The following is a 144,179-nucleotide window of genomic DNA, read 5'->3' as shown; positions in this document are numbered from 1 at the left end:
GAGAAGCTGGGCCCACCCAAGCTATGCTCACCACCAGGGGGTGCCCATCAGACTCCACAGCTTCTTGCCCCACCCACCTATCCTGGAGGGCCAGCCCAGCCCCATCCACCCTGAAAGCTCAGTGTTTGGCTTTAGGCTGAGCCCATATCAAAGTCCTTGAAGCCACTGCCACTCTCATTCCCCCAGGTGATTTAAGTCTTGGAGGTTAATACCCAGTCATCCAATTCTTGAGAACAGCCCTCTGTACACACCCCTCTCCACTCCTCCCCTTTCTGCCTTCCCCTTGATGCCAAGTGCCCTGACCCCATGAAGCAAGGTGTCCAGGCACCCAGCTCCTTTTGCCAATTCACGCATTGAGGATTCAATTCCCCAGCTGGAAGGGCCTTCAGAAGCTGACCCATCCAACCTGTGGACTTAGGCAAACAGGATTGGAGAGGATCAGAGATTTGTCACAGGGGGAAGGAGGATCCCAAAGACCTAGAGGGCAGAGATGGATTTAATCAAAATCTTGGCCACCTCTGGCTTCTGAAGCCCCCTTTAAAAGTGCCCCCCAGGGGCTCAGGAGAGTCTCTCTTGCCCCATTAGTACCCATCAAAATGGCCCCCTAAAACCTGGCCCAGGATCTCAGTGCAGCTCCTTCCTTCCTTCTGCAGCTCTAATGTCTTTCTGGAATTCGAGGGCCCACGGCCTGACATGCCATAAGTGTTCAATTAATATATGGTGACTGAAATGGCTCCAGATTACCCTGTTCTTGTCGATTCATCCCTCAGTCATCCCTTTCCCCTCCCCAGAACAATCACTTGTTGAGTCACCCAGTCTGGTGAATGGGTCTGGGGGAATCCTAATTCAAACAGTTGGGTTTCATTGGACCCTGCCTGTCTAAGTTGCTGCTTGCTTTTCCCATCCCTGTAGTCCCAGACAGATGTTAACTTCCCAACCTCCCTCTGTAGGGGTTCTTGCTTCTGATCTACCTGCGTTGGGGAAACACCCCTAAGAGTGTAACTCAACAATCACCCAACTTAGGTTTTGTGGTCACTGAGTTCCTCCAAGTCTTCTGAGGGGCAAGTGTCCCCAATCCATAATCTAAAACCTCCAGCGGACGGTAGGAAGTTTCTTTCCCCCCACACATTCCCGCCGCTGCCTCACTCGTCTCATGGCTCCCTGTCACAGTCTTGGTTTCCCCGAGATTGTGGGAGGCCTCAAGAGGAATATGGGAACTTCCCCAGGGTATCCGCCCCAACATACTAGAACCCCTGGGGGTTGTGGAACCTCCAGGTCTCAGAACCTTATCCCATGGTTTAGAGCCCTCGTGGATGAGTGGGGGCTACCAAGTCTACGAATCCTAGAATCCTTGCCCAGATATCCGGGTTCCACTCCCCGACCCGTCTAAGGTTCTGGTGCCGCCCGGAGGCCCACACACCCACCTCTCAGTATGGCCCGCCGTCGCGCGTAGGCTCAGGTTAGGTCGCTTGGAATCCGACAGGACTACGAGCGGTCAGGAGGAAGGCGCGGTGACAGGGATCCCAGACTGTCTCAGCAACCGTCCCCGGGATTCTGGAAGCACCGCCCGTCCAGCCGCGCCAGCAGCCCCACCGACCCCACCCCTCACCGCCACGCCAGCCAATCCCCGGGAGGGTCCCGCCCACTCTCGTGTCCCATTGGGAAAATTCAATTTGACGGCCTCGCCCCTCGCGGACCTGAGTTGTAGGGGATTGTAGTCCTGGGACTACTGCTTCAGTGTCCTTGGCTGTTCGGGTGGGCGTCGGCAGGAGGACGCAGATTTGCACCAAAGTCCAGGAGGGCGCCCAAAGCCCGGGTAAGTGGCCCGGGATCGTCGGAGTAGCAGAGTCTTCCGGATAGCCCCTCTCCGCCCTCCTCTTTGTTCATGAGACCATGTCCCCTCCCCCGACTCCGCCCCCTCTTCGCCTCAGTGGCGGTTTTGGCGGTCGTTCCCAGGCTGCTTTCGGGCGCACTTGGTCGGTGCCACCTCAGAGCAGAGACTACCTTGACCCCTATGTTGGAGCATCTCAAGGACCATCTCAGATGGAGCTGCATCAGTCACCCAGCACCCGTTCCTCAGCCGACACACCTTTGCACAAACATTGCCCCCATCTGTCATGCTTCTCCCTTCCAAGCCCCTCAGGGTCAGCCTCTTGGAGTGCTGGAGTCCTAAAATGGGAATACGGAGTCCAGACTTTCATTCAACAAATGGAGGAAATTGAGGCCCAGAGAGAGCCACCATGACCAAGGCAACGCAAGGAATTAGCCAAATAGCTCAGACCTACAGGGGAAAGACACTCCATCTTTCCTGCTTGAGGCCGGGAGCCTCCTACACACAGGTCTCTATGGAGACCAAAGGGAGTTGGAGCCTGGGAGGTGGGTTCTGGAGTCCTGTCTGTTAAATAAAAATAATATCAACTCATTTATTTTGTACTTGCCAAGTAGCAGGCATATAATTCTTATAACGACCATTTGAGCCCAGGGTTACTGTCCCATTTTACAGTTAAGGATAACAGCTGATAGGTAGTGGAACTGTGATTCATACCAGCACCTTTTGAGTCCAGAATCTGTACTTTTAACCACTATGATGGGTTGTGGGGAAGTGGTTTCAGCCTGTTGCTCCCAGCAAAGCCCCTCAGCCCCACCGTCCGTATTCTCTGTGGCCACCCACCTATTCCCTCACCTTACCCCCAACTAGAGAGAGGGCCAGTATACACTCTGAGACTCTTTTAAAGGTATCATTTCATTCCTACATCCATAAGAGGTGGTCCCATTTTACATATGGGAAATCAAGGCACAGAAAGTCACACAGGAGGAGGAGCAAACAGCCCAATTTGGAGGCTGTATTTCGAGGTCCCCTTCTCCCGGGCAGGCCCACCTAGTACCTCTTTATAAGACCTAGAGGCCATCTTATTCTTTAGAACGAGAATCAGCTACCCCCAAGGTCAAGTCGCTCCAGCTTCAAACTTCGCGCGTCCTTGGAACAACCGGTTGGGGAGGGGCACACCTAGGCCTCCTGGGATGCTTAGGACCTGACCTGTCTGAGTGGCGGCTCCCGGCGCCAATGAATGGCCTGCTTCATTCTAGCTCCGCTCCCTCAGGCGGAACCGCTCAGGTGAGTCTCTGCATACCGATTTGACGTGTCGCACACTCGCTGAAGAGTTCTTGGCTGTACCCAAGAGATGAGTGGGTCCCTCCCCGCCGCAAGCCCTCAGGGCTGGGATCCTCCTATTTGCCTACCTCTTACCTTTCCTCCCAGCAGGAGGCGGGGCGGGATAGTGGTAGTGGTGGTGACCACGCAAAGATCAAAGGGCAACCCCTTGCGCTGCGGGGAGCTTCCAGCCATAGCCCAGGAGTGCGCAAACATTCCGTGAGGTGGGTCCTGGCCGTTTATTGAGCACCCATTGAATGTCAGACACACAGTTTGTCCTATTGCAAGTTGACCACTGTGCAAGGTAAGTATTACTGGGATTCTATAGAGGAGGAAGCTGAAGCTCTGGAAGGTGAAGGCACCTGGGGCTGGTAATGGCTTTCGAACCTGAGTGGGATTTTGCCCATGTCAAAGCCCCTTTGGAATCCGACAGGACTACTCTACCTTGCTGCCTCTAGGATGGAGGAAATCCTGGAAGATTCCTCGAAGGTGGTGATATGCGAACTGATCCTTGAGGAAGAGTGAAAAGAAATTCACCCCCACAGAAAAGAGGAGGAAAGGCATGGAAGGGCATTTGTGGCAGAAGAACAGTGTGAGTAGAGGCTGAGAGGTTTGTAAATGGGAAAAGGAGGAGAGATAGGGTGTGGATGGAGCAGGAAATGGAGGTAGGGGTGGTCCCATCTGTGAAGCCCCCTGAATGACAGATGAGCAGGGTGAACAGATCTTGATGACACTAGAGAGGCCTGGGTCTGTCCATCTGTAAAAGAAGGGGAATGGATTGGATTGGCTCACTTCAGGTCCTCCTAAGGCTAGGCGCTATAATAGGAAGGGTCCAGATTCCTCCAGGTCCAACCCTGATTTGGCAGAGTGGGGAGCGGCTGGAACAGCTCAGGGGCCAAGGGTAATATTTTGCTCCAGTGCCTGAGTCTGAGAATAAATATTGTACCAAGCTGGCAGTGCCAGATCCCTGAATCACCCTGCTTCCCCTCCCCCAGCCAGGATCCTGCAGAAAAAGCCCAGGCCTGGGGTTGGGATGAAAGAGGGGTAAGGGATCTTAGCCCTGGCTCCACCTCAGGCCAAATTTTGGTCCTCTTGGAACCTCAGTTTCCTCATGTGCACAATGGGGGAATTGTGGCTTGAGCTCATTAAGCCCTCTCCCTCCAAGACTATCAGGGAAACCACCCTTTTGGGATGTGCTCACAAGTGGCTGTGAGGCCAGCCAAGGCCAAGACTTTGGGCCTATGAGGGAGTCCAGAGGCTGCTGAGCACTGGGAGGGATGGAAAGGTTAGAGATGGGTCCGAGTTGGGCCTGCTGTTGGGGTCTCATAACATAGTGGGAGTAGGGGGAGAGACAGTGTCTAGATTCTAAAAGTTGTCGAGGACAAAGCCCTCACTTGCTGTTTGGCATGCTGAGGGAATGCGGAAAGGCAGCCTGGAGCGGGGACAGCCTGAGCAAAGGAAGGGAGGTAGAACTGTGAAGACTTCGTTGGAGATAAGTCAGGTAGGTGAGGCTAGAAGAGCATGGGGTCTCTAGAGGAGAACTGGTTCTTGTCAGGATTGACCAGATACATGGGCTGTGACTCTCCTTGTCTTGCGCAGAAGTGAAAGCTCCTAGGGTCATGGCCAGCAGCCCCAGGAGTGGGGCTGGGGACCTATTTGGAAAACCAGTGTGGCAAGGCTGTCTCCATGTTGTCATCCATCTGCTACGTTCTCTGAGTGACAGTGCCAGATAAACTTCTGGCCTTGGATGAGAAGAAGGTCCAGCCCCTGGTGCTGAAGAATGGGAAGGGAGTGACTCTTCAGTGAAGGAAACTTGGAGGCAAGTGGACCCCAGGAAGGAGACCTTAAGGGTCCTGAGACACCCACTAAACTATGATGAACACCAGGAGACCAGCCTCATGGACAAAGGAGAGGGTTCTGGATGGGCCAACCTGGATCTCTTGTGACTTCCGGGGGGTTTTCTGATGCCTGACGTGGTCTAGGTTCATGTCAGGGGCCCCATGTAATTGCTGTCCAATGGGTTGGAGCCCAGCTCCAGATCACCCTTATAATACATGAGTGGCAATTTTGTTATTATCATGACCCTCACAGCTTGAGTTCTGTGAGGTAGAATCATCACTATACAGATGAGGAGACAGGCTCAGTGAGACCAAGTCATGCCAGCACCCCACACAAAATTTGAACCTAGAACCCTTGGTCTTAACCACAGGACCCTGCCATCTGCCATTTGGGATCTCTGTCATATTTCTTGTGTGCGCAGAAGCTGAATCTTGGCATCACAAAGTCCTAGTTGTCCACCTTGTGGTTTTCATGGATAATCTGAGTTCCAGAGAAGGCAAGGGTCAGGCTCAGGTCACGCCACAAATTTGAGGTGGCATCACTCTGCACCCCAGATCCCCAGTTTCCCACATCCCTTGTTTTCCCCTCAGGGCCTGGCATGTCCAAGCATGAAGGTACTGTAACTGGCACATATTGAATGCCTACTATGTGCCATTTACTCATTTAATCATCACCGCAGCCCTGGGGAGGTTGGTGCTAAGATTATATCCATTTTACAGATAAACTGAGGCTCAGAGAGGGTAAGTCACTTGTCCAAGTTGACACAACATGTTGGTGGTAGAGCTGAGACTTGAACCGAGTTATGTGGGCCCTTTACCCTTGGTGGACCCAGTAGGCCTCATCAGAGGCATTAAGACCTCTAGACAAGAGAGTGCATGGCCTCTTTGCAGGCTCCAGAGACACGCAGTGTCCAGTTTATAGTTTCTATGCAGGCCCGGCCTCCTTGGGGCAGAAAGAAAAGTGCTGAGGCTGTGGAAATGCTCTAAACCTTCCCAGAGGAGGCGGCCACAGTGGGAGGGAGTGCTCCGTGCAGACCTCAGAGCCAAGTGTAGACGTGGCGGCTTGGACCCGCTGCAGGCAAGGGAGGGCAGGCAGGGTGGAGCCCAATCCCGAATGGGCCTTCCAGCAGTATTCCCAGCCATCCTCCAGCCAGGCCTGGCCCTGCCCGCCTTTCTAGCTCCCCATCTGGATTTAAGATGAGGATACTGCACCTAATAATAGCTGAATGGCAGCAAAGACAATGCCTGGAGCGGCAGCCAGTGGTGGGGCTGGGGTCCCCTATCATTTCGTGCTGGCTTGGAACAAGTTTCAGAATTTTAAAAATAATAGCAAATGCTTCTGAAGTGCATGCATGTACTAACTGTAGGCATTGTCCTAAATCTTAGCCCATAGTAACTTAATTATTCCTCAAACTACTCCCAATGAGATGAGATTATTATTAGCCCTATTTGATGGATAAAGAAATTGAGGCACAGAGAATTAAGCAGCTTGCCCCTAATGATTATGGCTCTGGATAGATCTAGATTTGTACAGATTTGGGTGCAAATCTCAGCTCTGTCCTTTCCTTACTGTGTGACATTAGGCAAGTTTCTTGGGTTCAGTTTTCTCATCCACAAAATGGGGAAAAGTGTTGAGGAGACAGTCTCAGTGAGACTGTCACCCTAACCTCTTAGGGCTGGGGTGAGCATTCATGAGCTTGTGTATGTCCAGATCATGGCACCTGGGACCTGCTTAATAAATGTGAGCCACCTGGACAGATGTGATGCTATTTCTGATCTTACTTTGCCATGGTCAACAAATTTATTGTTTTGTGCAAATTCTGTCCCTTCCCCTTACCTCTTGTGGTACAAATGGTTTTATTTACTTGTTTAAGAGAAGGAAAAATTTCCCTCGTTGGATGTTAGTCACTCAACAAACCTTTATCAGCACAAAGCCCCAAAACACCCATGGCTATTCTGTCAGAGGTCTGAAATGTCTCCATTATTGTTTCCTTTAGACTAAAGCTTGGCTCCATGAAATGCATCCCCTTCCCAACACACCTCTAGAATTGTCCCATCTCTGGGAAGAGGGCAGGGTGAGAGGGTCTGGAGCTAATGGGCTCCAGCTGGGGAAGGTCCAGGATCAGAGCAGACCCTGCTAGGTGTGTGGTCTGGGCATTCTGAAAATTTCTGCCCACCCTGCAGGAAATGTCCAAGGTAGGTAAGAGGTGGCTTCCTCTCCTTTCTTTCCTGTTTAACCCATCTCGCAGCCTCCCCTTGCAGCCAGACAGAGGTTTGTGAGCATCCGCTGACACTTGGTAGGCTTCGTGGGGCTCAATCTGGAAGGGGAGACAGACTCATCAAATGGAGCCCCGTATAAAATTATCATTACGGATTAGGTGAGCTCTGTGAAGGAGGAGCTACGTGGCACTATGAGAGCACATGCTGGGGTTCTATCTTTATTTTTAAAGTTTTGTTTTGAAGCTATACTTCTGGGGCGGGGGGTCAGAGAAGGTGTAACTCATGAGATAATGTCAGATCTGGAGGATAAGAGGAAATTTGATAAACAAAGAACTGAGTTGGTCTTGGGGTAAGGAGTGGAGGTTCAGGCAGGGGAACAGGCCGTGCAAATGCCCCGAGATAGGAACAATCTCCAGAAACTGATGGAGGACCGATGTGTCTGAAGTTTGAAAGGTAGGAGGAGCAGGGTGTGAATGAGAAGGGAGAGGGGAGCAGGGGCCAGACCAAAGGGTGCTGTGGACCGGACTGACTACATATTTTGTGGGTCTTGGTGCAAAATGAAAACATGAAGCCCCTTGTTCAAAAATTATTATGAATTTTAAGGCGACAACAGTAGAAGCAATCAAGCACTGGGCCCTGTGCAAGCTGTACAAGTTATATACCCATGAAGTTGGTCCTGCCCATGGACCTCTCTCTGAGGGTTGTAGGGAGCCACAGAAGGCTTTTAAGCCAGGGTTGGTAAGGTCTGATTTGCATAAATCTTAGTTGCTGTCTCACTACACCACACCTGGATGATATGTGACCCTCTCTGCACAGGTGGCCTGATTCGTTTTCCTAAAATATTTTACTCAGAATGTCACTCCCTGCTCAAGAACCTGCAGTGGCTCCCATTCCCTAATCAGATCCAGCCCAGACTCCCTACCCAGACCCTCAAGGCTCTTCATAATCTGTCCTCACCCGCTTTGGTTAACCTAATGTCAACATAGGCTGTGTGCTGAATCCCAGAGCTGATGAACTAACCCAAGGATACACAGCAATTACAGGGGGGGCAAGCCAGGACTGGAACTTAGGTTTTCTGAAGTCAGCTCACCCCTGCCCTGGATGAGGGTGCAGCTTCGTGGTGTGCTTTGTATCCACCAACCTAGTACAGAACCTTGCACACAGTAGATGCTCAATATGTTCTTGTGGCAGTGAGTTCCTCCTGGGGCACATTTTTGCCAGGGCAAGTATATTCCAGAATCCAGGATATAGTTAGTTTACTTCCTGATTCTCTTTATCACTCCTACGTCTAGGCATTCCCCAAGGCCCACCACACCCCAGGGTGCCCAGGGGGCCAGGCCTTGCCCATAGACTTGTTGTATCTGGCCTGCATAGCTTTTAAAAAGCTTCTTGAATTCGTTGTTTACATTTGAAAATCAGGAAATTTTACAATGCAATCTGTATTCTTATTTATCTGCAGTCTCAAGCCTGGGTCGGGATTCCACTGGGGCAGCCACTCCCTCTGAAGTGGACCCTCCAAGGGGTTCTGCTCTAAGCCCCCAGTGGGCCTATATAGTTTGGGACCTAGAGGAAAGAGCACCCAATTTACCACCCAGGACCAATCATGATCCTGGAATCTGACCAATCAGATGAATAACTTCCTGAAGGCGGGGCCAGGAGGAGTAAAACCCACTCCCAATCTCTGCCCACTTGGGTAAGGTGGGAAATTTTGCTCTAATTCCTACAACCAACCTGATGACTGACTGGCTTCTGGATCATTAAGGGCTGAATGGATGCAATGAGTGCTCCTCAGAGAGGCCACGGTGGTCCCTCCCATTTGTTCTTGCCTTTTCTCTGCTTGGACTCTTCTTCCTTTTCATCTTCACTCTGGCCGGATCCTGATTACCATTTAGGTCTCAACTAAAATGTCACCTCCACAGAAAGGCCTTCCCAGCACACCTATCTGAAGCTCCAGCCATTATTCGGTACATTAATCCCTTTTTTATTTTTAGTTTTTTATCATGCCAGTTATCTGAAATGATTCATTTGTTGCTGTTTGGCTCCCTAGATGTGAGCTCTATGAAGGCAAAGACCGACTCTGTCTCATTCACCACTGAATCGCCAGTGCCTAGACTAAGACCTGACACCAAAGAAGAGGTTCAACACACATTTGTGCAACAAGTGAACCGTGAGGCTCACAAAAGACCTTTCCATGAAGGATGCACATGACAGCCCGTGTGGGTGGGAACTCATAATGGGTCAGCTGGTTCACAATTAAGGAGCAATTAGTCACCAGCTAATTGATGCACAAGACAGCTGAGGGGCTGGGAGGAGACTAAGGGACTGACAGAAAGGAGCCTCGGATCTCTTTCTGGGAAAATATTGAGATTGGACAATGAGAAATCCCCAGGATAATGTTTGAAAACTCTGTTGTTGAAAGAGATTTAAGCACCCCCTACAAAAGGGACTAGGTCCCTTTAAAAAACTAATGGGTCTAACTAGGCTAGGGTGGCTGAAGCTGGAAGAACTGGCCAGGAAGGTAAGGGTGGGACTGAGGTAGAGTCACCCTTTCCTCCTTTTGAGAGCAAAATACTTTTAGGTATTAAGAAAAATTCTCTTGTTTGCAAATACTAGGAACCTCCTTGGATTACCCTGAGCAAAGGAAAACTTTATTAGAAGGCCATCAGATGTATTATCAAGCTTATACAAATTTCAAGGTGCAAAGAGGGGGCTCTCAAACTTCTAGTTTTAGTTCATTAAAAATTGTATTTTGGTTTCCACACCTCCTTTTGATCAGCCTGTTATTTAGAGCCTTGCTTTTGAAGTGAGGTCTGTGGACCAGCAGCTTTGGCATCATCTAGGAGCTTGTTGGAAATGCAGTCTCAGGCCTCACCCCAGACCTACTGAATTAGGATTTGTATTTTAACAAGATTCTCAGGGGGATTCATGTATACATTATAGTTTGGGTTTATGGCCACAAGAATCAACTGGGCGATGTGGGGAGGATGTCTTTTAAACCTGAAAATTCCTAGACCACCCAGGAGAGCTGCTGCTTTGGTGGTCTCCAGGGGATGAGTGTTTCTCAGGGTCCATAGGGTCAAATAGTCTTGAGCTGCTGCCATGAATTCATGCTCAGTTGCTAGTGGGGCAGGAGTCCAGCCCTTAGCCACCTGCTGCTCAGGCAGGAGGTGGGCCTGAGAAACCCAGGCCTGTCACTCACCAAGGAGGAAACTACTCAGGACCCTGGAGGGAATGCCCTGTTCACTTCTGGGTCTCTACTTAGGGAGCTCTGTTTCGAGGGATTCATCTGCTTGGATGAAGGAAGGCAGAGGATAGCCGGGGCTGATATAAGATCTGGGGACCTTCAATCTGCCTAAAAACTGCCCTTGGGGCAATCAATGGATAGGAACAGCAATATAGACTTGGCCCTATAGAACATCCAACATGCCTTCACCCTTTATCATATTTGATCTTCTTACCGATCTCCTATACAGAAACAGCCAAACGTGGAAAGCTCCTGCCTCTAAAAAAGGTCGAATTCAACTCCAGGAGTTAAGTTTAGTGAGCACTGCTACTTGTTCCTCCCCCTTGGTCCATTAAATTAGAAGTGCTGTTGAATTAGGTTTGATCAAGTACGAGCTCATCCTTTCACATTCTGAAGTTATTCATTTAAGGTGTTCCCATGGTAGATCTCTCAGTAAGACACAATTATCCATCCGGGGTTGTTAGTACTCTCTGGGGTTCAAGAATTTGCTTTTCAGGGCCAAAGCATTATTGGAGGAAGGCAGTTCCTACTTATCCCAGTTATTTCTGCTATAGGAGAAAGGTTCTCCTGCCTGCCACCCACAGGGCCCAGGCATCATTTGGCACCTCAAGGCAGCTCCCAAAATTGCCGACAGAAGCTTGAGAAGGAAATTGTCAGTTGCTAAAGGGCTTGTCTTGTGTCTCCCAAACTTATTCAATGACATCACAAGTAAGGCTTGGCAAATAGGATGAGGGAGTCTGGCAAGTGAGGACAGACAGAAGCCTGTGGGCCTGGATGACGGCAGGACGGAAATGAGACAGCTAATAGGTAAAGGTGAAGACATAACTGAGTGCCTCAGAAGGAGAATGAACAGCCCAATTAGCATTACGGGACACTTTCACAAGCACGGTCCTCTCATCCTTAGCTACCCTGAGTGGTAAGTTATAATTATCCTCATTTTACAGATAAGATCCAGCAAAGTCCAGAAGCTACACATAATCGAGCCATGATTCTTAGGCCAGTGCTTGGCATGTAGTGGGTGAACAGTTGATGTTTGTGGAATAAAAGCAGAAAGTGTGCATTTGATAGTGCTTTTAAAAACTGTAAATGATGAGAAATTTACATTTCCATAGTCTTAAGTATCTCTCTACAAAATACTTATTACAAAATACCTACTAAATACTAACCCTTTACAATAGAGAAATGTAATAGACACCTCCTTAATCAAGTGATTAATGTTAATATTATCAATAAATCATACTGACAAAATAAACCCCTGTGTGATGCACTCCAAAGGGCACACCATCATTGCCGTGGTATTCTCGCCCAAAATGCATAACCTTGATCTAATAGTGAGAAAATATCAGATATCCAAATCAAGAGATATTCTATAAATTGACTGACTCGTACTCTTCAGTGTCAAGGTCATAAGCGAAAATAAAGACCGAGGAACTGTCACAGATTAGAGGAGATTAAGACTCAACAACTAAATGCAATGTGGGATCCTATATTAGATCAAAAGGAAAACTGGCAAATTCAAATAAGGTCTGTAGGTTAGTTAATAGCATTGTATTAGTGTTCCTTTCCTGGTTCTGATAATTGTACTAAGATTAGGTAAGATGTTAATATTAGGTGAAGCTAGGTGAGTGGTATAGGACGTAAAGAGTTTAGGAGAACCCTCTGACCTATTTTCCAACTTTTCTGTAAGCCTAAAATTATTTCATAATTAAACTTTTAGAAACTATAAAATTTTATGGCACATGAATTATATCTCAATTAAAAAAAAAACTAAAAATCTTGACAAAGGCATTAAGATATGGCTCCTTTGGATGATACTTTGTCCCCTACTAGCTCTCATTTTGCTCTTCTAATTTGAGATGGCATTTAGAATCTCTGATTGTTCCTGACATTCTCAGCTCAAATATCATGTCTTCCAAGAAGCTCTACTTGATCTCCACAGCGATCAGTGTGTCTTCCTCCCCTGAACTCCACGACGCTTTATCTGCACCTCTGTTAGGTCGTTTGTCATCTCCATAGTGGGCATCTATCATATTGTCAACCCGGTACCCCTGCCCAACTCTTCTGCCCACTCCTGACTCCAACCATGATGTTCTCGCAGGAACTGCCATGTTGTTACAGACCCCATCCTGAGCCACAACTGATTAGTCCAGGGGTAGACATCTGACCTGTTTGGTCCAATTAGACAATTTCACCTGCCCCTCCCCCCATTTTTTTCCCATTCCGGAACTGAGAAATTAATTTGTCTGTCTCTGGTTGCTGGAGCCATGAGATGTGAAGCATATAAGCTATTAGCCACCATGCTCTCTGCCACAAGGAGGAAACCTGTCTGCCACTAGAGAGAGATAACAGCTAACACACACACACACACACACACACACACACACACACACACACACAGGAGAGGGGGTGGAGAGAGAGAGAGAGAGAGAGATCCATTTGTTCTGGAAGTTTTCTGTCCTTACCAGGAGAGGTCTTCTACATAACCCCCAGAACTCAATCTCCCAATAAAATCTTCTTTCAATAAATCTTTATTAATGTAGCCAGGATAGTTTTATGTGTCTCTCAATCCAAAGACACTCAATGAATATAGCTATTCTGAGTTATTTGCATAAATGTTTTATCTCTCTCATTCATCTGGAGATTTCCAGATGCCCATTTCAGCTATAGTTCTCATTGGCCAGGGGCTAGTTAGAAAACTAGGACAATGTGGTGAGTTACTTATAAAGGTAATTTTTTAAAACTGGTAAATGTTGAGATTAGTCCTTCTTATTAAATTTTGTGATGACAGTAGAAAGTAGTGCTTTATTTTCCTTGTCTTTAATATACTTTGACGAATAACAAAATGTTGGCAATTGTATATCTCATTGGAAAGAACACTATACTAGGATGTGAAATCTCAGAGTCTGGGAAGTGCTGGCCAGGTAATGATTCCTCTGGGGAAAGGCCCTAGCCTGGCTCCTGCACAGCTCCTGGCTCTTGGTAGGGCAGGAGGTGCCTCCCAAATGAGTGAGATGAGCTAATGAGTTTAGAGAGCTGTTCTGGTCTCCTGCCTGTCATGTGGAGACAATCTAATTTAGAACTGTTGCAGCTTATTCAATCACTTTATTCTTTTATGATTTTCAAAGGAGGCCTAATTTTGTTGTTTGCAAGATGCCTCTCTGGTCCTGCTTAGGTCTACTTCGAAGTGGACCTCAGATTCATTTTCTGTTTTATCCTCACACCTGTCTAGGGTGGCTTGGCTGGAAGGAGAGATGAAGTCTCCTTTCTCAGAAAAATAGAGGGTCAGCTCACCGTGGTGGGAAGAGAATACTGGAATGGGAGTTAGACAGCACTGCTGCTCAACTCTGGCTTCCCCTCTGGCTGGTTGCAAGGTCTCAGGCAACTTGCTTCATTTCTCTGAGCCTCAGTTTCCCTATCTGTGAAATGGGGATAGTATCAAGTCTACTTTCTTCACAGGGCTGTTACGAGGGGCTGAATACAGCTTGGAAGCAACTTGGAAACTGGAAGCAGGGAGGGACAGGTGCCAAGTGTTACTTTACAGGGGTTATTGCGGGTATTTGAGGGGAAAACGATTAGATCATAGAATCGGGAAGTAGGGAAGAGTAGAGAAGTTGCTAAGGACTTCCTAGCTATTCCTAGCTCTGTCTCTTACTTGCATGTGACCTCACTTCTTTGTGCCTTAAGTTTCTCATCTGGAAATTCAGGACCCACAGTCGGGAAGTAACTCTTCTTGATATCTCACACTGGGTACTGAAGTACGCGTAGATCCGGTTAGAGAGTGAGCCACTCCAGTGGAGGGGACTGCATGGGCAAAGGCTTGGAGTTAGGAATTATCTCAGCATGGATGAGAAACACTGGTCTCACGTGTTTTGTTTAATGAGGACAACAATAATATTTATTGTGATGAGAATTAAACAAGGTAATGCAGTTAGAGGCTTAGCACAGACTGACACATAGTAAATTCAGTAATGGTGCTTGATCTTACTGCTTTTGTTTTATTAGTAGTCAAGCAAGATTTGAACCCATGTCTCCTTGACTCTAGATGCCAGGCTCTGAACAACTGTTATAGTCACCCCATTGTGGGGCTTCTGTTCCTGATCCCAGTTGCCTGCCTGCCTCAGCAACTATGGGTGGCTTCACTCCTGTGCGTGGGCAGCAGGGCCGGCAAGAAGCTTCCCTGTTCCTCGAAAACCAAATATGGCCAGACTAGGCCTTCTGAGGCCTGAGCCCCAGGCTGGGCTTGCTCCTGCCTGCTCATCTGGGCTTGAGGCCCTATCCCCTAAACGACCTCCTGTCTCTGCCCCAGAGGACCCTGGGAGGGCCTCCATTCAGGTCTCCCTCCTCACAGAATCTTGTCAAGCAAGTTACTGCAAGAGAATTTGTAAGATCAGTGTCTATTCATTTCACAATTTCTAACCCTAGCCCTTGCTCATGTAGTCCCATCCACCTGGAGTGCCTCTCTCTCTCTAACCAGCTGTTATGTATCCTTCAATGCCTATTGTGTATTATCAGGAAAAGTTACTTCCTGATTGTGTGGCTTGGAATAAGTCACTCATTCCATGCATCCATGCATCCATCCACCCATACACACATCTATACATCCTGTGTGTACACCTACCTGTGCCAGGCACTTTATATACAGTTTCTTGTTCCAAACTATAAGCCCCTCGAGGATTGCAGATCAGGTGCCAGAAGATAATTGTTCAAGCAATATCTATGGGCCAAGGCTTGTCCTTACTATAATCCTGGTGAGGCTCTTATCATTATCACCCCCATTTTACAGTTGGGAAGACTGACACTCTGAGAAAGAAAGTCCAAAGGACACACAGTAGAGATGAATGGAGCTGAGACTTGAACCCTGATGTGTCAGACTCTGGAGGCCTAGTTCTTAACCACTGGGCAATGCTGCCCATTGTGTAATAGACAGAGGGACCATGGTGAGAGTCAGGTCCTGGGGGAGGGCTGGAACTGCTTCTTCAGTTATTGGCTTCTAAGTAATTCCTTTAACCTTTTCCAGTTCTGAGGCAGCTGTCCTCACTTACCTTCCCTACTCCAGCCTTTCTGGGACCAAAGCTAGTCTGACACTTGCCAGGGTGGCTGGGAGAGGATTAGTTCTTTCTCTTATCTTCCCCGACAGACTTTGAGAGTGCCTGCCCTATTTCAGAGCCTACAGAGTCCTTTTCAAGGTCACTAACATCCTTACCTTAGCCTTGTGGGGAGGCAGGACAGGGAGAAGCTTCCCCATGGTTCAGATGGGGAAACTGAGGCTCCCGCACTGGTCATAAGCCATATCCAGAGGTGGTCCAGCTGGGCCTGGGATCTCTTGCTTCAAGGAACTGAGCAGGAATTGGCTGCTAGATCTTTCTTGAAGCCATGGTATTGAGGTACTCAGAGTCAGGAAGATCCTGGTTCTGCCATTCTAGCTGTGCAGCCTTTGGTGAGTCACTTCGCCTCTCTCTTTGAACCTCAGCCTTCTCCTTAAAAAAATAGAGAGAATGCTTATACTCATTCGAGAGATTTGGGGAAGATGAAATAATGTAATACTGGTGAAGCACTTAGCACACTGCTTAGAACATAGTGGGTGCTCAGACAATGAGGTTATTGTTGTATTAAGTACCTAACATAGAACATAAGATCAGGAGGGTTATCCAGGCCAAAGGTAATTGTATCTAACATTCCTTTATCACTAACTACTACGAGCCAGGCATGTTCATCAGGACAACATCCCTTTAACTCAATGCCATTTTGCAGATGAGGCAACTGAGGCTCAAAGAGGGAAAGTGACTTTCCCTAACTCCCTGCCTAGCGAGAGGAAGAGTCTGGGCTTGAATTTAAGTCTGTCTCCCTAACCTCAGCTCTGCTCCACTGTGCTGGATTCTCCAACTCTATCGTGCTAAGACCGAGAAAGGGTAGGGAGTTACTTGGGGCCCCATAGCAGTTGAGGGAAGGTCTGACTGCAATGAGGAGGCCCTTCCTGTCCTGGCAGCTCTGCATGGGTTTGGATAATTCTCCAGCCCTCTGTTTAAGGCAGGCCTGATTGACACATTCACAGTCCTTTGAAAGGTCCTGGAATTTGATCCACAGTCTCAGTCCGGCCAGTAGATCCCCTCTTCCCCAGATACTCCTCCGTCCTGACTCTACCCTGTGACCACCTCTTCCCCACCCCCAGCTTTCTGCAGGCTCCCCTTTTTAATCAGCTGAACCTTCTGCCAAGGAAAACTCGGTGATGCCCACAAACCAGCCAGCCGGGGAGGAAGCCGCCCTGGAATGCTGGAGGGGGGTCACCAAGCTGTTTGTGAGTGGGCCAGCAGAGAAATGTGAGCAGCTACCTTTTTAGGGGAAAGTCAGAATTCCCTCTGTGGGAAAGGATCTAGGCCAGGCCAGTTCAGAGGCTTGGGCCTTAGTTTCCCCATAATTACCATCATGGCATTTATGGGATATGAATAACTCCAGCTGTTAATTCAATAACTATTGGTTGGATGCCTGCGGTATGCCAAGCATTGAGCTGGCTGCTTGGGGCACAGCAGGAACAGAGCTAAACCCTGTCTTCAAGGACAGACTTTCCAGCAGAAAACAGTTTGTCAGTAAGTCTCACAACAAGCTAGAGGCAGGTGCCCCAGGCTTACAATCCCTGATCAGCTCTCTGGAGCTGGATGGGTTTCAGAATCCCAAATTCAGAATTTTGGGAGGTTTTAAAAAATGTTCTGGTGGAGGCTGTTGCCACCCATCACCATTGAATATATGAATTTTGCTGTAGTGAGAAGGGTGAGTATTGCCTCCGAGTGGGTTAAGGGTTCTACCTGCCTCAGTCCACTCAGGTCAGGTTTTGCCTCCAAATGTGTTTTCTTCGAGTATACAGCAAAGCTTTTAAATTGTCTAGGCTTTCTGGACTGTAGACTTGAAGATAAAGGATTGAAGATCTGACCCCTTTCCCCATTGTATAGATGAGAAAACTGAAACAGAGGAATCAAATACCCAAGGCCCTAGAGCAAGGAAAATGTGCAGGTGATGGGAACAGAAATCTCAGTGACTCCAAACTCAGGAGGCCCAGAGATGGGAGGACCTTGCCTGAGGTCACACAGCGAGGCTCCAAGTTCCCACACCCCTCATGACCAAGAGCCCTGCTTGGGAGAGAAGCAGGGGCTGAGTAGAGAAGGCTCCTTGGCCAAACCTCAGTGACCCACCGACCAGTTCTGCCAGGAAGGAGTTAAGCGCAAGCTGGGCTCCCGCCAGGCCTTGCAGGGCCTGCCTGTCTGGGGCCTGTTTACCAGGCCGTGCTTGCATCACCAGCTTCAACGTGCTGTGCAAACACACTCACATTCTTGGGTCATGAGAAATGTACAATTGTGGTGACATCATGCCCAGATAGGAGGTTTTCGCCAGCCTCCCTCCTGCCCGCAGTCAAAGCTGTTTAATTAGCACCCTTAACTGGAACTCTTGTCTTCTTGTAAAAACCAACTGGAGAAACTCTTATGGGTGGGGGTGATGGGGGTTGGAGTGTGTGTGTGTCTTAAAGGATAAAAATAGCCTATCTGGGACTCCTTTTGGGATATTTGTAAGTATTAATGCACCACTGTTTATATTAAATCTATGTCACACTGGACATTTTCGTGGAGTTTGGCTTGGAGACGGGACAAGAGAAACCACCCATGTCTTTTTGTTCCCTCTAGTTTTTCCTTTTGGGAGGGAGACACGTAGGCCAAGTAAAAGGGTCCTTGGAGATGCTTGAGACCAATCCCTCATTATATAGCCAAGGAAAGGGAGGCCCAGAGAGGGGAGAGCCTTGCCTGAGGTCACACAGAGAGGCTCCACATTCCCACACCTCTCACATACATTTTACGGTACTTCCCTCAGCCCCCACTTAGACTTTGTGAGTTGTTTTTTTTCAGTAGGTTTTTCCTCTTATGGAAAAAGAGGTGCTTCTGGCTACAGCCTCCTGGCTTTTTTGAGATCAGAGTGGAGGTAATGGTGGTAATGGTGGTGGTGGTGGTGGATGCGGAGTTGGGGTGGGAGCAGAATAGGACAATTGGGACAATAAGAGACCTCAACCTCACCCACCTCGCCTCTCCAAAAAGCTTACTCTAGTCTTTGAAACATCTGGTCCTTCCCCAGACAACCTTAGGCCTCCTTTCGCTTCCCCTTCCCGAGAAGCACCACCCCCTCACTGGCCTCTTTCCATCACTACTGAAGACTATTTCTTACTGAGGGGTGCTAGGTTTTTAGCAAATGTCTCTTGACTGCTTCCACATCAACCTTCCTTCTCCTTCCTCATTAACCAAACCCTGATTTTGTATGGGGTGGCATTGTGTCCCAGGTGATGAATCATGACTAGTCTAAACTAGTCATGACAATCTTGTTTGCTTTCCCCAGACTTCCTTGCAGTCAGGTGGTTTTAAAACATGTCTGCAAATTTTCTGATGCCTCACCTTTTCAAAAGGTGGAAATTCACCCTCTCCCCTTGAATTTAGGCTGGACTCACTCATTTTGAAGAGTGACTTTCAAGGCTAGGTCATAAAAAGCATTGTTGCTTTTGTCTTGCTCTTGTAGATAATTCACTATGGGGGAAGTTAGCTGGCATGTTGTGAGGATGCTCAACAGCCCTGTAGAGAGGCCCATGTGGGAGGATGTAAGGTCTTCCTCTTACAATCAGTGCCAACATGCCAGGCTTGTGGGCAAGCCAACTAGGAAGTGGCTCTAGCCCCAGTAAAGCCTTAGGATCACTGCTGCATGGGCCAGAGAGATCCTTATATTAATCATATTTTTATATTCTATATTTTATGATGTTTTCACATTTTTAGGGAGCCTTGTGGCTAGGAAGAGACCACTCTCCCAAAGCTAGCTAATTCCTAGAGATAGAAAACAATCTGTCAGTGAGCCTGCCTTTCATATACAAACCAATCCTGAGTCCATACCCGCGACCACCTCCTTATGTAACTCTGCCATAAATCAACCCAGAACTAGATATTGAACAAGTAGAGACAGCCTCTAAACTCCAGAGCCCACTGGAATTATTCAAACTAGCTGATCCTAAGCTGTTTACCCTGCCCTACCTGCCTTTCCCATGGAAAACCTAATAAAGTTTGTGGCCTTGGCCTTCTCTTGCTTCTTTCTGCCTCTTGACCAAAACTGGCATGCTGTGCCTCTTGTTTCTAAGGGAACTGTGAGTAACACTAAACTTTTCTTTCAATGGCACTGACCTCTCCATGTTGTCACACAGTATCCTTTATAAATTGAGACTCAGACACAGATCATCCCCGAGATTTTGATCTAGAACCATCTAACTAAGCCATTCCTGGGTTCTTGACTCACAGAAACTTAGGACAATAAATGTTCATTGCAGAACTAGGTTTTGGGTGATGTATTTTATAGCAATGGACAACTAATTCAGATGGTCAGTCACATGACCTAGATCTGGCTAACGAGACAGAAAGAAAAGTATGTTGCGGTGCTTCTAGAAAGCTCTCCCAATTAAAAAAAAACAAAAACACAGAAGGATGAGGAGAGCTCAGGGGATCACCCTCTGTGAACAAGGATGATGCTTATAGAAATGACAGTCATCCTGGGACCATGAGACATTGCAATGAAAGGATAGAAGAGTAAAAAAATAGGAATGACCTGGAGTGAAAAAGTAGGAATGACCCATGTCTTTTATAACATCATAAACTGGTAGACCAACTCTGTGACCACCTGCATCCAGATTTGTAGACAAACAATAAATGTCCTTATTGTTTAAGCCACTGTATCCTGTAACTTCACAGCTTAATGCATCCTTAACTGATATAATCAGTATGCACAATAGCATCTCAATTAACTGGAGTAAACTCATGCAATACTTTCACTTCTCTAGGATCTGAAATGAAGCTAAAAGGGCAACTGGACACCAAAACCACAATGTCCCTACTAAGCACCCTTACTCTGAGGTAAGCTTTCCCAGCCTTCGCTCATAGCCTTTTTACTTTTACTTTAGACACAATTCTAATAAGCTTTCCTGTGACCTCTTCCCAGGCCACAGTAGCTTGGATATCAATTTCAACCCAATAATCAATCATCTGCTATGTGCAAAGCACTGTAGGAGGCCCGGTGCCCTGCTGGGCACTGGTTATCCATAGATGAGTTTTAAGCAGGAGAGCAACATGATCTGATTGCCCTGGTAACTTCAGCTGCAATGTAGAGATAGGAGCAAGCTTGGAAAAAGGAAAAGAGAAAAGTTGCTAGTGAGTGCCAGTTTATTAAGAAAATATTTAAAATGATGTTTCCATGGAAAATTCCATCTACAGGACAAACCGCTCTAACTCTTCTTAATAGTTGCTAATATTGGCTTCCAAAATATCCCAAACACTTGTCTGCTTTGACTTCTTAAATCCCTTATAAGTTTTCACAAGTGAAACAGTATGCCTGGCCTGGATCTGAGTTCTGAGGAGATGCAAAGTGCACCAATTCTAAAATATCCCAAAGCATGATTATTCCACCTCTATACTTCATGGATGGGATCTAAGGCCCAGGGATGGGGGAAGGAACAGCTTGAGTGACACAGTAACCTAGTGGTGGAGTGAGGACTCGAACTCAGAACTCTAAACTTTCCCTTTCTCCAAGCAGTGGGGAAGGCAAGCTGATTCTGTTAAACTGCCCAAACATTTCCTCTCTTGAGGAGCAGAGTCTTGAAGGAGTGCTGTGAACTCAACCCTCCCCCGCCTTCCCGCCCCCTTGGGCAGGAAGCTCTGCCTGCCCAGGATTTCCTGCGTGTGGGAAAGAAACAGGATGAGCAGATAAATCTTCCAAGGCTTATTTTCAAGTGTGTGAGGTCTTCTCCTTGGTAAGTGTGCAGCAGCCCTGGCCAAGATGACCAACCCATTAATATGTTTTTTGTTCATAAAAGTAATCGAAATGATGACTGCACCCATGAAGCACAACATTGGACATGGTATGGGAGAAGAACATGCATCACTGTCCCTGTCTTTAGGGAGCTGCCTTGGTTTGGGTCTTCTCAGAAGAAGATCCTAAGACAAGACTTTAAGTGTAAATAACCTATCCAGAAGGTAATCCCAGGGAACCTGTGCAAGGGAGGTGGGGAAGTGAGACAGGAAAGGGGAGGCAGCCAGTAAAGAAAGCATTATCAAGGCAGTTGCCATGGTGGGATGACAGAGCTCAACCCTGCTAGGGGCTCTCAGAGATAGTGTAGAGCATACCTCAGTCATCCTAACCAAGGAGAGAGGGGGCTGGGGTATCTATCCACTAATTCGCCATCTTGTTGGTTGAGGACTGCTTCTGGGGTACCAATTCTTGGCACTTCTTACTTGCCTGCATGTAAGCAGAAGCATGCTCCTGAGGCCAGAACAATGCCATCAGCCACGGAGTTACAGGCATTTGCAATAAGCAGCCTTTGGTGGGTAGAAGTGATTGTCAGGGGGATATGGGTGGTGTCTGCTCCAGGGGCTGACCACTAATTGATTTTACATTCACAGGAAGAGGAGAACACAGGCCCAGGAGACATGTCTTCCCCTCCCTCCTGGGTGGGGATACAAAGAGCATGTGCATTTCGATAGTGGGGTTTTTGCCTGTCCAGGCCCCTATAACCCCTTCTTTTCATATTGGGAAATCATGTTGCCCTCTGTGTCAGAGTCAGCTAGTATGCATGAATATCTGTGTCTTCCTCTTTGACACTTAGCTAGACCACATTTCCCAGCCTCCCTTGCAGTTAGGAGGGGGCATGTGAGAGATTCCAGCCAATGAAATGTGAGCAGAAGGGATATGTGCCTCTTCCAGGTCGCAAAAACCTCCCACTCTCTGTCCTTTTCCTCTCTTCCCTTTTCCCTGGTGACCTTGGAGGCCACTTTGTTGCAGATGGTGGAATGGCTTCAAAGATGTGGAGGAAGATAGCATCACGAAAATCACTACACATCACTATTGCTAGTTGCAATTAGCTTTAAGAAAGAAAAAGTTAAGGTGACATGAGTATGCTGCCTTGTGATCCAGGAGTAGGGAACAGCATGGGCAAAGGTCCTGAGGCAGGAAGAAGGAACCCAGAGTAAGCCAGTGTGACTAGGAGGTAATGAGCAAGGGAGAGTGGTATGAGAGAAAGGTTCATGATTCTGATATAAGATTCATAGATGTGTGGAAGGAAAGAGATGGGTATGGGCTAGATACTGCCCTGGCGCCCTTCCTCCTCTCCCTGTAGGCAGAGCACCAGTTTAAGAAACCAAATTGTAACCAGAAGGGGCTGAACCTAGAAATTCAGATTTTGGGTCTGTGTGTGGCTCGGATAGCTGTGGAGCTCAGTGGTCCCCCTGCCTGGAGTCCTCTGCCTCAGGGGCCCCTGCCCTGGTCTTTGGTAGGGGAGGGGCTTTTTAGCCTTTCAGTCATAGCCCATCCTCACCTCAAAGGATCATTCCCAGACACCTGGCCCGCCTTTGGTGGGCCATGAAATCAGGTGACTCAGACCCTCTCTTAAGCTGAGTTTCTCTCATCCTAGATGGATGACTCTCCAATATCAGGAGTATAGGCTTTTTTTGTAGGCTAGCCTGGGAATCTCACCACATTGTTTTGTTAAACCTCAAGTAACTGACTTAAAAATGAACTGTTGGGCCAGAGCTGCTTGCCTGACTTCTGGGGCTGCCTTTCGCCTGCCCCACCCCCTCCCCCAGAGCAGTGTCCTCTCGGGAAATGCAGCCGACCCAGCTGCATCCGTGGGAAGGCCTGGACCCCACACCTCACCCTCCTGGCCCTGCTGAGGCCACAGGAAATGACCCTCTTTGCAGCCACGAGCTGCTGTGATCCAGATGACAATGACAGAGAGACAGAAGTCTGTTTGTCTCAGCTAACTTGTCCCCTTGGGTGGATGCCAGCTGCTGGAAACATAAAACTGAAGATCCAGTGGGAATATATATTTTTTAAAAAACAAACAAACAGTCTTATGGGCTTTAGCCAACTTCTGAGGCTCTGTAGGGCTTTGTTTTCTTTCTTTGTGTGTGTGTGTTTAAAACATAGGCAAGGCTCAGAGAATCAAAGAATCTAAGTAAGGTTTGGAAGGTCAGCGGTCCCACCCAAGCAGCAGGCCCCCCTGTGGTGTCTGTCTTCATGTGGCTGGGCCCCACCTCTCCACACCACTGTTAATTATTGTCACTTGGCTCTGGCCCCTGAACCCATCCCATCTCCACTCACCACTTAGAAGCTGGAGAGCTCCTCTCCAGCCCAAAGATCACCCTTTCTGGGGTCCTTCAGGCCGCCTCTGTCATACTTTAGTTCTCAACTCAAATGTCACCTCTGCCGAAGGGCTTCCAAACCACTCTCTATGAAATAGCACCTCTCCTTCATTCTCTCTTATAGCACCCAACACACTTAACCACATGTGGAGTGATCTGGTTTCTTCACACATGCCTGGTGTATAGTAGGTGCTCAATAAATGTTTGTTGACTGAATGTGTTTCAGTGGTCGTGGCATTCAGATCAGAGTTAGATCAGAAAATCCAGATTTCATTGTATTTCGACAAACATTATTAATTACAAAGTGTGTGCCAGGGCCAGGAGGCAAATCAATCAAGAATTCCACTCATTCATTCTTTCATTTATTTACTTGGAGGGTAGAATCCTGAGTAGATAGTGACTCAGTCTGAGGAAACCCAAGGCTTCATGGAAGAGGGGATTTGAGGAGGGTTTTCTATCAAAAGAGAAGCCGGTGGGGTCCGGAAGGACTGTTCAGCTTGAGGGAACTGCCTGAGCAAAGGTTTGAACGTGCGACTGTAAATGCATTTGGTAAGAGAAGTATGGAGTGTGGAATTTAATTGATTCCCACTTTGAACCCTCAGGGTAGGTTGAGGCCTGGTTTTATCTGGGGCTGTAAGGAGGACACTCTACCTTGTTTGCTGAAGCAATGGAAGGATGGATGTGAATGGCCGAGGTGGGGGAGAAGCTGTTCTGTTGCCGTGGAGGCCTTGAATGCCATGCTAAGCAGTTTGGGTTTTCATCTATAAATAACAGAGTCTAATAAAAATAACAATTTTGAGAAGCCCTTTTTAAGAGCCTGGATGTCACTTTCTTCGGAACTCCAGTTCTCTAGCGTTATGGACTACCCCAGGATGTTTTTGGTAAATGCAGTTGCCTGTGCCCCATCCTGGAAGAGCCCGATTCTCTCTCTAAGCTGGAGCTGGGGACTGGTCATCTGCCTTTTCACAACCTTTCCACATGTTCTCATCATTCACCAGGTTTGGTGACTATGGTGGCTCAGAGAGGTGAAGGCATTTGCCCAAGGTCATAGCCAGACAGCTGCAAAGGGGCATTTGGACGGGTCCGTCTGGTTTGCCTATATCATCCGCAGACTCCCTCTGGACTAGCTCCTTTCTCCAGTTTTATTTTCCCCTGGATGCAAGAATCTGGGCTATGGCTGGGTCTGCCCGCCCTGTCCTCCCTTCCCCTCCCCATCCCCAGCCTCAAAGGTCAGGTACCTCCCAGCCTCTCTCGGGCATGTCCATTTATGGCTCTGTTGTTCCAAAATGTGGCCAAATTTATAAACTCCCCTTTCCTGGAGACTAGAAACAATTTGTGCAGAGTGCAGTGCGGGGGTAGAGCGGGGAGCTTCGACCCAGGCCTGGACTTCAGCCCGGGCCCAGGCCCAATGAGCTCTGGCATTGGATGGGCCCCAGCCCTTCCCTGGGCCTCAGTTTCTCCAATTACAGAGCATAGAAAATGGACTAGATTGCTTCTTAAGTTCTTTCCAAGTGTAGAGACATCCAGTTTACTGCTTTCAAATGCTAATTCTTTAACCGTTGGCCTAAGATTGTAAAAGAAAGTGCTGGAGGATGGACTGCAGCCTCTAGCTTCTCTCCTTTGCATGACTTCTTTCTTCTTTTTTTATTTTTTTGCTGGATTTTTTTTTTTTTAATTTAAAAAATTACCCAAGGAATCTACTTTCGATGTAAATAGGCCCCTTCTCCAGTCCCCCATACCTACTTTCCTGCCAGAAGTAACGCTTGTCAAAAATGTGGATGGAGCTTTTAAGACAGGCTTCTCTGTATATATATTTATACACATATTTGTGTTCATACGGGAGGGTTTTTATTTCACTTATTTTTTTTTACATAAATGGAATTGTATATTTTGTTTGGCATCTTACTTTTTTAACCTAATGTTTTATCCCTTTTTACATATCAACCTCATCTTTAAAAAAAGTTTGATTGAGATAAAATTTACATGCTATAAAATTCACCCACTGCGAGTGTATAGTTAAGTGATTTTTAGTAGATTTATGGAGCTGTGCAACCATAAGCCAGTTTTAGAACATTTCTAGCCCCCAAAATTGCCCCTACGCCTGTTTTAGAGTCAGTCTCTGCTCCCACTTCCAGCTCTAGGCAACCACTGGACTTTTCTATAGGTTTGCTTTTTCTGGACATTTCATATAAACGGAATCGTACAGTGTGTGGTTTTCTTTTTGTATCTGACTTCTTTTATTAGCATAACTATTTGATGGTTCATCGGTAGGGTGTCATCTTTTCTTATTGCTAATATTCATTTTGTTGTACAGATATGCTACATTTTGCTTATCCATTTACCAGTTGGTGGATTCTTGGAGTGTTTCCAGTTTGGGGATATTATGAATAATATTGCTAAAAACACTTGCATACATGTCTTTGTTTGGGCATGTGTTCGTATTTCTCTTGGGTGGACACCTCAGTCCTAACTGCTGTGGCATCCTCCATTGTCATAACCAGTCCCCTATCAATGGACATTTAGTATTTCCAAGGCTTCACTCTCACAAACCCCGCCACTCTGGGCTTCTTCACTCATCCGCCTTGGGCATGGGTACAAGGAGAGAGATGGCTGGGTCACAGGATATATATATTTTACATTTGTTGAATTGCTGCCAAATGACAACATGACAGCCTTGCCTCCTCTTCAAAGGAACAAGGAATGGTGACAGAGAAAGTGCAAGGGAGATGAAGAGAGAGAGAGTGAATCCATTATAAATATATTACCACCATCCCACCCTGCCCACTGAACTTGAGGGACTGGACAAGAAGGGTCACTTCTGGGGAAAAGTACCCAGGGTGCAGGGTGGGGACAGTCATAAGATGGCTGAGTCCAGGCAGGAGAAAGAAGAGGCTGGGATAGGAACTAGAACCCATCCTCCCAAGTTTTGCTTTGCAAGCTTGTTAGATAATGAGCTCGCTGTCACTGGAGGTATGCAAGTAGAGGCTGGTCAGCCGTTTGGCAGGGGCTGCAAAGGAGCTCTCAGAATCTTATAGAAAATTGTGTTACATGGACTCTGAAGCAGCAATATGGCTAAGGAATTAAGAACATGGGCTTCACTGGCAGGGGCCCTTGGTTCAAACCCTAGCTCTGCCATTTCCTAGCTTTGTGATGCTGGGAGAGTAAATTCAGCACCCCTAGCCTCAATTCTCTCCGCTGTAAGGATGGGACTCTACCTCCCATAGACTCTGGGGCGGGGTGGGTGCGGGGGCGGGTTTCAATGACATCATGTGGATGGGGCTCAATTGTAGAACCTATGATTATGACTCCATTAATCCTGCGACTATGGGCTATGCTATCTGGGGACTCCAGGGAAATGAGCATGAGAGGACAATGATGTGTGCCCAGTGGTCTCTGGAAAAAAGAATGCATTCAAGAACCCTTACAGCCTGGGATTCACATCTAGGCTCTCCCTAGTTCCAGACATGTGACCTTGGGCATGTGACTCAATGTCCTCATCTGTACAACAGTAAGACTACTAAGCTCATACAGCTATTGGGCAGGGAGAATAGGTTAAACCTCATGTGATAGAAAACCCCCAAATAATAGTGGCTTACCCAAGAAAGTCATTTATTGCTTACACATAAAAGAAATCTAGAGGTGAGCAAGAGAGCAGTCCAGGACTGGTGGGACAGCTTCATGGGGTATTTAGGGATCTAGTTCCCAGCTCTTCCAATCTTAGTGTATGGGCCTAGTCCCGATGATCTAATAGAGAAGCCTGAGATCCAGCCATCATATCTGTATTCAGAGAATAAGATGGAGGAAGAAGGGATAAGGGGTCAAGAGCATGAACTAGTCCTTATAAGAAGGTTTTCCCAACTGTCACCTGACAGTTCCACTTAGCTCTCATTGACTAGAACTCTATCAAGTGGCTATACTAGCTGCAATGGAAGGGAGAGCAGATATTGAGTAGATAGGGAGCAGCTTTGTCTGTTTCTTCCATCCCCCAAGTAATCACTAGTTTAACTCCTGTTACCATAGATTCCTCTTGCTGATTCTAGAACTTTATACAAACGTTATCACACAGAACATTCTCTTGTATATAGCTTATTTCATTCAACATTCATCAACATTGGTCTTTTATTAATTTCTTCCATCATTGAGTCACCCATTCAACAAATATTTCTTGAGCTCCTACTGTGTGGCGAGGGCTGGCCTAACACAGTCACCCATGGCAAAGACTGGTGAACTCTGAGTCTCTCAGGATGTTCTCTGATCCCAAACTCTTTTGGTTCCAAATTACTACAGTAATAGCCCTGTTCTGAACTCCCCCAGCACCAGGTAGAATCCCTGGTAAACAAAGGCCACACAGCCACCAGCGGTGAGGATCTCAGGCTCTGGCATCCACAGATGGGCACTTAGCAGATGCTTAGTAAACAGTGGCTGCAACTATTTCCTAGATTTAGGAAGTATTGTAAGGAGCGGAGCCTTCATCTTTTCTAATCCTTCACGGAACCTATAAAGTAGGTACCATTACAATCTACATTTTACCAATAAGGTAAGAAAATGTGGCAACTCTCCCAAGATTGCACAGTGAGAGTGTGGCTGAGTTGGGATCAAACCTGGGCCTATGGAGTATCTAGTGTGAGCTTTCACCTTTCTGCCCTTGGAATCAGCTTATACTTCCTCATGCTTCCTTTAAGCCTTGATCTTCTCAAGGGAGAACCCCAAATCGTCATGGAAAAAGCCTGCACCTTCTGCTTCGCCATTTCTTGTTGTTTTTCTCCCCCTTTGGAGAGATGTTTTCCTGGCTTTGGATCTTGTCTGTTTCAGCTTAAAATCATATTGGTGGGGAGAGGCATGACTCTCCAGCAACATCATCCCCATCCCTGTCCAATGCCCTGGGCTTGGGTTCTAAATGGTTTCACTACAATTTGAACCCTCTTCACATCCTGCTTCCTGGGGCCTGTCCACCTCAGATCCCTTCAGAGCCCTCACTCCAAGCTTTTATCAAGTGGCCTCAAACAGCAACGTTTTCCTAAATGACATTTTTTTAAGTGCTGGGTATGAGACTACACATCTGGGCCAGTTGTTTCCAACACCCTGACTCACCCAGCTCATTCCTGTGAGTGAATGAGCTTTTCATTTTAACGGTTGGCTTTTAAAGGGCCCATGTATCTGTTCTTTTGACCACATAAAATCTATTAGAGAGAAGGAAAATGTGGTTTAAAGAAATAGTTAAGTTTTCTTCATGGGAACAAATTTTCCAGGGGAGAAAATATGTCGACCTTATGATATAATTGAGTGGCTATCAAAAAAAAATTTTTTTTTTCAGCACATGAGCCCTTTTGTGGAGGCTACTTAAGCTAAAGCTCAGTGTACAAATAGTAAAAGTATTGCTTCTGTTATGGAAGGAGGAGGGGTGGGGTTGCCGAGTGATGCAGCTTTCCTCTCGCTCCCTAGTCACCCACTCCTCTATGAAACCTGCCACCGGTGTGGAACCCAGTTTGAGAACCTCTGAGCACACCCTGGCCCAGGTATCAGAACACTGGGCCCAAGTCCCAGGGTCATCCTTTCCTGGTGTGTGACCTCAGGAAAGAGAGTGGCCTTCTCTGCACTTAATTTTCCCTTGTGGGAAATGGCATGGCTGTCCTAAATATTTCCTAAGCTTCTTTCCAATTCTAAGATTCAGTTTGAAGCAATGAACTGTTGGAAATATAGACTTTTTGAACAGAGAAACAGAGTTCTCTTGTTTGAGGAGATCCAGTAACAAGCCAACTGCTACAAAAGTGTTTTCAAAGTAGAGGTGCTGTGAGCCTCCCTGCAGGAATTGATAGAAAATGACCAACAGTTTTGGTTATTTCATTATTCGAAAGTAGGTTAAGTCAAATCACTATGTTGTAGGCCTTAAACTTACATAGTGCTGTATGTCAATTATATCTCAATAAAACTGGGAAAAATATTAAAATTTAAAAAAGAAAACACTACCCAAGAAATATCACTCCCATAAATCAATGAAAAAAAGTCACTAATGTATTACCATATCTGGTAAAGGGAACATTCCAGGAAAAAAAAAAAAGTAAGCCAAAGATATCCCCTGCTATCTCATCTGGATAATTAATTCATCAGTAACCCTTCCTCATACAAAACTATACAAAGTAATGAGAAGTGCTGAGTAATGAAAAGTCAAATTGAACATTAATATGGGCAGTTTTTTTAAAAATCAAACATACACATACAGCTAGAACCAGTTGTTCCACTTTGCTCAGGCTGAGGGGTTTCTTGAGACACGGGACTTTCAGCGCTAAAATCAGAAAAGTCCCAGGGAAACTGGCATGAATTTGTCCCCCACCATTTATACAGCAGTTACTATGTACCAGACACTGTTCCAAACATTTTTCACATCTTAACTCTTTTAATTTGCATCGCAACCCTATATGGTAGGTGCTATTATTATCTTCATTTTACAGCTCCTCAGGGGAAACTAAAGCTCAGAGAGGTTAAATGGCTTTTCCAAGGACACACAGCTGGCTGGAGGCAGAGCCAGGAAAACCTACCCAATATGGCTCTGGTGCTTGCAGCTGCTGCATCACATCAGCTTGCTCCTAAATTGTGTCTTTGGCAAACTATAGCACTGTGGCCAGTCCATGACCAAGTCCAGCTAGGCACTCAGAAGACCCAGGCCTGGCTCTACGTGATACTGAGGATCCTCCAGTTTCTCTGGGTCCTGGCTTCCAGCTCAGTGAAATAAGGGCACTTGTCTGGAACAGTGGATTCCCCAGATTTTTTAAGCAGTAAAGCTGTTCAGACAATTGGGATCCCAATATATAAAACAGATCATACTCACAAAGTTTACATCTTCAGCATTTAGCTGAAAATTTTTCATGGTGTATAGAATTCCTGAAACTCTGCCCCACAGCCTGAGGCTTCCAGAAGCAGAGTGTAAAAACTTGTGGTTCAATTGCTCTCTAAGGACCTTTGGGCTTTAAAATTAAATCCAACCTTTTAATTTGAACATTTCATTCGTTCATGCTGCAAAAATGTTTGAGCTGCGTGAGATTTGCCAGGCTCCGATTCAGGCACTGTGGCCTCAGAGATGAATTAGACCAGGGTTTCTATACCATGGCATGACTGTCATTTGGGGCTGGAAAATTCTTTGTTTTGTCCTGTGCATTGTAGAATGTTAGCAGCATTCCTGGCATCTACTCACTAGATGCCAATAGCACCTGCCCAGTTGTGACAGCCCAGAATGTCTCCGCATGTTGCCAAATGTCCCCTGGGGGTAAAAATCAACCCTGGTTACGGATTAAGTTCCCTGGGGGAGAGGCAGATAACAAACATATTTTTTTTAAAAAAAGAAACTATCAGAGAATGATAAATGTATGATAAATCAAAAATGGGGTGATGTGATATGTTACTGGGAGGCTTCTTCAGGCTGGGTGGGCAGTGGTGTCTCTAAGAAGGTTATATTTTATCTGAAACCTGAATGTCTAGTGAGAAAGAGCCCATCACGCAAAAATCTAAAGGAAGAGAGCTTTGGTCAGAGGAAGCAGTGAGAGCAAAGACTGAGAGGCTGGATGAAACTTGGCTTGATTACAGAACAGAATGAAAGCCAGTGTGCTAGGATCGCTGAGGATAATGGGCAGAGGAGGAGAGGTGAGCTGAGGGGTGAATGGAGGTGAGGTAGAAATGGGGAGGATTAGGTCACGGGAAGGCCTCATAGGCCAGGGAAGGTTTATTTTTAAACATGAGCATCTGCTATGTGCTCCTGGACTAGGTGTTGGGGGCACAAATGTGAATAAGATACTTGTGAACTCACAGAGGATGAGGCAACTACTTCTTTCTAGAGTGAATCTAGGAAGGTTCTATGGTGGAGATGATATTGGAGTTCCTTTGAAGAAAGAACAAGGATTCATCATGTGACGAAAGCGGGGGCAGCAGAAATTGCTTCCCATGCCTCATGCAAGTGAATTTATCTATGCATGTTCTTAAATTGCTGACTCCTGGTTCCTATCCCCAGAGGTGCTGGGGCCCAGGAATCTGCATTGAACCAGCATTGTTATTATTCTGACACAGGTGGGGAGACTTCACTTTGAGAATGATTCTCCGTGGCTTTGATGCCACTTTTCTAGTGCTCAGTGGAGTATGAACGTCTTGACATGTCTTATTCCAGTTGGAAAGCATTCAGTGGTCTACTGTGTACCACGACCCAGGGATAGAAGAGAAAGGCAAAAGGACCCAGTCTCTGCCTCTCTATGCCCCAGTTACCTCTTCTCTAGTACAGCAGTTCCTCGAATAATGTTGTTTTGTTAAATATCATTTCATTATAATTTTGATGAGAAAAAAAATTGATTCCCGGCCAGGGCCACTGTCTATGTGGTGTTTGCACATTTGCCTCATGTCTGTGTGGGTTTTCTCTAAGTACCTCAGTTTCTCAAATCCCAAATACGTGCACGTGAGGTGAACTAGCATGTTTAATTGTCCCAGGATAAGTGAGTGGGTGTGTGTGTGAGTGTGCCCTGCAATGGGCGTCCTGCCCAGGGTGGGGTCTCACCTTGTGTCCTGAGCTGCTAGAATAGGCTCTGGCTCTAAACAGGTTAGAAAATAATAATCTTGTTTTTATTCATCTTTCTAAAATGTATGTATAGCTCACATTTATTTTAATGTTTAATATTTGAAATGTTTGGGGTCTTTATTTAGAAGTTTAGTAATGTTTTGGGGACCAGAAAGATACTGTAGGAACTTAACTCTTGTTTATATCAATTAGCCTATGAGAAAATTGGATTGGTTTCGTTATATATCATTTCAATTCGGAGTTCAAGGATCTACCCAGGATGTTAAGTGAAGACTTACTATATGAAGAAACAGAGACTCAGAGGGGATGAGTGATACTCTAAGTTCACATAGCTGAGAAAAGCCCTGTCTGGACATTGAATTCAGGCCTCTGGACTCCCAATCCAGTGATCTTCCTCCCCACCAGCCACACTCTGGGTATTCTTCCCTGGAAGAGATCCTTGCATATGCCGTCCGTGAAGCCAGCATCCACTGATTTGAAAATCAGCTCTGACTCACACCAGAGGGAGCTGCATGAAGCTAGGACAGTTGCCAAAAGGCTGGGGAGGAGAATATATATACAAAGGACACTACACATAAGGCTGTGAATGCGTAAGTGCCCCAATTGCTGGTTGTTTTTCTTCCAACTCGACACACATGGAGATGAAGGGGAAAAAAATCCCACAAAAATGTTCAGACCACAGGAAATATGTTGGCAACTGTCAGAGGTGTGGACAGAGGCTCTTGCTAGAACAGGCTGGTATGAAGCAGATGCCAGGGTGGAGAGCAGGACTGACTGCTGGGAGCATGACTAAAAGCCTTCTTTCCCTGAAATCCAACTCCTTTCTTTGTTAAACTGGGTGTCTTTGCAGCTGGAACCCCACCAAATCTGGAGCTGGAACTATATAAGGAGGTCATAAGCATATAACTGTGTAAGCTTGTAATCATATAAGTATGTAATTGTGTCAGCATGGATATGTGTAAGTGTGTAATTGTGTAAGTGACTAAGTAGGTAAAAGGGTAAGCATGGAGGAGGGTAAGTAGATGAGCAAGTAAGTATGTAATTGTGTTAGCTCGTGAGAGTGTAAGCATGTATAAGGCACGTATGCCAGAAAGTAAACACGTAAAGAGGTAAATGTAAGCAGGTTATGTGTAAACATATATTGAGTAATTAGGTCAGGGAGTAAGTATGTAATTGTGTGGGTAGAAAGTTTACGAGTAAACATATAAGCAGTCAATCATGTAAATGGGTCAGTATGTAAGCGGTTAAATGCCCAAGCGTATGAGCATTTGGCCTGCTGCTTGATGCAAGACATGTAGCTTCTACACACTGCATTGACATATACCAAAGCTGTTTTCAGAATTTCAACCTGATCATGGTTTTGGTCTGTTATAGGGTGAGGTGACAACATCCAAGACCTGTTCTAGAGTGTTTTCTGCACCAAATGGCCTTAGGTCATTTGGGAGATAATTTCTACTCATTGCACCACCAGGCAGGGCCTAGAACTCCATTATGTCAGTGTGTTCGCAGGGCTGCTTCCCCAAAGTGGCCTTAGGTGTCCATGAAATTATTTCAAGTGGTAGGGAATAAACAATTTTTTTTTCTATTAATCATTGAAATGTCTTAGAAGAAAATTTAAAACTACCCTCCAAACTCATGATTTCATCATGGTCATTGTTTCTTAGGTTGAGTTAAAATTGGTAATATAGTCACGTGACACTTAAGAATGGGAATACGTTTTAAGAAATGTGTTGTTAAGTGATTTCGTCATTCTGTGAACATCATAGAGTACACTTACACAAACCTAGATGGTATAGCCTACTACTGTAAATGTACATGCTAACTTTTATATAACTGGCAGCACAGGTTTGTTTATATCAACATCACCACAGACATGTGAATAATACGTTGTGTTATGATGTTATGACAGCAACAACATCACTAGGTGATAGGAACTTTTCAGTTCTATTATAATCTTATGGGACCACTGTTGTATATTTGGTATGTCACTGACCAAACATCGTTATGTGGCTACATGTATTTGAGTTTCAAAAAGTGAGTTGACCCCATTCCACAACTGGGGCCCCTATGGGCAGTCTGACTTGCCAGCAGCAGTGGCAGTAGCAAAGCTCCAGGCCATCATAGCATCCATTCCACCACCAGGGTACTGGTGGGTGGTCCCATCCATTCGTAGTGGAAAAAGCAAAGTCCTGTGTTTCTCTGCATTCCTCCCAGTGGCATAGGGAGACCTGAGCCCAGTGGCTCCTGTCCACCCCTATATCTATCTGCCAGAGGTTCTCAGTGACAGCAGGTGACCCAGAATAGCACTTCTTCCCTCACAGATAGCATCAACAGGGATTGAACAGGAGCCTCAGCATCAGTAGAAACAGATCATAATAGCATTGCAAAAGCTCAGAAAATTAAGCTGTCATTGGAATTAAATCTCACAGCAGTGGGCAAGAACCTACACCTAAACAAGGTGATTGCTAATATACAATTTCAATAGGATCAAGAGTCTCCTAACATAATAACCAAAATGTCCAGAATGCAATAAAAAATAATCTAATATACCAAGAACTAGGAAAATTACAATCTGAATGAGAAAAGAAAATCAACAGATGCTAATATCAAGATGAAGTAGATGATGAAATTATCTGACAACGATTTTTAAAGCAGCCATTATAAAAATGCTTCAGCAAAAGTTACAAATTCTTTTGAAACAAATGCAAAGACAGGAAATCTCAAAGAAATATAAGTTATAAAAAGAACCAAATAGCTTTTATAGAATTGAAAAAACACAATAACCAAAATAAATATCTTGCTCAATGGACTCAGTAGAGTGGAGATGACAGAGAATAGAATTAGTGAACTGGAAGTTCAATAGAATTTACTCAATCTGCACAACGAAGAGAAAAGAGATTGAAAATATATGCAAAAAACACATCTGATAAAGGACACATCCAAAATATACAAAGAACCCTTAAAACTCAACAACTGAAAAAAAAAACCTGATTAAAAAATGGGCTAAAGACTTTGACACCTCATCAGAGAATATATTAACATGGCAAATAAGCATATAAAAAGATGCTCCATATCATGCTCCATATCATATGTCCACATTTAATGCAAATTAAAACAACAATTACATGCCACTGTACACCTATTAGAATGTCCAAAATCCAGAACACTGACAACACCAAATGCCGTGAGGATGTGAAACAACAGGAACTCTCATTCATTGCTTCTGGAATGTAAAATGGTACAGCCACCTTGGAAGACAGATCAGCAGTTTCTTAGAAAACTAAATATACTCTTACCACACAACCCAGCAATCATGCTCCTAGGTATTTACCTAAAGGAGTTGAAGAGCTGTGTCCACTCAAAAACCTACACATAGTTTTCTTTTTTTAAATAGGAGCTTTATTTATAATTGCCAAAACTTGGATAAAACCAAGATGTCCTTTAGTATGGAATAGACAAATACTGTGGTACATCCAGACAATGTAATATCATTTACTATTAAAAGGAAATGAGCTATCAAGTCGTGAAAAGAAATGGAGGAAACTTAAATGCATAATATTAAGACAAAATTAGAGGTCAATGTGAAATGGCTATATATTGTATGTTTACAACTATATGACATTCTGGAAAAGATAAAACTATGGAGACAGGAAAAAGATCAGTGTTTGTCAGGAGATGGGTGTATGGAGGGGTGAATAGGCAGAGCACAAAGAATTTTTACAGCAGCAAAAATATGCCATGTGATACTATAATATTGGATACATGTCATTATACATTTGCCCAACCATAGAAAATACAAAATCAAGAGTGAACCCTAAGATAACTATAGACTTTGGGTGATTTTGATGTGTTAATGTAGGTTCATTTGTAACAAATGCACCACCCTGGTGAGGGATGTTAATAAAGGGAGAAACTGTGTATGTGTGGGGGCATGGGTATACAGGAAATCTCTGTATAGTCATCTCAGTTTTACTTTGAACCTACAACTGCTTAAAAAAAAAAAGACTAAAAAATTTGAACAAAGCCTCTTGGATCTGTGGGACAATAGCAAAGGATCTAACATTTGTGTCACTGGAGTTCCAGAAGTGGAAGAGAAAGATCGTGAAACTAAAAAGTAAAAGATATAAACATATAAATATAAGAAGCTTCATGATTCCCAAATAGGATAAATGCAAAAAGATCCACAACAAGGTACATCATAATTAAATTTCTAAAAATCAAAAACAAAGAAAAAATATTAAAAGCAGCTAGAGAGCAATTTCACATTACCTATAAAAGAATACCACTTTCAATGACAGCAGATTTCTTATCTGAAATCATGGAGACAACAGGGAACTGGCATAACATTTTTCCAAATACTGAGGTAAATAAAGGACTCTCAACCCCAAATCTTATATCCAGTGAAAACACCTTTCAAGAGTGAAGAGAGAGATAAAGACATCCTCAAATGAATGGAAACTAAGAAATTTGTTGCTAGCCGACTTGACACTAAAAGATGTTCTCTTGTCAAAAAGAAAATAATAGCAGAAGACTGAGGCCATTAGAAACTAAAGAATAATGGAATGGGTAAAAATAGAAGTAAACTATCCTTCACCTCATGATTTTTTATCGTATTTTATGGTAGAAGCAAAATTTATAATCCCATCTCATATGGTGTACAATGTACATAGAGGAAACACTTGATAATTATATTGAAAATGTGGAAGAGGAAAAGGATCTCAATGAAAAGTAGAGTTTCTATACTTCACTCAATGTGGTATATATCAACACCAGTGGGCTGTGATGAATTCCATAATTATTTGGTAATACATAAAACAATTACTAGGAAAACATATATATATATGTGTATATATATATCTTTATATGGTATGCAATATACTAAAAATTATAAATAAATCAAGTTGGAACTCTAAAAATGTTATCTAAATGTTTAAGTAACTCACATGAAGGCAGTAAAAAGCAACAGAGGAAGAGAGGAAAAACAGAAAATATAATAAAATGGCAGACTTAAACTTTAACATATCAATAGCTACTTCAAATGTAAATGGTGTAAATATACCAATTAAAAGACAGAGATTGGCAGACTAGACAAAAATTATGATCCAACTATATGCTGCCTATAAGCAATTCATTTTCAACATAATGACAGAGTTAGGTTGAAAACAAAAGAATGGAAAAAGATTTATCATGCAAACATTAATTTAAAAAAGCAGGAATTAGCTATATTAACAATAGACAAAATAGACTTCAGAGCAAAGAAAATTGCTAGGGAGAAAGAGGGATAATACATAATGGTAAAAGATTAATCCACCAAGAAGATAAATACATGATGATAAAAAAATTAATCCACCAAGAGGATATACCCATCCAAAATGTATATGCACCAAACATCAGAGCATCAAAGTAAGCAAAACTGACAAAACTAAAAAGAGGAATAGACAAATCCACAATTATAGTTGGGAGTTTTAACATATAATTCTCAGCAATTGATAGAACTATTAGGCAGAAAATCAGAAGGAATATAGAAGAATTGAACAAAACCATTAACCAAAAGGATCTAATGAACATTTGTAGAACACTGCACCTAAGAACATAATATATATACTTTTCAAGTGCCAAGGAAAATTCACCAAGGTAAACCATATCCTGGGTCATAAAACAAACCTTAACACATTTTAAAAAATTGAAGTTATATAGTGGATGTGTTTTGACCAGAATGTAATCAAACTAGAAACCAATAACAAAAAGATGACAGGAAAATCTCCAAACTCTTACAAATTAAACAACGTAATTTAAAAGAATCCATGGATTAAAGAAGAAATAGCAAAGGAAATATTTTTAAAATATGGAACTGAATGAAAATGCAAATACACATATCAAAATTTGTGGGACGCAGCTAAAGCAGTGCTGAGAAGAAAATTCACAGCACTAAATGTTTATACTAGAAAATAGTAAAGATATCAAATTACTAATTTAAGTTCCCATTTCAAGCAACTAGAAAAATAAAAATAAAGCAAAAAGAATTATAAAATTAAAATAAGAGTAGAGATCAATGAAATTCAAAAGAAAAACAATAGAGAAAATTAATGAAACAAAATGCCATTTTATTTGGAGAAAAATCAATAATTTGACAAACCTCTAGCAAGACTGAAAAAAAGTTATCACTATTAGGATAAAATGGGGGATATCATAATAAATCATGTAGCTGTTAAAAGGATAATAAGGGACTATTACAAACAACTTTACACTATTGGATTTAGAAGAGATCAGCCAATTTTTTGAAAACCATAGACTACCAAACCTCAGTCAAAGTGAAGTAGATAACCTTATTAATCTTATAACTATTAAAGAAATTGAATTTGTAATTTAAAACCCCTCAGAAAAATCTCCCTGATGGTTTCAATGAAGAATTTTACCTAACATTCAAAAAATCAACACCAAGTTTACACAGTCTCTTCTAGAATATAGAAAAGGAAGTTTTACTTCCTAACTCATTTTATGAGATTAGTATTATCCTCATACCAAACATAGACAGACATCTCATAAAGAAAAAGAATACAGATCAATATATCTCATAAATTTAGACATAAAAATCCTCAAAAAAATTTTTTTTAGTAAATTATATACAATAATGTATAAAAAAATAATACACCATGACCAAGTAGAATTTATTCAAGGTATGCAGGACTGGTTCATTATTTGAAAAATCAATTAATGTAATCCACTATTACATTTTAATAGTATATACTTAGATATAAGTGTAAGCACAATATGAATATGATTTATCTAATGAAAATATAAAATTCTGATAATAGAAAAGAAGGCCTAAATATATTGATAAACATACCATGTTCATGTATTAAAAGACACAATGTAGTAAAAATGTCAATTCTCCCTAAATTCATCTGTCGGTTTAACAAAATTTCTATAAAAATCTTAGCATATTTTTTGTAGACAGAGACAAGCTTATTCTAAAATTTATATGGCAATGAAAGGATAACCAAAAACAATTTTAAAAAAATAAAGTGGGAGGGGTCACTTTTTCCAATATTAAATCTTACTATATAGCTATAGGAACTGATAGAGGAATAGACACATAGATCAATGGAATGGAATAGATAATCCAGAAATAGATCCACACAAATATCCCCAATTAATTTTTGACAAAAGAGCAAATGCAATCCAATGAAGGAGGCCTAGCCTTTTCAATAAACGGTACTGAAATGGCAGAAAAAGAAGAAAAGAAAACCTCACATTATAAAAATTAACTAAAAATAGATCATGGACTAAAATGTAAACACAAAACTATAAAACATATGCATAAAAATAACAAAACATAGGAGAATATCTTTGGAACTTAGGACTGAGCAAAAAGGTTTTAGATTTGATATCAAAAGCATGGTCCATACATTATGTTAACCTTTTTCCCATTTAGAAAAAAAAGTGCAGTTAGCTGCCAGCGTTTGTTTAACATCACGTGTAGGAACGCTATGTTTTCCAGGATTTGACATTTTCACTACCTAAAAACAGAATGCTATAAATAGAATAATGTCATTTGTTTCCAAAGACTATTGATATACTAGAGCAATGTGAAAATAATAATAAAAATGAGAAATGTCATGGCAAACTTTGGGGGTAAAGTTAGGACTGTAACCCGTGAGTTATCTCGGGGTAAATGCTGCAGCTGCAAGCATCTCTGGTGAATATTCTCAAGGCAAATGAGATAAGGGTTAAACGAAATGAGCCAGACACAGAAAGAAAAAATCCTGCATAATCTCACTTATATGTGGGATCTAAAAAAGTCAAATTCTTTGGTTTTTTTTACACCTACAGCACCTGGTCTTCTAAGGTGATCTCCCATCCAAGTACTAACCAGACCCAATCCTGCTTAGTTTCTGAGATCAGACGGGATCAGGCTTGTTCAGGGTAGCATGGCCATAGACTAAAAAAGTCAAATTCTTGAAGTGGAGAGTAGAACAGTAGTTATCGGACTGTGGTGGGGATGGGGTAAATGGGGAAGATATTGGTCAAAGGGTACCAAGTTGCAGTTATATAGGTAAAATAAGTCTAGAGAGCTAATATGCAAGATGATGACTATAGTTAATAATACTGTATCAAATACTGGAAGTTTGCTAAGAGAGTAGATTTCAGGTGTTCTCCTCACCAAAAAATATGGTAACTAGGTGAGGAGATAACATGTTAATTACCTTTACTATAGTAATAGTTTCACTGTATATGTACATCAAATCATCATGTTGTGCACCTTAAATATATACGATTTTAAATTAAAACTATTGTTCATAAAAGGAAAAATTGATAAATGAGATCTCACCAAAATTAAAAATTTTCACTCTATGGAAGACTGATAAAAAGATGAAAAGACAAATTAAAAAGTTGCGAAAAAATATTTGCGAACCACATATCTGACTATAGTATCTAGCCGATATAAAGAACTCTAAAAACTGCACATTAAGAAAAGCAAACAACTCAATTAAGAAATGGGCAAAAGACATGCAAAGACATTTTCCTGAAGAGGATACACACAGATAGCAAATAAACACATGAAAAGATGTTCAGGGAGTCCTTCAAAATGGCGTAGATGATAGAGGCTCTGTTCATCCTTCTGGCAACCAAATCAAGGTTGTGATGGAAACAAGGAGCAGCAGCAAAGAAAAATCACCTGGGATCTAGATGAACAAGCCATACAACTAGGGAGAAGTCCGGGAAAGCTCTCTGCAACAGCAGAAGGTAGGACGGGGTGAGGACGTGGGGAGCCCTGGTTCCGAGCAGCTAAATGAGACGGAGGCTGCGGCAGCGGCAGCGGCTGCGGCAGATGCCTCTTAAAGGGGCCACGTCTGTGAGTGGATTTTTGTGACAACGGACCTGCTCACTCTGAGCACTAGCACTGGACTGGCTGCTCCGGGGGGACAAGGGACTTACAGGAATACACTGAATTGTTGGGGTAAGGGCCAGAGGTGAGGCTCACTTGGTACAGAAGTGCCCACGGTATCCGTTGTTCCCTGTTGAGCCCTCCCCACTCCCAGTGCGCGGACACAGCACCGCCATAGCCATGATGTCATCAAAGTGGATAACAGAGGTCCCTCCACCCAGAGGAGTCCCTGAAACCCCACGTCCCCCAACCCGAGCCCCACCTAAGCAACATCCAGGTATAAGCTCAATGAATCAGATGAACCTTGCTGAGCAGTGCCTAGACTCATGCTGGAGGCAGCTAACCTCAGTTTCTGGTGTGGCCTTTTGATGCATCATAAGCACAGCATCCGTGGATTGCTTGCTGAATCTTGACAGGTGGCCCCAGAGGGGTAGAGGCTTGGGCTAAACTTGGTCTGCAGCTGAACCCCTCTCAGGACTGTCCCACTGGTCACCTACATCAGAAATCTGCACTAATAAGACCGGGAGACTTAGGAGCTTTGCTTAGTACATAGAAACAGACACGGAAAGACAGCCAAAATGGGAAGACAAAGAAGCAGAAACCATATGACAGAACAGAACAGAGATCCAGACATAATGGAGTCAAATAATTTAACAGATGCAGAGTTCAAAACACTGGTTATAAAGATGCTCAATGAACTTTTGGGAAAAGTAGAGAACTCTAACAAAGAGATAAAAATGGGGATGGAGATTAAAAGAGGGAACCAGTCTGAAATAGAGAACACATTATCTGAGATGAGAAGTATATTAAATGGAGTAAACAAAGGAATAAACAAAGTGAACAAAGAAGAGAATCGCATGCCCTATCTAGAGGAGGATGGGAAAGCCAATCAGGACACTCGAACAGAATGGCAAGAAAAAAGAGGCCAAGACTATAAAAATGATTTAAGGAAGATATGGGACACTATTAAGGCTCCAAATATCCGTCTGATCGGTGTAAGTAAAGAAAATCAAGATTTTGAACAGCTGTTTGAAGAAATAATGATGGAAAATTTCCCTAACCTGGTGAAGGAAATGGACATAAAACCCCAGGAAGCTCAGAGGATTCCAAAAATCAAGGATCCAAAGAGGACTACACTAAGACACATCATCATTAAAATGCCAAAGGTTAAATACAAAGAAAAAAATTTAAAAGCAGCAAGAGAAAAACAAATAATTACATATAAAAGAACACCCATATGCCTGGCAGCTGATTACTCAAGAGAGACTATGCAGGACAGAAGGGCTTGGCAAAAAATTTTCAAAAGAATGAAGACCCAGGATCTACAACCGAGAATACTTTATCCAGCGAAGCTATCATTTAGAGTTGAAAGACAAATAAAGAGCTTCCTAGACAAAAAGAAATTTATCACCACCAAGCCAGTATTACAGGAAGTGTTGGAGGGACTTTTTAAAGAAGAAAAAACATGTATCAAAAACATGAATAAAGAATGGTAACAACTACATTCCTATCAATAAGTACCTTAAATGGAAAAAATTAAGTGCTCCAACCAAAAGATAGAGGGGTTAAAAGGATAAGAAAACATGATCCCTACATATGAAAAGGAAGGGGATGGAAAAAGGTATTGCTTTGATGGACCTAGAAGGTATTTAAGTCAGACAGAGAAAGATAAACACTATATGATTTCACTTATATGTGGAATCTAAGGAATAAAAAAAACAAACTAATCAAAAACAAACTCAAAAATTAGTGGACAATTTGGTGTCTGACAGAGGGGAGGGGAGTTTGGGGGGCTGGGAGAATGGGGTAAAGGGCTAAAGAAGTACAAATTAATAGCTGATGGATGGTCACGGGGATGGGGAGCACGGCATAGGGGATGCAGTTAGCATTAATACGTTGGCTAGGTGGAGGGTCAGGGGAGGAAGGGTGCAATTGCGGGGGATCATTTTATGAACTATATAGATGTCTAACCAATGTACTATATACTTGAAACTAAATAAAAAATAAAAAAAATAAAAATAAATGCAAAAGAATGAATTTACAACCTTACCTCATGCCATATAGTAAAATGAACTGAAAATGGATCACAGGCCTAAATTTAAGAACTACAACTACAAAAATTCTAGAAAAAAACACAGGAGAAAACCTGTGTGATCTTGGGTCAGGTGAACAGTAAAATGATGAACCATAAAAGAAAAAAAATGATAAATTGGGCTTCAACGAAATGAAAATCTTTTGTTTTGTGAAGGACACATTTCTAGGAAGATAAAAAGACAAATTACGAGGTGGGAAAAATTTTTCTAAAATATATATTTGATAAAGAATTTGTATCCATAATATATAAATAATTCTTACAACTCAATAATAAGATAATACAATTTAAAAAATGGACTAGAATCCAACAACATATAATAAGAATTACATACCATGACCAAGTAGGATTTATCCCTGGAATACAATGTTGTTTAATTAGCATCCAATAATTAATGTCAATAGGATAAAAAACAAAACATACATCATTATCTCAAAAAGCATTTGACAATATCTCAACAGTTTTTCATGATAAAAACACACAACAAAATAGGAATAGAAGGGAATTTTGTCAGCCAGGTAAAAGATATCTCTGAAAAATCTTCGGCTAATGTAGTACTTAATGCTGAAAATGTAGATGCTTTCCACCTGAGATCAGAAACAAATCAAGATGTCCACCCTTGCCACTCTATTCAACATTGTATTAGAGGTTCTAAAAGGAAAATTAGGCAAGAAAAAGAATTGAATTGGAAATGAAAAAGCGAAACTATTTGCAGATATCATAGTTTGTATACAGAAAACTCAAAGGAATACACCAAAAAAGCTAATAGTAATAATAAATGAGTTCAGCAAGATGGTGGGATACAAGACAAATACACGTAATTGTGGATTGTATTTTCTACACACTTGCAATGAACCATCTTAAAATGAAATTAAGAAAACAATTTTATTTACAATAGCATCAAAAAGAATAAAATAGGAATTATTTAACAAAAAATATGCAAAACATACTCTGAAAACTACAAAACATTGTGAAAGAAATGAAGAAAGACCTAAGTATGTAGGAAAAAATGATTGTTCATGGATTGGAAGACTTAATGACAATACTCTTCAAACTGATTTACAGATTCAACACACCCTCTGTCAGAATCCCAACTGGTTTCTTTGTAGAAATTGACAAGCTGATTCTAGATTCCACATGAAATTGCAAAGGACCCAGAATAAAAAAATAATAATAATCTTGAAAAAGAACAAAATTAAAGAACTCACATTTCTCAATTTCAAAACTTACTACAAAGCAACAATAATCAAGACTGTGATACTGGCATAAGGAAGAACTTATAGATCAATGAAAGAGAATTGAGAGTCCAGAAATAAACCCATGTGTCTATTCTCAACTGAGTTTTGACAAGGGTGTCAAGATTATTCCTTGGGAAAATAAATCTTCAATAGATAGTGTTGGGAAAATTGGATAGCTACATGCAAAATAATGAATTTGGACTTTTTACCTCACACCTTATATAAATTTTAGTGAAAAAGAGATAAAAGACCTAAATGTAAAAGTTAAAAGTATAAAACTCTTAGAAAAAACATATAGGGTTATATCTTCATGATCTCAGATTTGGCAATGGATTCTTAGACATGACACCAAAAGCATGAAGAACAAAAGAAAAATAGATAAATAGCACTTCATTAAAATTAAAAACTTTTGTGCTTCAAAGGACAGCCTCAAGAAAATGAAATGACAACCCACAAAATAGGAGAAAATATCAGCAAAACTTTATCTGATAAGGGACTGATATCTAAAATATATAAAGAACTTTTATAACTCAATAATAAAGACCAATAGCCCAATTAAGGAATGAGCAAAGGACTTGAACAGGCATTTCTTCAAACAAGATATACAAATAGTCAATAAGCATGTGAAAAGATGCTCAAATTTATTAGTCATCAAGGAAATGCACATCAAAATCATGAGATACTATGTCACACCCACTAGAGTGGCTATAATAAAAAAGTCAAATAATAACAAGTGTTGGTGAAGATGAGAAGAAATCAGAAATCTCACACACTGCTGATGGGACTGTAAAAGAATGCAACCCTTTGGAAAAGAGCAAGCACTAAACATAGAATTACCACATGACCCAACAATTACATTCCTAGGTAAAGACTCAACAGAAATGAAAGCATATGACTACATAAAAACTTATATATGGATGTTCTTAGTAGCATTATACATAATAGCTCCAAACTAGAACTAGTCCAAATAGATTACCAAAATATGGTAACAATAGAATATTACTCAGCACGAAATATTATTCAGCAATAAAAAGTAATGAAGTCATGATATAAGCTACAATCTGCATGAACCTCAAAAACATTGTAAGTGAAAGTAGCCAGATACAAATGGTCACATATTGTATGATTCCACTTATGAAATGTCCAGAAAAGTCATATTTATAGAGACAAAAAGCAGGTTAATGTTTTCCTGGGGCTGAGGTTGGGAGTGGAGATGACTGCAAATGGTCACAAGGGAGCTGGTTAGAATATGAAAATATTCTAAAATAACTGTGGTGATAGTTGCATACCTCTATATATAGTAATTAAAAATCACACACAGAGTCCTTGTTTGGGCGAACTACTTCTGCTGGTTAAATTTGATCCTCACTAACACTGGGAATAATAGTTTTTAAAGCACCTATTATATGTCAAACACCATGAAGGCATTTTATAGGCTCTATTTCACTTAATCATCATGAGTTAGGGATTTTTATTACATATGAGAAATTGAGGCAAAAGAGTTTGCATGTGCTCTATTTCACCATAACTCATGAATTGTTTTGAAAGGTCTATATCAACTGGTCAAGAGAATGGACTCTAGAATCAGATAGACCTGGATTCAAGACTCAGCTCTCAAGTTAAACACTGTATGACTGTGGGCAAGATATTTAAAGCCTCTGAGCCTTGGTCTCCTTGTGTGCAAAACAAGGATGATATCATTGCTTAATTCATATGACTATTAAAAGAATAAATGAAACAGTGTATGTACAATGCTTAGCTTGGGTGTTGAAAATGCAATTAGGGACTAGTAGATGCAAGCTATCATTAATATTTTAAAATACTATTTCTAGGTGCAACGATTTATTTCCTTAACTACTCCTCTCTAATACATTCAAAATTATGGATTATAAAAATCTGATCAATACCAAACATTCTTGAAAATCCCCCTGTGAAAAAATCTTTAAAAAAAAAAATTTAAGCAAATGGATTCTAATCATTGTTTGTCATGGATACAAATGGCACACAGGCTCTATAAAATGCCATGTTGCCGTCCTTGCTGGGGAGCATTTATTGCCAGAAACAGGATTCTTTCTCCTCTACTCTATGCTAGGGCAGGAACTCTGTCCAAAGATTCCTGGTATTTTGGCTGTTTCTTCCTGTCTATCCAGCAATGACAGCAGATACCCACTGGGGTTTGTGTTTTCCTTCCAGTTCAATTCAGTAGGACTGACAAGAGAATAAACAAATCCCAGAACAGAATCTGATTGGCTCACCTGGAATTTGATGTCCACCCCTGGGCCAATCAGCTGTGGTCTGGGAGGGTCCTCTCAGGAGCGAGTGCTTGAGCACTGACTCTCTGAGAATCAAGAGCATGGTCACAAGTGCCTAATAGGGCCATCCTGCTCATGTGGCCAGACAAGAGTTTCTAGGTTGTACCTGGCATTTCAGGTTCATGCCAGAGATGACAACCATGGCGGATTGGGCACATCGCTGGGAGATGTTATTAATAATTTTCTTTTTCAAGTATGTACCAAATATATTAATGTACTTGTACCAAATATAGTAAAATATATATTAATCACCTCTGAGAATTAGGGCTTCAGGACAGAAGAGAAAGATCTTTACTTTCTACACCTCTGCACTGTTTAAAATTTTTCTTTTTAATTTTTAGAAACTTTCAGATTTATAGAAAAATTGAGAAATAATACTGAGTTCCTCTATATCCCATAACCAATTTCTCTATTATCAACATTTTACATTAGCATGTGTTAAAAAAAAAAGCAAATGGAGACAAGCCTTGAAGGTTCTCTGGGCAGACAAACCAGTTTAGTCATTAATTTAATTTAATTACCAATCGCTGTGAAAACACTGCTTTCTCATTATATAAGCTGCTTTTAATGGTATACTTCTGAACCTCATTCCATGTTTTGGTTTGAGTGCTCCAGGTTTGCAAAACCGTCTTTTGGTATGTGCACAATAAAGTTTTACCAATTACAACTTCAGTGATTCACTGGTTTTACTTTGGCTATTTCTGAACCTTTGACATTTCATGGCACCTAACATGGAACCCAAAGAAAACAACCCCCTGCAACTGCTAGGCTGGTGAACAAACCAGGTGCCAGTACCCACAGAGTCTTTTGCACTCATTGATTTCGCACTGACCATGGAATTCTTGGGCAGTCTTTCTTGGGTCTGAGCTCTCCAGCTTTATTGTGCACATTTGCTTTCTGTTTCTGTTTTGTTTTTCCAGAATGGATTTCTGTTTGTTGAAGCTTTTTGTTAAGTCATCATTCTGTTCAAAAGGAGGGGGGAAAACACATGCTTCCCAGTCTTTTGAACAGCTATTGGAAAACAGGGCCCCTCATAGTTAAAATATTCTGGGAATCCAAAGGCAAGATAGGTTCCACCTGGTCTTTGGACCAGGATCTCATACCTTCCTGGAAAAATGAATGAACTTTTGGATAATTTAGAATTATAATGGCCATTCTGGGGAAAATTTGTTTTAGATAAGTCTACCTTAAAAAGCACCCTTGAAAAGATAGGCTCTCAAACCTCTTGGAGACAATGGAATACATTATTATATTGTATGCAAAAGCTTCTTGAAGAAAAAAAAAATGACTCCAAAAATGGCTCTGGAAAGGATCCTTACAGCATACAAATAAAAAATTTTTAGTAAAAGATTAGCCATCTGAACAGTAGCCTTAACTTAGTCCATCTGACGAAAACACAATTTGGATCCAACTTTTTTTTTTTTGAGTTTTTTACGTGAGCCATGGCTAAAATTTTAAAAAGATCTATATTTATATCTGTGTGCATGTTTATGTATGCCTATGTATGTATGTTAATAGATATGTGATATTTTTCTACCTCTGGATAGTATTAATGGTATTACTAAAATTAATTTGTAAAGAGCTCTATCCAGCTGGCTTAAAGACAAACAGGCACTATAAAAATTGAGTATACTCTCAGAAATACAGTAGGCTCACATGATCTGGGATAATCTTTATAAATAAAAGCCAGTTTAAGTTTCTTGGTTTAATAAAAACAAGCATTTCTTCAGAGTTGTCCATATTGAATATAATGCAAACATGCAACTATTTCTACCTGGGTTTACTGATGTTACAAAATTTGCCAATATATTCTTCTCTATAAGTTCACAGTCACCTATGATCCTATTTGACCAAGTGTCCAAACTTTTTGATATTTTAGACAAATGTCCCAAAATCAAATTCTAAATGACATGGGAAGCATTGTCAAATAAGTAATGCTAAGCCTTCTTTATGTTCTATCTGTATAGGTGTATGTGTTCCAGAAATGATGTAAAATTCCTGGAAATCTAATATGTCTTAATATAATGTTAACTTTGACAAGTGGAGTTTACTGATAACTTTAAGATCATAAAATTGAATTGGGTAAGAATTTCCAGAAGTGACAGAAAAACTGGATTCAAACAGAAGGAGAATTAATAACATGGAACTGAATGAACTGATGGGGATGTTTATAATTTTTATGACTTTTGTTTAAAACATTGCTGGTTCTTAAATCTTTTATGTTCCAGATATAAGGAAACCTTTCCTCTTAAGCTATGATTTACGGCAATCTGGTAAATTATACCTTTGTAAGTAGAATTGAAAGAATTACTTTTTCTCCAGAATTACTTGATCCCTCTAGAATTTGGAAACTTAGTATTTTTTATGGCAATATAGTTATTTGCATAAATTTAATAAGAATTTGTTCTTGAAACAGGAAACATTTGTTATATCACCAATACTTTGGCTAAAATGTCATATTGTTACCCCATGACAAGCCTGCAGGCTCTGTCCGAACCTCTCCTGGTTTCTAACTTCTATCTCTGAGAACAGAGAGGCTTGTGGTCAGTAGTTAAGAACTTGTCAAGACTAGCTGAAACCAGTCGAAACCAAGATGCTTGTCTAAATGACCTCCAAAAATATTTTCAAGTTCATTATAATATAAACTTCACACTAAATAACACACCTACCAGCACCATGACAGTTGACAATCACAACAATGGCCAGAAGAGACCAAAAATGAATAAAAAGAGGGTTGAACCCTGATCTGGAGAAAGCTTCTTTCCCTAGAAAGTCCTGGGAATGAATATTCCTCCTACCTATTTACCTAAACTTCCCCTTCATTTCTACTGATCCGGTTTAGACAACCTCTCAGCCACTATGGGGCAAGAAATTGATTTGAGAGCTGAGCTCCAGCTTCTCCATTTTCTGGCCGTAGGATAAAAGCTTGCGCTGGTAACGTTCACTTTTGGTCTTGTGATTTCCTTTGTAACACTGAAGAGGGAAAGAACTCTTCTTGGGTGGGAAAAAATGGCATGGATGATAGAGGCTCTGTTCATCCCTCTGGCAAACAAATCAAAGTTGTGACAGAAACAAGAAACAAACAGCAAGGAAAAATCTCTTGGGATCTAGATGAATAAGCCATACAACTAAGGAGAAATCTAAGAAATCACCCTGCAATAGCAGAAGGTAGGATAGGGCGAAGACTCAAAGCTGTCTTGTCCTGAGTGGCTGAATGGGACAGAGGCTGCGGCAGTACAGCAGCAGCCAGCAGCTGGAGATGGCTCTTAAAGGAGCCACGTCCATGAGCGGACTTTCATGCTGATGGACTTGCGCGTTCTGAGCACCAGCGCTGGGTTGGCTGCTCAGGACGGTGCCTGGGACTTACAGGGGAACACTGACTTGTCAGAGTGAGGGCCTGAGGCAAGGATCTCTTCCGGACAGAAGTGCCACCTATATCCATTGTTTCTTTGTTGAGCCCTCCCCACTCCCAGGGCATGGACTCAGCACCGCCATAGCCAAGACATCATCAAACTGGATAACAGAGGTCGCTCCGCCCAGAGGAGTCCCTGAAATCCCATCTAATCCAACCTAGAGCCCCACCCAAGCCACATCTAGATGTGTGCTTGCTTAGTCAGGTGCCCCTTGCTGAGCAGTGCTTGGACTCACACCGGTGGCAGCTGGCCTCAGTTTCTGGTATGGCTTTTTGAGGCAACTATAAGCATAGCATCTGTGGATTGCTTGCTAAATCTTAATAGGTGGCCCCAGAAGGGCATAGGCTGGGGCTAAATTTGGCCTGCAGCTTAACCCCTCTCAGGACTGTGTCACTGGACCACCTACCACACAAAGCTGCATTAATAAGACTGGGAAACTTAAGAGCCTTGCTTAGTACATAGAAAGAGACACGGAAAGGCAGCCAAAATGGGAAGAGAAAGAAGCTGAAACCATATGAGAGAAGAGAATAGAGATCCAGAAATAATAGAGTCAAGCAAGCTACCAGATGCAGAGTTCAAAACACTGGTTATAAAGATGCTCAACGAACTTAGGGGAAGTATAGATGAATTCAGTAAGAACTTCAACAAAGAGATAAAAAAAACATAAAAATGGAAAAGGAAATTATAAGAGGGAACCAGTCAGAAACGAATAACGCATTATCTGAGATGAAAAGTTAATTAAATGGAATAAACAAAAGAATAAACAAAGAGAATAAAGAAAGGGATCAAATGACCTAGAGGATGGGAAAGCCAAGGACACTCATTCAGAATGGCAAGAAAAAAGAAGCCAAGACTATAATAATAATTTAAGGAGCCTATAATTTAAGGAGCATATAAGGGATATTAAAGTAAAAATATCTGTGTCATAGGGGTACCTGAAGGAAAACAAGATATTGAAGAGCTATTTGAAGAAATAATGATGGAAAACTTCCCTGACCTGGTGAAGGAAATAGACATAAAACTTCAGGAAGCTCAGAGAGTCCCCAAAACCAGGAACCCAAAGAGGCCCACACCAAGACACATCATAATTAAAATGCTGAAGGTTAAATACAAAGACAGAATCTTAAAAGCAGCAAGAGAAAAGCAGTTAGTTACCTACAAGGGCATACCCATAAGGCTGGCAGCTGATTTCTCAAAAGAAACTATGCAGGACAGAAGGGCTTGGCAAAAAATATCCGACATGATGAAAACCCAGGATCTACAACCAAGAATACTTTATCCAGCAAACCTATCATTTAGAGTTGAAGGACACATAAAGAACTTCCCAGACAAAAATAAGCTAAAGAAATTTATTAACACCAAGCCAGTATTACAGGAAATGTTGGAGGGTCTTCTTTAAGAAGAAAAAACATGTATCAAAAACATGAATAAAGAGGGGTGGCACCACAGTGTAATGGTTAGCATGTCTGCTTTACACACAGAAGGTTCTGGGTTTGCACCCCAGGTGGAGCCACAGACCATACCCCGGGTGCGCCAGTCCTCGGGTGCGCCAGTCCCCAGGTGCGCCAGGCCCTGGGTGCGCACCGCGAGTGCATTGGGGGAGACGCCCCGCCTTCAGAGATCTAGTTCTTTAAAAAGGCAGATGGCAACATCTGTAGGTCGGGGGTGGAAGTGGCGGGGCGGGGGGAGGGGAAGGAATTAAAGAGGGGAAAAAACATGAATAAAGAATGGTAATAACTATATTCCTATCAACAAATACCTCAAATGGAAAAGAATTAAGTGCTCCAACCAAAAGATAGAGTAACTGAATGGATAAGAAAGCAAGACCCCTACATATGCTGCCTACAAGAGACTCACTTCAAATTAAAAGACACCCAGACTAAAAGGAAGGGGATGGAAAAAGATATTGCCTTGATGGACCTAGAGGGTATTGTGCTGAATGAAATGAGTCGGATAGAGAAAGCCAAATATCGCATGATTTCATGTACATGTGGAATCTAAAGAACAAAATCATCATCAACAACAACAAAAGCAGAAATAAACTCATAGATACAGGGAATATTTAGAGGGATACTAGATGGGAGGAGGTTTGGGGGGACAAAAAAATGCAGAGATTGAGGTACAAATGAATAGTTGTAGAATAGACATGGAGATGTAGAGTGTAGCATGGAGAAGATGATTAATAATGTTGTAATAAATATGTAAGGGGGAAGAGGGGTATTAGATTTAGTGGGGTGATCACTTTGTGAGTTATGTGGATCACTGCTATACAACTGAAACTGGTATATTATTGTATGCAAACTATAATTGAAAAAAAAAACACCTCATTGAATTGTACAATGTAAATCCAAGCAACTAATTGTCTATTTCAATACTGTATACTTGAAACTAATTAAAATAAATAAATTTTTAAAAAAGAATCCTGCTTGGGGTCCCCGAAAAGGGGAATTTCATCCGTTAGTAACAATATTTGAGAGCTGTACATAGACTCGTATATGAACAGACAGCTTTAAGAAAGAGGTTGAATTTATGAAGCCAAAAAAGCCTCTCAGAAATACCAGCCTGGTACTTTGTTTACAAGGTTCCTAGTAGTTTTGCCAGATGAATAAGGAAGGTCACTTCTTGGTAGGCTCAGGAACCTCAGGATATTTTGGGGAGCTTGAGGAGAATTCACCCAAATCTATATGTATTACAGGCAAAGTCTGATGGCAAGTCCTTGGCTTGGCTTTCTTGCTTCCAGAGGCTTTTAAAAGTTCAGTCTGAGGTCAAGGTGTCAGTAGGGTTATGTTCTCTCTGAGGAGTCTGAGAAGAATCCTTCCTTGCCTTATCTAACTTCTGGTGCCTCAGGCATTACTTGATGTAGGGCAGGATAATTCCAATCTCTGCCTCCACTTTCACATGGCCCTCTTTTCTGTGTATATATATATATGTTTTTCTAACCCATGTATATATACATATCTATAAATTTCCATATGTAACCATCTATATCTATATTAAGCTGAACATGAGCTCAAGGTGTTGTACCCAACTTTAATCCATTACAACATGGATCATTCTAGCATCTGCCCCTTACTTATCTGTCAACTCCCATTCCAACAGTGAGAAACCTGGCTCCCACTATCCGGCATCCATTTATTTATGTCATTCCAGTTTACATGTATGGCAGTATAAGAATTGTTAACCTGCATAGGAAACAATGTTATCAGCCAGAGTACAGTGCTTCTGTGCAGGTCCTTTTGCCTTTAGTCTTATAGACTCCACTTATTCCAAAGATTTACTTAGATCAGCAACCCCATCTCCTTCGGTGAAGTTGTTTCAAATATTCATACATTCATATAATTAAGTTCTTTTGTCACAGTCTGCATTCCCTCCTAGGATTCTCCAATCTCCTGAATAATTTTTTAAAATTTGCTTACCTTAAGGTTCATACAGTTCTAGGAGTTTTGAGAAATGCAATAATAAATTGTATCATACAGAATTTTGAATACTGTATCATACAGTATCATACAGAATTTTATTGCCTGAAAATCCTTTGTTTCATTATTCATGCCTCTCCCTGAACTCCTGATCTAATGTGTGTGTACTTTTTCCAATACCACCAAGCAATTAACTCAATTCTGACACTCTACTTGGAAATAACATCAGATCCCACATATTAAGGGATCTTAATCAGTCCTACAAGATTGCCCCAACCCCCCTCAGATGCCAATGACAAGTCTAGGCTATCATCTGTGCTTCTGAACAACTGCCTATGGGGCCATGATCCCATCCTCAGGTTAATTTAATTTGCTAGAGAGGCTCACAGAACTCAGAGAAATATTTTGCTTACTAGTTCACTGGTTTATTATAAAAGGATATAACTTGGAAACAGTCATGGGAGAGATGCATAGGGCAAGGTGTGTGGGAAAAGGCCCAGAGCTTCCAGGCCCTCCGGGTGCTCCAATCTTCCTGCTCTTCTATGTGTTCACCAACCTGAAAGCTCTCCAAACCCTGTCCTTTTGGGGTTTTATGGAGACTGGCCATTGATGATTGAACTCAACCTCCAGCCCCTCACCTCTCTTCAGAGGTGGGGGTGGGCTGGGCTGAAATTTCCAATCCTCTAATCGCATTGGTTGCTTTGGCAACCAGTCCCCTATTCTTAGGTTACTTAGGGGCTTTCCAAAAATCACTATTAACATAACGAAAGACGGGATTTATTCTCTCATCACTTAGGAAATTCCAAGTGTTTTAGGAGCTCTGTGCCAGAATAGGGATGAAGGCCAAATATATAATTCTTATTATAAATCACAATATCCCACCTGGCATCTACTGATTATTTTACTGTCTGTATAGTTTTGCGTTTTCCAGTTGGAATTGTGGGGGAGAAAGAAACGTTCTCTCTACCATTCTAGTTTTTTTTCAGCTGGTCTAATACTTAAATATACATGAGATGGATTATATTAACAAGAGAAAATAACCAAATTTAATTATATATCTACATATGGAAACCCCACATACATGAAAGATTCAGAGACAGAAAGGGAAAATGCGGGTATACGTGGCATACTGAACTAAGGATGAGGTAAGGAATCTTGGGGCTTCAGTGGGGAGGAAGTTCATTTGAAGGGCAATAAGAACAACAGAGGTTCAGTAATTAGATGTTTGCCCCACCCTATAGATAGGTCATAAAAAGTTATCTCTGGTAATGATTCTTATGGGCAAGGCCAAAAATTTAAATTAAGGGAGAGATAAAAGTTTCTCATAAGTCTGCAGGGTCTCTGTTACGTCCAGCTCAAAATAATTCACATGTCAATGTGGCATATCTTAGGGAGGCCTGTTCTGAACCTCTTCAGAAGTATATAGTATATAGCCTTTTCAAACTGGCTTCTTTCACTTTGCAGTATGAATTTAAGAATCCTCTATGTCTTTTCATGGCTTGATAGTTCTTTTTTTATATTGCTGAATAATAGTCAATTGTACGGATGTATCATAGTTTGTTTAATCATTCATCTATTGAAAGACATCTTGATTGCTTTCATTTTGAGGCAATTATGAATAAAGCTGCTATAAATATTTCCATATGGGTTTTTATGTGAGATGTGGTTGATAATTTTGGGGAGCCTTGGGATCCTGGTTTTGGCTCCTGAAGATCCATGTTTTCAGATGTAGTATGAAAAACATCACTCACAGGTTTGCAGCTTTGTAGTGGTGTTTCTGAGGTTTGCAGAAAGACTATCCCTCTGACTTGAAAAATCCTTCTCCATTCCTAGCCCATGCCTTTGACTGCCCAACATACTGACAACTTGCAACTGTGCCAGCCTTCCCACAGAGTGCTCCACTAATGCCCTACTGCTCCCTACTCCAATTTGTGAATCTCCAAGTGAACTCATTACCTTCTCCCTCAAACCCACACCAGGTTCTTTATTCATTCATTTGGTGAGGGCACCCTTCCCCCTATCATCCATGCCCTCCTCCACTTCCTCCCACACCCAGTTAGTTATTCCACCTGTGGTTTCACCCTTAGGTCTCTTCCTCTTTTGTTCCATCACCACTGATGTTCCTTAGGCTCCTAATCTTATCCCCACCATTTGAACTTGGTGCTTCAGACAAACCAGGCCATTTCATGCCTCTGCACCTTTGCATAAGCTGTTCCCTCTGCCGAGATATACCCTTTCCCTCATTAACTGTCTGGAGAATTCATACTCACTTTTCAAAACTCTGTTCAGGCATCTGGAAAGCTTTGTTTAATATTGTATTTATACACTTGCTACTCAAAGTGCGATTTGCAAATGACCACGCTTTTGGCATCCTCTGGGAAGTGGTAGAAATGCAGAATCCCAGGTTCTATCCCAGACCTATTGAATCAGGATCTGCATTTTAAAAGATCCCCATATGATTTGTGTGCACATTAAAGTTTGAGAAGTGCTCTATACCACTTCTGACACTGCACTTCCACTGTGACACAAGTCGCATAGTTTTATAATTATTCGTGTCTGTTTTCCACTCAAGAGTGTGAGTTCCCTGAGGTCGGGATCCACACCCCATTCATAGACAAGCCCAGGCTGTGGCAACTGAAATAGAGCACAGATGTTTGTTTAATCCTCAGAGTTCTTCAGATTTGGGTCCAAGCCCAGTGCCAAGGAGAAGAATTATAGAACATTTTCAAACATTATTTTACTTTATCTTTATAAAGATATTGTTAAACAATGTATACCCCCCTTTTTCTCCTTAGGATGAATTCATAGAAGAATCAAATAGAAAAATGAACAAAGGGTTTATGTATAAGAATGTTTATAATTATAAAAAATTTGAGAAGACTTAAATGTTCAGCTATATGCAGCCATTAAAAAGCATTATATGAATAAATACAGAAAGAAAATAGGCAACATATACTTATAAATCTTTATAACTTTTTTCAAATGATAATTTTGTATAAATTTAACAAATCTAAATAACATAGAACTGTATATGGGTAAGCTTTAAAAGTAACAGTCTGCCCCTCAAGCATCTGTTAACTGATGGGCTTTCATCCTCCTGGAATTTCTGGACCACATATAAAGAGTGAAGTAATGTCTTATGTGGTGTGAGGTGATGGCTTCTAAAGTCAGCTCATAATGTAAAGTTTTATTATTGTCAAAATTACCCTTAAAAATATTTCACATTTCATACAGTTCAATATATGTGGTTTTAATATATATTGTACTTTCTTTAGTAAGTCCACCCAGTTTTCCTACAACAGGAAACAGATCGCTTTTTTAAGTAAAGTATTAGTTTGTATTTAGAGGTCAAGTTGAAATATATATACACATATATATACATACATACCTCTCTCTTTCTCTCTCATCCTCAAGCCCTTTGAGCTATATTTGGGTAACTTAAATTGAACTCTTCCCCCCGCACTCCCCCCCTGTACAAATGAGAACATACTTTTCAGCAATTTGCTTTCCTTAATATTTTTCCAAGTCCTTTCATATAAGACTACCTTAATCTTTTCCAAAGCTCATTGTTTTTGGAGTACCATGATTAAATACTCCATTCCCTTGTTGACAGATATTTCAGTTGCTTGCCAATTTTTTTGTTATTATGAACAATGTTGTTATGAATATCCTTTTACATATATATTTGGTTTCCTTTTAAAAAATAACATTTTATAGTTTAAAAATAATGCATGTTTGTGATTAAATTTTAAAGAAAATTATAGAAAAGCATATAATACATGAAGATGAAAATAAAAAATCATCCTTAATTCCATCACCATGACCTACTGAGTCTCAATTTTTCAAAATATTTATTTTACTAAAATTTAATAAAAAGGACTGAAGTGAAACCAAATTCTCCCTTCACCTCAAAAACTCTTCTATATTTAAAAAGAGATTGTAAGTAGTAGGAGATTGGGAACATTGTATTTTTGGTTAAACTTTGTTTTTCTTAATAGGTATAGCTTTAAATTTCCATGTAATAAAACTTTGCCACTTGCCAAATGAAAATCAGAAGACAAGTATGATGGCTAAATAGACAACAAACACATACATACACATTTAAAAAACTTATTGAAATGAACAAAGTTTAAAATCTGAACCTACTAGAAAAAAGTAATTGAGGAAGGCTGATCTCCAAGAAAATATCCAATAAAAGTGACAAATTGCTTGTAGGAAAAAAAGAAAGGACATCTTGGGAAAACATACCTGCTATCCATTATAAACCCAACAAAATTAATTACTCCTCCCTCAATATTTTTGTCCAATAGGTGATGGGCATTGCTTCATACTTGCTTAAAAAAAAAAACATTTGCTAAGCTTTAAACATGCCTATTCAAGCATCTATACTGAATGACCTAGTCCCAGCGGAATCTTTTATAACATCTTGGACCCGCTTGAAATCAGGTTCATGTCAGTGACAGAGAAGTTAAAGGTGGCCACTTGCAAAGATGACTTGACATCTGCTTTGTGAGCCAACTAGAGACCATAATTCAGAATTTTGTCTTATTTGGTGTACTTCCTTCCATCCTTCAAATCCCATTTATCTACATACTTGAATTTTTGCTCAGAGAGACTTCTAGAACTTGTTTTCAAGTGACGTGGCTCTCTCTTGCCAGGAAGGTAGTAAAATCAGCTTTGTTTCGAATTGCTATTTGGTGGTGTTTCTTACTGTTTAAATCACTATCAGTTGTCCCAAATCATGTGAATTTTAGCTTGACCATGATTTTCCAGTACAGCTTATCTCCCTGCAGAGTTTCTAACTGCACTCTCTTTTTGGTAGTCAAAGAATCTTTTGTCTTCACTTTATCTTTAAGAACTTCCAGATTTTCATTTAGTCAATTTGTGCAATGACATCTATTTTATTCTTGACATTTTGTCCCAGAGACCTCTAACTTCCAATTCTAGTTCTGACAGATTTTATTTTAGGTCTTCTGCATAGCTATCAGGTTGGGATTTTTTCAAAACTTCTCTTACTTTAGTTTCACTGTTTCTTGCTTCCCAAGTCTTTTTCCTGGACTCCTGTATCAGTCAGTTTGTTGGAGTACATCCTCAGGCAATTTTTTTTTCAGAGAGGATACACAAGAAAATGTTTCAGAGTTCCTACTTGTCATCAATATCTTCTTTTGCTCTCACATTTGTTTGATGGTATGGCTGGATACGAACTTTTCATTTAAAATAATTTTCTCTACATAAATCTTTATGTAAAAAAATAGAAATTTCATTATTTTAACAAGTGGCACCAGAATTCATTTAGAGGAAGGGACTAAAAGGGATGTGGAAAATATATGATAAACTCTTATGGGTGGAAGATAAGGGTAAGAGTGTTTGGGAGAGACCAGGAGGGAAAGGAAATCAGCTACGCTGCTCCTTATGAGACAAGGGAGTGGAAAAAATACTAGTTCTGAGAGAGCGGAGAGTTGGAGGGTATGTCTAATGCCCAATGTGAGGTCAAATATGTTGCTGTTCTGGTGCTTTGGAAACAATATTTCCACAAATTCTTCGATACTTCTCTCTTCAAGAGATAGAGCTTAATTCCCTTTCTCCAGAGTGTGGGCTAGACTTAGTGACCTGCTTCTAATGAATAGAAAAAAAAGCAGAAGTAATGTGTGACTTTGAAGCCTAGATAACAAAAAGGCACTGTGACTTCTGTCTTGTTTGCATTTAAGAGAACTGGCAGTTTTCACTTCCTCTTTCTTGGAATGATTGTTCGTGGGGAAGCCAGCTGACATGTAGAAGTCTATTCTGAGACTGCCATGCTGAGAGGAAGCCCAAGCTAGCCATGTGGAAAAAAGACAGCATCACAGAAAGATGACCCGCTTACCTCCTGCTCTCCAACTCTTCCCAGCCCAGGTGCCAGACATAGAAGTGAAGGAACCATCTTGGACACATTATAATGAAGAACTTCCCAGAAGACACATCACAGAGAAGAACTGAGGCCCTAGACACATGGCCCAAGTTGAGCTCTCCCTGCCACCTTCAACCATCCTAGGCACTCCAGGTGTCCCAGATAGAAAAGCACAGAGGTGAGCCATCCATACTATATTCTACCCAATTCCAACTCACAGAATCCTGAGTATATAAAACAATTGTTGTTTTATACAACAAAGTTTTGGGGTGGTTTGTTATAGAATAATAAATAATTGGAACACAATTCATAAATGTTAAAGAAATTCCAGCATTCTTTAAAAGAAATCTTTACTAAACATTATTTTTTCATTGCAAAAGTAACACCTGTTTATTGTATCATAAACACAGAAATATTGTTTAGAGATGGGATTTTATCATGCTTATCTCCTTAGCTCTAGTTCCTAGCATAGGGCCTAGACTTCTAGAGGCTTTATAAAGCTTATTGAATGACTGATTCATACCTTTATTTCCCCTCATCTCCTTCCTTTCTACCTTTCCACTCACATTAAAAAAAAGCCAAACCGTAAAAATTCTGGAATGGTGCTCACATTTCAGCTGCTCTAGAGGCCAGGGGAGACTCAGGCCTCATGGGGTGAGCTGGCCAGATCTCAGGCAGAGGGATGCTGCTTCCTCTTACTTTAAGCCCTTCTGATCACTCCTCTTGAATAGGGATAAAGCTGTGGTTTATGGGAAATGAATTCTGGCAATAATTCCAAGGGTAATGGCTTTGGGGATATAGCAGCTCAACTACAATGTCTTTAGGAGTCTGGAGGGGGAGAAACTTCTGGATGTTGACAGGCTATCTGGCCTTGAGTATGGCCTCCCCTCTCTGGTCTCAGTTTCCTCTTTATGAATCTCCTTTGCTAAAGCCCTGCCTGAGAAAACCTGAGGTCATTAAAAGTGGGGTCTGGCAGCATCCCAAAATACTAGGAACAAATTCACCCTTCTGATGCTTCGAATTTTTTAGAAAATGTGGGCTGACATGTGGAGGACAAGTTACAAAACAGTCTGTACAGAGCGTTCTCTGTTTGTAACTTTATCTAGCCTCTCTACACAGGACCAAGTTGGGGAAAGCTGTTTGCCACCCTGTTATCTGTGGTTATCTGAGGGGTGGGAGGAGAGTATTTCTGGTAACTTAAATTTTCTTTTTTGATGTACTTCCAAATTTTCTACAATGAACATCTGTTACTTTTCATAACTAAGAAATTAAAAAAATTTTAAAGGCAGTTAGGCACATGCCCTTCATCATCCTCAGTAAGTATACGACTTGCTTCTAGGTAGAACTAAAAAAAGAGGAATCATCCATGCAGCCTTGTAAACTGATCTTATGGGGTTTCCTAATGTATTCATTTTCCATTGTTGTGTAACAAATGACCACTGACTTGGCGGCTTAGAGTAGCTCACATTTATTATCTGCATTGCTTAGCTGAGTCCTCTTCTCAGAGACTCACAATATTACAATTAAGGTGTTGGTCAGGCTGTGTTCTCATCTGGAGGCATGAATGAGGCAGAACCTGTTTCCAAGGTCACTCAAGTTGGCAGAATCCAGTTCCCTGTGGCTATAGGACTGAGGGCCCCAGCTTCTTGCTGACCTTTGGTTGGAAGCCATCCTCAGCTCCTAGAGGCTGCCCAGTTTCTTGCCACGTAGATTTTCCAATGAACCAGCAAGGAGAGCCTCTAGAGCAAGTTTGGGAACAAGATGAAGTCTTATGTAATGTAATGACATTATGACATCCAATGACCTTTGCTAGATGCTATTGGTTAGAAATAACCTTGCATGTATCACCTCAGAAGGAAGCCCAGCTTAAGGAGAAGGGATTACACAGAGGTGTTGTTATGGACTCAGATCGTGACCACCCCCCACCCCAAATTCATGCTGAAGCCCTAACCTCTAGTATGGCTGTATTTGGAGATGGGTCCTCTAAGGAAGTAATTACAGTTAAATTAAGTCATAAAGATGGAGCCCTGATCTGATAGGATTAGTGTCATTGTAAGAGACACCAGATAGGTCACTCTCTCTCCTCACACATACTTTGAGGAATGGCCATGTGGAGATAGAACAAGAAGGTAGGAAGAGAGCCCTCATTAGAAACCAAATCGACTGGTCACCTTTATCTCAGACTTCCAGCCTCCAGAACTGTGAGAATAAATTGTTGTTGTTCGAGTCATCCAGTCTGTGGTATTCTGCTATGGCAGCCCAAACTAGGACAGGTGTGAATGCCAGGAGGCACTGATCATGGCAGGGGTACCATAGAGTCTATCTGCCACTCTGACTATTGTGAGATTGGCTGGAATTTCAAATATAAATTCTACATAGAAATTCTAGAAGCTTCTAGGTTATATGTGGAATATCTAAAAAATGCAGATTTTCCCTAGAGATTTTCATTCTGTCAGCCAGGGAAGTTTTTTTTTCTTTTCTCCCCTCTTTAATTTCCCCCGCTCCTACCTCTGACCTATGGATGTTGCCATTTCCTCTTAAGAACTGGATCTCTGAAGGCGGGGCATCTCCTCCCACACGCTCACAGCAGGGCCTGGTGCACCCGGGGTATGGTCCAGTGGCTCTACCTGGGGTGCAAACCCAGGACCTTCTGCGTGTAAAGTAGACGTGCTAACCACTACACTATGGAGCCACCCACCAGGGAAGTTTCAATGAGCTCTCCCTGGGAATTTTCAATGAGCTTTCCCAAAGTGATTCTAAGGCTGAACAGGTGGCCCAGGTTTGAGGGTTTAAAGACCGATGGCTTCAAATTGCAGCCACTTCCTAGTTATAGGACTTTAGACCAGACTCTTTCTTCCAGCCAAAGTTTCTCCATCTGCTGTAACCTGGCAAGTTATTTAAAGAAAAACAAACAAACAAACAAACAAACAAACAAACAAAAAACCCTCTGGTGTTAGCTGCTCCTCTCCCTAGCCCAGCTATAGCAAAAGGAGGCTGCAACTACTACCTCCTATCCCTACCTCCATGCTCTTAGGGTTTGGTGTTTCAAGGCCATGGAAAAGTTTAAAATCAGAAAGGTGTTTGGGGGATGTTTAAATAGTAGAGGTGACTTGGGTCTTGCTTGTCTTTACAGATCCTTCTGGGAGATGCTGAAATATATAGCACCAGGGCTGGAGAAAGTGAGGGTCCAGGTGTAGATTGGAGATTAGGTCAGATCTGAAGTGAGGGCCAATGTCCCTAGACACCAGAAGAAAAGTCTTTGGCTATGATGTCCATGAGCAGATACAGCAGCCTCCATGTGGTGACAGCTGTGGAGGTGCCTCAGTTTTCTCGCATCACAGAGTCCATGGCTGGGTGGGGAGGGAAGGCTGTGTTTGGGCAAGTTGACTCAGGGCAGTATTAAATGACCTATAGAGTGTGGGATACTACTTGCACTAGGGCTATGGAATAAAAAAATTCACATCAGAATGTGTCAAATGATGCAGAGCATAGTGCCTGGCACATACTAAATGTTTGATAAACAAAAGTTATTATTCTATCATGTCAGAATCTCCTAGTTTTAGTGACTATAATACCTCTGTTCTTATTTAACCACCATCGAGAGTCTCATTGTTTTTTAGGCTGAAATAGATCCATGGTTTGGAGTACAAAACTTTGGTGAGAAACCTGGGTAGAAGACCACTTATCAGTTGAGGGACCCTGGTTTTCCTTCTATAATGACTGGAGTGTTATGAGTATTAACTGAGTTAATACAGGCAGAGGGCTTAGCTTCATTCCTAGCCCTACTGATAAGTTATCATCATATATTATAATGATTCTGAATGTTGGCCAGAACTGGGAGACTGGGTGTCATGGACATGTTTTAGAGGTACTGGACTGGAATATACCAAGGCCAGATTCTTGGGCATGAGACCGGTGTAGTCACACAGGGCCTCATACTTAGAAGGGTCGCATGATCAGGAAATGTGCTGTCACATTTCAATTTTTGAACAAGGCCCCTGCATTTTCATTTTGCACTGGACCCCTCAAATTATGTAGCTGGTTCTGTAATACCACCACATCTTGACTATTCTTAGTAGCAATCTACATGTTGTTTCCAAATTTCTTATAGTCTTTTATCTTGTATGAGTCTTAATATATGTTGAGTGCCTTTCTCCATATGAAGTTTCACAAGGCAGGTGTAGGAGGTGAACACTACAGGATTAGAAAAAAGAGGAGCCAGAGCTGGAGGAAATGTATGAGGATTCCTTCTATATAGACCTGGTACTCACAGATGTGTAAAAGGAAGTGGTTTCCTGTAAGGGCCATGTGTGAAGCACATGGAAGCTTGACTCAACTTTTCTTAGTGGAAGAAAGACCAGAGAATGAGAGAAGGAAGGGAACAAGTAGGTTCTGCCTCTTCTTCTTAGGCTGTTAGGTCCAAGGACAAGTACAGAAAGTGAAGCCAAGAGTATCTAGTTATCATAAAACAGGTTCACATAGGCAAGGCCAGGCTCCGGGGGACAGAATGCTATTAAAGCAGGGTTCTTTTCCTTAAAAAAGGAAACTGGGAGAGGTATCCAGGCAAAGAGTTATAAACACAGCCTAAGTCCTTGTTCCCTTTTTGGGTGGCTCAGGCACAAGGAAACAGCAATCCATTTGGCGAAGTGCTAAGAACAACTCTGTATCAATTTGGTTTTCAGCTAAAGCCAAGGCTGCCTGCTATTACAGACTTGAAATTTCTTGAAACTTTTCCACATTCACTTTTGATTATCCAAGCTTTCCCATCATTAGAGATAGTGAAACATCTCAAAGTGGTGGTGATGGGGGTGGGTTACTTTGGGTCAGGGAGTGATGGGAAGAAGCCCTGTAACTGCTCAGTTCTTCTGTAGGACCCTCAAGGTATGATATTCTCCAGCCACAGGCTGTCTTTCATGGAGACCCAGCTGTGCCTTGCCTCTGACGTCAGCTTTCTGGGCTGTCTCAGCTTAGTGGCGGTAGCAACAAGTATGTGTGTGTTTACATGTAGCCCTGGACTCTGATTTCATGTTTGCTGTATTGTATACTCTTCAAAATTTGTGGTATACCTTCAATTACATTGGGAAATGAATATTGTAGAATACACACAGAATATACTGCAATGCAATTGTACTGGCCACAAGAGAACCAGAGGATTTATTTTAAAATGTTAAGTCATAGCACACTACAATCCATGTGTTCCGAAGATGAGATGGAAGTTGAATGTTGCTTTGAAGACTGCCACTGCTGTCTTCTGAGCATGTCAACCAATCTTTGTGACCAGAGTATCGTCTGAGTTCATTGGCCCTCCCGTACTCACAACTCCCTGTCCCACATCCTATCCCCATACCAACCCTGAAGGCTGTGAAGCCCCGATCTGTGTATGTCTTCCCGAGTCCTGGACCACGTAAAACAGCGTCTTCTCCCCAACGCCAAACAGTCCCAGGCATCTTCAGAACTCAAGAAATCAGAGCTCCTGTTCAAAGAGGCCAGTCGTTGAGTCTTGCAAGTGTGACTGGGATGTTTCTGTTCCATTGTCGTTGTCTCAGGAGAATGACAAGGATGAGCCCAGGGCTCCACAGGCTCTGAGTGCTTGCTGCTTGATGAAATCTGGCTTCAGCCCATTTCCCTGACCTAACGATTAGGTCTGATTTCAGCTACTTTCCCTCAGCCTTGAAGGCCAGACAGTTCAGGATGGCAACCTGCAATAAAGCCATAAAGTTTCTTGAGATATTTAGAATGATATGAACAGAAAAAAAATCTTTTGTTCTTGTTGGTGTGAAGGACCAAGATTCTTAACTCTGACTTAAACCTGTAGTTTTTAAAACAAGGAACATTTGGGTGTGCTGGGTCTCAACCCAATGCAGTGAACGAATGAGCTGCACATCCACCTAGAGCATGCCCAGGCTCCCCCATGGGCTGCCTACTGGCATAGATGAGGAAGGACATATTTCTGAGGAAGGACATATTTCTATCAACAGGAATTGGACTTCCTTAACTCAGGCCTCTTACCACATTTGCCAACAGACCAACTGGCATGGGTGGTGTCCAAGGACCTCAGCACACAAGAAAAATGGAATGTGACATGTTTTTCTACCACCAGCACTCTCAAGGGTGATAGAGCAAATAAGGAATCGACTTTCCTTATAAAAGAGATTGAATATGATAGTGTGTCATTGACACCGGCAAGTTGAGGTTAAAAAGACAGCAAGAGAATGGCTGGCTGGCTGGCTGAGCTGAGAGTCTTCCAGGGTATCGTCACCTTAACATTATTACTAAGATCAACTGCAATTTACTGAGGGCTTACCAGGTGCCAGGCATGGTGGTCAGCACTGTGTTCATCTTTTCTAAGCCTCACAATCTTTAAAGCAGGGACTGTTGCTACTCCTCTTTTTATGAGTAAAGAAACACGCTTGGAGAGGTTGAGTGCTTGCCAGCATTCCAGTGCTGCCAATGCAGAAACTTCCGTGGTTCAGTCTATTAGAGTTAACAGGTTCTAAATTTGTACCTCTAACAAAATAATCTCATATTTCCTAAACAGTGTCAAGTGTTGGTGATAAGTTGAAATAAAATGTTTTAGTCAGAACTCTGTCCATTTCATGAAAAGACTCAAATGGAACAGACAAAAATTGGATTTCCTGGCTTGCAGAAAATGTCCAGAGTTAGTTGGCTTCTGGCATGACTGGATCCAAGTGACAACAATGTCTTTAGGAGTCTCTTAGTCCCCTGTATAGGTTCCATTCTCAGATAGGCAACTTTGTGGTAGTGAGATGATTACCAGCAGTGCCAGGCTTGCAACTTTATAGTTCAAAATTCAATAATTAAAAACAAAAGGAAATGCCCTTCTCAGATGTTTAACCACCACCCCCTCATCCAACCTCTCGGAATAAGCTGGTTGTGTACGATTGGTCTGGCTTAGATTATATATTCACTCCTTATCCAATTATCCAGACCAAGGGGATGCAAGGCTCTGGTAGGTCAGTGTGAGTTATGTGCCAACCCTGGAGCCAGGGGTAGTTGGCATATGAACAAAAAGTGGAGGAGGGCTGGAAGCCTAGAGGGCAATTGATGTGCATTTATCAAAATATGAGGGGATGGATATTGGGATGATAAAAGCAACATATCTATAGTAGTGGGGTTTTAGGAGCATTAAGGAGGGGGCGCCTAGCTAATAAAGCAAGAGGCCAACTTATTAATTTATGACGGCAGATACATACTTGGTTCTTGACCTAACCTGTCATCTACCTTGGCACTGCCCTCTTGTCAGTGAGCCCAGCTAGGGGCAGGTTGCTTCAGCAGTTTAAAATTAGAACAAAAGGAATTAGAAAACTTCATATATCAATTATGTAAAGAGGATACATGTTAATTTATCTTGTAAATGAAGTCTAGAGGTAAATGCTTCAGGCCTGGTGGCTCCACATTCATCATGAACTTTGGCTCCTTCTCACTGTTGCTCCATCACCATTCATACACAGCTCCTTCTCCTTCATGGTCCAAGTGACGTGCTTAAGTTCCAGCCAATGGACCCAAGTTCTAGCCAGCAGAATGTAAGGAGATGGGCACACATTCTTTTAAGTCCCAGAAGCTGCTCATGCCCCACTGACTAAAATTTAGTCATTGGGTTATATTTATCAGCAAAGGAGGCTGGGAAGGGTGGCATTTATTCTGAGAAGAATAGATACAGGGAGAGAACCGGTCTTTGTTAGAATGTGGCATCCTAATGGACAGCCCCTTGTCTGCTGGAGAGAGTGGCCTATTTAAAGGTTGAAGACCAGTCACCTGGAAATCAAGTAACCTAAAATATGTAAGACATTGGTCTTTGTTAGTCTTTGTTGCCTTTTTTTTTTAGCTTATTAATTCAAAAACGACCAGTTGTAATTAAATTGCTTCTTCAAAAAGTATTTCTTCAAAGTGTTTAAAAAAAAAAGGCACATGCTTCCCACAAGTAGTGAGACAATGCTAGTATGTATAAAGTGCTAAATTTCTCTAAACTCAACTGAAACCATAATATAGCCTACAGTGAATCCTACTTTCTTTTACTTGGTTATTTCGACACATTTTTAGGTTTCATTTGTTTTTACAAAAATGTGTTCTCATGATGTACATTACCTTGTAACTTTCTCTTTTTGCTTAAATACATCATGGACATGCCACAAGTTAAAAGCTAAGGCTCTTACCTATTCTTTTTAACAGTTGTATGATACTCCAGCTGTTCTATAACTGATTCAAACATTCTTCTTTGATGGACGCTCAAGCTGTTTTCATTTTTCTGCTTCCACAGGCCATGCTGCAGTAAACTTCTCATTCTGACGTTCTTGTATCTCAGTGCTTTTAGTTCTTTGAGTCTTTGACACTGGACTGAGTCAAAGTACATTTTAAAGTTTTAATAGATATGGCCAGACTACCAATGTACAAAAGTTTTCATTTACCCTAATTCTTCCCAGCACTGGAGGTTATTTTTCTTTTAAATTTTGCCATCTGATAGGTGATCAGTGGTACCTTGCTGCTTTGATTTATATCTCACTGATAATGTGTACACTTCTTTCATATGCTTATTGAAATGCAGAGCATAATGGTTCAGAGCAGACAATGGAGTCAGACCATCTGAGTTTGAGTCACAGCTCAAGATGTGTGCCTATGACTTGGGCAAGTTACTTTATTTCTCTGAGCCTGTTTCCTCAGCTGTAAAACAGGGATATTACCTTTCTTATAGGGTAAGTTATCAGAATTAAATAATACTTATAAAGTACCTGAAACAATGTCTAGCACATAACAAACAATAAATGGTTAGTGACTATTACTATTGATCTTTTAGATTTCTACTGAGTTACCTACTGGGTATTTTCTATGGGGGTGATTGTTTTGTAGTGATCAATTTGTAGGAACTCTGTATATTAGGGATATTAATCCTCGATCTGCCACCTATGTTAAAAATAATTTCCCTAGTCTATCATGTGTCTTTTATAGAACCAAGATATTTTCCCAAAATTTGTTTCTATAGCCAAATATATCTATAATTTCCTTTAGGGTTTGTAGGTTTCCTGTTTTGCTTATGATCTCCTACCATATGATTATAAACATAGTCTTCTAAAAATTCTTCCAATATTTCATTTTAACATTTAAATTTGTAGTCCTTATGTTATTTATTTTTGTGTATGTTGTGAGATAGGGATTTGGTTACTCTCTAGGCACCTTAGTGTAGCTCTATTTACATAGTAGTTACACATATCAGATTTCATTTAGAAACTTCATGGAAAGAGAAATTTGGAAGAAAGTAAATTATGTTAATTAGGTAGTTCTGAACATCAAGGGTTTTGATTTTTTTCCTTTTAATGAAAGCTTACCTTTCTTTTTAAAAAAGGTAGAATCCTTTTTCAAATGAAATATTACAGGTAACTCCAATATGTAAAAATGAACTGCCATGTTTGGAGTGGTGAAAGATGAGGCCTGAAAAGCAAAATAATGAAGAACCTTGTAAACAAGGGTAAAGTTCCAGAATAAAAGTTTAGATGATATTCTGAAACAACTTGGGGAACTATTAAAGAGTTTTAGGCACAGACGGGACACAATCAGATCTATTAAAGATTATTCTAGATGCTCTGTAAAGAACAGACTGTAGTAGGACAACAGTAGAGGCAGTGACACTACTAGAAGGGCATTGCAATAGTCCTAGCAAGGGTGATAGAAGTGAAGATGGTTTTGAGGTATACTTACACACCAAAAGAATTTAATGATTCATAGGGATGCCTGGGTGAGAAAGAAGGTAAGGAAGCATCAAGAATAATGAGCATGTTCTGGTTTGAGAAACAAGATGAAGGGTGGTGCTGTTTATCAAGAAATGGGAACACTGGGAGAACAGAATTTTGAAGGAAAAATAATGGGGTCAATGTGAGGTATCTATGTGCTAATCAAGCAGGGGAATATCCAGATGAAAGGTGGACATTCAGATCTGGAACTCAAGAAATACGTCTGTGTTGAAGACAGGAATCTGGAAGCTATCAACAGTTGGAAACTAAAGCCATGGGAAGAGATGAGATTCTTCAGAGTCTATGGGGCAAGAAGGCCTAACACATAGGAAGGACAGTGATTCAGTTAGGGTCTCTGACTGAAAGGAACAAAAATCAAGGCTGGCTACAGGGCCTCTGCATATGGTTGTACAGGGGAAACCTTGTACAGCCATATGTAGCAGCCTGCCTAACCAATGTAATCCACTGAAAGGATATGAGGCAGTTCACGAAATTAGAGTTTATCATTCAAGAAAATCAGGAACCTGGGCAACTGAGGAAATCTCCTATGCTTCTTACATATTATCTTTTGGTAGCGTGGGAGAAGGGTAGCTTCTCAAAGGAAAGGTGAAGTGTTATTGCCAAAGGAGGAGGAAAAAGACCTGGGTAGGCAAATAAATGCAGATGTCCACTAGGTTCTATTCTTCGGCTGTCCAGCAATGCATTCTTCAACATGAACAATTTTAGAAATGCCTCCATTCAACATACTGCAGGAAATGGATTCATTTTCTTCCCAAGGAAGATAACCTAAAATAATTTCGTTATCACATCCAGTGTCAAGTCTAGGATTTCTAGGTGATATTCATCCTACTCTAGTTCTTAACCTCATCTTGATAATCTACAATTATGGATTTACTGCTATATTTAACCATCACCAACATATTCACATATATTAGTGAAGGCACAGTGCCAGCAGAATGTCTATTTGAATCGAGGGTAAATCTGATTACATTAACTTGGATCATATTTAAACTTCAGCCAGGAAGTGAGACGCAAAGTACTAAAATGGAGAAAGAAGAGGGATAAAAAAAAAACGAGGTAAACAAGGAGATATGGGTAAAGTCTATAATATAGACCTTATTTCTGCAACAAGTCGCAGGGCTGTATTTGGTACTTCTCTCTTCCTCCTTCACTATAGATTCTGTATATTTTCTTGAGCCAAGGGTTTTTGACTAACAGGAAAACCCAAACTTTTACTTCTGAGATATATAGGGATTGGGATTTCCCATGTCTTTTGACTCCTTCCAGATATCAAAAGTCCATCAGTCAGTCCCTTTAAGTTTGCAGTAAAGCTGCAAATTCAATCAGCATTGTAATTTCTAAATTTGTGGAATCAATCTCTAAGGCGTAGTTTTAGAATTAAGCATGAAGAGATTCATTCATCCAAGACACAGAAAGGCCCTGGATTTTACTCTCTGCCTACAGACCTGTTTCTGGGTCTAACCTTGTCCTCTCATTTTAAATTATCCAATGTAATCCAAGAAACTATCCTAACTCAATGGTCTTATCTACTTCCAATTGTCCCATTGTCAACAACGAGCTGGCTATCCAAATTCTGCCTGCATAGTCATATGATTCCAAATGACAAGGGGAAGTGTCTTTACTTGCTGTTTTGCCAATATAAATTGCATACACAACCTCCTCATTCTCCAGGGACACAGAGCAACAGTTATTGCCTTTAATTCAGTCTCAATGCAATAATCAATTCCAGATCCTCCATGTTCCTGAGGGTCTGAAATCTACTATTATTTAACTCTATTATCAGCTTCTGAAATCAATGTCATTTGGTTGCAAGCGACAGAAACCTGCATACAAACAAAAAGGGAACATAAGAATATATGATAGTCTACAGAATCAAAGGAAAATCTGAATAACTAGGCTTTGACAACAGGATCCAGGGAACTTTTGGGGATGTCCTTGCACCAACTCTTATGCTTTCCTTGGGACACTACCATCGGAATAACTCAGCTCCTATTATTTTGCTTGTGTCATCTCTCTTAAGACTCAAAGTCCTGGTGGGAGGGGAAATTTGATTGGATAAGCTTTAAGCACATGATCAAATCTCAGTCAGGGGGTACAAGGCCAGAATACTGTAATTTATAGTTCCACAAACATCACAGAAAGAGTAGCATTCCAACGGAAAAATGGGATCTATCATCAAAGTAAATGGGAAATGATTTGAGGGAGGCAAAAATTAAGGGATGTCCACTATACCAATATTTAAAAGATGTGGAGAAGAAAAGAACCTACAATGGAACAATAGCCAGGAAGGCAGGAATGCGAAGTGTATCAAGATGCTGGTGGGAGTCCTCGTGGTGCTGCTGAAAGTTGTAAGATGTATTTGTCATGGACTTAGCAATGAAAAGGTCACTAATGCTCTTAATTGCAGTGAAATCAGAATACCCATATTTCAAAGAAAATAGATCTTTTTCTTCCTCTCCGCCTACTGTGAAAACTGCAAGAGGTCTTAATAGGTTAACATTCAGCTGAGAACTGAAATACTTTTTTGACGACTGGAACTATGAAGTTCTGATTTTAAAAATGCAAACATTTTAGAAGAAGTTTGCTTGAACAATTAACAATTACTGAGTTCAGAGTTTCTTAAACAAGTAAAGGTGCAGGGATCTGTGGGTTTGAATAATGGATGATGAATATATTTATTGAAATTGTCACAAAGATAAAAGGTGGATATTTTAAATTATTTGATGAAACAGGCTCAGTGTTAAGTAACTTGTCAAGGTCAAACAGTAAGCACTAAATTGAAAAATTCTTTATTTTTAAATAAAACTTAATGTTAGTGTAAAATATTCATATACAGAAATGTGTCAAGTTGAAAGTCTCATATAATCTACACTGCTCAAAGAAAGCCATTAATAGACTTTTCTATGCTTTATAAACAAATTTTAAAATTAGCGCATACATTTTGCTATCAATAGTTTGTTTAACATATCATGGCCTTTTTTTCCCATGTCCATGTACAATAAATGTACCTCATTTATTTTAACAGACATGTAGATTTTCTTATATGGCTAAACTATGTGTTACTTAACCAATTCTTTACTGATAAACAGCCATGTTTTCTTCTATATTTTTCTACTATGTAATTAATTTTTATGCTTCCATCTTAATCATTGCCAGTTCCTGTTTTGCTCTGTCTTCAAGTTTGGAAAATAATTTGTGTGGCTATGACTTCTAGCTTAATAAATACTTGGATCTGTCAACTTTCAAGACTGGTAGATAGTATATTAGGACTCAATTTCAAGCAACAGAAACCCGACTCAAAGTAACTTAAACAAAAAAGGGTTTTATTGGTTCACAAAACTGAAAAGTCCAGAGGATATATCTAGCTTCAGGCACAGGTGGATCCAGGGGCACAAACATTGTCACCAGCACTCAAGTCTCTCCATCATTTGGCTCCGCTTTCCTCTGCACTGGCTTCATTCTCTGACTGGCTCATTTAATATGGTGGACTCTGCTGTTGAGCTTTTTCATCCTACAAAGCTAAGCAAACTCAGTATAGTTTGAGCTTCTTCTCTTCCATAGTTCAGTTAAACTCCCAAGGTTGAATTGAGTATCACTGGACCAATGTGAATCACACAACCATTTGTGAACCAATTACTATGGTCAAAGAGATGGAAGTATGTTGATCCATCAGGTTTAAACCATATGTCCACACATGAAACATGTCAGACTGTCTGAACCACGTGGACTAAAAATAGGGAGATGTAGTTCCAAGATCAGGGAGCATGGAATGAATGCTGGCCAATCAAAAACAACTGCTGTCAATGATAAGACCAGATGTTGAAAGTTTAGTCTCTGCTCAAAAAATCGAATGGTAACAGCTGGCACTGTTACTTTCTTGATAATAAAAGTATCTGAAAAAGCATCACGAGGAGTATGTCCAGTACTCAGGAAGCTTATAATCCATTCAAATGGAATAATCATGTCCGATAGCATTCTTTAAATGATACAATGGAGTTTCAATATAAGCAAACTCAGTGGTCATGAGTCTGAGAGCTCAACCGTCTAGCTGACATGAAGCAGGACAACTAGCCTTCTGCTGGCACGTAGTTGTGAGGCAATTCAAGTCAGTGGTAAATTTTAAGTTCAGTGGAAAACTTTTCTTGTGTTCCTTTAAGTCCTTTGCCAAGTTGAACTGGTACATTTCTCATTTCTGTACTGGTGGCTCAGACTCACCTCTGTTATTACTGCAGAAGAGAGGAAGGGACAGTACTTTTAATCTGCTGTACTTCAGATCCAGTAGAAAGGGTCCCAGGTGCTGAAGATGATCAAATATATATAGGCATAGAGGCTTATTCAGTACTTAAAAAAAGCTGCTGCTGGTCAAAGAGTATACAGCATAGTCTTACTGCTGAGAACATTAAGTCCTGGTAGGGTGAAGTACAGGTTACTTCTGTTCGAAACTCCTTGGTGGAACTGGGCATAAGACAGGCTGAAATCAGTTGTAGTCTTCTCAAGCACAAGTGTGATTGCAGCAGCTTGTCAAAAAAGGCAGGCAAGGGCCGAGTCAGGTAAATAGGCAAGTAGGGTACCTTCAGTAGGGCCAGCCATACCAATAAGCACGACACAATATGGAAGAACCACCCGAGTATTCCAGGGTTAATCCAGAGTTTACTCTGGATACAACTTCTTGATCTTAACTAGCCAGTCAGATACAGCAGCTTTCAATTTCCTGCTCATCTGCCCAATAACTTTCAGCTCAGGAGAAGGCTATATCCTTAATCCAGACTTGAGAGTCTGTTGAAGAGTCTATGCTATATCTAGGAGTGATAGGGTTGGGAGAGCCAGGTTCATCAAGGTTGGCCCTACTTTCTTTGGCAATCAAGTCTTCATCTTCTGTACTCAGCCCATCTCTGAGAATTATAAACAAGTCAAGGCCTCAAATTGGTTGACTGGTGTTGCTGGAAAGACTTAGATGAGATCTGAGGCATAGAAATAGTAACAGGTTTGAATTTTAGGCTTTTTGCTTTTCCAACCGTCAGTTCTTAAGACACCGTGTTCATTAGACTCTTGAAAGATGATCATCCTCGCCTTAAGCCCCTCATTTTGACTGAGTATGACAGGATTAAAGGGAATGACTGGCAGTGTAGATCAATGGGTTTTTCTGTACAGGAGAAAGAAAAAAAAATTGAGCTAATATTTTGAAGGTAGTAGAAAAGTGAATTTGTAGATAGTTTCTCCTTTACAAATAATAGTTGTATACATAAGCATGATAGTCATCAGATTTGTTGAGAGTGGGCAGTCTAGAGCAACCAGACTTAGGTCTTGTTTGATGATTTGCAGACCAAGTCATGTAATCACAATTAGTCTAGAAGGGACAAAGATATATATATTTATATAAAAAAAATCGCCAAGTTAATCAGTACATTCATTAAAGTAGCTGAAGACAGCTGGCTCTTAAGTCAACTGTGAAGTAAATGAGATTTTCTCGTGACATACTTATTCAACTCGATCTGGTCTTGAAGTTCACGAATTGAATCCTTCCTGCAGAAACAAGTTAAGCTGTCTTAACGCCTGGGAGTATCACATGGCAAGGAATGAGGTCGGCCACTCTGAATCAGTGTAAAACAGATGGAATTCCATTAACACATCCACAAGGACAGGAGACTGTGGTCTTGTGACCACAGGGAGAAGCAGCAGAAAGTTCTTGAGTCTACAGATAAAATCCTTAGTTGGAGGCTTTGTAGAATTTTTTTTCAAGTCAGGCTACATTTCCATCAAAAAGGTAGATGATATACAATTTGAGATTCCCAGCAAGTCAGCTATCATGGCCTGGTCAATAGGCCTATCTCCAAATATCCCCAACACCTAGTTGATGGAACCAGACATCAAAAGACCCACCTCGAATGAAAAATTCTAATTGGCTAAGAGAAAATTTTCCAAATAGCCGTATTTCAAATCACATATGAGAAAAGATGTTCAAAGATTGTCTCTTGTGGACCGTCGTGCAGTTAGAGCTGAGTATTGGTAATTTTAGAGCAGAATATGCCAGTGATGGAGGAATCGTTTTAGCTTTTTAAAGGTTATTAGCTCATTTATTCTAGAAACAGCAGTTAAAGTGAATAAAACCAAACAGCAGTATAAATGCCATTGGTTGAGTCATAGTGACTTGTAGTTTGATAACAAGATGAATGAAAACCAGGTACCCTTTTGGTAATGCTGCCAGTATTTGAATTCTGCTTTCATAGTTAATGGTTATCCCTTGCACATGAAGTAGAGTACCATGGGTGATGATGGAGGTCCAATGTACAAGCTGTTCTATTATGGCCTCAATGAGGCATCAACTTCAACATCTGGCAATTCAGGTATCCAAAGATGAAGACCTCAAAGTCACATATTTCAAGTACCACTAGAGCATTTGGTGTTTGTGAAAGTTGGGTTAAGGGATTTGTCAGTGTAGAGTACATATGAATTACTGTCTATATCCAGTCCCAGGAGTCACTGGAAGTCCACCTGCGGGTAGAGGGCTATTAATCTAGGTCCATTTCATACCACTTTTGGCCCATATGACTACTCTGGGTGGCAAAGATAAACCATCTTCTTGCACTTTTCTGAGTTTGCTCAAAATAATTATTCCTAAGAATGTTCAGGACCAACTGAACATGGACTGTGTTGGGTACAGATGAGAATGCCATTCAGGTCGAACATATTGTTTGTTGTCTAGGGCAGTGGTTTTCAATCTGTCCTGAAGAATTCTAGGTGCTGTAAAAAAAGTCTCCTTAGGTGTCATCATGGTGGGAAAGATGCTTGTGGCAGGTTTCAGGCCCCCTACTCCTCCTTCATCCAGAGCAGCTTCACTTTTACTCTGGGCTTCCACACAGTTTTCATTCAAAGGGCTTCACGGCCACAAAGCCTTTGGAAAACCAATGATCTAAGAATAAGCTGTTCACAAAATGCTGAAATACAAAAAATAGGTCACAGAAACCAGAAATTGTGTGAGCAAAGCCTTTGGTAATCCAAAGTGTTTTCCTATTCATTCATCCCCTAAGGTGGGCCACATTATAGAATTATGAAATTAACACTCAAATCTGCTATAAATTCTGATTGTCTGAAATTGGGCTTGTGACTATCAAGTAATTGGTTTTAAGTGACAAGGGTACTAGGGTTTTTGCAGTCAGCATACAGATGCAAAATGCATTCTCTTTTTGTATTATTTCAAGTGGATGACTTCTCTTCGAGCCTGATCTCAATGGGCAATAACTCATATTCTAAGAAAATATCCTTCTCACTCCTTGTTTTCTCCATCTTCTTCCTCTTATCCCTTCCCAATCTTCTCACCCACCTGAAATGTTATGCTCTTGAACTAAGTTTACAGCACAATTCTAGGGACAGAGAAATATGTTATTAAATGTCATGGAATTCATCCAACTTGGAGGCAGAATTAACTTTCCCCCATTTCCCTCCCATGTATCCCCACAAATCTTCTAGAGGTTCCTTTGGCAGAAAATAAAGGTAATGGTCAAGATAAAGGACTCTCAGATGATGGAGACATACTAATTCAAAGCAGTTGTTGATAAGAAAAAGGGGAGTTTCAAAGATGCAGTTTATTCCTGGGCCTCTAGGGCAATCTGTTGGCATTCAGAAACCACTGGCTATACTGCTCTAAAGCAATTTCCCCATTCCATTAAAAAGAATGCTACAGAAATAACTTTCTGTGCTTGATTAAACTTAGAATATCCTGGGCTAAACAGCTAAATGAGTATTTTTTTGCTGCAAGCCTTCTGAGATCCTTCAATATACTAAACTGCGTCATGAATCAGGGAGGGACACATTTTACAGTACTTTTACCGCCTTATTGAACTACAAAAGCTCTATGATATATATATGTATGTTACATATATAAACACACACACACACGTGAACAGTACTACTCTAAAAAAAAGATGGCTCATTTTGTATAAGTATTATTTTGGGGATAAAGGACCATAGCTAAGACCTTGGGTGTTCTAGAGTATTAATAAGCCTTAAAAAATACACACAAGGACATGATATGAACAGGGATCCCCAAACAAGCCATCTTTGGGAAGGCCATGAAGATGGACAAAAGATCTAAAAGTAGTTATGTTTCATGTTGGGCGGTCTTGCTGTCAGATGAACATGTGCCTTGTTGACTAGACAATCTACCACCATGGAGACAGTCTGCCCCTAAACCTTAGGGGTGTCACCATGGAATTCTGGTCTAGGTACAGCTATCACAACATTATACTTATAAAATCCTGACTGCGGGCACCAGATCAGGAAGTTGGAAAATTTTCCTGGGGTTCCCAGTCTCTACTTATTTTAACACTGCAGGTAAAGTAGAGGCTAAATTAATTCTGAGGAGAGAACTGGACTGTGAGTCAGAAGGCCTGGCTTCTTCCACTTTGTAGTTCTGCTACCTTGGATAACCTTATCATTTCAATTGTAAAAGGGGATAATTTACTGTTATTTTGATCACTGAGATTAATGCATGTAAAAGTGCTTTGAAACTGTAAAGTGCAATATAAACATAAGGGATTATCATATAGGTTCTACCTGGATGTCTTAAGAGGCCTTTTCTGGAACCTGATTAGAGCTTTATGAGATGCTGTTAAGTAAAGGGATTCCTTGGTAAAATTTCTTACATTTGTGTTAAAAGTTCTGGTCCTCGCGTAATCCCAAAGATGCTACGAGGACTTTGCTGTGCCTTTGTTTTAATCCGATGGGTCAGAATTTCTGTTTTCTCATTCAGCAGCTACTATAGATTTGAAGTAGAGAGAGAGTAAGGTCCAGTGACCTGGATGGGATCCTAGACACTTCATGAACTTCAAACATTTGAGATTGTGGGGTGTGGTTCAATGTTGTTCTCGAAAGGATGTTGCCATTCTTCAGACAGTGTTGTTAACTAAAAATCCCCTGGTCCAAATTTATTATTTGTCTCTGAAGGCTTTAACTGAAGAAACAAAATGCACACTCTTGGAACAAACTGGGCCTTTGACTTCACTATAAAGGGTGGTGCTCATTCTGTGTAGAAAAGGACAAGAATAGAGGTGAAGGCCAAGATATGATGGCTGAATGCCTCTTGAGTCACAGTGGTCCACTGGAATGGTGTCTTCTTCAGTAGTTAAGTGATAGGAATCACCATGGGCAAAAATCCAGGTACCAGATCTGTAGGCTGATGGGACAGCACAAGGAAGGTAGTTGGAAGGTCCAGGTGAACACTCAGCAATCAGGAGGCACAGGACTGAAAAGGATAGGGACAAAACAGACAACAAATGCATGGAATTACAAAGAGGACTCTAAAACTGGGGTGGGTCTGCTGTCCGTACATCAGCTGTCTGACGGGTACTAATTCTTGACAAGCCTGGCAGAGAAGATGACAGATGATAAAGGGAAACAAAGCCTTATGGTTAACAATCAGTGATGGTAAGAATAGAAAGTTCTCTGGCAAAGACTGTTTCCTAACTCTTGAGAACAAACTGTCTCAGGGAAGCAGCAAACAGGCACTGCCCTAAGTCTCTCATACTTTGGGGGAGGAATTTGATTGCATTCAGGCAGTGTGGTTGGTAGGGAAGAAAGTGGCTCCACAGGAGGAGGCAAGAGAGCTGAAGTTTACATACCAACACCAAGGTAAAGGAGGTATTGCCCTTCTTCCCTTTCCAATGTCTTCCTCAAACTGTCTTATGACCTTGTACTTTCAAAAGCTGTCCTTTCATTTTAACAAAGGTCCATATTAAATGGTGGAGAATAAGGAACCTAGAGAATAAGGCCCTGGTCCTGGCACCCTTCTGTAATACATTATGCAACATATAAGTTTCTCATTATGTTTGAGGGCTCCCTAAATCTTTTTGAATTTACAATTTAAATATAGTAAAAGCATTAAATAAAGGAAGAATCATGGCCCATTACTAGTGATTTTTTCCCCCTAATCAAGAGTAACCAAGTCATCACACAGTAATTAAGCAAACACTTACTAAATGCTTATACTGAGACAGCTTGCTCTCGAAATTCCTTTTCGTTAAGTGATTCATCGTATGTGGTAGTACTGTGTGGGCAAAGATACAAAAAACAAGGCCCTTGCTTTCAAGGGGCTTGCTATCTGCAAGACAGCAAATAAAAGAGCATGCAAATAATGACTTTATGAGGTATCCTATACAAAAATAGTTAAAAGTATATAATGAAAATTTTAAAATATTATTTCTGGCTAAAATTGAGATCTATAGAGAAGAGAGTATCTTATTTGGATATTGAGAAAATGGCAGTTTTGACAGGTGAAGAACCAGAGGAAGGCATTCCAGGGTAGAGAGGAGAGCATGAACAGAAGTGCAGAGATGGTAAAGAATAAGGAATTTTGGAAAATGGCAAGTACCGTGGTTCACTTTGGATGGTGTGTTGACAGAGTTTACACCGAGGGTCTGGCAGAAACTCAGGTCTTCGAATTCGCAGTAACAGTGCTGGTGGCAGTGCTTGCTCAGTCGTCGACTTTGCTTTGAGAAAAGAGACAACAGTCCCAAAATTCAAAAATAAAAAATATCCAGCTCCAGAGCTCCTGTCGCATCCTGATAAGCTCTTCCATAGTCCAGGTCCAGGTCTTGGAAATCTGGAGTCCACACCATGGCTACACTGAAAGATATCTGCTCCAGCTAGTGTAGAACACTGTAGTGAAACTCTCATGTTTTGTCACAGAATTTCAAGCTTTGAGTTCCAGTTGTTTTTTTTCCCCCTCCTTTCTGCTGCAGAAAGCACCTATCACCACAGTCTTAATGTTCTTTTGAGGTACATCCAGATTTAATTACAAAAGACCTAAAAGACCAACACATTTTCTCCAAAACAGTCATTTTTCTGGAATTGAGATAATCTCTCTCTGCCCTTTAGATAAAGAGAACAGTCGACTGATTTTTTTTTCTTTTTTTCAGACATCTGTATGAAATAGCAGAACCAAGCAACACCTAACCAGACAAAATACACTCGAACGTGTGTGTTCACTTGCTTAGAACTGCACCACCGGTAACCATCACTCCACAAAACAAAAATGTTTGAAATCCAACTGTTCAAATATTTCTATAGTGTTTGCTGGATAATGGCCTGGAATTTGATAACAGCAGCTGACAATTAACAAAGAAGCAAAAACTGATATTTTGGCCATCTTAGTAACACACTTGCAAGCAGATAGAATACAAAGCAGTCCAGGAAAAAGTTACGCTTTGAAACACTTCCAACTCTGATTTTGAGGTTCAGTAGAAGTTCTAAAAACTTTTCAGAGAATGTTAACCTTCAATTAATAAAGACAAACCCCCAACATCTTCAGGAATTCCATGCCTGGTTCAGTCTGTTCCAGTGAGCCAGTTTGCTAAAAATCCACCTGAACCATTAATTAGCTAGACCTGGCAGCACCATTTAAAAATAAGCCTGCTCACTACCAACCACACAGACTAGAGATATAAAATAGGAGCAAATAACAGGTGGCAAACACGGTCGTGAAATGGTCAACTAAAGAGTCAGAAAGGTTGTCGGGCACCAGTATAAGCAGCAGAAAACAAAATTATTAGGCCAAAGATTAAATAGGCTTCTTGATACTAGAGAACATATCTGCTCTTAGTCTTAGCTGCTTTATATGGGGTACCACTGCGCCATATACATCAGCCACCCTTCAGGCAACCCTCAGGGAAACGAAAGGACTCAGAATAGAAGCCAAGCAGTGGAGTGTTGTTACCCCAAATAACCATTATGCAGAGAAACAACTCACATATCCCAGGGATTCAAATAGGGGCTTCAAATTGGTTGTGATGGGTCCCAAATGACATCCAAGCCTCAGTTTCCTCCCTGTGGCATAAAGAAATCATGGTTCTTAACTCTTGGGGGTGACAGCTCCCTCTGAAAACTTGCTGGCAGTTGATCCTGATTCCCCTAAAATGTACATTCCCGCATACAATTTCAGGGAGTTTGCGGATCTCCAACTCCTATCCAAGGTTGAAAATCCAAGGATCGGGCAATTGCTAAGTTTTCTTACAACTCAAAAAAAAAAATTACAAACAATAATTCCTTACATACACTGACGCTTTATAGTTTACAAAGCGTTTTTAATCCCACAAACATGAATAGGCAGGGGAGGAAACTGAGGCGCAGACAAATTACAGAGTGACTTGCCTAAGATCACTCGGCCAGCTGGTGGCTAGGCCTAGAAGCAAACCCAGCTCTTCCAACTCCGGAGCTTGTCTCCCGACCCCGGAGCTGCCTCCAGAGCTCCCGCCCCTCCCTAAGGCGGCATAAGGAGGAAAAGGCAAAGTAGAAAGCCCACCACCAACCATCCCCCTGCCCCCTCCTGTCCCTCCAACTGGGTCCTTGCAGGCCCCGAAGGGTGGCGCCAGGCCTCCAGGCCGGACCCGGCCACCCCCGCCTCCCCGGCCGCACCAAATCCCGCCGCCGCCGCCGCCGCCTCCCCGGGAGCGGGGCGGAGCAGTTGCCCACCGCCACCGACCACCCGGACGACTCCTCGTCGAATCGCAAACGCATAGGCCGCCGCCCGAGTTCTGCGTACGAGAAGAAAGACGCGGCGCGAGCGCCAACGGCCACCGGGCGCGCGCCGCGGCGGCCGGGCCTGCGCCCCAAGAGCTGGATGCCAGAGCAGGAGAAAGAGCCGCCAACCGATCGCTCGATCGACCGCGCGCCCGCTCCTTCGCCCTACCAGACCGGGGAGGGGGGGAGGGCGCGCCAGGGCTTCTTCAAGTTAGGGGCCTGATTCCCCGGCGACGAGACAAGATGGCTCCTCCGGTCCGCGCCGCAGCTACCGTCCCGGCTGCGTCGCTCGGCCCGCCCCCGGTACTGTTTCTTTAAATGGCGGAGAGGGTCAAAAAGCAGGAAGAGAGGCGCGCTTTCTCACGTGACAGGGGCGGGCCCGGCTAAACAAGATCCGGTCACGTGGGGTCACCATGCCCACCAATCAGGAGGCGTCACATCAGGGCGGGGGCGGGAGGAGCTGCGGCTCTCTGATTGGCTGAATGCGCCGCGGAGGCCTCGGGGGCTTGGGGCGTCGCGGAGTGTGCGAGGCGGCTCGGGTCGTGTGCACTAACGGAGACAAAGCGGTGGCTGAGGTGGCTGTGGCGGTTGCGGCAGCGGCTGCGGAGCAACCTTAAGCACCGAATTTCGTGGTGCTGAGTTCTGTCGTCATCTCATTCAGAGCGGCGCACGGGCGGCTGGTGTCGCGCGGGCGGCGGCGGCAGCGGCGGAGGCGGAGGCGGCGGCAGCACATGGTTCCAAGAGCGCTCTGCGGTTGTTGGGTTCCAATTCCGTGGGGAGGGACAAAAGCCGCTGTGAGCGCTGGGCAACGCCCGGTCGGGTGGTGCGTTCGCCACTGCCCTAGATCTGGGCCTTGAAAGCTGGGACTAACTCCTCTGTGTGAGGAGGAGGCCTCGGGCCGAGGCCCAGGAAGGGCCTGAGGCCGCTGTCTAGGGGAAGTGGGGGAAGGGTGCTGCCCGTACGAGGCGATTTGGGTGAGCTAAATTTGAGACGTTTTTGTGAGTCATTGAGGTAATTTGACCTACTACTCTGGGGAGATTGGGCCGGAGCAGCAAACTAGGTTTGGTCTGTTCTCTGAAAACAAATTGGCCGTTGGGCTTAGGAGATCTTTCAGTTGAGAGGAAGCGAAGCCGGAAGTAACGCCATTTGCACTCCATCGACATCATGGTCGCCATTCTGGGATATGTTTAAGGATCCCAGATCATTGGTGGCGAAGACATGAGTGGTTGGCCAGGTTTATGACAAGTTGCTAAATTTCCGGGTTGGTAAGTTTCTGGATTGGTAAATTTCATAGAAGAACAAAAAAGGGCTCGGAGGAAATGAAGATGAAGCAGTAATAAAACCGCAAACTAGTACTATCTACTTCAAGATCATCCGCGTTCGGCTCTTTGAACTATCGCATCTTAACGCTAACGCTCCTTAAGGCTACAGATTTACAACGCATTTCTTTTCGAAACATTACATTGTAGTCTTTAAGAAGATAAATACTTAAAGGAAAAATCAATTGTAGTTTTAGACGTTTCTGAATATATTTTGGATAAGTATTCATTAATCTTGTTCAACTATAAGGAGCACAGACTTACCAAACGTTTACTGAAAGGAGTCCTGGAAACTCTTCTATTGTAAGGTTATATTTCCTAGTTAGTAGGTAAAGGACTGGACCTCACCGCACCCATGGCTTTCACAAATTACAGCAGTCTGAATCGAGCCCAGTTAACCTTTGAATATCTGCACACGAATTCGTAAGTATCCTATAAGTGCCACTGTGGTCACTGGTAACTCATTCCTTAATATTAGTTTGGAAATCCTTTTCCCAGAAAATTTTGCCTTTTCACTTTTTTGAGACTATCACTGGATGAGTCGAGCTCTATATGGAAGAACTGAGATCAGTGAAATATTTGTTGCTAATCCAGAAGAATATGACCATTTACTGGATCAAATTTTTTTGATCAAACACAAACTAGATATTCGAGGTCAATATATCGAGTGTTTGATAAGAATCCAACAAGTACTGTTCTTTGGATCGCCAAAAGTTGGACTATTCTAGTAGATTCTCTTTAGTGACATGAGCCAAAACAGTTGGGTTATAGCAGATTTTTTCTAACAAGAAAAAGAATGAAGACTTTTAAAGGACAACTTTCGAGAAGCAATTTTTTTCAGCAAACAATTGGCTTTATCTTCCTGGGGAATGCGTCCTCAAAACCAATATAATTTTCATATGCTAAGAAGGAAATGGCAACTTGTTTAAACCCATGATTTAAATAACCTTTCCCCAAAATGCGTGCAAGTCTCGGAACCTGTACGGCGTTAATGGTTTTTGAGTTCATGAAGAGATTACCATCACTTCACATTGGTCTGGAATGTTTAAGGGTTAATCCTTTGCTCACTCTCTTGGAAGTAATCCATTTGGGGCACGATTACTTACGGTTTTAATACATTTGTTTGCCACTTTTGAGATGATGGTTAAGTTTCCTAACATTTTTGTACGTGGAGAGGTGATGAGCAGCCAAATGAATGCCCTACGAGATCTGAAGAACCATATTCAGGGTTGAGAATATAGATTTAAGTTACTCAATTGTAATAGTATAATGTTTATAGCCTTTTATAGGAAAGGACTTAGAAATGAAACCAAAATCCTAAATTACCCGAGATTCTTCTTTGTGATAATTCTGTAATTTTTGTTTGCTATTTTTCCTATCAAGGAAATAAAACTTTTTGAAGTGAAGTGCCAAAGTATGAGAGCCTGCTTTTATTTTGTTTTGGTTAGGAAGCTTATTATTGAACAAGAATGTTCTAGAGTAGATTCTGTAGTTACCTAGGTGAATCCTTATGAATGATGAATCTGAAATCCAGTTAGATAAGGTGGCTGACCAGGGTCACTCAGTTTATAACATAGCCTTAGGCAAAACCTTCAGTATCCTTTGTATTTGAACTGCCACATTAACAAGCAGTTAAAGGCCTCTTAGATTTCACAGATGATTGTGCTTGATAAATGGTTGTCTCAGTTCTGAATTTTGGAATGAGGGGCCAAATTTGGAATGGTAGACTATTTGATAATCTTGGAAGAACACGAATGGGATTTCAGAAACTGGATTCTTGTTCTTGCTTCCCCAAAGACTATGCGATTATAAAATAATAGTAAATTAATTGCTTCATGGTTGAAATTAATCTTTATAGGATTATGTCTGTTTTGCATTGGAGGAAACTGAGGCTCAGAGAGATTAAGTTACATGCCAAAGGTTACATAGCTGCTAAGTAGCAGCTGTAAAGCAATAAGGTTTATCTGGCCACAGTGGTTGGTGCCTGTGTTAGTACTGTATCTAGTCAGTTTTACCTTTAAGGGCTTCTTTCCTAGTCTATACAGCAAAGGTTTACTTTTCACTGTAAAAGTCTTCAGTTTTGTCTCAGTGAGCCCCTAATTTGAGGATTCTGTGATATTTCTGTTTATTTGTCATGCTATTTTATAGCTAATTAACAGGTGGACAGAGGCAAAGCAAAGAATTCGACCTCAGTTAAATCACTTTTTAAAGTGATGTTGGAGAATTTTCTGTGAATTTGATTTACCAATGTTGAACTGGAACCACCTGCTTGCATGGACATTTGGAGGTATCATTTTGGAAGCTCTGAAATGTCTGGATCACGCTTTTGATTTTGTCTACTTTTGAATGTGTCCAGTTGTGCCAGAAGAAATATGAACCCGAGAACACCAAGATAAATTTATGATTTGTAACCAATTTCAATTTTTTTTTAATGAGATGACCTGATTGGAAGTTCATTTCTAGAGGAAACACAATTTTAAAATTTCTTAAGATGTGACGTGTTACTTTTAATGGTGGTAGATGTATCTCCTCTGTGTTAAGTGGTGCAGTGTCACCTTCAGAGGAGGGGAAATTTGTCTTAGAAAATTTGTCTTTGTTCTAATTTTAAAAACAAGGTCATTTTAGGGTGTCTGACATCTACAATATGGCCATATTGTGAATTATGAAAGAAGTGGCACTTTCCTCACCTCTTGTTTAATGTAGACTTGCAAGGATGGAAAGATGGAAATCAGTATGATATGGAAAGAGCAAAGGCTTGAGAGCCTGCCAAGATTTGATTGCTTCCTGGTTGTGCTTTTGGGCAAGTCAACTTAGCTCTGAGTTTCAGTTTCTTCATCTATAAAATAGTGCTAGTTTGACAGTGTTTTTGAGTATTACATAAAATAATGTTTATAAAGTAATTAGCTCGTACATGGTAAATGTTGAATGGAGGGTGATTATTGTGTTTGTAATATTAGCTTATGTAAAGCAAAAGTTAGTCAGTGTGGTAACAATTTGCTGTTTGGTGCTAGTCATTAGGCAGATAAATTCTTAGTAAATTCTGGAGTGTTTGTTAGAGACAGTAAATATGTCTTGAAATTTTTGGGTTGTGGGGTGTATTAAGTTAGCAGTAACCACTGATGGTTATTCTCTTGGTAACATTAGCGTTAAGGTTTAAAGCAGGCCTGGGAAATTCTCACAATAACATGAAGGTCTTATGCTGATTTCTTTTAATGCTAGATGTTATTAGTGTAAGATGATAAAAGTTAAGGTTTTTAAATAAAAGGAGTTTTATGCTGTTACTGCTTTTCTGTGGCAGGTTTTGTGACTGATAGTAAAAAGTTAATGAGCAATCTAGGTGTAGTGGTAGTGATGTTCCTTTGGTGTAAATAAGATGCATATCTTAAGTTACTCTGTTTGCTGTACTGCTAAGTGGTCTGATAGAGCAGAATGCTTAAGTGTAAGATGTCTACTTTCTATGTCTGTTCCTTTGGGCACATTTAATAACTTCTTATTTTGGCCATATGATATTTTTGGGTTTCACCTATATTTGAAGTGAATATAGAGGAACGTGTCAACTCTAGACACAATAGTTCTTATGACTTATAATTCCGTTGAAATGTAGGTTCACACTCTAAATATATTAAAGCCATTTGAATACAAAATGGTTGCTCTAGAATTTCTCAGCTTTATTTTGTAGCAATTAAGGCATTTAACTATTGTGAACATATCTGAGAACTCAGCTGGTTTAAATTCAAGCTGAATATGAATAGGGAGACCATTTTCCTTACATAACGGATAGACTTACAAGTGAATTTGTTATTGGAAATGCTGCAGAACTATTTTGACTATGGCACAAATGGTATAAAAGCCTCTATCAGTTGAAAGTGAGAGTTTGTTAAAAAATCTTTTTCCAAATGGTTGATCTTTTTGGATAACATGCAAGCAGTCTTTAGGTCTGTGAAGAAAAGAATTTCTTTTGATAATTATTCAGATATCTCTTTTCAAAAACTAGCTAGAAATGAGTATACTTCTTTGAATATTATTTGAAAAAGAGAGAGAACTTATGCAGTTTGTATATTTTTGGTTCTTATTTTAAGAGGTATTTAGCACTCTTGACTTTAGCATTTGTTAGTTGGATCCCTATTAATCATTTGGAGGTCTGGAGAACATTCTGAGTGTTGTCTCTGACCTCATCAACAGTTGTCACAAAAGGCCCCTTTTATGATGTTTTACTACACATCACCAAAGTACTCTTTAGTTACATTTTAAAGATATGTTAACTTACTTGAAATAAGTGTGTGTGGAACAGCATCGATACTGTGTGGAACAAGGAAGACCATTTGGATGGTTTTCTTGAAATTCTAAATGTACAAGGCACATTTCCAAACATTTTATAGAAAGTAGTGAAAACTTAGGCAGAGGTGCTTTGTGCTTACCCTTTTGAAATCTTTCTGTTGAATTCTAAATGTCTCTCATTTTCGTATGAACCAATCAGGAATATGTATTTCTGAGAAGCAATTGCTATTTCTATTTTTTAATTTCTTTACCGTGATGACAAAGGATATCAGAATTTTCCAGATTATTCGTATTTACCATTCTTACTACCAGAGATTAGATACTTCATTCTTTAATTAACTTATTCTAAAGATTCTGCATGCAAGTTGCATCTCATTTTTATTATGGTTGTGTTCTTCCCCCTGCCCCCGGAGCTGTATTTCCAAGATTCCTTTACTTAAGTACAAATGTTTATTGAAATGAGAAGTGCAACAGAATTTATATTTGTATTTAACAGTTTTCAAAATTTTTAAAAAATTAGAGTATAGATAACTGGTTCACTTTGGAAGTTTCTAAGTCACTTCTAAGTCTGCAGAATGACTAATCGAAAGCTTGAGAGCAAGTGTTAGATTTATTTTTACTATATTACCTTCAGCAAATCACTTTAATTTTCTATCTTATTTCTCTGTTTTTAGTGGTGTAATCTACAGAATACTTTTGTATTTCAATTTATAATTGAAGAATTTAATATTCTAGAGACTTAAATATTTTTAATTAAAAATATGGATGTTTTATGCAGATTTTTCTTTTAGAAATTTTTTTTTTCCTGTAAAATGATCAAGAACTGGATTTTGGCCAAAAGAATTTGAGCTCTATTTCCTCGTCAAATTGGAGATAAATTTTCTATTTTTTGTTGAAATTTATTTATTGATGCCACCTTTGGATTAACAGCATATATTCACTGATCTCATGGGAAAAAGTTCTTTATAAAATTCCAATAACTGGTAGTTTAATTTAAAATTTGCATTTGTAAAAATTTGAATATTTATTTGAGGAAAACCCGGTGTTTCTGGACAGTTCAATTTTGGGTATTCTATAAACAAACATTTTAGTTTGTTTTAAACAATATAGGTGATCAGAGATCCTAGATTTCGGTTATTTAATATTGGTATATTTCATTCTAAATTTTTAGAAAATTTCAGTTTATTGGCTGAAACTTTGTACAGAAAAATCAGCTGTAATTATTTGGTTAGTTTGAAAACTTGACGGTAATGCATTATATGGGTTAATGATTTTATATTTTTTTTAATCAAAAGTCAAGGTTTCTAGGTGAACACATCTTACTTTTATATCTAATTAGGATTATTATGGGAAGTAGCACAAATTAAAGAGTGTAAATGAAGGAAGGCTAATCTTATGCATAAATGTTATCTTTGTTGAGTTTTGAATAACATGGTAATTGTGAATTTACCCAACTCAAACTTTTAGCAGCCTCTTGGAGGAAGAAATGACCATTGGGTTAACTTTAACAGAGGCCATAGGAGATCATGCCATGCTCTTGTCTTCCTAGGAAGAATTGTTCTAGAGGGTCTTGGATTCCTTTCTTCATTGTGGAGAAAGTTGTTTTTAGCCAGAATCAGAGAAAGTCAAGAAACGAATTATTCTCTCCTTTCTCCCCACTTTCAAATGGAATATTTTTGCTTATAGGTTGCACAAAAGTGAATGGGTTTTCTTCTTTCACCAGACCATACACAGGTATTGGTAAAGCAAAATGCTTATAAGTCCATTGAGTATGCAGAAACTGACAGCTGTTTAAGGCAATGAAAAATACAATACAGACTTTTTTCTGGACGGAATATGAGTAGTAAAAAATACTGTTTTAGCAATAGTACACATAGGAATCTTTTAATGCTTTAGAATGGGTTTCTCTACTCAAGATAGTAAAGATAAATATTTCCCTGTAGATAGCAAGATTTGATAGATTAATACTTGAGAGGGATTAGTGAGTTAATGATGAAGAAGTTTAAATTTCAATAGTGTAAATCAGCTATGCAAGTAGTGATTTTAGATTTTTTTTAAAAACGATAGTTTATAACCTTGACTTTTTTTTAGTTTTTTTTTTTTATTATGGTTACATTGATTAATGAAATCTAGAAAGTTTCAGGTATACAATTTATCAGTAAGGCATATGTGTGTGTGTGTATTTATATGTATACACACACATACATATACATGCATGTACATATACATGTATACATATATATACACACACACATATATATATTGCGTTGTGTATTCTATAACCTTGACTTTTTATTAGGAGTTATAGTTCAATTCCATAATTCTTTTGCTGACTCTTAGTATTTATCATTTCAGAACTACTCATGAATTCTTGTTTGGTGCTCTTGCAGAACTGGTTGATAATGCAAGGTATGTTGTCTTCAGGCATACAGTTTGTACTTGAAAACTTTTTGGGGCGTTATGACCTTTGCTTCCTAAAGACTTGGGAGGAAGGCAATTTTGTGATAGCTATAACTCATTCCTAGGAGGCTTCATACCCCAAAAAAGTATTTTTAATAGCATATTAGTTTGTATTTCCACTGTCTTCGATTAACTTTAATTCATTCATTGCTCTAAAAATAATGAACTTATAACCTCCAAGTTGAACTTCCCTCGTGTATTAGAGCAAGATAATTGTAGTGAAATGCAGGGAATTAAGATAGAAACTTAAGAGTCAAATTAATGGGACAGACAAGCTCTGATTTAATTTGTGCTACCAGGAGAGTGCACTGTCTAATGTTTTTAAAATTATTCAAGAGTTCTGTGTTTTCCCAGAGTGTATATTTAATGGTCAGATGATTCCAGGTGATCAAAGTGTTTTCCACTGTTAACAGCTATGCTTGGAAGAAATCAAATGTTATAATAAGTTCTTAGAGATGGAAACCTATAAATAGTATAGTGCAAGACTGAAAAGAAGTTTAGGTTAGTTCAGAGATAAGCAAATAGCAAAGTGCAAATCAAGATTCTGTTTACAATTGTGAAAATATTGACTGTCTTATTTCTGAATGCAAACAAAATTTAGACATTATTGGCCAAGTGTTGATGACTAATAAAGGAAGAAGAATGTTAGAATTGACAGAAATACTTTCTAAACAGACCCCCAGCTAATGAGGTTGTTGATAATTTTCTATGTATACCTATGTCTATACTATAAACTTATTACTATTTTTATTATTATTCACTGGACTATTCATGGAAATGTGCTGGTTAACAAGTTATTTAACCAGAAAACCCATTTTTTTCAATCCTGGTTGACTCATAATTTTTATATTCGATTTTAAAATGTAGCTTAATGGAACTATGAATTTACCACTTGTTAGCTTACTGAGACCATGACGTGCTATGGCAGACTGCTTTTTTGTATATCGTATAGTGAGTTGGAGATTTCTGGGAGTATGTGTTCCTGCTTATACACACATTTTGCCAATCTCATATTTGAAAGTGTTTTTTTTTATGTCTTTGAAAATAGGTACATGTAGAGCTATATGGATTTGAGTGGATTTTTTTTTTTTTCATTTAAAACCAGTGAAACTCATTGTGCCTTATTTTCCTTGCTTGTACTTGGCAAAATTGGACTAGATTACTTCCAAACCTTTATGGAAGCCTTTGTTGATGACTGAACTTATATTTCAGCTGATGGCTGGAGTCTCATGGGGTGCCTCAACTTCCTTTCAGGGTTAGGGAGGACAAGATTATGGGCTCATGAATCAGTCTGCTGATTGTGTTGTGTATACCATGAGACTTTATTTTTCATATGCTTTGTAGCAGGTTAATTTTTTCTTTTTTTTCCCAATAGCTTGGTGAGTAGGAAAAATGGGCAAGTTACTGGAACATTTTTTATGATTGCGATCAATTGAGAGAAACACAGATTCGAGTCATTTCTTAGTGCCTAAAGGGGATATTTTTACTTCTAGGTGGTTTCACTATGATATTTGTATTTAAAAATATGTATGTCATATGATTATTTTTAATAATTTGGAACTCCAGCTCCAGAAGTTTTTCACAGACATATAAGAAAAATTATATTGTCAAGTGTAACATATAACTTTAATGTCTACAGAATTTCTGTATAACTTCCTGAAAATAGACTCAAAATAGTATCCTTCCCACTCAAAATACTATGCATTTTGATAGTTGATACTTAATATTCTCATTCGGATCTTGATTTTTTTTTTTTCGTTTAATTTTACAGAGATGCTGATGCTACCAGAATAGATATTTATGCAGGTAAGATGTATGTCAGCCCTTTCTTCTATGTCCAGTTCCTTTTAATGCATTTATTGCTATGTCTATAATGAGTGGGAAATAACGGGTTTCTGGAGCCTGGGGAGATGGCACAATTGCTCTTGGTCCTAGGTAACAAAATAAGGCAGCCCTGGTTAGGCGTGTAACAGAAACCAAGAATATTGGTGTAAAGAAACTAACATAGGGTCCCCAGATTTATAGATCTATTTAAATAACCACTAGGAGATTTATGGGGATGATGGAGTACAGTAGAGGGGAGTGTAATGACCAGCTCTACCAGTGATTTTACTCGTTAGAATTACCAGGTGACAAGGTTTGTTGTACCTGCAGCCAAAGAGAGATCTTGCTGGAGGCCAATTTCTCCTGCAAGCATTCCCAACTTAGAGAGTTGCTGGTGCTAGTCACATAAAACAGCTGGATAACTGGGTTTGCAGAGGAGATGTTCTCAGGAGGAGGTGTCAGATAGGAAAGACGGCTGCTTTGCTTGGAATTTAGATACTGACTGCCTCTACTGTCTTGTTTTTTTTAATTGGCTCTGTTGTTTGGCAGCAAGAGCCTCTTTTTTGAGGGAGGGGGTGTGCAACAGTAGAAGAATTCTTAGTCATTATCATTGGTCTTTTTTTTTTTTTTGGTTTACTTTCTGCCTGTTTGTACCAGCATTTCTTTTGGTCATTTGAATGCTAAAAATCTGGAAGCAGAATAGAGGAAGATAACATGATCTGTTTTTCTGACAGACTTTTCTGAAGTATTCTTAAAGTTTTGAGGTAGTATTTTGAAAAACACTGATTAGCTTCTGAGAAGACTTTTGAGTGTTTTTGTGAGGATATACAGTTATCAAATAATTCCTCTTATTCATAAACTCATTTGATAAATGGGAATGAGCACACAATTAAATAATTCTCAGAACCTCCACTTCATATAATTATGAAGAATCTATCCAGATATGATTAATTTCTCACATTTGGGGAGATTTGGAACAAAGTATATATTCAGAACAGATAAAAGCTATACTACTTAAATTCTGAAAGGCTTCTGCTCAGAAGGCTCTGCCAAAATGGTGAAAATAAGACTCCTTTTAATTTTAGAAGAAACTATCAGGAAAAAGGGGCATAGCAGAAGATGGTTACTAAACCCTCAGGCCAGATGAAGGTGCTTACCACCTGTGTGCTTTAGTGGGGAGTCACTATAGCTACCTCTGAAAGAAATGTTGGCTATTTTAATCATTACATGATAGCAAAGCAGAGAATGAGCCTCTACTCCAAGTGACGTTGAAGGAACAAATCATCATAGCCACGTCTATTTGGAGAAACTTAAAAAAAAAAGTTCATCTCTGCCCCCTCCTACCACCTTTGATGGGTGAATTTCAGCAAGAAAATTTAGTCTTTGACACTCAGAATGCAGCAGAACAGTTGGATTTCAATTTAAATGAAAAAAGGGCCCAGTGTGCATTATTCAGTGCTTAGCACTACTCCTGTTGTGCTTTAGGAGGAGTCCAGAGAGAATGAGATGGGGGCATTGCTAAGTTCTCATTAAAGAACTTAGTCGCTAATTGGAGAGACAGAATTCTACAGATGATTAGGGAAAAGTAAAACTCAGTCTTGAGGGAACTGTCAAGGCAGTTAAGGATTAAATGGTGTGATAGAAGCACTATAGTATTTTTTTAAGCACTATAGCACTTTAGAAAAAGACTTGATTTACTTTAAGATTGGGAGTCTTGGTTGAGGTGTCCTTAATTTCACACTTTGTTACCTCAGTGCCTTATTGACACATTCAACAGAAGGAATAAAAGCAACTTCATTTTACAAGTAAAATAATAGAATTAGTAATATGTAATACAGGCTTATCTTGATTTATTGCACTTTATTGTATTTCAGACATGTTGTGTTTTTACTAATTGAAGGAAAGATCCTCCACTAGCAAAAAGATTACGACTTGCTTTATTGCAGTGGTCTGGAACTGAACCTGCAATATCTGAGATATGCCTGTAATATATAAAGTTCTTGTTAGTACATGGGGGAAAGTATTCTTCTAACCTAGATTGATACTGAACTTGGAAATTTCCCCAAACATCAGATTAGTTTGAATTCACCACAAAGTCACATCTTAGAAGATTGTATTTAAACCTAAGAAAGGCAAGAAAGAAACCAAACTGTCAAAGTACAGAGGTAGGTGTTCACTTACTCAAAGCATTCCTATTTGATGGGGCCAGACCATAATGTGCCTGTCAGAAGTAGACTGGAAATTAGTCGGAGCAAATGTAACTGAAATGAATACTGTTCAAACATATTGCAAAGTACAATGAAGAACTTGGATGTTATTTTATTACAACCTCTGCTAAGGACAGTTGTATTTTATCATCTCTGACTTTTGACTTACAACTCCATTTTACATCTCTTCCATTCTTTCTTTTTCCTGTCTTCTCTCCAGTGGAGTTGATGGAAGGATGTCAGGCTAATTTGGAGAAGCCAGACTTGGCCATGTTGAGGGAAGCTTAGATATGCAGCCTTCCAGAGTGGCTCTAATAATCTTACGTAGCTGCTACCAAGACCTGAAGCACAATTCAGAGAAGGCACTTTGTCTTTGCTCTCCCTGTCTTGTTTCCAGCATATGTGATGGGAGGGGGAGCATACAATCCCTAGCCGATTTGACTCTCTATCCAGAACCTTCCTTCATCATAATCTTTTCCTAGGAGGCTTCAGATATCATTGTGTTGACTGCCTAAAGTAAATATCAGATATTAAGAATGCATTTCTAACTGGCGGAATATCTAGTTGGATAGTTTTGAGCAGGAAAGCCTTGTACTTCCTCTAGCTTAGTGCTTCTCAGAGAGTGGTCCACTGATGGACAGAGTGGTCCACCGATGGACTGTATTGGGATCACCTGGGAGTGTGTTAGAAATGCAAATTCTCATATACCACCTTAGATACCACCTCAGGCCTATACACTTAGACCCCCCAGGGTAGATCCAGAATCTTTATTTTAACAAGTTCTTTAGGTGATTTTTAGGCGCTCTACATTTTGTGCTAGCTGATACTCTTCTGTAGCATCCATTGGAGTATAAGATCTGTGAAGGCAGTGATCACATTTGTATTGTTCACTGGTGTTATCTTCATCACAGAGCCAGGCACAAAGGAAGTGCTCAATAAATAGTCATCGAATAAATGAGTGATTGGGGTATTTATTGTAGCTTGGTAAAGATGTCACACTACCTTTTTACAAAGTTAAAGAAGTCACTGCTGTATCAGCTAGTCTCTCTTGGCCCTGAAGCAGTGTTGTACATGACCGTGGATCTAGACACTACTAGCTGCTTATGGGTTGTTGGTCACTGTGTGGCCAGAAGGATCTTCCACAGGTGGATCTCTTACCCTCATAAACCGTATGAAAAATATTTGAAATGAAGTCCTTGAGCAAGAAAGGGGTCTCAGACCCATTGTTAAGTGATGATCTTGTGCTGAAACAGCCTGCAAGTCCTGTTCTAAGAAACTCAAAGTCCTACAAGTAACTTCCTAGGTAGCGTTCAAGAAATGCCAGTGATCCTTGGGGACTTTTCAGATGCACTTGGTTCAAACCAATTTCTAAGTTCCCAAAGTAGAGTCTTCATGTACATTTTATGGCTGAAGTGTATGGCAAATGGCTCTTGGCTAGACACTTTTCATGATCTGTACCTGACCCATTTTGAGTCTCCATATAACACATTGCTTTCTTCAGAAGAAACTTTGGAGTCTTTTTGTACTATTCTTGCACTTACTTCTGTTTGCTAGATCTCATTTGGATTCTCCAGACTGATAAGAGGTACTGCCATAAGGACAAATTTTCTTGTCTACCAATATTACTTCCAGGAAGGTCCTTGCCCTTGAACTTTCAAGAAGCGCTCGTTATTAATGTTTCGGCAAAGTTCACCTTCCTGGACAGAGTGATACTCAAATCTCTGTGGTTTATAGTACTTCTGAAATAGCATTTTAAATTATATTAACTAGTTCATTTAACAGAATGGTAATGATTCACTTGACTCTTTAGCCTGAGGGGAGAACAAACAGCATTTAAACAGATTCCTTAGCTTAGATAGTTGTATAAAGTTGGTGAACTGCAGCTTGGAGAAGACAAAAAAGTCTTCTATTAGGAACTAGGGCAGCCTCGGGCTTGTTCCTATAGTATCTTACACAGATTTCCATCCTTTTAGTAGAAGTGCTCTCCTGATTACAAGGCCTGTGTTGTTTGCCCACCTGAGTCCTCATCATTGGGTCAGAAGGCACCTTGGAAACTAGTATGGGTCCCTTCCCTATTTGAGAATCTCTTTTCCAATGTTTGTTTCATGATCCAGACTACTTTGAATAACCATTTGCCACTGCAGAAGACAACTGCTAAAAGAAGTGTGTCTTCTACCCACTGGAATGGCAGTCACAGTCTGTTGTGTTCACTTCCTGTTGGCCAAGAAGCTCTGCCACGGCTGCTCTGTAATGTACTATTGTAGGACTATTCCTCTTTGCAGTCAAGCCTATCCAGTTGGGAACCAAGCAGCTTTCACTGCATCCTGCAGTATCTCACTACTGGGTTGGGGAGCCATTTCAAAGACCCATAGCAAGCAAAGGATACGACGATGAATACAGATAGCCAAGAAACTACAGTTAGGCTGGGTTGCATAGAGACTTAGTAATTCATCTAGATAGCAGCTGCCACCACTGTGCCCATAGCATGTCTGGCTTGATCACTTTGTATTTAATCCACAAAGAAGGGGCCTTGTTGGATTTGAGCAGTGTTGATAAAGTATAGTGTGTAATAGTTGGGAGAACTTTAGTGGCTTAGAGTTCATGGCAGAGAGCAGAGTTGAAGTAATCTAGTTGGAGGCAGGCAGAGGGAAGATTGAGGTATGTGTGAAATACATGTTTATTCAGTGGTCCTGGGTGTAGTTAGATGCTGGGCCAAATATTCCCTGTCCTCATAGGGTCTCTCAAACCATGTTATGAACTAGAAAGCTTTGGAGAAGTTTTGAGAATTCCCATCCTCAAGGGCCCTGATATTTAACTCACACTAGCTAAATCTAGTGTAGAGACCTCGGTTTGGAGAGACTAGGTTTGACCTGACCTTTTTGGACTAACCTTCACATTGATACACCTTCTGATCATACTACCCAGTAATGGCAGCTGCTTCTTTTACAGAAAGGCGAGAGGATCTTCGAGGAGGATTTATGCTTTGCTTTTTGGATGATGGAGCAGGAATGGATCCAAGTAAGTGATGAGATGATTGCTTCTTTTAGGGAGGATATAACCATTTTTATAAAATACTGTGTGAACTTATTTTTCTATTGCTGCACTGTTGTGACTAGAAGATCCACCTGGAGCGAGAGGAGTCTGTTTCAACATCTCAGGCTTAATTCCACTGATGGATTTGCCAAGGTTTTGTCCTAGCATTGGAGATAGAATCTGAATGGCAACCTGAAGTCAGTCAGGTTCCTTGTCTCTTGACATTATATTTACCAGGATGCACAACATCCTGGAGCCGACACTACAGACTTTCCTCCTCCCTGCCCCTCAGCCTTATTATCATTTTTGGGTAAAACAGAACAAGGTTATTGCGATGGCATTTACTGACAGCCCAGTCAAGTTGCCTACATTTGCCTCATGGTTGTGATTTCCTTGGACAGAGGTTTTCGGTAGACACATAGCTCTGCCTGGAGTTAACAAAGTTCAGACATTTGATTTTGAGGAGCCTGGGAAAGAAATACTAACTTTTCACTCTCTTTTATGCCTGCCATTTCAGGCGATGCTGCCAGTGTGATCCAGTTTGGGAAGTCGGCCAAGCGAACACCTGAGTCCACCCAGATTGGGCAGTATGGGAATGGGTTAAAATCGTAAGTATACTAGAAGCTGCCATAGGATTGAAAACAAAATCAAACAATGCTCTCCTGCTTCTGTCCCATGAAAGCTTTCCTCTCCTTATACCTCTATCACTGTAACTCTGGAACAGGAGAGAGTTAGAAAGGAGTAATTTGGGGACTAATCAACTGTTATCTGGTCTAGTTTACTTTACAGATGGAAAAGTATGACTGTCCAAAACCAATTGGGGTAGGAGAAGCTGTAGGTTTCTCTTGAAACTGTGCTCTGTTACTGCACTCTTCTGTTGAAAATTCTTATTTTGCATTGTGCTTGAGGCCTTGAGTGGTAGTTTTGTGGGGTTGGAATGCATCTGAGATAGTGAGGGGGTCGCTTCATGGCGTGGTAGTGTTCTCTTGAGCACCTGCCATGTGTCATGCTTTGTGTTAGGCACTGGGGATCCAAGATGAGTAAGAGAGTCCCAAACTCTCTCTCCCAGAGGACGCGATCTCCACTCACATGTCCTGCTGGGTTGTGTAGCTGGGATCTACCTAATGTGTTCAAATCCCTTGGGACTTCTTTTTCAGCCCTTGGTTCCCAGTTGTTTGGTATTTGGAATGTGTTGTTCTGATTTTGAGTGAAGCCCCAAGAGAAAGGTTTCTATTTCTGAAATGCTCACTTCCAGCTGTACATACCTTTGGATGGAATAAATTTTGGTGGAATGGGAGTTTGTACAAATGGAATTCTGAGTCACATTTCTAGTCTTGTTGTGGAAATGTTTTGTTTGAGAAAGGGTGGTGGTTTAATCAGTCAGTAGCATCAGTTGTCCCTCACATGCAGCATGCTTTGGGTGTGGGGAAGAAAGAGAGTGCTTCCAAAGACATCAGGGACCAAGTACCTGGATTTTTTGATTTCTCTCATGGCAAGAATCAAATTGTAATACCAGGCACTTACTGTGTACCAGGTACTGTGTTAAAAACTTTATGTGAATGATCTCGTTTAATTCTCTCTATAGTTCTATGAAGCGTAGGTATTATTCTTATTTTCAGATGAGAAATCGAGGTTTTATAGGCCTGAAGTAATTTGCCCAAAGATGTAAAAGTGCCCAAGTATAGAGCAGAGATATGAACCAGGTCTTTTCTGACTGCCAAGCTGGAGCTGTATCCATCTCACTTAAGTCAGACAAACTGAAGTTCAAATCTCACCTCAGCCAATTAATTACTTCTCTGAGCCTCAGCTTCTTCTTTTGTAAATTGGGATCATAATACATACGAAGTAGGTTAAGGATTAAATGCTATCATTGCTGTGAGAGCTCTAGCCTGGTTTCTGGCTTTTAAAAAAAGTTCTCCTTTTTTGATCTTTCCATGTTAGATTCCTGACCTGATTGAATGAGTCTAGGGCAAGGCCTAATAATCTGTGTTTTTCATAGATTCCCTAGGTGATTCTGATGCTGGCAATTGAAGTCCCCAATAACTGAAGTCTCCTAGAGTCAGTGTGATGTAAGAAACCCTGACTTCTCATGTAGGTTGTAGGCCAGCCTCCTCCTACTTGTCTTTTCAGTTCTGGGGCCTCAGATAAACCATTTCACCTCTCTGAATATCTACTTCTTAATCTAGAAAATAAGGTTCTAATCTGACATTCTCCCTTACACAATAAGTTTTAGGAACAGCTAAAATGTGACTCTGAAAGTGCTTAGAAAACTGGGAAGGAAAGTGTATAAAAGTTGGAAGTGTTGTCATTGGCATATTAGTAGAAGGATTTTTTGCGGAGGACCCATAGAGATGGAGCCATCTAGTGTTCAGAGTGGGTCCATTTTGAAACCAATTCAGAAGTTGAAAAAGAATTTCAGGTGGAAGGGACTTGTGGTGAAAATAGGACTGAGAAGCAGGGAAACCAGCAAGAGAGGTGACATTTTTGGGTTGTTGCTATGCAGCTTCCAAGGTCAGGTTCAAAGATGGAAGAAAGAGGACAAAATGAGAGTTTTTGCCAAATTAGGGCAAGAATAAGCTTTGACAGAAGGCAAATAATGTGCCTCATTTTGCCACCCAAAGCTTTAGGGAAGAGGGAGGAGGACTGTGAAATTGTCAGGAAGGAGCATTGCCAGAAGCTTGGGAACTGGAGGAGGAGAAACAGAACTTGGCAGCCCCTAGGGTGTCTCTGGATAGTGTCCTGGGAGTTTTCCTAAGCATCTGGGGAAATGGGACATGGCATTCATTTGTGTGCTTGGCATGCCAGCCTGGTTTGTATCTGTATGTAGATGAGACTAATAAGGCTTCTTACTGCCATCACCACCTCCTTAGGGTATTATGAGGGCTAATGAGATAATAGCCATAAAGCCCCAGAAGCTGCTCAGAAGAAAGGAGCTAAATAGCCCCATTGTTCAGTGGGCAGTCCTCCTGCGGGTGCTCATGCTTCTGCAGGGCAACTGTTCCGTGTTGCCTGGAAAGGCCTGTCCTGGCCTGCTCCTCAGGTGGTTAATGTGGCCAAACAGAGGAAGGAAGCAGTTGCTTGCATTCAGACTTTTGCCTCAAGGAAGTCAGCCTCATTTCCCAGAAACCAGTTGCATCCAAAAGCAGGGACCTGCCTGTGTCAAAATGAGCTCGAGGTGACAAAATAATCTGAGGCAGAAGATGGCTATAGTCATAGGACCTGAGCCAATTATAAGCCTTCTCGAAAACTGTGATGAAGAATTGTATTTTATATGGTTAGCCCCTATGTTTGGCTGAGCCTTGAGATCATACTGGTTTTTTTTGAGGACTTGTGAATATTGGCAGTGGGCTGTTCCCTTGATGGTGCTGCCATTTGATGAGTGGATGGGAGGGTAGAGTTTGTCAGCGAAGGAAGGATAGGATGAGAACTGGATGTGATTAGTATAGAAGATGCTATGTTGAAGGTATCAGTTACTGGGATGAAACCTGATGGTGGCACAGTCAGAGGGTATAGCAGCCCTTGTGCAGCTAAATAAACCTGGAACACAAGTGACAGGGTTACTTGTTATCATTGTGGCAATAGCCTGGTGGTGACACTAACCCAGAGCTGAAAATTGGTGGTGAATGTGGCCTGGAAGGGTGGTGCGAGAGCCCTGCACAGTGGGTAGGTGGTAGAGAAGGTTATAAGTGAAGACTAAAACCAATGGAGGAGCATAGGGAGGAGTGTCAGATGGGAGGAGAGGGAACGAGGACTGTGGAACTGAGCTCAGGGTCCTGAGAACTTAGGGACCCCTTTACAAGAGCCCTCCAAAGGCAGTTTAATCACGTCCAGAGGGTAGATTAGTTTCCTTTTTCAGATGAGCTTTTGAATCCGTGGGAGAATAACCCATTTCTGCTTCCTTTTCAGGGGCTCTATGCGCATCGGGAAAGATTTTATCCTCTTCACCAAGAAGGATGACACCATGACCTGCCTCTTCCTGTCTCGTACCTTTCATGAGGAGGAAGGCATTGATGAAGTAGGTCCCATACTTGTCATTTGAGTCACCATACCATATTTTTTGGGTCTGCCCAGGCTGTTTTCATTGGTCGTTTGCAATGCTGGGCTCATTGGAGATGCAAGATTGTAGCCATGCCCCCTGTCATTGTGGTTAGCCAGAGGGATGAACTGGTTGAGGGGTTAATGAACACAGAGATCCTTAGTGTGAGAGGAAGTAAAATCTCAAAGCTTCAGGCTATCAAGGGGCAGGAACCAAGAGTTAGATTTGCAGCTCCCCTCGATCTGCAGCTTGAGTTCAGTCTGGTAGGGTGTCACTAGGGACTGTTGTTTTATAAGGGGAAGTATTTTGGACTTCCATGACTATAGGTGAAAACCGTATCTGGTAGTAATAATAGGAACAGCACTGTCTTTCTTTTATGATGGTGATTTTGTGAGATATGCTGTGAGTGCATTTTCCTTTTGAGGAAACGTTGCTCTAACCATCTATGTCAGAACATAAGTCAGACACCTACAGGGCCTAGGCAGGTAGTGAAGCTGGTGAGTATGTGGAAAACATCGGAGTAAGTTCTTTGCTAAATGGCAGCTGACACTTAGCCCCAGCTAATTATTGCTATGTTGGAAGGTCTAATGAATTTACAATATTCTGATTTAAAAACATTTGGTAATTAATTCACTATATAAGCTAAACAGATGCTCAATTGATTCTTTTTGTGGCCTGGTGACTCAGATATCTGCAGAGGTGGTCTGGTGAAGTTTTTGCCCCCTCATGGGGACTAAGCTGGGTAGGCTTTGGTCTGCCCCGCTTCAGACTGGACTCTTATCTCCTTTCATATGTGACAAATGGAGGCCAGAGCTTGAGAGAAGGTGCTGAGAGGGTATGCAGAGAGAAATCCATGGCTGTCATATCAGCAGATAGGTGAATTCAAAGTTTCAATCTAATTCATTTCTATTGGTTAACTGTGATTAAATTTATACTGGCCCTGTTTTGTTGTGAGCCTAAATCATAGCAAATTAGTTTGTGCTGGAAACAAAAAGCTGTCTTTTTCTGCCATTGTTACTTGGCAAGCCAGTGTATTTGTTTGCCTTTTTGGTGAGTGTGTCAGTTCATTCAGCATACTTGGAATGAGGGAAGTGCTTTAGCTGGAAAGAGCAGGCTTCTGGGAGAAGGTAGGGCAGGAGAGCTTAGTCCAAGCTCACGTTTTCAGGAATGTTTCCTTATGGACCGAGGGTGGTGGGAGGAGAGTGTTAAGTCAATAAAAATAGTCTGTTCAAGGCCCTAGGGCTGGTGAGTGCTGTGGGAAGAGACTTGGCCAAGGGGACACCTGAAGAAAGGGAGGGCCGGATCAGGCTTGACCTCAGGGCCTTGGTGAGTGTGTGGGACTTTGTTAAAAAGCAACCATGAAAGGGAATTTAAGCAAGGATATGGCAGTATGAGATTCTCTTTTAAAACGGTCAGTTTGGTTATTGTGTGGTGATTGGATTGGAAAGATTGAAGTGTTGGAGTGGACCAGCTGAAAGGTCCTGGCTGTGTGTAGCCTGATGGGACTCAAAGTAGAGGGGTGAGAGAAATAGAAGGCTTCATCTCTTTAGCAGGTGTGATTTGGTGTTTGACCTTTGGATGATTCAGGTTCTGGTGTGGCAGTTGGGCCTGATAGGCTGTCTGGAGCTGGGGAAGAATGGAAGAGCTTGAAAGGGAAGAGTGTTTTATCCTGGGCACGCAAGGTTAAATCTGGCTCTGGAGCCGGGGGGGATACTTGGGCTCCCAGATTCTTGGTAGCAAGTGAGGTCAACTAAAGGAGTGTGTAGAGTGAGAAGAGGACGTGGGATCTCAGGCATGCTGACATTTAAAAGGCTGGGAAGAGGAGAAAGCAGCAGAGGAGACAGGAGCGGCCAGAGGGTGGGAGGAAAACCAAGAGAATGGTGACATTGAAACTAAAGGAGAAGTGTTCTGATGGCAGGAATGGGTGCCAGTGGAAGTGAATGCCCATAGTTTAATGCTGTTGTCACTGGGGACTCCTATGAGAATTGGGAGGTGAAGAGTAAGGTACAGATTCACAGAACACAAATGGAACTCAATTCCCTGGTGAAAAAGCTAGGTTGAAATTTTTTCCTTACTTGGTGCTAGAAGGTCACTGTTTTGGATTGTACTCTAGTGTGAACTCAGCCAAGATTTCAAAATAAGATCATTTTTCGCTGGCTAGGAATGTTTCCAGACCAGCCCTAGGGTTGGATACTATAGGCATGAAGCTTCTTAGAAACTAGCAGATATCTCAGAACTCTTAACAGCTTGTCCCCCTGGCACTTGTTAAAATAGAGTTCTTTTTTCCTCATGGTGGGCCATCTCATTTGAACCTCTGAGGTGTCTGGGCTGCTTTGCTCTACAGAGGGAATCCCAGCAGTCAGCCATCCCTAGGGCTGCCTTGGCAGCTGGCTGGTTGAGGGGGAAAAGCACATTGAGGCCTCTGGGGAAGTGGCATTTGAGGTAAGGTTTTGAAGAAAGAATAGGATTTTTTCCCCCAATTTCATTGAGGTATAATTGACACAGGTAGGATTTTTGAAAAATGTTGCTTAGACATAAGATTAAATTCCATACATACGGAACAGCGAATTAAAATGTATATACAGTAGAGAGAATAATTATAAAGCTCACACCAATGTAGCGACCATCATAGACTGATGCTGGAAGTCCCCAGTGTGCCCCTCACCAATTATTGTACCTATGAAGGACCTGCCTTCAAGTGACTTTTGTGATCATCAGTTCCTTGTTTTTTTGTTTTTTTGTTTTTTTTTTATAGTTTTGTCACCCTATGTAGACATTCTTGAATAGTTTTGCCCACTTATGAATTTTATATAAATGGATTCTTTGTAGGATTTTTTTTTTGTATTTTGCTGCTTTCAGTTAACATTGTGAGATTCATCCATGTTGATGCTAGTAGCTATTAGTTTGTTCATTTTCATCGCTGCACAGTATTTGATTATACAAATTACTGTAGTTTAATTTATACACTCTGTTGTACATATTTTGTTGTTCTTACATGTTTGCTGGTGTAAACGTACAAAAGTTTCTCCTAGGATATATACCTGGGAGTGGAATTGCTAAGTTGTAGGTTATGTTTATGTGTATCTTCAACTTCACTAGATAATTGCAAATACATTTTCCTTAGTGGAAAGAGTAGGATTATTACCAAACTAGGAAAATAGCCAGGGACATCCCAAGCAGGGAGTTGCCTATGCAGAAGCCCCCTGGGCATAACCCAGCATGCCCCAGAGGACCTAGCAATGTGAGGCTGAATCTTGGGTAGGGGAAGAAGCCACAGAACCTCTGGTGCCAGGCTGTGGAGCTTGGGCCTCATGCCCTGGGCAGTGTGGAGCCATTATAGGGAGGGTCAAGATAGATGCATGTTTTTGGGGAATGCTGTTCTGGGGTCTCCCTGAAAGTGTCTGTCTGTGCTTACTCCAAAGGTGATAGTCCCATTGCCCACTTGGAATGCTCAGACCCGGGACCCTGTCACAGACAATGTGGAGAAGTTCTCCATTGAGACAGAGCTCATCTACAAGTATTCTCCCTTCCGCAATGAGGAGGAAGTGATGACTCAGTTCATGAAGATTCCTGGTGACACTGGTAAGTAGGATGTGTCCCCTAAAACCCAGAGCTCCAGAGCCATGAGGTTGGTGGGAATGCCTGGCAGATCAAAAGGATTTCTTTTCCCCAGGAACACTGGTGATCATCTTCAATCTCAAACTCATGGATAACGGGGAGCCAGAGCTAGACATAATCTCAAATCCAAGAGATATCCAGATGGCAGAGACTTCCCCAGAGGGCACGTGAGTGTGGCTGGAAAGGGAAGGAAGTCTTGGAGCTGCTTTTTATTCTCTCAGCAGAGAAAAGCTCAGGAGGTGACTTTAGGGAGAGAGGACAGCTCATTCCCTGGATTTCCCAATTTTAAAGTTGATGAAGCTGAGAACTCATCATCTTGCCACAAGGCAGAGAGATGAATAGGACAGTAGATCTTCAGCTAAGCCAAAAGAAAAGATTAGTGATCCCATGTTGTTCCAACTCTTGATTTGACAGAAGAAACAGGCCTAGAGAGGGGAGAGGAATTGCTGGAGCCATGGTGGGGCAGTGGTAGGGCCAGGTCAGGTATCTGTGGGGTGCCTGTGCTGGGGATGTGCGCTGGGGCAGGATATGGTATCAACACTGAGGGAGTACCCCTTCACAGTGGCAAGAGATGCCAAGATGTGAGTTGGAAAGGTGGAGGGCCTGCAGAGAGGCTGTCCTACACCCTTGGTCAGGCTGGTTGTCGGGTGGGTGACAGCTTTCCTTCGTTCCACCACCTCCAGGAAGCCAGAGCGGCGCTCATTCCGTGCCTATGCTGCCGTGCTCTATATTGATCCTCGGATGAGGATCTTCATTCACGGCCACAAGGTGCAGACCAAGAGGCTCTCCTGCTGCCTGTACAAGCCCAGGTAGGGGCGTGCCCACCCTGGTCTGCTGTTTCCCTCGGGCCAAGGACAGGGCCTGGTTACATTTTTCTGGGGCACTGATTATTTGGAGTGATGTGGGATGGGAAGCTCTGACAGTATTCACTGCATTGAGGCCTTTAAGCTGCCTGTGGTTTACTGCGGAGAAACTTCTGGGTCCTGAGGGAGGGACAGAAACAGCTAACGGGCTGTGGAGGTTGTCTGGCGAAGCTCGTTGAGTATGAGTATCTTCTATGACATGGAGGGTGCCCTGCCTGGCACAGTGAGCTGTTGGAGCTCTCGGCTTCAGGGTCAAGGGGCCTTTAGATGCTACATAGGAAAGCAGAGGCCCTGGCCGATTACTGAGGTTTGTTTGTGCTATGGAATTAATGACACGGGGTGAGTAGTGAGGTTGCTTATCAAACCTGGAGCAGGAGGCAAGGGGCAAGTAGAGTAAGGAATTGGATCTTTTTGCTGAAATAAGCTTGGCTATGACTCATCCTGTGAAGCCAGGACAGTGCAGCTTGGGGGGAGGCAGGAAGGCAGGGTGCTTCCTGTGCTGCTTGGGTTGCTGCCCTGCCCTGCTGCTGCTTGGTCCCTCAGGTTGCTTTTTGCCCTGTTCAGGATGTACAAGTACACGTCAAGCCGTTTCAAGACCCGTGCAGAGCAGGAGGTGAAGAAAGCCGAGCATGTAGCACGGATTGGTAATGACCCCCACTGTGCAGGAGGGACTGGGTGGGGGTTGCCTGGGGGACACTGCTTGTTGCCAAAGCAGGATCCAAGAAAAGTCTCCATCCACCACCCTGGGACATTCTGTTCTCTTGCACCTCTTCCAATGCATGCCAGTCTCCTCAGCAGTTTTTCTTCCCAGACTCCACTTGCCTTTAATCAGCCATTTCTCAACTCCCGGGCTTGCCCAGCGTGAAGAATCCCACACAGTTCTCTGGCCCAAATATTTGTGAAATTGGTTTTTATGACTCCAGGGCAAAAACCTCAAGGTCTGTCATGGTCACAGGGCTTCTTGGCTGCTTAATGGAGAGTAATTGGATGAGGACTTTGATAACTTCTAGCTCCTGCTGAGGGTTTAACTCTGGTTGCCTCGGGCGGTTTTTGACCTGTTCTGATTCATTTGTAGAGTTTGAAAAGCACTTCTCAGGTATAAATAATGCCTGTTTTCATTGGGCATCCTTTACTTATTTGTTTTTGAATCTATTCTGTAGTTCAAGCAGGGAGGTTGCTCACTGGTTCTCCTGTTCCTTGACAGTGTACACACATGTCTTTTCGAGCAGGGATTGCACTATGGGATCCAGGAGGGATGACTAAGAGTTTTAAACCTTTAAATTCCTTATCATGGTTTCTTCTGGATTTCAGCTGAAGAAAAGGCGCGGGAGGCAGAGAGCAAAGCTCGGACATTAGAAATACGCTTAGGCGGAGACCTCACACGGGACACTAGGGTAAGGCCCCAGACCTCTGCGGCTGTTCTCCAGCATTTCTGGTAGTGGGATCCCAGGGCTGGCATGGCTCAGCCCCAGGACGGTCATAAATCCCTTGCTCTAATGCTGGAAAATGGGATGTTATGGATGTTATGGGATGTTATGATGTTTGCATAATCACTATCGAACACACTGTATGGCAGAATCAACATGCCAATAATGATATGATGTGAGAACACTTAATATTCTCAGTTTATAGAAAGAGAAATTGAAGAGCGTCACTTGCTCCAGGTCACACAGTGGTAAGGGTCAGAGCGCCTCTCCCTGTCTGATACACGCCTTAGACTTTTGTTTCAGTTGGGGATGTTTCCTCTATGTTAGTGAGCCTGGTCAAGTAAAACACAGCTTTTGAGTTTGTCTCCGCTTTCTGTAGAAACGAAGTAAATCTCTTGGTGTAGTTTTGCATCCATGTGCTTTAAAGAAAGAGGTTTTAGATGTGTTGTAATATTCCCTGCTGTGGCCCAGAGCACCACCTCTCCTCATTTAGTGCCGACGTTCATTTCCAGGTTATGTTGCGTCAGGTTCAGAACACAGCCATTACCCTGCGTAGAGAAGCTGATGTCAAGAAGCGGATCAAGGAGGCCAAGCAGCGGTAAATTCCAGGGCTAGCCTTTGATCTTTTAAAATTATGGAGCTTTTGTACTGATCATTGACAAAAGAGCTTGAGGAATCGCTCCCCACCCAGCAAGGTTGCCATTCTGTCCCAAAGATTGCTTTGAGAAAGTCATTAATGTGATGCCAAATGCTTGTCAAATTTTTACTGTAGGAGAATGGTTTTTTCCTAGCTCAGTTCTTTCCTGAGCTAGAAAAAGGCATGGCAGGGCCAACACCTTGAACACCAAACCCTTCTCACTGGCACTTGTTCATTTGTTTGTGTCTCCTCCCTTCTTTCTCCCCTCTTCTTCTCTCTCCCCATCTCCCTTTTCATCTCCTCTCCCCCTTCCCTCCCTTTCCTTTTTTCTTTCCATTTAAAGGATCTATAAAATGCTCATTGTATAAAACTTGTGAAATATAGAACATTAAAAAAGGTTTTTAAACTTCCCTATACTTCTGTCACCTGGTGATATCTATTCTTAATTTTTTATCCCTATTTACAGTTGTGGAATAATGCTATAGATTGAGTTCTGGACGTTTTTTGTTTTTTTTTTTTTTCTTTTTTCTTTTGTAAATCTAGAATAGGCATTTGTCCTGGCTTGTTAAATTGTCTTCCTGTCCCACCTCTGTGTGGAGCCTCTCTGGGCTCTGGGCCTTGAATTCTTGGCTTGCTTCTTCTAGGCCCCCTTGTCACAGGTGTAGGTTTCGGGTTTCTTCCATATGAGTCAGTCCACTGCACATCCATTTGCTTTTTAGCTTCCCTGATTTTGTTGACATTTATCACATGATGGTCTCTTTTCTCAATGTTCTTGTGAATTTTTGCCTTTTCAAAAATAATTAATGTCACATTAATGGAGTAAATATGCAGAAAACCTTGTGTTTATACCACTGTGTAACTCACAGATTTGCAGCAGCTTTACAGCATCCCATTCACACCTAAATCTGTCTGTTTTGTTATCAGAAGCCAAAGTCATAAGCTTTTAATGAGGGATGCTTAGAGTCACTGCACAGTGCATATTCCTATCAAGTCTAAAAGATTATATACATTAAATGAAAATGCAAAACTTTTTGCTTAACACATCTTAAGTTTGAGCTTAACACATCTTAAATAAACACTGTGGTATTTGCTTGTTAATGAGTTGATTTTCTTGAATTTATGTTTTGTCTTCCCAGAGCGCTTAAAGAACCTAAGGAACTGAATTTTGTTTTTGGGGTCAACATTGAACACCGGGACCTGGATGGCATGTTCATCTACAACTGTAGCCGCTTGATCAAGATGTATGAGAAAGTGGGCCCACAGCTGGAAGGGGGCATGTGAGTACTGCCCCAGGAGAGCTTCCCAGCCCAGGGTGGATGGCGGGAGGGTTTTGGCCAGTGGGATGACAAAGCTGTGTCTTCTTTCTCTTGGCAGGGCATGTGGTGGGGTCGTTGGGGTCGTTGATGTGCCCTACCTGGTCCTGGAGCCTACACACAACAAACAGGACTTTGCTGATGCCAAGGAGTACCGGCACCTGCTGCGGGCAATGGGGGAGCACCTGGCACAGTACTGGAAGGACATCGCCATTGGTAATGGCCTTTCTCTTCACCTCCAGCCTTAGTATACTCTCACTGCCTGAGGGGTGAAATTAGAAAGAGAGGCTGGCTCCTAAGGAGGTGTGTGGGTGTTTGTTTGCCTTCTAGCCCAGCGGGGAATCATCAAGTTTTGGGATGAGTTTGGCTACCTCTCTGCCAACTGGAACCAGCCCCCATCCAGCGAGCTGCGTTACAAACGCCGGAGAGCTATGGAAATCCCAACCACCATCCAGTGTGGTGAGTCAGTGGTCGGAACATCCTCCTGACTCCTTTCTGTCATAGTTCATGGTCCTCTTTTCTCTCCATCCCTGTACTGGTCTCCTGGTGGGACTGACATTCGTGGACTTATAGTCCCACTAAGGATATGATGATGTTCAGTGATGGACCTGAGAGCTCAGTCTTAGTCTGTCCCTCCTGATTGAGGCAGGTCATCTAACCTACTAGACCTCACTTGGTTTGGTACCACATTGTTAATGGTACAAGTGTAGACTGAGCTAGCATCTTAGTGGAGGAGGGAGAGGGGTTGGGGGTGTTGAGAGTCCACAATATAAAGTTTCCATCCTTGCTGGAATCACTGTCCCCGAGAAGAGTTACTGTTCTGTAAGGAAGGTAGAGTTGGAGCCAGAGTGAAGATCTTTGCCTTGGACCTGACTAGGAGGAGCCTGACTGTAGATATTGTTGGTAGGCATGACTGACTTTGTGGGGTGTGTTTTCTGTGTTACAGATTTGTGCCTGAAGTGGCGGACCCTCCCCTTTCAGCTGAATTCTGTGGAAAAAGATTACCCTGATACCTGGGTTTGCTCCATGAACCCTGATCCTGAGCAGGACCGGTGAGCACTTTCTCTTATAGGGAGATTGTAGGTATCTCCATCCTCCCACCATGTTCTCCCACCACTCTTTGAATAAATAACTCACTACGCTTCTTGAGGTCAGCGCTCACATCTTTACATCTATGTTGCTGCACATAATAAGTGCCCTGGAGGTAAAAATAGAGGTGTGTCCTGCAGTGAGTATTCCGTGCACTTGGGAACTCTGAGGTGGTTACTCTGAGAGACAGTATAGGTTCACTGAGGAGATAGGACCCTGCCCCACCTAGAGCCCTGGTTTGCCATAGCCTCCTTAGCACCTTCTTTCTGCAGGTGTGAGGCTTCTGAACAGAAGCAGAAGGTCCCACTGGGGACATTCAGAAAGGACCTGAAGACACAGGAAGAGAAGCAAAAGCAGTTGACAGAGAAAATTCGCCAACAGCAGGAGAAGCTGGAGGCCCTGCAGGTGTGTGGTCATGGGCAGTACGCAGAGCTAGCCTGTGACAAGGGTCTTTTTGGGATGGGATAGCAACCCTCAGTGGCTCCCCTATTCTCTCAACCCTCAGTGGCTCCCCTATTCTCTCCATTCACCCATGAGTACTGCCAAAGCTTTCCAAATCCCAACCTCTAGGCACACTGGTTCTCAAGTACACCCTGATTATTCTTTTAAAAAGAGTTTTTTGTTTATATTACAGTGGTTTAATTAATTTATGAATGTTTTAAAACTCCAGAAAACAAATATCCTACCTTAGACATAACCGTTATTTACTACAAATTCTTCCAGCTTTTTATGATTGCTTACATACACATAAATACATATGTATTTTTAATAGTAATATAGAGATCACGACATGTCACATGATATACATATACATACGTATATATTTAGAAATGTCTTTTTAGTGCATAATTATTTTGGGGGGCATAATTTTCTAGAAGTGAATTTGAAAGAATAAAGGGGTTTATAAAATTTTATGGCTTTTAAAAGCATTTCCAGAAGATATATTAATTTCTGTTTCTTTTTAAATCAGTAGTACATTTATTTTTAAACGTTTTTGCAAATTTGATAGAGGTATACATTTTATAATTTGAATTTTTTATATTTCTAAAATTGACAGTTTTTCCATGTGTCTATGTTTCTTTTAGAATTGCTTAGTCTCATATTTCATTTTTTCCCTTTAATTGATTTGTCAGGGTTTTTTAGACATATTTGTGGTATTAACTCTTTATCATATGTATTATAAAAGCTTTTTGCTTTCTGGTTTCTGTGTCTGCAGAAATTCTCACTAGTTCGGACGGCTTATGCATGTATCCCTGTTTGCTGAATCTCACCATCTTTTCTGGTCTTATTGATCAGACCAGGCCTTTCCCACCTTTTTTGATGTTTTTTATAGTAATTGAGTCCATTGACACTTTTTCCCAGTCTCCCAATTGCTGGATTAATCATACAGAATGCTGCATTTTGCTGATGGTTTAGTGTCTGTGCATATTTTTTTGTCTCCTCAGTCAGTGAGCATGGGAGACTCATGTAACAGTAGGACTGAGGCCTGGGTTTTCTTTTTTATTTGCCTGTTGTCCTAGACACATAGTAGGGATCCAAAAAGTTTACTTGAATGTACCAAGACAGGCAGACAACCTTATCATCACGTTTTCCCTGCAGAAAACGACACCCATCCGCTCCCAAGCTGACCTGAAGAAATTGCCATTGGAAGTGACCACCAGACCTTCCACTGAGGTAAAGCCCAAGGGCAAGAGACGGAACTTTTCCTCAGGTGTCTTGTGCTAGGATCATTGTTTTTACTCTCCCTGGGCCTCTTTTAGGAACCTGCACGTAGACCTCAGCGTCCTCGGTCACCTCCTTTACCTGCTGTGATCAAGAATGCCCCAAGCAGACCCCCTTCCTTGCAACCTCCCAGGCCAGCCAGCCATCCTCGGAAGGCTCCTGTCATCAGCAGCACCCTAAAGCCTTCTGCCCTGGTATCCCGGGAGGAGGCCTGTACATCCAGGCTTCTCCAGCCACCCGAGGCACCCCGAAAGCATGCTAACACTCAGGTCAAGACTGCACCCCGGCCTGCCCCACTGGTGCAGCCTCTGTCATCATCTCTGCTGCCCAACTCTAAGAGCCCTCGGGAGGTTCCTGCCCCCAAAGCCATCAAGACTCCAGTAGTCAAGAAGTCAGAGCCACCCAGTAAACTTTCCCCGGTAAGATGTTTTACTTTCCCCAGCTCCCAGCCCACCCTCAGTGGTATAGGAGTGGTGTCAGGAAGTGTCAAAGCTGTTCTGGGGGTGCCTCAGTGGAGACCAGCTGCTGCCCCTGAGGAGAAGTCCAGATGGCTGAAGGGACTCTGTCAGGGGCACAGAGTGATTTGGTTCCTTGTTCAGAGAGCTTTTCACTGCTCTCTCTGAGTTTTGGTCTGCCACAAACTTGAATCACCTCTACTGGCTTCTCACACTGGGCATAGATTGGTGGGCTGCAGAAGTGGTTGGTGTGTCTCAGGGTGGTCACAGTTGGCTGGCCAGCCGGCCAGCCAAGCCAAGTGTGAAGTGGATTGAGAGGCTTCCCTGGTGACAGCTTTGAGTAAAAGTCCTCGTGGGTACAGGGGCCATGAGGTTTCTGTGTACTGAGTCATGTCCGGGGGTGCTCAGCTATACAGGCCCCTCTCTGAAGCCCTGTTAGGCAAAATGGAATCTTTTGTACCTCAAGGACTGGCAGGACTCTCATAGCCCTTTTCTCTTGCTCTAGGCCACGCCTGGTCGGAAGCGGACCCTAGAGGTCTCTGATGAAGAAGAAGCCGAAGAAGAGGCTGAAAGGAGGAAGGAGAGGTCCAAGCGGAGCAAAATTGCTGTGAAAGAGGAAAAGAAGGACTCGAATGAGGTAGGTGGTCAAGGTGAGGTTCTTAGAGACTCCCCCCTCAGGGTCTATACTGCCCCTGTAGTCTGTACCTGCAGTCTGTACCAGCTCTGTTTGTGCTCTGTGACATGAGCCTTCCAGGAATGCAGTCCATCTCTGAAGGCCTCTCAGTCATGCAGATGACTGGAAACATGGTGCCAGGGAGCATCCAGAGTGTGGCTGCCTTCTGGCTCTAGGCACAGGTCTGAGGTCACACTGGTGCAGATCAGGGAGGCTTGAAACCCTTGCTTCCTGTGTCTTCGACATTCTGCCCTTTGTCAGCTATCTTGTTTATAAGGGTAGCAGAAGTGCAGTTACCTAAGGTAGTAATTTAAGGAGTGGGTCTCAGCAAGACATGGTGATTTAAACTGCTGTGTAAGACAACATGAATATGATGGCTGATGACCCTGGGCAGCGAGTCATGCAAAAGTCCACTCTTTGGGGACACTGGGGATGACTCTGACAGACTCTTCTCCTTGTAGCTCTCAGACAGTGCTGGGGAAGAGGATTCAGCTGAGCTCAAGAAGGCTCAGAAAGGTAAGTTCAAGGAGGTGTATCTGGCAGCCTATGGGGAAAATGGGGCACCTCAGCCAGCAGCAGCTTACCCCAAAGGCTTATGGAGGCTTTCCTGGCTTTGGGCTTTCATGCTACAGTGGTTCCAAGTCTAATTCCGAGAAGAATTCTGAAGAAAGCCACTATTGTGTGTATTTTTAGCACTAATTCCTTGGCGTGCACCTCTGGTAGTCACTTGTTCTGCTGCTCTTTGGCACCCTCATGACAGATGGGGAAGGAAACCCAGATGGCTGGGCTCTATGTCTCTGGCATAGTGGGGGCAAGCACCTAGGGGTTCTTGTCCCTGCAAATCCTAGGGTGACCTTATTCGAGGTGGCCCTGGCTGTGTGGAGTCTCTGTAGTTTTCTGACTTCCACCCCATTTCCATTCTCAGATAAAGGGCTGCACGTGGAGGTGCGTGTGAACAGGGAGTGGTACACAGGCCGTGTTACAGCTGTGGAGGTGGGCAAGCATGTCGTGCGGTGGAAGGTGAAGTTTGACTACGTGCCCACAGACACAACACCAAGAGACCGCTGGTAATGCCCCTTCTGAGAGGCTGGGTTGACTGTTGCTCAGGGCAGGGGGAGGTGGTATCCCATCCTGGGAGCCCAGAAGACATGTGACACAAGCATTATGTTCTCCCTAGGGTGGAAAAAGACAGTGAGGATGTGCGGCTGATGAAGCCCCCTTCTCCGGAGTATCAGAGCCCTGACACGCAGCAGGAGGGTGGGGAGGAGGAAGAGACCATGGTGGCCCAGCAGGCTGTGGCCGTGGCAGAGCCCTCCACTTCTGATTGCATTCGCATCGAGCCTGACACTACTGCTCCGAGCACCAATCACGAGACCATCGACCTGCTCGTCCAAATCCTCCGGTGTGTTTGTCGTCCTGTTCCAGGGCCAGCAGCAGCTCTCTACTCCTCCATGCCATTCTGACTTCCTGTCCCCTCCTTTGTCTTTCTCGTTTAGGAATTGTTTACGGTACTTCCTGCCTCCAAGTTTCCCCATCTCCAAGAAGGAGCTGAGTGCTATGAATTCAGATGAGCTAATATCATTTCCTTTGGTGAGTCTGGCCTGACCTTTGATTTTGCACTGTGTGTGCCCCTCTTGGTGCTTGTGGTTGGCATCTTTTAGCTGTGGGCCTCTCAGCTAGCTATTATGCTGAGAGAAGGGAAGAGGAGACTTTATATTGTAGGAAAAAGAAGTGGCTTAATTGGAGGACATGATCTGGCGTCGTGAGACTCCGGGCCTGAGTCCTCACTTAGGGATAGTAGACCTGTCCCAGGTAACAGTGAAGAACTTAGGCTCAAAGTGCCTAAAACTCGACTCTCTTAGAGGGAAGTATAAATAAGCTCATGATGTACGAAAATAAGCAGAGTCTTATTTAACCCAGCAAATGCTGATGTGGCATCTACCCTGAGCAGGCCCTGCTGGACCTCTTAGCAGCAAAAGTGTCTTGCCAAGTGGCTTAAGATTCTAGAGACTGAATTTTTACAAAGTAGTTGAATGTGAAGGTGGAGAGCAGTAAGTGCTGTGGATGTGGGCAGTGTTGGGGACAGGGGAGAGCAACTCAGTTTGAGGAAAACGTGGGTTTTGGCAAGTGCCTGTGTAAGTGACAGGGAAAGTTTAAGACGAGGGGACTTTCGTGAGCAAATGCTCAGAGAGATGAAAGAGCAGGTGGGGGAGGTCAGGACAACAGGTAGGGGTGAACGTTTAAGATAGAAGGGGCCTGAGAGCTAGGATATGATGCATCTTGAATGTCCAATCTTAAGCACAGTGGCTTAAACTCTGTAGGAGATGGGAGGGCCAGCAAAATGTTTGAGCTGATGGAATTGTCAATCATGTCTAGGGCAGAGGTCAACCGACTTTTTCTGTAGAGGACCAGTTAGCAAATATTTTCATCTTTGTGGGCTACATAGTCTTTGGCAAGTACTCAATCCCACTCTTATAGCCTGACAGCCCCCACAGACAATAAGTAAAGGAAAAGATGTGGCTGTGTTCCAATAAAGCTTTATTTACAGAAACAGGCAGCAGGCTGATTTGGTTTATGGGCCTAAGTCTGTTGACTCTGCCCCTGAGAAGGTAATACTCGTAGCAGTATGTTTAGGTAGGATGGGTGGATGGGAGATGCAGGGGCAAGGAGGCCAGTATAGTTGTAAAAAGTCAGAGGTGAGGGAATGGGAAGGAGAGCCAGAGTGGTGAGAGAGGACCATCAGGTGAAAGGGACATGTCAAGAGGCAAGTGATTGGGGAGGAGGCAGAGGCCACATGCTTCTTTGTGTCTCAGGCCTGTGGGAATTGGAAGTTGATGACAAGGCTGTTAACTGGGAGAAGAAACAGCTTTTATCAGAGGAAGATTAGTTGAGATTTAATTGTGTTGGGCTGGAAGTACAGACACTAAATTTCTGGTGATGTCCAGTGGGCAGATGGAGATTGGGGACTGGTGCTTGTGAGTGGGAACGGCAGGACTGGAGATGGGGATCTAGTAATTGTCCACATCAAGTGAGATGTTTTCGTGGTAGGAATAGCTAAGTTTTTGAAGGAGGTTTTTGTAGAATAGACTGGAGTTGACACTGCAGGATTAGTATGTTCAAGATGTGGGTGCTTGTATGGCAGCTACGTTCTGGATAAGTTTTTCCAGAGAGAAAAATATGGGGTATTATTTCCATTCCATTTTTAAGGAAATGAGGCTAAGAGTTAAGATACTAAGTCTCCAAGAGGTGAAGAGTCTGTTGTAATAGAGCCAGCTTTTAACCCAGGCACTCCTTAGGACAAGGGTCTTGCTCTTCCCATGGTGCCAACGTGATTCCCTGTGAGATGAGAGGGGGTTGTCCATACTGAGGAAGCTAGAAGATAGCAGAACTCATGACAGCTTCACAGAAAGCTCCATGCTTCAACTGTTGCCCTGCAGATTCCAGGAACAAATAGCTGATAGGCTATGGCCTGGCTTCCTCTTGCCAGATTTGTTGCTTTTATCTTAACGTTTTTGCCAAACTCAGAGCAAAGCCTGGATGCAGTGAGATCTCTGCAGTGGGCTCTACTGCTCAGAGCAAAACATAGGAGCGTGTGAGCCTAAAATAGTCTGTTAGCTTATTCTTATAAAAGGAGGCATATCACCAATGCATGAACTTTATATGTCCTCCTGATTGTAATGTCCAAAAGAACTCACTTTAATTTTTTTAATGTTAGAGACACAACAGAGTCTAATGTTCATTATGTCCTTGTCAGTCTAAATGATCATCCTTTTTCCCATCATGCTGGACCAGGAGTTCCATATAGTCCACAAGTGTCCTTCAAATATTAGATACATATATGTGTGTGTGAGAGAGAATCTATGATTACTTTAAAAGTTAAACTAATACAAATCACAGGTTCAAGACATTGTATACTAAATTTTAATACATTGGAGCAGTTTGAACATTTATTTTATGCTGCCAAAGTAATTTTTTTGTGTGCAGAACTTGAAGTTTTTCTTGCCTTATTGCTTTAATAGAATAACAATCTGGATTGTAAGGAGAACGACACAGTTAAATACTGGCCAGTAACACTTTTTAAAACCAGCAATCAGGAGCGCCACCCAATGCTAGGTAGCTCATTCCTCTTCATAGAAGTAAATAAATGCTAGAGATAAAACTGCAGTGGTTAGCCAGGATCTGCTGGTTCATCTAAATGGCCTTATCATTCTCATTGGTAATTTATGAGTTGATCATGGTGCTGTAAGTTTGAATTTAGAAAAGAAATGTAATCTAGAGATACTACCTAAATTGGTTTTTACACTGAGATTCCATGTAAAATTTCATTTGAAACAAGTGTTCTGCTATCTTTTAAAAGTTTGAAAAGCCTCCTGTCTACAGAAACTAGTTAACATTACTTCCCCACCCCTTGGAAGTTCCAGGGACTCAGGGAAGTTACTAAAAACTGATGCTGTATAAATATACTACACAAATCTGGAGCTATCTGCTGTTGGTAGTTGCTTGGTAAATATTGGAGGAAGAGAACTTTTGATCCTGACATTGTCAGGCTGACTTTAGAAATGAATTGTTGAAAGGGCTGCCGTGAAGTTAGAAAGGTATGATGGAGCTGAAGAATGACTGTTGTCCTTTTGTGCCACCTGGAATGGTAAGAATCATCCTTCACATTTACTTATGGCTTGCTGTCTGTTAAAGCACTTTGCTGAGTGCTTCACATGTGTGATCCTGTCTTTGTCCTCATGGCAGCCCCATGCAATGGGCATCAGGGTCTTTCTACTTTGGAACTAGGGAGACGGCTTGCCCCTCGTGTTTGACATTTCTTCAGGTCCAGCCTCCTTGTGCCAAGCCAGTTGGGGAAACCAAGTGCTCATCTAAAAGGGCCCTGAGCACCCCTTTGAACTCATGTACCCACTTTCCGGCTTCCCTTCTGACAGAAAGAGTACTTCAAGCAGTATGAAGTGGGGCTCCAGAATTTGTGCCATTCCTACCAGAGTCGTGCTGACTCGCGGGCCAAGGCCTCTGAGGAGAGCCTGCGTTCCTCTGAGAAAAAGCTCCGTGAGACAGAGGAGAAGCTGCAGAAGCTGAGGACCAACATCGTGGCGCTCCTACAAAAGGTGCAGGAGGTGAGCCAGGCAGCCCTCTCATTGCAGCTGGACCACCTGGTGCCTGAGGGAGGGGGGCCTGGGCACCTCTTGCTCGCTTCTCCCCACTCACAGGAATCTGTGGTTCCAACCCTGGCTGCACAGCATCCTGACCAGAAGGGCTGGAGGTGGTGCGGCTGCCTGGGCCTCATCCCAGCCAGACCCACGGTATCAGACTTTTGCCCTTGTTTAGACGTTCTGATATACAACCTGGTTTGAGAATTCTTCAAGCCATAAAATAGAAAGTTCTCACTTTTCCAGATGACGCCCAGATGGGATTGGGTGGCCCAGAAGTGGGGAGTGCCCTGTAGGGTCTCAGTCCTTCATCCAGGCAGTAAACACTGAGGGCCTACTTTGTGCTTGTCCTGTGGATACTGGGTGAACCAGGCAGGCAAGATAGGTCCCTGCTCTCACAGCTTGACAGTCTATTGGAGGAGATAGAATTATTGATGGTGGGAAGTGTCATGAAGTAAAGAGAATGAGAAACAGAAAAAGGGGGGACAACTTTACCAGGGCGTTTGTGGATGGCCTCTCTGAGGTATTTGAGCTGAGAGTGGAACCAGTCATGCAAGAGTGAATGTGAATGCTCTGGGCAGAGGGAAGAGCAGGACTCTAGGCCCAAGGCAGGGAGTTGTGGGCAGCAGGAGAAGTAGTAGGGCCTCTATGAAGTGGGAAGTCACTGGAAGGGTGTGGCATCATTCAACTTGCAATCTAAGACACTATGGTTGGTTATAAGAAGGACTGGAGAGGGTGGAGTTTAGAACCCAGGACTACATTGAGGAGGTTCCCACAGTTATCTGGGTGAGAGATTCTGGTCTCCTGAACCTTGGATGGTGACAGTGAAGATGGAGGGAGTGGGCAAATCTGTAATATCTGAGAGATAGGGAAGAAATGGGTGATCTCTTGTGGCTTGTCTTCAGTCCCTGGGTGAAGAGAAGATGGTGGTGTGTATTGAGAAGGGAACAGCTTGGGTTGGGGTACATTTGAGTTGTTTTGGATGTATTCAGTCTGAGAAGCCTGCAGCACAGCTAAGGCAACCTGGAACTTGGGGGTAGAGTTAGGGCAGAGGCAGAAAATCTGGGCGTCATCTGTGCACAGAGGATTGGGCTGGGGGTGGTGGGGAATGATCAAGAGGGAGGGGAGAGGGCTGACAGCCAGGGTGCGGGGGGAAAGGAAGGAGGAGAAGAGGGGACTCTGGGCTCAGGGTGGAGAGGTGAGCCCCCCACCACCTTATGGCCTCCAGCTGACCCTGCCCTGCTCTATTTTAGGACATAGACATCAACACAGATGATGAGCTGGATGCCTACATCGAGGACCTGATCACCAAGGGAGACTAAGGAGCTTGGAGCCAGAGATCAGCTCTCCTGCCCCTCAAGGCAGAGAGCTCCCAGGGGGGTGGGGGTGATGTTTCATTCATGGGTTGGTGGATTTACCTTGGTTTGATGCACGTGGGACATTTGTGCTTTTGGAGGGAAAGAGACTCTTGATTCTTTGAATCTTCCTCCCTAAGTTTATAAATATTTATTTTTTAAAAGAACAAGATGCTGTGCCTGCTGTGAGACTATACATTTTTTTTTAGTGCGTGACTCTGAGGCAAAGGACAGAGAACCAGTATGTCAAGCTTAAGCCAATTCTCTTGGCTCCTGGCTCCTCAAGATGTGGCAAGTCCAGCGCCATCCAGAAGTCGGAGAGGCAGGGCTGGTTTCTCTCCTAGAAGATGAACAACGTTGGAATATGAGGGATAGGGGAGGGAGAGAGACCCCAGAGTTGTGCTCCTCCTAGGGGCTCTGATCCAGGGGACCTCCAAGGGGGCTGTGGGTCAGGAAGAAGCTTGGCACTGAGCGGCTCCTTTCTTAGATCAGGGATGTGTCGGCCTGAGCAGCTGTCCTCTTGGCTGTGGCTTTGTCCAAACAGCTTGGGGAAGAAAGATCCATTCAACCTCACTATCCACCATTCAAGTTCTCATTGCTGGAGTGATTTCCTCATAACTGTGGACAATGAGGTTTCCTGCCTCAATAACTTGAGTCCAGGTTGAGTGGACAGATCCAACACTGGTTAGACCACTGACTTGGGTAGCACATTGAATGTCTGAATTCCAAAGGATTCTTTTTTAGGAAAGGACCTTGTGTGTGAAAGAGCCCTTGGTACTGATGTGGTGGCCTCCATCTCTGGTTTGGCAGGGAGTGCTGCCACCTCAGGTGGTGCTGGCCAATTTAGAGGGTCTGCTGCTGCTACTTTTCTCCTCCTCTACCTGGCTCCACCATGTCCCGTCAAGGTCCCTGCTATGGGGCAGACAGAAGGGGTCACTGAGCCCCCTGGCCCACAGGTGCAGGAGGTGGGCTGCAGGGACTCCAGAGGCAGTTCTGCAGGAAGCACACCATGCCTTCCCTACTGTCTCATACAGCTCATACAGCTGTGTCCCTCAAGCAACTTCTCAGGGTCAAAGACAGGCAAGAATTGTTTTCTCTTTAATGGCCATTGGAAAAATTCTGGTTTGATTTTTTTCCACTCTCTTATCTCTTCTCTTTATTTGGGGACTTTGGATTTTCTAAAGGCATAAGGACTATGCCCTTGTACCCACTGGTCTGATTCAAACTGGCATCTACCCACTCCCCGTGGGTAGATGGTGCCACCCTGTGAATTCTGCAGAAGACTAGGAAGTAACTGGTGAGGGAAGCAGGCCACACTGGATTCGGGAGTCTTTAACCACTTAGGCACAATGGCTTAGGGTTTTGGGTTTCCCCAAACCACATCCCTGGAGGAGGGTTGTTTGGGGAAAATACCATTCAGAGAGATGAGAGATCCTGGCTGCTTCCTCTGGAAGATTCTCTTAAGAGTCTTGGGATTCAAGCTGGTGGTTCCTCTCCAGTCCATCTCTCTCTCTTCATCCCAGGCAGCATTTTGTCCCCAAACCTTTTCTTTTAATCTAAAAGAAGTTGGTTCTGCATTTTTACCAGAAGGTAATACTCAAGTTTTTAATTTACACACCTGTAATCAAAATGCAATACTATAAACTTTTACTGGTGAGACTCCTGAACTTACTTTGTTTTCTTCTTAGTAAAATCCAGTAACTTCCTCCTGTTTATTCTTTTTACCATGGTGTCTTTAAACTCTTCAAATTCTTCCTCATCTTTACCATCTTCATTGTTTCCTGTCTTCATCCTCAACACCCACAGAAACTGAAATACTTTATTTCTAAAATGTTGTAGCTTCAACTTCTAGATGTGCCCACTGTGCTGCCTATAGCCTATTTCCTAGGAGCACTCCTGCCATTCTTGGTGGGAAGATAAAATGCAAGGTCCCCTCCCTTTTCCCTGTCACAGAATAGCTGACCTGTTTGGGAGGAAGGAGATGGTCTGGCTGGTCTGTAGCAGGAAGGTCCTTAGTTCAAGGCAGCAAATAGGGGAATGAGTGCAGTAACTCTTGTTAAAGAGTGGAAGGGATGGGACTTTAGTCTTTTTTTTTTTTTTTTACAGTGTCACATGTACATGGTAAAAATTCAAACAGCACAAAAGGTTGGACCATGAAAAGCAAGGTTCTCTTCCACCCCAACCCCCATTTTCCCACTAGAATGAGTATCCATCCTGAGCACACAAATATACATATATCCATTCTGTTCTTTTTTATTTCCCACGTACTGTATTTTGGAACCTGTTTCAGAATAACTAGATGACAATGTACTGTCACCTAGCAGTCCCCTATTTATAAACATTTCAGGTGTTTTTAACAATGAAAAATGCCATGATGAGTGTGTGTAGATGTTTATTCATTAACTCTTCTCTCTATATAGAGTAAATTCCAAAGAGAAATGGCTGGGTCATACGATGGTTGTATTCAAACAACTAAGATACATTCCAGAAAAGACTTCCAATTTCAACTCCTACCAACAGTTCCTTTCCCCCCACTTCCTAGCATGCATTCTTTTACATATTTACTAATTTGAAAGGTAAAAAGCCATGGACTTCTGAGTTGTTTTGAATCAATTTAAGTGAAATGGAGCATCTTCATTGGCCAATCATATTTCTCTTGTATAGAGCTATAGTTCTGAATCTTGGGTTAGGGAGTCTACAAGAGTTTACAAAAATCAGATGAAAACAAGGGGTGAAGTCTTCAGGGAAATGTTCACTTTATGACCCCCCTCTGCCCCTAAATGTCCCATAGACTTAGGTTTAAAAACCCCACTTTAGGATCAATTTTGTTTGTTACCAGATCAGGACAAAGGTTTGACATTTTTTGTTTATCACACACAAGCATGGGTTAATAACAGGCTGAGAAAAACTTATTTGGTTCTCCTTTATATCCATCTGAGTGATAATGATTTTTGGCTCCTCTTTGTTGAGTCCAGTTCCTTGCATCTTCATGATGCCCTTTCAAACCTGTGGTTCAAGCAGTACTGGCCAAAAGTTCACAGCTCTAGGACCCAAAAGTGTTAAGACTGATGAAACTCAAAAATTATTTGCTATGTACATAGAATACAAGGCTTGGCCTAAGTGAGTGGTGCCTCCACTGGATGCTTGTTCCTGTTGGAAGGTTGTTCTGCAGCTGGGCCAAGCTGTTAGGGACCTACTTGGTGGTGATCACCAAGGTGCTTGAAACATCCTCACAATTCCACTGGAGGTTTCAGCCTTTGTTGGAGATGGAACCTCTGAGGCTTCCTTTGGAACCAAGAGGCAACATTGCTCTTGGTTCCCTGAGCAGTTGAACAGCCAATGTGGCCATGGGAAGCAGAGCTCCAAAGGAACATCTTTCTCCACTGCTACATTTGAGACTTTAGACAGCCTTTCGCCTATTTTCAGCACTGGTAGAGGCACTGTCTCCATAGTAAGCAAGAAAGACTGGACAGACAAAGAGCCTGGCAACGCACATCCCATTCAACAATGAGCCAAAATGTCACCAGGCTTGTTTTTCATCTGGGTATTTTCACCTGGTAACTTTGAATGTACCAGGCCCGACTAGGGTTCCTGGTGGATCCTGCAGAACCAACCTTCCTTTGAGCTTCCAAGGCTTCAGACAAGTCACCGCCCACTCTGGCTCCCCATTTCTCCTCTAAAAAGGAGTCAGATGATATTACAGGTTTCCCAGCTTATTTAGCCACAGGGCCAGCTCTCCACATGAAATTTATCCAGAAGTCCATACAGATTGCCAGTCAACTGGAGCTGGTGTGATTGAAGTTGGCCTGGTGGCCCAAAGCCCCTTCTGCCCTGACCCCCAAACTTTGCACCCAAGATTACTGGTCTCCATCTGCTACCTATACGTCTTCCGCTGCTTAACCCCACAGCCATCCTCGTGGCCTTTTAATCATTTGGCCAGTTTCAGTATCCCCTAAGGGTGAGGAGGGTGCAGCTTCCATCCACCTTGCCTCGGGGCTGCACCACAGGTTGCCTATGGTACTTCCTGGAGCTCTGGAAGGCTCAGCTGCCGCTAGCTAAGGCCTGGAGGGTAGGGGAGGTCATAGACTGAGCAGACTTGGACCAGTGAGAGGGGAAGGATCTGACGGACACACCCCTCCTTTCTTGTCCACCCTATACTCTGCTGAGATGCTTCCATGGGATTTTCTGGGGCCACTTCCTGCCTCGGCAACAGCAGGTTTCTCGGGAAGCTGTGGCCAGCTTTAACCACAACTTTGAATTTGTCTCTTCTTCCCCACTACTCTTTTCCTCTATTGAAGCTCTGGACTCTCAGTCCCCTCTCCAGTGCCCCACCATTTAAACCAATCTATCACTAGCTGGGTTTGGGGTGCTGCAGTAGAAAGAGAGTCCCTATTTATCAGAAGAAGTTTCGAGTTCCTCACGCTCAATCAACTATCACAATACGACCCTGTGGGCTGGCTGGAAACTCATCTCACTTAGAGGGCTCGGGCAGGACCTGGCACTCGGCCATCTCTCATTAGCGGCTTTAAGGGTATCCAATGCACAGTCCTATCAGGGTGACAGCCTTCTTCCAGCGAGCCAACACTTGTGGTCTGCGAAGATCCACCCCTAAGCTCATTGTCCAGGTCCTCAAGGCGGTTGCACAACGGCGCCTGCGTGGTACGTCTGCCCTGCACGTGCGGCTGCGCTCTGCGCATGCGCCTTGGAAACATTACGATTCCACCGAGATGGCCCGTGCTGGGTAGGTCAGCATCCGTGCCTCAGCCTGGGGTCCAGGAGAGAACCGTGACCAAGTTGGGGTGTGTGAGGTCGGTCACTGAGCCGGACGTCGGGTTTCAGTGGCCCCATTGCATTTGGCCAGACCGAGGGCCAGACTTGGGGCGGCAGCTGCGGGCATCGCCTCACATCCTACAGCAAGCTAAAGGCCTTGTGGACCCAATAGCTCACATCCCAAACAGAAAAATGGGGATTTTTTTCCACTGACGTCTGTGTATTAACGCCAAGCACAGGTGAAGTGAAGCCTTTTTCCTAGGTTGTTTTCCAGCTGTTTGCTCACTACAGAAAACATTTTGTATAGATGTCCTTATGATGTGGTGCTTTCATATCTGCAAGATAGAGGACCTGGAAAGGAAGCTGCATGCTTTACGTTTTAAAATAGCTATCTCCGGGTGATTTTTCTTGAAGGTCCAGTCTGCTTGTTAGCTTGTTGGCCTCTCGGCACCTGAGGCCTCTTAGGTTTCACAACTTTGGCACCTTTTCTACTGGTTTGTCCTTGGATTGATGTATGGTGTTTCTTGAAAGGTAAACATTTTTAGGTTTGTGGGTTTCCTATCATGCTTAAGAAAATCCTCCCCCCAACCCTGAAACATTCTATTACATTTTGTTGCAGTGTTTTAAAAATTTGTGTGTCAACCTCCACTCCTTGTGGAATGTATTTTAGTATAAGCAGTAAGGCAGGAGTCAAGCTTTTTTTTTAAAATCCCAGATGGAAATTCACTTATGCCAGTTCCATTTATTGAATGAACTATCTTTGTCATTATTTATATTCCACTCTATTTGGTTTTGGACCTTTTGGGTTTGAGATGCCCCTTAGACATGCCAATATAGATATCCTGTTATCAGTAGAACAGGCAATTCCAATGTGAGGGGTGAGATCCTAGCTGAAACTAGAATTTTGGGCGTCATCAACATCTAGATGGGTCAAACTCTTTCACTATTTTTCTTTTTAAAATACTTTTCCAGGCTATTCTTAGGATTTATTCTGTCACATGAAATTTAAAATCACTTATCCAGTTCTCTCCCATCCTTGCCAAAACCAAACATTCTATTGAGATTTAAATAATTGAATTAAATTTAGATGTAAATTTTGGGAGAGTTGACATTTTTATGAACCTAAATCTCCCCAGATGATATAAAATGGTTTTCATTTGTTAGACTTCTTTTAGGTCCTCCAATAAGATTTTATAATTTCTTTATATGGGTCCTATCACTTTCCCATTAAATTTATTCCTAAGTATTTTATGGTTTTTGTTATTGTGAATGGGATATTTTTTCCCATTTTTATTCCTGATTATTAATGTAGAGAAAAGCTAATGACTTAATATTTTCTACCTTATGAATCCTGGTAGTTTTAAAAGTAAACCTGTTTTATAGATACAATCTGCATATTGGCCAGTATACCATTTTATTTGCCAGTTTACTTTAGCTAGAACTCTGAAACAGTGTTGAATAATTATGCCAGTCTTGTTTCTGATGTGGATGGATATCCACATGTGATGTGGATGGAAATCACATGTTACAGTTAAGCAGGAATGTGGCTGTTGGTTTGGCAAATGGCCTTTAAAATGTAGAAGGAGTTTCCTTGCCCCCCTCCCCCTTTTCTTTAAATTAAATGTGGAGCCTCTGAGTTGGAGCTGTGGCTGCCAGTCTTGCCTGAATCTGGCAGGCAGTGACACCAGTGACACCAGTGACGCAGAATAAAATGTGGTTGTGTGCCCCTGGAGACTGCTGTCAACCTTAAAAATTGACAAAGGTAATCTACCAGCAAATGAGTTTATTTGGGAATAGCAGAGGAGTTGCAATTCCGGACAAGCAAACTATAGCGAACCTTAGGCAAGTCCAGAGGAGAGGAGTGTGCTTTTATGGAGGAAATTGGGAGGGGCAGTTTTGATAAAAGTTTATTAAAGAAGAGGGAGAGTTCTAGGTTGTGGCAGCTTCTCACTGGCTGAGTTGTTGCTGGGCCAGGAGAAAATCTTCCTTCTTCCTGTTCTGGGTATGTAAAGTAAGCTTTGACAAGTGGTATGTGTTTGAGAGCCCCTCCCTTCATGGCTTCCCAACTCAGTTTTGAATGAGGTTTTCCTCTTTTTACTTTTACACGGTCAAATGTCTTTTCAGCAATTATTGATACAACCATATGGGGGTTTTCTCCTTTAAGCTGCTGTTCTAAGTTATTTTTATTAGACATTGAGTAGCTACAAAAGAATGCTGTATAAAATATAAGGTAAGAAGACTATACAGTGTACTGATTTGAGAAAAAGCATATTATTACTTTATAAATCCCTGTATTTTCCTCCTGGATCCTCTCTCCTTTTCTCCCTGCTTAACTGTAATCATCCTGAATTCTGTGTTCATCTTTCCTTTGCTTTTTTTATACTTTGTATACTTGGTTTGTATTCCTAAATTGTTTTATTTTGCCTGTTTTTGAACTCTTGGACATCACATTTTATTTCCTATTCTGCAGTTTGCTGTTTCTTTTCAGTATTATTTTCCATAAATTCAAGTTGTTGGATGTAGCTGTAATGTTTTCATCTTCGCTACTGTATGGTATTCTATCACTGCTGAATACTAGACAGTAATGAAAACACCTACGATTGAAGATATCACAATTTTTTATCCATGCTTCTTTGGCATTTGGGTTATCTTTTGTTTTTTGTTTTTTGCTATTACAGTACATATGTGGATTCTTGTTTATGTCTCCTGTTGCATGCCTGCAGGACTTTCTCTGTAGGATATAATCCTTGGAGTAGAATTGTTGATTCGTAGGTTATCCCCATTTCAACTTTAAATAGGTAATGCTAAATTGTTTTCAGAAGCAGTTTTATCAGTTTACATGCCCATTGACACTAAGTGCTTCATCCTCTATTTCCTTGCACTACTACACTTAATATTGCTAGACTTGAATTTTTTTTTTATTTGCCAGTCTGATGGGTGTGTAGTGGTATTTCATTGTGGTTTAATTTACATTTCCATGATTTCTAATGTGGTTGAGCACTCTTTCACTTCTATTGACCATTTACATTTCTTCTTTGATAAAGTGTTTGCTCAAGACTTTTGCCCATTTTTCTATTCTTTTATCTTCATTACTGATTTGTATTTTTGTTATTTTAGATACAAGTTCTTTATTAGTTACCTGTGTTGCACATTTCTTCCAGTCTCTGGCATATATTTCTCTTTATTCGCTTTTTATAGTCTTTTGTTGAGTAGAAATTCTTAATTTTAATATAGACTAATTTAATCAATCTTTTTTAGTTTGTATTTCTTGTAACTTGTTAAGAAATCTTTCTCTACCCCGAGGCCATGAAGATATTATTTTATATTATCTTCTAATGTCTTCATAGTTTTGTCTTTCACATATAGATCTTTAATCCACTTGGAAATTGACTTTCATGTGTAGTGTTAGGTAGAGCTCCAATTCCTTCCTTCTTTCTTTCTTCCCAATTGCCCCTACATCCCTTATTGAAAAGTCTTACCTTTCTCTAACAATGCTACTACCTCTCATATATCAAATGCATGTATATGTGTGTGTGTGTGTGTGTGTGTGTGTGTATTTCTGGATTTTTATTCAGTTTTATTTGTCTGTGTCTCTTTCTCTATGCCAGTACCACAATGATTTAATTATAGTTTATAATAAATTTTGATATTTAGTAGGGCCAGTCCTGTCTCTTTTTCTGCTTGAAGAGTGTCTGATTGTTCTTGATCTTTTGCATTTTCATATACATTTTAGAAGCAATTTATCAAGTTCCAGGAGAAAACCTGTAGGAGAATCATTGGAATTGATTGTATCTGTCATCAGTTTGAGAATTGATACCTTTCTAAGTCTTCCAAACCATGAAGATGGTATAACTCTTCATTAATTTAGAACTTTCTTTAATGTCTTTCAAGAAAATATATTTTTTTCTTTTAGACGCTGTGTATGTCCTTTGTAAGATGTATCCTAGGTACCTGATAATTTTTGATGCTATTGTAAATATTTCTAAAACTTTATTTCCTGACGATTTGTTTCTAGTATATAAAAATGTAATTGATTTTTATATATCAATTCTAACTTATCTTAGATTCTTTTGGATTTTCTATATCATCTGTGAGCAATGATAATTTTGCCAATTTTCATACCTCATATATTTTTCTTGCCTTATTGCATTAGCTATGCCAGTACAATGTTGAATGTAAAGGGGAAAAATGGGTATCTTTTTTGTTCCCTGTCTCACAGAGAAAGCTTTTTTTAGTAGAAATTCATAAGATTAAGGAAGTTTCCTTCTATTCCTATTTTAAAGCATTTTTTTTCCTTTTAAATACCATGGATGCATGTTCACTTTTATCTAAAGTGTTTTATGCATCCATTGTGATGACTGTATAGCGTTCTCCTTTAATTTGTTATATATGGTGAATTACACTGGTTAGTTTTTCTGATGGTAAACTAACCTTGCATTTCTAGAATAACGATTCTAGTTTTTCTATGTTGCTAGATTTGTGTATTAAGATTTTGATTTGAATTGTACCATCATGTGAGTGATAACTAGTTTGTGATTTTCTTTCCTCATACTGTTCCTTCTTAGGTTTTGATGACCAGGTTATACTGCCCTCAAGAGATGAGTTGAGGAGTCATACCTATTTTTCTCTACTCTTGGGATGGTTTCTGTAAGATTGGTTATTCCTTGGTGATCAATGTCTGGAGTTCTGTGTGAATATGTGTGAGGGAAAATTTTTAACTAATTTATTAAAATATGGTTATAATTCTATTTAGTTTTTTTTCTGTTTTTGAGTGTTTTAAATTTTTCTAGGATTTTATCTCAGTGTTTAAACTTACTGTCAAATGTCTGTAGCACCTATATTTGTGTCCTCTTTTCATTCCAAATATTGTTTTTCGGTTCATTCATTTCCTCCCTCCTTCCCTCCCTTCCTCCCTTTCTTTGACTTTCTGATTAGTAAAGTTTGTAAATTTTAGTTTTTGTAAGAATCAGCCTCAACTTTCTTCCTCCTAGATGTTTTTCTCTTTCATTAATTTCTGATCTTTATTTCCTTTCTTATCCTTTCTCTGAGTTTATCTTGATGTTCATTTTCTTACTCACATTGGATGTTTAGCTCATTTTTTAGCTTTTCTTCTTTTACAATGTGAGCTTTTTTTTCCCTTGGCTTTACTGAAATATAATAGACAATTAGTTGCTTGTATTTACATTGTACAATTAAATGAGGTTTTTTTCAGTTATAATTGGCATACAATATACCAGTTTCAGTTGTACATAGTGATCAGAGATCATGATTTAGCAGTTACCCCACTAAATCTAGTACCTCTCTTCCCCTTACATATTTATGACATTATTAACCATCTTCTCCATGCTACACTGTACATCTCCATGTCTGTTCTGCAACTGTCTATTTGTACCTCTTAATTGCTTTGCTTTTCGCTATCCCCCCAACCCCCTTCCATCTAGTAGCCCTCAAACTATTCTCTATATCTAAGTTTATTTCTGCTTTTGTTGTTTATTTTGTTCTTTAGATTCCACACATACGTGAAATCATGCGATATTTGTCTTTATCTGACTAACTTCATTCAGTGCAATACCTTTAGGTCCAATAAGGCAACATATTTTTCTATTCCCTTCTTTTTAGTCTGTGTGTTTTTTAATCTGAAATGAGTTTCTTGTAGGCAGCATATGTAGGGGTCTTGTTTTCTTATCGATTCAGCCACTCTATCTTTTGGTTGGAGCATTTAATTCTTTTCCATTTCAGGTACTTGTACATAGGAATGTAGCAATTACCATTCTCTATTCATGTTTTTGATACATGTTTTTTCTTCTTAAAGAAGTCCCTCCAACATTTCCTGTAATACTGGCTTGGTGTTGATAAATTCCTTTAGTTTATTTTTGTCTGGGAAGGATCTTTATTTATCCTTCAACTCTAAATGATAGCTTTGCTGGATAAAGTATTCTTGGTTGTAGATCCTGTCGAATATTTTGTGCCAAGCCTTTCTGTCCTGCATAATTTCTTTTGAGAAATCAGCTTCCAGTCTTATGGGTGCTCCCTTGTAGGTAACTAACTGCTTTTCTCTTGCCGCTTTTAAGATTCTCTTTGTATTTAACCTTTGACATTTTAATTATGATGTGTCTTGGTGAGCGCCTCTTTGGGTTCTTCTTTCTTGGGACTCTGAGCTTCCTGGGGTTATATGTCTATTTCCTTTACCAGGTCAGGGAAGTTTTCCATCCATAAATTATTTCTTCAAATAGCTCTTCAACGTCTTGTTTTCTTTCAGGTACCCCTATGACATGGATATTTTTCCATTTAACAGTGTCCCATAGGCTCCTTAAATTATTATTATAGTCTTGGCTTTTTTTTTTTCTTGCCATTCTGATTGAATGTCCTTGGTTTTCCTATACTCTATATATTGGTGGTTCCATCCTCTTCTTTATCCACTCTGTTTATTCCATCTAATATACTCTTCATCTCAGATAATGTGTTCTTCATTTCTGACTGGTTCCTTTTTATAATTTCCATTTCCACATTTTTTATCTCTTTGTTAAAATTCTCACTGAATTCATCTACACTTCCCCTAAGTTCATTGAACATCTTTATAACCAGTGTTTTGAACTCTGCATCTGTTAGATTGCTTGAGTCCATTATTCCTGGATCTCTGTTCTGTTCTCTCATATGGTTTCTGCTTCTTTGTCTTCCCATTTTGGCTGCCTTTCCATGTCTGATTCCATGTACTAAGCAAAGCTCCCAAGTCTCCTGGTCTTATTAGTGTGGATTTGTGAAGTAGGTGTCCAGTGGCACAACACCTTAGAGGGGTTCAGCTGCAGGCCAAATTTAGCCCAAGCCTCTACCCCTCTGGGGCTACCTGTTAAGATTTAGTAAGCAATCCACAGATGCTGTGCTTATAGTTGCCTCAAGAAACCACACCATAAACCGAGGCCAGCTGCCACCAGTGTGAGTCTTGGCACTGCTCAACTAGGAGCACCAGACTCACTGAGAACACAGCTGGATGTGGCTTGGGTGGGGCTGTGAGTTGTGGGAGGCGGAGTTTCAGGGAATCCTCTGGGTGAAATGACCTCTGTTACCTGGTTCCATAATGATGACGTCTCATTTATGACGGTACTGAGTCCGCACACTGGGAAGGGGGAAGGCTTAACAGAGGAACAATGGATACCACTGGCACTTCCGCCTGGGAGAGAGCCTTGCCTCCGCTCTCACTCCGACAACTCACTATTCCCCTGTAAGTCCCTGCTGCCCCTCGAGCAGCTGACTTAGTGCTGGTGCTGAGTGAGTAGGTCTGTCACCGCGAAAGTCTGCTTGCGGACACAACCCCTTTAAGAGAGGTGTCAGCTGCTGCTGTAGCCTCTGTCCCACTCAGCTGCTGGGGACAGGGCAGCTTTGTGTCTTTGCCCCCTCCTACCTTCTACCTTTACAGGTTGATTACTTCTCTCCAGTTTTAGTGTTTCTGTTCGTCTAGATCCCAGGCAACTTTCCTTGCTGTTTGTTCCGTATTTCTGTTACAACTTTGATTTGGTCACAAGAGGGATAAACAGAGCCTCTATCATCTACACCATTATTTTTTCAAGATCTACAACATGAGCTTTTAATTTCTAAGTAATCCTTTACCTGTATCCTATAAGCTTTGCTATATAGTATTTTAATTTTAACTGTATTTTCTAATTTGTTTTCTTCTTTGATCCATGAGTTATTTAAAAGTATATTTCTTAATATTCAAACATTGTTTTAAAAATAGTTTTGTTGTTGATTTTGAAATGTCTTTATCATAGTCTGAGAATATGGTCTGTATACCAGTACTTTGAAATTTGCTGAAGCTTTATGACTGGTCCAGATATGATGTTAATATTCATAAATGTTCTATGTACATTTAAAAAAAGTATAAGTATATTCTGCAGTTATGTGTAATGCTCTGAATGTGCCCATTGCATCAGATTTGTTAATTGTGTTATTCAGAACCTTGCTGATATTTTTTTTCTGTCCAATCTCTCATTACTGGGAGAGATATATAAAATTTCCATTATGATTGTGTATCTGTCTATTTCACCTTGCGATTGTTTCCATTTCACTTTATTTTGAGATGTTATTGGATGACAAGAGTTTTACAGCTTTATGAATTTTACCTTCTGTCATTATAAAGTGACTTTTTTATTTCTAGGAGTTGGTATATAGTAATATTTTTTTGCCTTAAAGTCTATCTTGTCTGTATAAGACATACCTCATTTTATTGTGCTTTGCTTTATTGCACTTTACAGATATTGCATTTTCATCAATAGCAAGGCAAGATCCTCCACCGGCAAAAAGGTCACAACTGGCTGAAGGCTCAGATGATGGTTAGAATTTTTAGCAAGAAAGTATTTTTCAATGAAGGTATGTACGTTTTCTTAGACATAATGCTATTGCACACTATTTAATAGACTGTAATATAGTGTAAACATACTTTTACAGGCACTGGGAAACCAAAAAATTTAAACGATTCACTTTATTGTGATATCAGCTATATTGCAGTGGTCTGGAACTGAACCTGCAATATCTCCAAGGTATGCCTGTATTTATGTTTTAGGTATATTCTTATAAATAGCAAATAGTTAGATTATATTTTTATTCTAAATATTGTTTTTATCTGAAGCATTTAACTTAAATTTTGTGTAATTATTGATGCATTAAGTATTGACTTATTCTTATCCTCTTTTTTTGGTAATTTTTATTCCTCCTTATCTGCATTCCATTTTCCGTTCCTTTCCTTGCCTTTGTATTGAAAATTTCTCCCCACATACAGTGTTTTCCCCCTTTTCGTATTCCTGTTCCTTTAGTGATTACTCTGAGACATTTTACATGATACTTAACTCACCAAAGTCTAACTGCACAAGACACTATTAATATTGTTTTACTAAATTTTTGTTAATGTCTTTATTTTCCTTTGGCTCCTGAAAGATGTTTTCACTGGGAATGCTAACATTTTCTCCTCTACTTTGTAGATATCACTTCATTGGCTTCTTTGGATGTTAAGTCTAATGGATGCTCTTTGAAGGTAATCTTTTTTCCCCCTCCCTAATCTGACTGCTTTTAAGATTTCATTGTTTTAAGGGTCTTGTAATTTCACTGTATTGTCTTTAGCTGTGGATGTCTTTTTATTTACCTTGATTAGGATTTGTTGGTATCGACTCTGTATAATTGGTGTTTCTCATGAGTTCTCATAAGTTTTTTAGCCATTACCTCTTTAAAGATTGCTTCTGCTCCATTTTGATTAGACACAACAAAGGAGCTTCAAAGGGAACACATCAAAGGGAACTTCTTGCTTTATTCTTTATGTCTCTTAATTTTTCTTTTATATTTTCACCTCTTTGTGTCTGTGTTGCATTCTGGATACCTTCTTCAGATCTCACTTCCACATCACTAATACTGTCTTCAGTTGTGGAATCCATTAAAAAATTCGTTATTTTTAGTGATTTTTTTCAATTTCTGTTCTTTAGTATTTTTTGAATATTCTTTACTAATTTTCAACCGCCCTTCTGTTTCTAGAAATATATTAAATGTGCTTATTTTATATTCTGTCTGATAATTTCACTATATGGAAGAGTTTTATGTCTGCTTCTGCTGTTATTTTGATTAGCCCCTGCTCCTGGGCCAACTTGTGTTATGTGTTTAGAGACAGTATACTGTGAGCTGCTTATTTTTCTTGCATCTTCACATCTGAGGTTCCATAGGTTTAGAATGAAGAGGAGATCCTCCAGAAGATTTGTTTGCTTTGCTCATGTGACTGGGGACATTGCCAGTTTAGGACCATGCTATAGACTTTGCTAGATGTTTTATTGGATCAGACAAGTGAGGGTACACTCCTAATTGCAAATTCTTAGGGAACTTTTTTTCCTCTACTTATGACAAACATTTATTAAGACAAGCAATTTTACTTGTATTTTATTTTTGATTCACCATTATATTGACAGTATAGCCCTTTGGGGGTCCAGCTTTCTGGGGGACATCTCCTATTGGATGCCTTATATTGAGATGGTAATTTGAGGCAACGAAACTTACCCTTAGGCTCACTGGGCTCAATAAATGGCTGCGAGGGAGAAACAGACTTCAGAGCTCTTCTTATCTCTCCAGGTTTCCACATCCACTTGATTTCTGGCCTGAGTATCCATTATATTCTTTCTAGTTCATGGATGCATTTAGGTGCTTTAAAATTTTATTCAGCATGTCTAATTTTCCACAAGGGAAGATTATCTAGGCATCTAGTCTACCATACTGCCAGAATGAAGAAGTCCTCCTTGAACTACTTAACATTGACCCATTCTTGCATTTCTGTGGTAAACCCAACTTGGGCATAGGTTTCCCAGTTTGGGGTATCCATCTTTTGTATGTGACTGTATTCTATTTGCTATTGTCATATTTGGTTATATACAAATTCTGTTTTTTTTTTTAATATATTTTTTTCAGGCGAGGCAACCCTTGGTTGATCTCACAGATTGCAAGGACCTTGTCAGCTTACAATCCCTTATTTTTTAATTTTTTTTACGCCTACAGCCCCTGGTCTTCCTAGGTGGGCTCCCATCCAAGTACTAACCAGGCCCAACACTGCTTAGCTTCCGAGATCAGATGGGATCGGGCTTGTTCAGGGTGGCATAAAAATTCTATTCTTATGTGAGATTGAACTATATATTTAGTGCTGTCTTTATCAGGTTTTGTTGTTGGAGTCATGCTGGCTAGCTTCATAAAAAGAATGTTATCTATGGCCCTGTTTTTTCCTGTATTGCACTTTGAAATTTTCCTTTCTGGTGTCCTCTCCTCTCTATCCACCTCATGCTGAGCCCCACTCAACCTTGGACATGAAGGAGACTTAGGCCTCCTCCCTGAATGTCTGTCAGGAGCAATGATTTGGATGCTAGAGTTTGGGGGAAGCAAGAGTTCTCTGTGTCCGTAGGTTCAGCTCTTCCCACTTCTGTCTCTGAGGGGCCCCTCACAATTTGAGGCTGCGCCCACACTCTACAGATGCCCAGGGAGTGTCCCCCTAAGCCTTTGCTCTAGCTGGGTTTCCTGGCCTGAAATTAATTCATTCAGTACCTATTTATTGGACACCTACTAAGTGCCAAGCACTGGGGATGCTATAATACATAAGAAAGACAAGATTCCTACTCTCATGAAGCTCACAGTTCATTGGGAGTTGGGAAGACAGTCAACAATTAAGTAAAATACATGGTATGCCAGATGGTGCCAGAGTGCAGTAGAGAAAAAGAAAGCCATTTGTTGGTAGCTTTCTAGCATGTTTGGGTAACTACAAGTCAAGTCCATGTTGTCGACCCACCTCTCACCCTCCACCCTGTTCTTCTTTTTAAGACTTACTTCCGCTATTTCTTGTGCAGTTTCTCACTCATATAAATTTCACAATCAGCTTGTTTTTGAAAAATATTGGTAGAATTTTGATTTGGATCATGTTGAATTTGTAGATTTGGGAAGAACTGATATAATTGAGTTTGCCCATCCATGAAGATGGCATTTTTCCTGTTTGTCTTCTCTATCATTCAGTAAAGTTTTAAAGTTTAATCTGTGAAGATCTTTTGCATCTTTTTGTTGGATGTATTCTGAGGCCTCTTATGTTCTGTTACAGAATCTTACATTTTCTATTCAGTGATGGCTGGTGTATAGACCACTGAGTGTAGGCTTATCTTGTGTCATGCTGCTCAGAGTGGTTTCTAGAATGTCAACCTGATGTCACTCCCTGTTCAGAGCTCTGCCTGGCTCCACTTCAAATTTGATTCCTCACTTTGCCTCAGTGGACTGGCCTTTGTCACCTCTGGGCTTTGTCCATGCAGCAGCCCATTCCTTCCCCTGGCAGACCTCCTCCATGCCTCCCTCTGGGTCAGGTCTATCCTGGGGTTGTTGTCCCACCCTTCTATCCGGTGACAGGTGCCCCTCCAGCCCCAGTCAGGACTCACCAGTGTCTGCCTCCACCCAGATGGGAAAGGAAGGCCCTGGGAAGGAAGGAGTTGTGTGGGGCCAGCCTTGGATCCCATAGTACTCGGGTGTCAGGATGGAAGGTTAGAGCCCCTGGGGTGCCCTGTCCTACCCCATCCTCTCACCTGGAAGCAGTGGCAGTGGGAGGAGGACCCACTGGGCTAAACCAGCTCCTCTTGGTGGTCCTGGTAGCTAGTGATGCAGTTGCTTGGCAGTTGGGGCAACAGAAGCGGCCAGGCCATGGCAACTACGTTACCTCACCAGAGTGGCCTTCCTTTGGCCCCAGAGAGCCCCAGGTAAAGCTGTGACCTCACCCCTAGCTGCTGACTTAGCCCTTACACGTTTTTCTGAAAAAAGCTCTTCCAATGCCAGACTCCGTCCCACCTAGTCTTCCACCCCACCCCTCCCCATCCAGACCAGCCTCCCACTGCCCATTTCTGGCACTGAGCAGAATGAAGCCCGTGCTCCTCCCCCATATTATCTTGTGGCTGTCACCTGTTCTCCTTCATCAGTCCTACTCCACAGTCACAGATTCAGGGACAAGGCCATGGAAAATTCCAAATCCAAGGTTTTTATTACCGGTCAGAAGGTGCTCACTGCAAACAGTGTTGAGAAGAGGTACATTGCACAGCTGTGCTGCAGGCCCAGTGGGGCTGCCTGCCTGCCCTGACTCCCTTGAGTGGGCACCCTAAGGCATTTCACGCATTGGTGTTTTCACTTTCTTTTCTTATAAAAACAAAACCAGTCCTAGAGTAGAAAGAAAAACCCTGTGATGAAGTTTCAGGACCAAATTGAAGTGGAAAGGGTTGGAGTGGGGGTTCTAAGGGTCTGGGACAGTGGCCACAGTGGCTTATTCCCCCCACTGTTGGCAGAAGCTGTTGGAAGTTGGTCTGAGGAAAGGGCAGGGCACAGCTGACAGGAGGGCCAAACTCAGACAGGAACACCCTATCTTCATCATTTTACCACTTACACATACCATAGAAATTTAAGCAAAATAGCTATTTTATATATATTTATATAGTATATATATATATATAAATCAGGCAAATAAATAGCTCAGAGCAGGTGCTGAGATGAGCACCCTGAGATGAAGCCGAGGCCAGATGCTGGGTCTCTGATGTCCAGGGCACCAGCCCAGGCAGAGCTGAGGGTTGGTTCTTATTGCTGATTTGGGGCCTGGTTCTGGGGCGGGGAGCACCTGCACATCCTGCCCCCAGCTCTTCCTGGCCTCTTTGAGGCTGGAGAACAGCCCCTACATGGCCAAGGCTAGGCAAGGGGCTATTGCCCTCAAATCTACGTGGGGGGCCCTCATTGTTCCCCCTCCCCTACAGTGGCTGTAGCGCTAGAGATAATTTGTGTTCTCCTGGGCCCATGGCCCCTCCCAGTCCCTTCTCTGTGGGGACATGGGCTCCTAGGGGGCGGCCTTGCTATGTTGAGCTACAAAATGCTCTGGACTCAAAAGGGTCTATCTGGCTTCCTGATGTCTTAAAAAGAAGGGGCTCTTGCCAGGACACTTAGAAAGTTGTCTGCTAAGTGCTAAAAAATATTTACTAAACATCTCGGCTGGAAAGAAAAGGAGATCTTTTTTCTAAAAAAGTCAAATGAGGCTCCCCAAGAGGAGCCAGTTCCTCCCTGGGTGGAGCTGGTGGCCGAAGAAGGGCGGGCAGTCCAGGGCCCCAGCCAGCCTGCCTGAGTTGTGGTAACTGGGAGCTGGGGTCCCAGTAGGGCCCAAGTCCATAATGAAGGGGCACGGGTGACCCGGGGCACCTGGAGGCTGGAGAGAACCCGGGTCAGCACTTCCTCCTTCCAAGGTGGGGGCCCCAAAAAGTGTTATTAAAAAGGAAGGAAAAGGTGGAGTGGGATGCTGTTAAGTATTAAATTGAGTGCATTCAAGAAAAGATGGACCAGGCTGTGCAGGCGCCTGTATTTGTAGGAGGGGTGGTGCTCAGAAGATGTTGGGGCACATGTGCCAGTCCTGCTTCTCTTTGGCCTCCCAGTAGCCGCCCTTGTACATGCAGGCCGTTTCCCCAGTCAGCGGGTCCAGCCTCTTCTCGAACCACAGCGGAATGTACATGTCGGCCTCCTTCTCTGCTGGATGGGCACAGCGGGCGGGTGGGCAGGCAGCTTCCTACCCCTCCCACGCGGAACCCCACCCTGGGCTCCAGAGGCACCTCCTCCCCACCCCCTGGGCAGCCGCCCATCCCTGCCTGGCCTCACCATCCTCTGCGCCACAGCCCCGCGAGCAGGCCTCCAGCCGCCGGCGCCTGGACATACGCTGCTTCTCCTCCAACCGCTGTTTCTCCGTGTTGGCTTCGTCCCAGTGCCCCTTCTCCATAAGCCGCTGGTCAGGCCGCAGGCGGCTGTCGGTGGGCGCCACGCCCTCCTCGTGCTCGTTGAGGGTCAGGGCCAGCTCCGAGAAGTAGTACATGTTCTCCGCGTTCTCCCTGCAAGGGGCCGCGCAGTGAGCGACCCCCGCACATCCCTCCACCCGCTTGCCCTGGGTGCCGAGGAAGCCCTCTGCCCACGTCCAACCTCCTCTCGCCTGGTGTCCATCCCTAGGAGCCCGCAAAACCCAGCTGCTCCATCCAACCGCTCTTTCCTCCTTCACCTCACGTGCTCCCTCTACTCATTTGCATCTGCTTTGCTACACTATACTTCTCTGGGAATTTGCCCATTTCCTCCACTTTTTCAAATCCATCAGTGTAAAGTTGTTTCATAATATCCACATTATTGCTGTAATGTCGGTGACACAGCAACATCACTGTTTGCATCTCTGATGCTGATTATATGTGCCTTCTCTCTGTTCTCAACAGTTAGGTCAGAGATTTGTCCATTTTCTTCATTAGTGGAAGATGAAATATTGTTGATCCTGGTTTAGGTTTTTCTGCTTTATTGATTTTGCGTTTATAGTCTTCTTTCTACTTTGTTCTTTTTCTAACTTCTTGAGATGGCTGCTTTAGCTCATTTTTCAGCTTTTCTTCTTTTCTAATATGTGCATTTTTAGGCTACATTTCATTCCAAGTACTGCGTTAGCTGAATCCCACTATTTTTGATAAGTATTACTTTCATTATCATGCAGTTATATTTTCTAATTTCCATTATATCTTCTTTGACCTATGGATTGGTAGAAGTATATTTCTTACATTTATAAACGTGGATTTTTATAATTATCTTTGTTTCTAGCATAATTGCCTTGGAGTCATACAATATGCTTGGTATAATTTCAGTTCTTTGAAATTTGCTTTATGGCCCAATACATGGTCAGTTTTTACAAATGCTCCATGTGTAACTGAAGAGAATGTATTTTTTTATAGTTGTTCAGTGCAGTGTTACACAACTGTCCAGTGGGTTCTATTGTTCAAATTATACTCCTGACATAAAAAAATTTTTTTGACTTCTATCCATTGCTAAGAGAGGTATATTAAAATTTCCCACGTTGGTTGTAAATTAGTCCATTTCTCCTTATATTTCTACCAACTTTTGCTGTATATATTTTGAGTATGTTATTCGGTAACGGTCTATTCAGATTTAAAACTCATCTTCCTGGTGAATGGAACATTTATCATATGTCTCTCTTATCATTACTCTTACTTTTTGTTTTAAAGTCTGTTTTGTGATATTAATATGACTACAGCAATATCTCTTTGGTGCTTCCATGGATATATCTTTTCCTTTTATTTTAGTAATCTTTATTTTCTTAAGATGTGTCTCTTGTAAACCACAAAGTTAGATTTTCAAAACTTGTCTGAAATCTTATGCCTATAGTAGGAGCACTTAGTGTAATTACTGATACACTGGATTTAAATCTAATCTTGTTTTTTAACAATACTTATTGTAAGACCTTTATATGGAGTCGATTTTTGTTATATTGTAGAGATTCAGTTCATCTTTTTCCATGTGGATAAACATTTTTTCCCAGATACTTGTAGTGAACAGTGCCATCTGTCCACATGATCTGATATGCCACATTTGTGATATACCAAAGATACATACATCCATGGGTGTTTCCGGCTCACAATTCTGTTCCACTATTGCTTCAAAATACATCCTGGTATCTAGCAGAGCAAGTCTTCTTTTCTCTGTTCTTCTTTATAAATATCCTGGCCCTTTATTCTTCAGTATAAATTTAAAAATCATAATATCAAGTTCCATACAAATCACTATTGAGATTTTTATTTGATCTACTGACTCTTTAGATCATGAAATCTTTATAATACTGTCTTTCTATCCATAAACATTGTATCTTTCTCCATTTCTTTAGCCTTCCTTTGATATCTCAGTAAAGTTTTATAATTTTCTATATAGAGGTCTTGGATATATTATAGAGTCCTTGGTGTTCTCTGATAGGATAATTGGTGTTTTCTCTTAAATTGTATTTTCTAGTTGTTTTCTTTTAGTGTGTAGAAATGCAACCGACTTTTCCATATTAATCTTATATTGAGGCACCTAAGATGCTTTTTCTGAGTCTATGGAGGTCTGTTATTGTGGTGAATTAATTTTTGTTTTTTTCTAAATCATCCTTGCTTACCCAGGATAAACTCAACATGGTTGAAGAGTGTTATCTTTTTTATACACTGTTGGATTTTTTGATGTCTTATTTTGGAATTTTGCTTGTATATTTGAGTGAAAACAGGTAGAACTTTTATTTATATCTACTACTCTTTTTGCCTGGTTTGGTATCAGGGTTTTCCTGGCCTCACGGTATAAGACAGAAGACTATTTCTTTTTCTGTGATCTGTAAGATTTCATGTAGAATTGGAATAATATATTTCTGAGAATTTGGTAGAATTCATCTATAAAATTATCTGGGCTTTGTGTTTTCCTTGTGGGAATTTTTACACTGCTTCTGTTTCTTAAATTATTCATGCCTTTTATTTTTTCTAGACTCAGTTCTTATAAGTTATACATTTTTAAGAATTTGTCCTTTCTATCCAGATTTTAATTATCTCTTTACACTTTACATGTTATATGAAACTTTTTTCATTAATATTTATTTCTATATTTTCTCTTGATCAGTCTTATCAGTAGTTTTGTCAGTTTTTTTCCCTCGAAAAATCAGCTTTTGAAACTTCTTTATTTTACTTTTTTCTATATTATTAATCTCTGCTCTTATTTTTTTTCTTTCATTGGGTTTATATGTTGAACTTTCTGTAATTTCTTAGAATGGAAACTCGGAAAAGAAAAAACCCTCAAAATTCATGAGCTTATATACCTATTTAAGGCAATGCATTTCCTTCAAAGCACTGTCTTTGTTACATCTAGCCAGTTTGTTATCTTTTCATTCTCATTCAGTTCCAGGTATTTAAAATTTTTCCATTCTAATTTATTACCCATGATTTCTTTAGCAACTTAAAAATTTTTCCAAATATGTGGGGACTTTTTGTCATCTTCATCATACCTTCTAACTTATCGTAGATCATGGTCTGTATGCTAGCTACCCTCTGTAAATTTGTTGAGGCTTTCTTTAGGATTTAGTGTATGACTGATTGATTTTTGCATACGTTCCATGTATACTAGAGTAAAAAGTATGTTCTCTGATTGTTGCAATCATGTTTATATATTTCCTGTATTGTTTCAATCTCCTTCATGTCATTGCTGTTTTTTTCCCACAGTTCACCTATTAATAATATATGACAGGGGTATACTGAAGTCTCTCAAACTCCTACTGTAGCAATGGTTTTATCAGTTTCTTCCTTTATACCAATATATACTTTGTATATTTGTAGATTTTCATCACGTGCATAATGTTTGAAACTATTATATCTTCTTGAAGAACGCAACCTTTTATCATGTAGTAACTCTTCCATCTCTAATAATGCTTTTGTCTTAAAGTCTCTTTTACCTGATAGTAATACAGCTATTACAGCTTTTTTGGTTAGTATTTTTGTGATATGTTTATCTTTCACTTTCAGCCATTGCACATCTTCATGTTCTGGATATCTCTTAAAAGGTGCATGTATCTGGATTTTAAAAAATCCTATCCGTCAGTATTTCGCTTTTTAACTGGTGAGTTTCATCTATTTATAGTTATTATTCTTGGACCTATTTCTACTGTGTTAATTTACTGTTTTTGTCCTACTTTTTCTCTTAAATCCCTTCTTGCTATTTTAAAAAAAAAATCTTATATCCTTTTTTTCCTTTTAATAAGAACTTAGCATTCCGTCACATCTGCCGGTGTCTTCTATCTCCCCAAACCGTCACATTAACATTATCTACTCTTTTAATTCTGTGTTATGGGAATATTTCCTATTTTCTTTGGTATGTATTATAGCACCTTCTGGATTTTTTTTTCTCCCTTTTAAAGTACTGTGCCCAGTACCATTTTCATTGTGGGTTTTTGTGTGGCACACTTTCTGAGGCTGTTCCCTGAGGACATGTTTTTATTATGCCCTCATATTTGAATGATAGCTTGGCTGGATAGAAAATTTTACCTTGTAATTTCATTTTCTTCATTACTTTGAAAATATTACCCCAGCACTGGCTATTGAAAAATCTGATGTCAATCTGATTCTTCATCCTTGACTGACATCATTTAGTCCTCTCTGGAAGCTATTAGAATTTTTCTCCGTGGTATTCTTAATTTTCACTATGGTGTGGTCTAGGCAGAAGTTTTTCTTTCTCTCTTGTCTCTGGAGCTCTACTGGCCCTTTCAGCCTGAGGTCTTTCACTATCTTTTTATTTTGGGAAGTTCCTCTCCATTTCTTTAACTATTTCTCCTCTCCACTTTTATTTCTTTTCTTTCCTACTGGGATTCCAATTGAATATATTATTTTAGTGGTTACTCTAGGAATTACAATATGTATACTTTATACACTCAAAAGTTAATGCACATCTTGACCCTTTTCTTGGGTAGCATGAAGGCTTTAAAAAAGTTTCTTTCCATTTAACCCTTTTCTGACTTACATGATCACACAGTTGTATTTTATGCTTAGGTTTTAAACCCCACATTATTATTTATGATTATTCACTGCTCGCTTAGCTTCACAAAGTTTCTTTATTCATTCATTCATTTTAAATCTTCCATCTGGGATCAGTTTCCTTCTGTTGGAGGTATATCCTTTAGTGCAGGTCTGCTGATGGCAAATTGAGTTTTATTTGTCTGAAAATGTCTATTTTAACTTTACTCTGTAAAGATGTTCTTGATGGGTGTATAATTCTAGGCTGGCAATAAGTCCTCACATGGAAGATCGCATCTGACTGTCTTCGGGCTCCCATTATTACTGATGAGGTGACAGCTGTCAGTCTGCTATTCCTTGGGAAGTAATGTCTTTTAAAAATCTGGCTGCTTAATATTTTCTTTTTGGTTTAGCTTCAACAGTTTCACTGTATAAATTTAGGTGTAGAACATTCTCCATTGTTTTCTCTTCAGATATGGTCGCTTTCCTTCCAGACTAAATTCCACTCTCAACTTGGACATGCCAGGGATGCCCTGGAGACTTGACCGAGGTTCTGCACTCTCATGGGCTCCCAGGACTGCTGAGGACACTGCTTCAGAGACTCACTCTGGGTTACTAGGTGGTAAGCCCTCTCTAGCTTCCCTTTTCCAGGTTTTGTCTCTTTATCTGAAGTGTTTGGTTACTTCTTCTGACCTATATTTACTCTGTAGATTCCATTAAACCTTCCCATGGAGTTCTCAATTTCAATTATTTTATTTTTCCTTTGTAGAATTTCTGTTTTGCTGTCTTTGGGGTTTGTCGTGCCACTTTTTATAGTTTTCTGTTTCTTGGTTTTCATTCCTTGGACTGTGGGGACTCTGTCCTGTCAGCCTGTTTGAAGTCTCTGCATAGGACTTGCTAACATCAGATAATGTCACCTAGTTACAGCTGAATGTCTGGCTGAGCAGGGTCCCCTGCCTGTCCAATGCCCACTTGCCTCCTTCTCCTTGCCTGGTCTTTGCCCTGCCCCGCCGCCCTCAGAGGCCCCTTGCAGCCCCACTCACGGCAAGGGGTACTTCTTCCATAGTAGCTTGGCCGGCAGCGTCTGGTACACTGTCTTCTGCTTCCCATCCAGGCTGGGGCTGCTGGGGCTACTTTGTACAATCTTGGCGCACTCTATCTGTTCGTCCCAGGAGCCTGACAGCACGTAGTGGGCCTTGCCCTGGCCGTCACTCACCACGCCTGTCACCTGTGGACATTGGCAGGACCAGCATAGGGACAGGCCCACTCTGGGTCCTCTGAGGCTATGAGAGGTGGCCTTGCTTACCTTCCGGGCTACCTCTTTGGAGAAGTAGCTGTAGGGCAAGAACTTCAGCTGGCACCGGTCCTTGG

The 144,179-nt window shown here is 41.7% G+C and overlaps 3 protein-coding genes, 2 long non-coding RNA genes and 2 pseudogenes across 13 annotated transcripts in view; 1 reads left to right on the top strand and 6 right to left on the bottom strand.

Annotated features, from left to right (window-relative positions):
* SMTN (smoothelin) overlaps nt 1-1,840 on the bottom strand; it is a 22,404-nt gene extending 20,564 nt beyond the window's left edge. For both annotated transcript variants that reach the window (XM_039861763.1, XM_039861764.1), the window contains exons 1-2: nt 1,698-1,840; nt 1,425-1,554 (exon numbers count right to left, since the gene is read on the bottom strand). The gene's annotated coding sequence lies outside the window, so the exon portion shown is untranslated. The remainder of the gene's footprint in view (nt 1-1,424; nt 1,555-1,697) is intronic.
* Nucleotides 1,841-40,030: 38,190 nt separating this feature from the next.
* On the bottom strand, nt 40,031-40,149 carry LOC120602053 (uncharacterized; annotated as a pseudogene).
* Nucleotides 40,150-64,566: 24,417 nt separating this feature from the next.
* LOC120601940 (uncharacterized) lies at nt 64,567-68,893 on the bottom strand. The gene is made up of 2 exons (XR_005652601.1): nt 67,629-68,893; nt 64,567-65,153 (listed from the first exon to the last, which is right to left on the bottom strand). It is a non-coding gene; the product is annotated as an uncharacterized LOC120601940 (long non-coding RNA).
* A 3,627-nt stretch (nt 68,894-72,520) lies between these two features.
* LOC120601939 (uncharacterized) lies at nt 72,521-81,893 on the bottom strand. 3 transcript variants are annotated; one of them, XR_005652599.1, is made up of 3 exons: nt 79,585-81,888; nt 77,772-78,459; nt 72,521-76,153 (listed from the first exon to the last, which is right to left on the bottom strand). It is a non-coding gene; the product is annotated as an uncharacterized LOC120601939 (long non-coding RNA). The 3 variants fall into 3 exon arrangements; XR_005652600.1 differs by having other exon boundaries at nt 77,861-78,459; nt 79,585-81,885; XR_005652598.1 differs by having other exon boundaries at nt 72,521-78,459; nt 79,585-81,893.
* A 332-nt stretch (nt 81,894-82,225) lies between these two features.
* MORC2 (MORC family CW-type zinc finger 2) lies at nt 82,226-119,389 on the top strand. Of its 4 annotated transcripts, XM_039861863.1 has the most exons (27): nt 82,227-83,473; nt 89,684-89,737; nt 91,560-91,594; nt 96,769-96,837; nt 97,370-97,460; nt 100,759-100,867; nt 104,311-104,470; nt 104,562-104,673; nt 105,190-105,315; nt 105,934-106,013; nt 106,681-106,763; nt 107,309-107,394; nt 108,570-108,710; nt 108,808-108,962; nt 109,077-109,205; nt 109,693-109,798; nt 110,108-110,240; nt 111,435-111,509; nt 111,596-111,976; nt 112,518-112,649; nt 113,147-113,201; nt 113,611-113,752; nt 113,863-114,087; nt 114,182-114,275; nt 117,617-117,805; nt 117,899-117,991; nt 119,092-119,389. In XM_039861863.1, the coding sequence occupies exons 1-27, from the start codon at nt 83,406-83,408 to the stop codon at nt 119,158-119,160; spliced, it is 3,192 nt and encodes a 1,063-aa protein (XP_039717797.1). In that variant the 5' UTR covers nt 82,227-83,405; the 3' UTR covers nt 119,161-119,389. The 4 variants fall into 4 exon arrangements, with proteins under 4 accessions (XP_039717801.1, XP_039717797.1, XP_039717800.1 ...); XM_039861867.1 differs by lacking the exon at nt 105,190-105,315 and having other exon boundaries at nt 82,226-83,473; XM_039861866.1 differs by lacking the exon at nt 117,899-117,991 and having other exon boundaries at nt 117,617-117,796.
* Nucleotides 119,390-134,475: 15,086 nt separating this feature from the next.
* On the bottom strand, nt 134,476-134,588 carry LOC120602027 (uncharacterized; annotated as a pseudogene).
* Nucleotides 134,589-136,462: 1,874 nt separating this feature from the next.
* Nucleotides 136,463-144,179, bottom strand: part of OSBP2 (oxysterol binding protein 2) — a 160,712-nt gene continuing 152,995 nt past the window's right edge. For 2 of the 3 annotated variants that reach the window (XM_039861751.1, XM_039861752.1), the window contains 4 exons: nt 144,115-144,179; nt 143,852-144,036; nt 138,130-138,356; nt 137,754-138,003 (listed from right to left, as the gene is read on the bottom strand). The exon at nt 144,115-144,179 is cut by the window's right edge and continues 31 nt beyond it. In XM_039861751.1, coding sequence (XP_039717685.1) covers nt 137,858-138,003; nt 138,130-138,356; nt 143,852-144,036; nt 144,115-144,179 — 623 coding nt within the window. In that variant the 3' untranslated portion in view covers nt 137,754-137,857. Of the gene's footprint in view, nt 138,004-138,129; nt 138,357-143,851; nt 144,037-144,114 lie in introns of all 3 variants that reach the window. The other variant, XM_039861750.1, reaches the window with a different exon arrangement.

This window comes from Pteropus medius, unplaced genomic scaffold (genome assembly GCF_902729225.1).
Source record: "Pteropus medius unplaced genomic scaffold, Ma_sr-lr_union100, whole genome shotgun sequence".
Taxonomy (NCBI): Eukaryota; Metazoa; Chordata; class Mammalia; order Chiroptera; family Pteropodidae; genus Pteropus; species Pteropus medius.
The sequence above is the reverse complement of the archived record's forward strand: the minus strand, read 5'-3'. Positions and strand labels throughout refer to the sequence as shown.

Coding starts and splice junctions, on each gene's coding strand:
- MORC2 (XM_039861863.1), top strand. CDS start 83,406: ATGGCTTTCACAAATTACAGCAGTCTGAATCGAGCCCAGTTAACCTTT. Junction 111,510..111,595: donor CCACCAGACCTTCCACTGAG/GTAAAGCCCAAG, acceptor GGCCTCTTTTAG/GAACCTGCACGTAGACCTCA. Junction 112,650..113,146: donor AAAAGAAGGACTCGAATGAG/GTAGGTGGTCAA, acceptor TTCTCCTTGTAG/CTCTCAGACAGTGCTGGGGA.